This window comes from Musa acuminata, chromosome BXJ3-2 (genome assembly GCF_036884655.1).
Source record: "Musa acuminata AAA Group cultivar baxijiao chromosome BXJ3-2, Cavendish_Baxijiao_AAA, whole genome shotgun sequence".
Classification (NCBI taxonomy): domain Eukaryota; kingdom Viridiplantae; phylum Streptophyta; class Magnoliopsida; order Zingiberales; family Musaceae; genus Musa; species Musa acuminata.
The window spans coordinates 23,409,460-23,551,185 of record NC_088350.1 but is presented as its reverse complement, the minus strand read 5'-3'; the positions used below and the strand labels follow the sequence as shown (position 1 = coordinate 23,551,185).

Below are 141,726 nucleotides of genomic sequence, written 5' to 3'. Positions count from 1 at the left end.
TAGTAGGATTTAGGCATTGGACGCATTTATATTAGGCTTTTGTCTTGGGCATGTATGAAGCCATCAAAAGGGGATGCCATATATAAATAAATATATATATATATATATATATATATATATATATATATATATATATATATATATATATATATATATCCACACACACCTGAGTACCTTGGAGTGGAGACATGTCTTTATTCTATGAATTATTAACCCCCACTCTTATACGTTTAGGGTTTATGACATTCATGCAAGAGTGACACTTGTTCTTATCTTATGATTCATACTCGTCGCTCTTTTAGAATGATGTGACACTCAACCAAAAGTGAATATTTATCTTCATCTTATGGGTCCCTATTCACTTCTCTTCTAGAATAAAGTATATATCACTCATCTAAGGAATATTCATCATTATAAAAGTATTATAAACTCCTTCTTCCCCTTTAATTGAGTGATTGTAGCTATCAAAACTCTTATATGAAAGGCCTGAGTGAGAAGAGAGTCTTTAAGGATGAGAGGCCTTACTATATATTTTTTTTATTCCCTCCTTTCCATCATCCGTCTTCTTTATCTTTATCGTAGCAGCATCATTGCCATCATAGTAGTGACTGTAGGGAAATCTAGGGTCGACATCACATGTATAGCAGAATAACAGAAAATAAAAATCTCCAAATTTCTTATAAATTATATTTATCGTCGAGCAAAGATTGATATGCAAAATTCATAAAACTGAAAACTACGTATATAAAAATTGTGTTACCTAGGGAGATCGTATATCCCTGAAACCCTACAGATCTATAGGAGATGATGAAGGAAGTCAAGTACCCTCCTCTCCAGCAGTGATCTACACAGTAGGGCTGCAACGACGTTTTTCAAATCTTCAGGCCTACTATTTGAGGAGGAGAAGAGGAGAGGAGAATAGAAGATGACAACCAAGAGAAGCTCTAGCCTATGAACCTTTGATTCCCTCTTATTTATAGAAACCCCCTATCAACTTAACCATAATGGATACTATCCTATTGGGCAGTGGATCTTCATCCAACTATCCAAGCCTCTCAGATTAGTGAATCTTTATCCAATAATCTCTTATTGACTCTTATTGGATCTCATCCATAGGATCGATCCAATGATTCAATGGCTTATTGGATATCCAATAAGATAAGGGCTCTAGTGGATATCTCATATCCGAACTTCTATTCGTTGTAATACCTATCATATTCGTGTGACCCTTAGGCTCAATATTGAGCTGGCCATCATTTATATCTATTAGAACTCCTTTTTGCTCGGTGAATTATTATCTCCATAATAATTCACTCGACACATCAACTATTGACATACTAGGCCACTACGCCACAGTCCCCAAACGATACAGGAGAATCCAAACCATTGGACATGTCTGTCCTTAGCTACAATATATCTATAGTTCCCCATCTATTTAATTTCCCAAAGACCGTATACCAGACATGATACTGTCATACTCATTCAATTTCTACTCGAGTCTCTCTCTAATCAGATTCTCCTTAATAACTCTTTCTCTCTCAATCTGAATGACCCTGGCCAGAGATTTATTTGAGCAAGAACATATAAGATATTGCTCTCATGACACCGAGAGTGGATAATACTCTATCGACACTCAATAGTCCTCGTAAGATTGGCTGCTACTCTCGATGATCGATTGTGCTATATCTAAAATTTTCAAGAATAGAGTAATCATATATGACATCCTTGTGTCCGAAGTCTAAGGACCAGATATATCATTGGGACCATAGAATCACTATTTAACAATAAGGCATCATCAACCATCCAACATTCTATGAGCGGATCAATTAGTGAACTCATTCTCCAATGAGCATATGCAATATATCCCTAATGTCCTCACATGAGCAGCTACGAAACCAACTACCTTCATCATATGTACAGGTATACAGTACACTAGTCTGTCCGGTTATCTCGATGTCTCTCTTGAGTAACTTATTACCGAAATTATTTAGGATCTGTGTTTAAAGGTAAATCAGTCTCATTATTATGATCTCATCACGATCTGATTCTCATTCCACAAATCAATGGATATCACAATATATATGTGCATATATACAACAAGTAATAAAAAGTGATAAAATATCAAATAATATAATGAACAAAAAGAATATGTATCATGTCACACGTGTCATCACTCATCTAATTGATTTGCATGACACCTATGACTAGTAGTGACACCATACTAAAAGAAGCATTCATATCAGCCCTCGTTGACATCCATCACCTTAAGTATCATCGCCTGTATCGCACTATCTACTTAGTCACCGGTTTAACCTCCAAGTTTAAGAGTATTAGATTATTTTATTTATATCAGGACTATTTATGAAAGGATTATTCCTCCCACTCAAAATTTATGTTATCTATTAATTTAGAGAATAGAATTGATTGAACCTTTTATTGAATCTAGTTTAGAATTAGCTTTTGGCATACTTGCTTATCCTTCTACGTATGATGAGCATTCTAATCACTTGATTACCTTTACATAGTAATATTATTTTTACTTATTTAGATTTATTCAATCATTGCACAAATCATGATCGGAAAGATGAGTTAACATCTACATTGCTACCACCTATTCTTCTTTAACTTTTTGACTCGATCATCTATCATCACTTTTTTTATTTTTATTTTTCTCATCATACATCACACCACTCACTTCATACACCCCATCCATCAATAGGAGTCATAAACAAAGTTAAAAAGAAAGATTTATGGAAGTAGTACATCGGCTATCAACATCTATACTATGGATTGTTCTAGTAAAACAAGAAAAAAGAACATTTATATTGATAATTGGTGTTGACGAAACAATTCAGCGATACATTGACATGTTGAAGTCAGGTGGACATCCAGTGGATCAAGAATTCTCAGAAACATCAATTTTAAATCTGATGGTTTGGTTGATAGCATGTTTGGAAAAGGCTTGATCAACCGATAGGAGATTCGGATTAGAAATTACTGAGATTGGAATCCCTTGTTTCATAAAGTAATAAGAGAGCTACAATTTGTAGCATTAATTACATGCTCAACAATATCATACAAGCTTTCTCTGCTTTGTAACATCTTGGTTTACTCCCAATCAGAAATGAACAAATACATAATAATGATTTAAGTTTTGGATGGTGACAAACTTTTATAATAATCACTATTATTTTACTATCTTCATACCTATGTTTAATGCCTCCATGATTGTTCTCAAAGAGAAAATTAACTATGAGGCGGCCGCAAGATCCATGATGATTGGCAATGATTAGTTCATGTGACTCATTCCATGTACACATCTAACTTTGGACTATGTGACATGTAGTCAAACCAGTGAACAGTTTTTGAAGCAATTTAGCATCCCAAATCTCTTGCCTTTGATTGCTGAAACGCAAGATTAAATGGGATCAGGAACCTTGTATTCTCTGGCTAAGACGACAAGCACAATAGATACAACACTATATATATTCTTTTAACGATGATTGCCTTGACCAATGCACTGATCACATGTTCATCCCTAGCTTGACCTACTATTTTTCCATGTGATCAATCAATCTCACGTACTTCAACGCGGTCCATAGAACTCTAGATAGTTCATGCTTGAGGAATAGGTCCTTTAGATAGTTCTTGAACACACACACATTTGTCGCTTAAGATAGGTCCTTAAGAACTATTTTGGCTTAAAAAAGGTAGATGATGGGTGCATCTTTCATTTGTCGCTTGAGATCCAAATGTGCTTTAGATTTAAATTCGATCATATCAAAGATCGATTGGTGTTGGAAGGTAAATTTGTCCCTCGATAATGAAAACACAGTAAAACAGTAGTCATTAATGATGATTAGTTGATTAAACTCCACCATGTGAGCCGAAGTTTTTGCTAAACTGATAATATTAGAGTACTAAACCCGACAAAGTTGTCGAAATAACTAATCTTTTAGGCTCTTTATCGTGGCACGATTGTTTAGGAACCGTAGATTGATCGTTGGATCCATCGATTATTATTTATCTTGGAGCACTGTGTTAGGATCCCTACCTATAATCTAAGCACCAAATTAGTAGGTTGTCCTGTTCATGACTCATTTGTCTTATTTGGAGAGGATTAGTACCAAATGATGATTCTCTCAATAACAGTTGCAGCTGATTAACTTCAATTAGTTGTTGTCCTTTCCATTGATTAAAAGATGAACTTGTTCCATGTTATGAAGTGTTGACAATGCAAAGTCATATAGTAACCTGCATTAGGAGGCTTCTATTTAGTTATTACTAGCTGATAGTTAGCAATTCGATGAAGCCTATGGAGACTTATTTGTCATTTAAAATCATCATTTCTTACCCCCTGAAAAAGTACTAAACAATGATTCAGCAAATGAATGTCTTACCAAACAAACAAGAGATTTCTTGTGATGATAGAACTATAAGATTTAGGGTCTTAAATCCAAAGAAGATTATGTTTGTTGATTGTTAATTAGTTCACAAAGCTTTGCGTATGTGTGAAAAATGCAAGAAATCAAATTGACACTTAATGCATGCACCTTGGAAGTGGCATGATAACCACAAACAAGGAGGAAGAAGGCCATGGATCACAATCTTCAAGTCCTAGAAGATAACATTTCCATTCCAAGGCACCAGCTTCTATGAAAGACAAGATTATTTCTTAAAACAAAGGTCAAGAATTAATGTTAAGAGGTTCAAATCACATAGTTTAATATTTTATATACCATGTGATGATGTACCTAGCTAGGAAGAAGGCTTTATGACTAAGAACATTACTCAATCTCAACCATCCCATGCTCCAAGAACATCAAAGAATCTCCTTCTCATGATAATATTAAGAACTTACGTAGAGCAGAAACAATAAGATATGACCATGCCACATGCTATCTTAGCATGCCTTTTCACTGACACTCAACTGTTTTCCAACTGATCATATTAACTGAACCAGCTCACTGGGAGTTGGCCAAATGTTGGGGTTGTAACCATAAGGAATAAGCTCTAGTTTCTTCATTCATATTGGTTTCCCTTGATGACTCCAGAAGGAGAAGGGGAGGAACAGTAATCTATGAGTTCTCTTTGGGTTTTAAGCAAATGATTATTTCTGATCACATTATGATGATCATTGGACTGGTCACTTGATACTGATTCGACTCAAATCATAAGACAAACAAGCTGAATTTTGTGTGGTTTAGAGATGAAAGTATTCTGGTGAAATAAGCTCATGCCTGAAGAAGCTACCGAGCATCAAATCTTCTTCGGTTGTTTCTTTATTCTGATACGAAGTCGAAAAATCAAAAGAAAAAAGCTTATTTATGATGCTATTTTTGACTAAAAATTATCAAGGTGATTGAGCTTGTAGCCTGACATGGAAAAATTCTTATAGTACATGTGGTACAAAGCTATCGGTTTATTAGGGTGGCAACCCCTTTTTTCCTGTGGCTGAACCAACTTGGCCAGTTAAATTTGATCCACTGTGTTGATCACAACTCTCTCTCTCTCTCTCTCTCTCTCTCTCTCTCTCTGTATGTGTGTGTGTGTGTGTTAAAAATCAACCTTAAGATCTATTGGTGAGTTAGCCTTGTTATGATCCAACACCAATCCAACCTAATCAATCTGTTCTATTCAGAATCTTAAATTCCATAGCCTGCTTCAAATGTTGAGTTTGCATCTATGCTTATCCATCTTTTGCTGAGAATATAAAATTAGTGGCTGGCATAATCTTCTAATAATTGTGACTGACTACTTGTGTGATCAAAGCCATTCCTTTTTGACATTCAATCAATTCTAGAGCCGAGTGTCGATGCCATTACCGGCGCGCAATTAGTTAAATCAAATCGACTTAAAAAAATCACATGATTAAACCATACAAAAATCAACCAGTGAAACACAACTTACAGCTTTGTGCTAGAAATTGAATCCTACGCTACACTTTTCTTTTCCTTTTTCTTCACTAGGTAGGTTACACTTTGATCGCTGCCTTGTATATAGTAATGTGCAGCAATCATTGTAGATGAAAAGTTTGAGCTGACTAAATGTCTACAGCCCATGCATGATATAATCATTGCAATGAGCTTTAACTAAGTGAAAGAAACTTATCATGAAAATTGAAAGGCTTGAAAACTATATCTTTAAGGTACATGAATAAGACCGGAATCCGCAGGACATGTGTAAACATGGAGTATATATGCCTTTCCTCTCCACCTTTGGATGTTCTTTTTCTCTAAAGGATCCATGCAATAGATTCGGCCGAGAAAACCTCGAAGCCATTGCAGGAAACCAGAGAGAAGTTCTCCATCACCTCTTTACAACTTTTGTCATGCGTGTGTAAGAAGACCCTATCCATAGGATTCTGCCTTATATATAATAATCTGCTGGTACCACCTCCTTTCTCTCGTGCCCACTGGCTTCCTATTAGATTAGTCCAAAGTTGAAATCTGCATGGCTTCTGCAGCTGAGAGCTTTTCTTTTTTACTTCAAAAAGCGCGATTACAGCGGCGTTACAGAAGGTGAGGATTTGATGTGTAGCAGCAGATGCATGCGTGGGTGTAATAAAGAGATGGAGAGAGAGAGACATGGTGATGACAGTTCATGCACATCCCTATCTGACCAAGCTAGCTTTGATGAGGATACTGATGGCATGCAGTCTTCTATCACCTTTGGATGTTGCCCTTGGAGTGATCCAGTTCCAAGCTTTGGTTTAACAAGTGGCCAAGTGCAAAGTTGGCAGCATGCATTCCCATGCCCTAAGAATATAAGGACTCGGGAAAAGCCAAATGCCCTACCCTACACTTTTTTTTTTCCTTCATTGACATGAAAAGAATAGAGTACCCTTAAAAGAAAAGCCAAGGGCTACCTCCATGCACATGCCTCCCCACCATTAGCTTCACTCTCGGATTATAGAGACTTGGGGGGTTCACCATCACTCCAAGTTACTATTCAAATCCTAACATCCGGGATCATCATTCTCGCAACAATAAATGAACCTTGAAGGACCCTCCATAAAGCCTTTATACGAGAAACAAAGACATGATCTAATGCACGAGATGCCTATCATTACAGGGTAGGAATATTATTTCCGTGACTTGAGCACTGATCCACGACAACTCTTTTAATCATTTCTGAGATCACCGCTTCAGCCTCCACACGCGGAACACTTTATTAATGATAGGGAATATAAGAATTAGGGCTTATAGGTCAACAACCTACTGCATATATAAAGACGATTAAAAGAAAGTTAATATTTTCTTAGTACAAATCATAAGTATCTTAAAAAGCAGGTCATCAAACTATCTATCCAATGCTTCCTCACATCATATCATCTTAGAAAGATTAAAGATTTTAGTCGATTTCAAGCTTATTAATATCGAATTTGATTGTCTGCCTCGTCAGTGACGTCGTATACTAACTGAGCATCTTCTCGAGTGTGACTGTGTCCGGCTTATAATCAAACGAGCACCGATCGAAATCACAATCGGATGTGCACGTGTCATTTTCCTCGGTCGAGATCGAATCTGTTGGGTGGGAGGGTAGGGTTTCGCTACAAGATTCTCTAGTCCGTTCTTTGTTTGCTTTGGTGGGACGTTGGTGCAGCGGGGTGGGTTAGGAAAGTTTCACGGGCAGAGATGGCACGAGCAGTGCGTCATGGGCCGTGGGGAGGAGCCAACTGTAAAGGCCAGGCTGCCTCAAAATCCGTGCGCCCCGTGGGGCCCTCCCCCCACCCTCCTTTTCCTTCGTGGTCCGCAGCCGTCCGACGTGGTGGCGATCGCACCACGTAGGAAAGACGCGATACACGGGACAGCATAGATACTCGACGTCGGCCCCACGCCATGCGAAGATTCCCGTCGGAGTCGTCCCCATCCGCTACTTTTTGTGTCGTCTGCCAAGTGGGACCCTCCTCCCGTGGCCTGCTCTCATTGGATGTCCACAAAACCCCCCCACATTTTCTTCCGTTACGTGGCCCCAAGACGTCCCCACCTCCAAGAATTGGAATCCCGAATCTTTTTCTATATTTAATATTTCATCATCATGAGAACCCCAAAAGAAGGGGCTCTACTGCTTAAAAGATTTATAGATTCCTAACAGTGAGACGCGTTCTATTGATGTCATTTTTGTGATGGGTTGGATGGCATGATTCGTCTTGCCGCAGCAAGTACTCGAATCAAAACTCCTTTTCGCTTATCCTTTTCCCCTTGTCATGTATCTCCTCTTCTCCCTTTCGGTCTTCCTTCCCATATCTCCTAATCATTTTACGGCCTCATGCATCACTCTCAAACTTTTCTCTCGCCTTGGAATGTTCCCTCTCCTCCCACATGGCTTCGGCAACATGGTGTGTTAGTTCAATGCCCAATTAGCATGTTTTCAGGTCCAATTAGATATGTGGAATGGAGAGAAGTTGCAGAATATTTGGATTGGCAAGCTTTCAAGTTACCATGATCAGGAAAATGTAGTGCATAAGCAATGGCCACTGGTACAGTAGATTGATTACCGTCTTGGTGAAGGTAACAGGTGCGTGTGATAGTCCACGATAAACTGCTTAGGCTGCTGTTGATTGTGCAAGCAATGGCTAATATGCTGCCAAAGAGTCCATCAAGAGGAAGATCTATTTGCCGATTTCGAAACAGCAAGCTGCTTGTGAGAGAAATCATTACATGTAATTTAGAAGGCAAAAGTGTTTGACGAAATGGCACGGAAGAAGAACGTTTTTAGTTCTTGTCCCGTAGCAGGAAGGACTGTTCTCCTTGTCAGCTGCAGGCTTCTGTTAGATGCATGAGAAGATTAAGAGACGCTACGTAAGCACTGTCCTCTGGCGTGGAGATCATGTGAAACCCTCCCTGTGCTGGATTTCAAAGTGGATACTGCATTGAATGCTCAAGGATGCATCGATTCTATAAATCGCTGAAGAGTTTGATCAACACAAAACTTGGAGAAGCACGAAAAAGAGTATGTAAGTTGGACAATGGCAACCAGCTCAAAATCCCTGATCGATCAGAGAAAGGCAGCAAATGCTTCAGAACACAATATTCTTTCTGGCCATCTGAAAGTGATGGATAAAACATCAAGTTGATGGAGAAAAGAATCAGTGTCAGATGCTGAACAGCTTTCTTTGCTTCAGCAAGCAATGCTAACTTATGTCAGGTCCTCAAAATATGCTGCGCGTTCGGTCATGCGTTTTACTCGTCCAAAAATGTAGAGTATGCATTTTGGTGCTCCGAGAGGTTGGCCCGTAAATTCTCAGTACTGTTTCTGAGTCCTGCAATAGAAATATATACAACTTCGATGTTTCTTTTCCTTCTTCTTTCAGAAAACATATCGAGATTAAAACCATGTCTTGGAGATGTTAAACAAATGGCGTAGACGGCGAAGGTTATGATTTGGAAGGACCTCAAAACACTCCTCACATGCAGCTCTCATGGCAAGCTCAACTATTTATATATACTCCCCTCCGGTCCTCTCAACCTCCCCCACTTGACCATAACGAGCTTTATACTACACTCCCTCCCCTCTTCCATTTGCGAACTATTCCTGCTTCTCGTCTTCGTCCCTCACAACTCTCGACCATATTTCATCATACCAACTCCGCTAGAACCCTTCACGTAACCCCACTGGTTCTACCGAAAGAGCTTCTCCTCCTCGTCAGTGGAATCGTCTCGCTGATTCTTTGATCATGGCTGGTTTAGCTGAGCATGAGAATCTCTTTAAGAGAAGGTGCAAGTGGGTGAATGGACCGCTCATCGTGGGAGCAGGTCCTTCGGGACTCGCTGTGGCGGCATGCCTAAAGGAGCATGGCGTCCCCTTCGTGATCCTCGAGAGGTCCAGCTGCATTGCCTCCCTCTGGCAAAACCGCACCTACGACCGATTAAAGCTCCACCTCCCGAAGCAATTCTGCCAGCTTCCCAAGCTCCCTTTCCCTGATGACTTCCCCGAGTATCCCTCCAAGAACCAGTTCATAGACTATTTGGAGTCCTACGCCCGGCACTTCCAGCTCAACCCACAGTTCGATGAGACCGTGCTCTCTGCGAAGTACGATAGCACCTGCGGGATGTGGCGGGTGAGGACCGCCATGGGACGCCGCCAGGCCGTGGGCAGGAAAGCCGAGGCGGAATACATTTGCCAGTGGCTAGTCGTGGCTGCAGGCGAGAATGCAGATTGCGTGATCCCGGAGATGGAAGGACTCGAGAAGTTCGCCGGGCGGGTGATACATTCAAGCGACTACAGATCCGGTGAGGCGTACCGGGGAAAGCAGGTGCTTGTTGTCGGCTGCGGAAACTCCGGCATGGAAGTCGCCTTTGATCTCTGTCATCATAACGCCTTCCCCACCATGGTGGTGCGTGACTCGGTGAGGACAACGTTACAAGAACTACGACTGTATTCCCTCGTCATTGGCTTCACTTACATGGACTCTGTTTACTGATTCAAGTGATTTGTGCAACAGGTCCATGTGCTACCACGGGAGACATTAGGGAGATCGACGTTTGAGCTCGCTGTCTCCTTGATGAAATGGCTTCCGTTGAAGATGGTCGACAGGGTCCTGTTGGCCCTGTCATGGATGACACTTGGGAACATCGAGAAGCTCGGCATAAAACGACCTTCTCAGGGTCCTCTGGAGCTGAAGAACACGCAGGGCAAGACACCCGTGTTGGACATCGGTGCCCTGAGCAAAATCAAGAGCGGTGAGATAAAGGTTGTTCCTGGAGTCAAGAGGTTTTTGCATGGCAAGGCAGAGCTGGTGGATCACACGATCATCGACGTCGATTCGGTCATCCTGGCCACCGGTTATCGCAGCAACGTTCATTCATGGCTGCAGGTTAATCAAACTTCCTTTTTCTTCCTTCCATGCGGTGTAATCCTTGTCAGAGGAGATCAAAGTGGTTCACATTTTTGTTCTTCTCCCAATTCTTTTGTTACTATTAGCTTGAAGAGAACATGTAATTCTATGTGCTTCTGCATGGCATTCCACATGATCTAATGGTCATGCAAGTTTGCATAATATTGGGATCCTGAGAACACAAATTAAATAGGAGTGGGCATATGAACAAGAGGTGGCAGTTAATGTCATTTGCTTTGCTCTAATCGCTGAAAGCTTACACCTTGAGGTTTTGATTTTGTGCAGGGAACTGACTTCTTCAACAAAGATGGTTTCCCAAGGCATCCATTCCCAAATGGATGGAAAGGGAGCTCAGGGCTTTATGCTGTTGGATTCACGAGGAGGGGGTTGTCTGGTGCATCCCTGGATGCTGTGAAGATAGCAGAGGACATTGGCAGGGTGTGGAAAGAGGAAACCAGGCAGGCCAAGCACATAATTGCCTGCCACAGAAGATGCACCTCACAGAACTGATGAAGAGCTTTACAGCTTCTGCTAATCTACTTTCCTCACAATGATTGCAGTGTACAACTGAATTAAGAAAGCAAAGGGAGACGGCCATCTCTTTCCCACAAGCCCAAGTTTTGTATCAGGAATGGGCTCTTTTGTGCATACACCATAGTTTATGATGAGGCTTCTTTTTCACTTTTGGAGTTTCTTCCCAACAAGTCAATGCCTTTTTAGCTGGAGGAGGCAGTGCTCTTTTCAGCTGTTCCACCTTCCTAACACAAACATCATGGTCAACTGCACTTCCTCCTTTGTGTTCCCTTTGTTGTAGCAATCTATCCACCTTCATCATTTCCCAACTAATAGAGTTAAACATCTGTGTTACTACCGTTGCTTGAAAGATGAAGCCGAACCCTTGTTGTAAGTCCATTGTGATCAAATGCTCTCATGTGTGCATCTGAAGTCTATGATCCATCCCCAGGCATATGCTTCTACACTGCCCTGGTTGGATTTTGCTGCAAACCACTCCAGTCCCATGATCACAACATCATGATGTTTTGGTCAAAATATGGTAGAAAAAGAATCAGAAAAGGAATCAGAAAGGATGAACTTGTTGCTATGACAATTGCAGCCACTAGTATTGCATGACTTTTGGCATTTCTGGCCCATAGATGTAATGACCTCAGTCTTTCATTTGGAAGTAGCAGTTGACAGGTAGTTCTCATGGCTAATGAACCATCACAATGAAGGATGCATGTGATTAGTGACTGTATACTTCAGTTTTGTGAGCTTCATGGACGTCCTACAAAGTACTCTTCCAAGTGGGCACTGAAACATACTGGTGATGCAGGCTATCTTGGATTCCCTCTCCGTGAGGTATGATAGAAGTGTAACATCTTTTTGCCTTTGGATCACTGTCTTCACCTGTTTCTTTCCTTCGTGGAGAATCCACGAATTGGCAGTGCCTGAGGCAGCCTTTTCTGCACTACCACATGCCACAGAAGGCCATGAACACATGGAGAGGCCACCACCACCACCACCTTTCCTCTCTTCGAGGCATCTGCTTGCACCCTTGCAGCCAACATGAACAAGAAGAATGCATGGATATCCCTTGAAGAAGATACCTTCTTCCACGAAAAAGATCCAGCAAAACAAAATTACCACCCGATTCAACAATGGGATATGTCGTTGATAATGTTCAAAATCCATCGAGGAGGATGCATCGCATTTGATGCCCTCGTTCACGTCAAGCCGTAGACCTTCTTTAATAGCAAGAATCCCATAGCCTTCAGCATCATGTCCTTCAGTGAATCTGCCACCTGCGAGCGCATCAATCCAAAGTTGGGAACCTCTCTTCGATGCTGCATTTAGATACTTGTCGGATTTAGTTCTCGGTTCCACTTTATCAATTCCTATCGATGTGTGCTGTAGTTTACTTTAATCAATTCATGATTTTTCATAATAATCTTGAATAAATTTTAAGATTTTTGATCTTCCTGTTTAGTTTAGTTTCGTCAAAAAATCTATAATTATTTCCATCCATTTTTCTTCATCTTAAATCGAACCATTGTTCGTAATCCAGGATTTTATTTTCTCGTCGATATAATCGATATTTATCTTTTTTATCTTTTATCAATGAAGATCTTTTTATCTGTACAACTTAGATTATCTATTCAATCATATGAGTATTTGTCTCAAAATTTGATTAATTTAAGACGGCTGGGTAGGTTTGTGATACCTATTATTGTATTTTAAATAATTTGAAGGTATATGTGAAGTCATTCTTATTTAAGTGGAACGTCAAATTAGCATTACATATTACACATTAGTGTATGTATTTATTTATCTCATTTAGCACACTGATATCATTCTAAATTAAGCTAGTAAAAAATGCTATCTGTCTAGCAATATATCTATATAATGAAATGTGTGTGTGTGTGTCAAAATGTTTTTCTTTTTATTTTTGCCTTGATTGCTTAATTTTGAAAGAGTACTAATGTCAATTAATGTTTCACTATTCTTGTTCCAACTATAGTTAGAGAGTGACTCATAAGGTATATATATATATATATATATATATATATATATATATATATATATATATATATATATATATATATATATATATATATATATATATATATATATATATATATATATATATATATATATATATATATATATATATATATATATATAAAACTCATAAGGTGTAAAAATTAAGTTTAAAATTAAATTTAAAGAATACATTAAAAAATCATATATATGTAATTTTTAATTTAATAGTTAAATTAAATTTTATATAAGACGTGGGAGACGTGTGGAATAAAGGAAAAATCCCTTTAAATTGAAGCCCTAAACCCCTTGGCATTTTGCCTCTCTCTTCTTTCCCCGCAGCCCGCTCTTTATTTCCTCTGTATCTTTCGAACCGAAACACTCGGAATTAGGGTTCTACAGTTGCATCCCGAAGAGAGGTGCGGGAGGAGATGGCGAACGATCAGGAGATGAGCGGGTGGACTGACCTCCTCCACTCCTCCACCAAGCTCCTGGAGCACGCCGGGCCCTCCGCCCACTTCCCCTCTCTCCAGGTCCTCCCCCATTCCTCCGTCTGCTCTTTTAATCAATTCGCCCGATGTCTTATTTCCTTTTTCTTTGGAATCCTTGTAGAGGAATCTCGACCAGTTGGAGTCTCTCTCCAAGAAGCTCAAGTCTAAAACGATCCGCGCTGAGGCCCCCTCCCAATCCATCTCCGCCACCAGGTTTCTCTCCTTGTCATCTTATGATCTTGTCCCGCGTCTCTGATCGCCATTCCGTTTCCTTTCTCGATGTTTTTCGCGTCCAGGCTGCATGAGTATTGTCTCTTGGAGGTTTATGTGCTTGTTTTGTGTGATTGTCTGCGATACATTCTGTATTGGGCAGGCTGCTCGCTCGGGAAGGGATAAATGCAGAACGGCTCGCTCGAGACCTGAAGTCCTTTGAATTGAAGGTGGGTACCCAAGGTTGCCATATGCACTTGTCGTTTGATTTCCATTCTTTCTTTTGTGCAGTTGACAAGGAAATGATCAATTGGAGGTACATCTTGCTCGTTTCCTTTTTGTTTTAAAGACGTATACTAAATATAACCTTGGGGGCTGTATGAATGTTTGCATGCAAGTCCCGTTGTTGCATTGCCACATGAATCACATTTTCCTTGTGAAGTCATCTAGATGACAATAACCTTCATTCTGATGATCAATTCGGCCGAAAAGCAAGTGTTGCATATTGTACTTATGGCATCCAAGAGTTAGTATTCAAGAGGCATTATGCTTGATGAAAAAGCAAAAAAGCAACATGCTGATCAGGTGCCGTTGATTGACGAATTTCTATCACCAATAGATGACTATATCTGTGCCACCAAAAATTATTTTAATTCAGTGTGTTAGTTAGTATGGGTACTTACAAGTGGATCATCACCTAAGCTAGCTCCACCTTAACATACTAACTCTATCTATTCTTTCATTGTTGTGATTGCTTCTCATGAGTTTCATATGTGGTGTGGCACTGTTCCTTGTATAACTGATGTTAAATAACTTGACATATAATTTAGGCAGCTTTATGTGATGAAACCTTTTGTTACATTCTTTTACTTCTCTTTTTTATTCCTATAGACAACTTTTGAGGATGTTTTTCCTTCCGAAGCAACAACTGTGGAGGAGTATTTGCAGCAGGTATCGTCTTCTTTTGTTTAAACTTCATCTGGTCCTTGTAACTTTTCTTTTTATCTGCTATGACATTAACTTTTCTTTTTATCTGCTAAAATGTTATGCCTTTTCATGGATTTCATTCGACTTGACAACCTTACCTTTTTCATGGAAGAATAAATGTGCATACTAATCTGGTGAATTCATTTTTAATATGCATATTAAGGTTATAAAAATTGATAATTAATTGATATCACTATATTTTTTGAATGAAACTATGCAAACTAAGAACTAAAGTATACTTAAGATATGCAATTATAAATATTAGCAACTATCGCTGACAAAAAGATGGGCATATCTTTTCTAATGTTAATTAGAAAATAAAAATGCATGTCCAAATGAAGCATGGAGAATGCTGTAACGTCTTTTGACGTTTATTGTAGAGTTATGGTCGCTTTTAAAAGATGGAATCGATATTAAACCATATTTAGATTTCTGAATGCTGATTCTAATGGGGAGCAAGCAATGCTGGCTTCTGTTTTCTTCTGCTTTTGCTACTTTGGTAGCTTGAAGATGCAGTTTGGGTCTTAATTTCTTACTATGCAAAAGAAATTTCTTCATATAAAAAATCATAGTTCTAATCTTGTTCTATAAGGGCATGATAATTCATTTTTACCTTCAGTTTGGCCTGGATATATTATGTATTGCAAAATGTGCATCATATTCATATCCGGCAGCTAAATGATTTTGTCGGAAACAACTTTATTAAAATTGGGGCTACTTCTTCCTTGGAATATGAGTCTCTTCACCCAGTCTTTGTGTAAACAATTTTCAGGAGTGCCTTTATCTACCAAAATAAGCAAAATCTATTTTAAAGAATAAAGGTAGTTCTGCATCTGATTTTCATTGATGGATAGAGATTTTTACCAGTTGGGTGAGCCTTCTTCTGTGTAATGTTTCTCTTCCTGTTGTACTCTCTTCTCTCTCACCTCTGTTTCTCTGCACCTTAATGCTTTGTGGCTATTGCTGTACTTCCTACTCTGCTTCTTTTTCACTTGAATGCACTGGTTTTCACATTTATTTAAGAATTTATTTATTCATTAATTCTTCTCATGATTTTCTTTCTGATAAATAATTTATGGAGTTAATCAAGTGTTTGTTTTTAATAGATTCATGAAATGACAATGGTTTCATCCATCCAAGAAGCTCAAAAGGACAACTTGCGAAGCTTCAATGATCACATGATGCGAGTTCTGGAGGTTAGTATCACTTTTTTTTAAATACTTTTTGAGCTTCAATAATTATGTTTCTTTATGTCAAATGGTCTTGTTGGTTGCGACAGTATAAAAAGATTAAATTGTTGCCCTAATGGTGTGAGATGTACTGTTGTATATAGTATGCAAAACAGGATACATGATGTATGACAAGTTGGTATAGAATTTCCAGATTATACTGATGATATTCTTGCGAATTGGGACTATGGGAGTTGGATTATCTGTTCTAATTGCATATACAGCCGAGGTATCACACACACACAAATATATATGATGTACACACATGCCATATCCATGTCACTGACCACAACTGTGGTAAAGATGATAATTAATCACATGCTGAAGCTCTTATCCAATGCTCTGAACCAAGCATGTGAGTGTCACATTGACACCGGGAAGCTAACCTGGTGTAGCATGCTTTTGACAGATGGCTACAGACTCATCATGACATGTTTAGAAATATTAGGCATTATGTTTATGAAAGCTCACTGCCTTGATTTTTGGTCGAATAGATGTTTTCGTATATGATGAACAAACATTTTATTCATATAGCTGCTGATTTAATATATGAATGTTTAGATGCTAGTATGTCAGAGAAATACATTCTCATATTAATTGGAAAATAAATGAATGGGACTAAGATTAAATAGGAAAGATGCCTAACTATGGATGCCAAAAAAAAAAAAAAAAAGCTGAGTTAAAGAAACTTCAATATTGGTGATGCTTATGGTCAAACAAACTGTAATTGTTGACTATCCCTTAAAATGAATGAGGTTATTGGCAGAATCAGAGGCCCCTGAAGTTTTGGACTTTCCTTAATAGTATAATGATGTTATTGGTCTCCCTTCTCTCTCTTACCTCATTGTAGAGGTTATTGTGCAAGGTAATTTTGACCCACCACTGTAGGTAAAAGAATTTGAAGCTGCATGCTTATTATTCAAAGAGTTCTAGAAGGGAAAAATTTGAGTGGCAAGGGACCCTAATTGATCTCAAGAGATTTTGGTTCAATCCTGCATAAAAATAAAGCATTATGCAGCTGGTTGTTGTCATCTTGTCTCTTTCTAAGAATGCTAACTAAATTATTATGGTACAATTCGTTGATTTCATTTTCGAAAGGGTCTGGTTATTTAGGATGTCTATGCATTAAGAAAATGTTTTCTCTACTTTTTCTTCCTTCCTGATATTAGCCCATTAATTTTCTTCTAGTTTTATTCTATACTCATTGCTGTGAGAATATAGAATTTACTGAAATTTACATGCTAGATTGAAATTTACCCTAGGATGATTTGTGATTATTGGACATTCTTGTTACTACCTTAGGATTGGTGAGGTTTCATATATTTAAACTTCTCTATCAGAGAGGTCAATTTGACCCCCTGAACACAGGTTTATGTAGAGCAGCCACTAGACTAATATGTTCACCTCATTGAACTGAAACATAAGGGCAGTATATCCCAGCACTGTTGAAACTAGCAAATATAATTTCATTATACTAATAAAATTCAGGATACTATAAGTTGATATATTTTGACACTGATCTATTACTCTATCTGTGAGCCATCTGCAGTCCTACTAGCAGTCTCCTTAATTTTTTATTGCAAGATGCAATTTTTTTCCTGTGAGACTCTCCTGCTTGCTATTATTAAAATCATGCAATGATGACAAATAGCTTTAGAGAGTTTTGCTTATGTAGTATGACTTTTTGTTCTGTACGTAAAATACAAACTGGGTTTATCTTAGGTTATTTACTATTAGTTGTAAACATTTTGCTATATGCATGCTACGATTTAGAACATTCTTCAAGGGAAAATAATAACTGTGTTGATTGAACAAAGGCCTTGACTTTGATATTCATACATGTTTAGGGGATGGACCATTTCTCTCCTTTTGTTCAGCTTCTTTAGTCTTGATAAAGTTAAGTGTTTTGTAGGAGGATTGGCAGAAGGAAAAGAGAGACTTTTTGCAAAGCTTAAATCGACTTTCCACATTACCTAGGGGAAACAGTAGCATTTTGAGCAGTGGATTCTCCATTACTGTTCAGATGCCACCTCAAGCTTCCAGCCCTCATGTCTCCAGGACTTCATCAAACATGGAAGTTATGCCTATGGCTAATAAGTCAATAATTGAGAAAAAAGCTTCAGTATATGCTGAAATCTTGCGAAACCTCAATGATGCAAGGGGACGTGGATTGCATTTCAAAGTAAGATACTCTTTTGTTCACCAAAAGCCCAGTGGTTTTATCACTGTTAAATATTATTAATGAGAGGTTGCCAAGTTTATGTGTCTGTTTCTGGAAGTTAGCACCTCTAGAATAGTCTATTTATGCCACATTGACTAAACTTTCATGCTTAATGACTGGTCTTTCTGTTTACATATGACTTGACTTGACTAAATTAATTAATTACTATGTTCTTGTTAGCCTGCTACAGCTTTCAGGGATGCTTATGAAAGTATGGGCCTTGATTTTTCTGGTATGAGATCAGTTACCATGCAAAAAATCTGGCATTTGATTCAGGTATGCCTTTGCTGTTATCTGGTGTAGAGAGTGCTACTCGTAATAATTTCCATCCTGTACTTATTCTACAGAATTTTAGATAGGACAAAATAAATGAAATTGTGTTATGTCCCTAGGATGTGTTCATTTCTGATTTCTTTGTATTATCTAATTTTTGAATAATTTTCATGGCAACACTACTATTTTTAGGCATTGGTTGGTGAATATTCCAATAATCGGCAAAAGTTTTCAAGAAAAATGTCCCTTGTGATTGGAGCAAGACGTCATCTTGAATGGGGCCATGAGAAGTATATACTCGATATGATTAAAACCCATCCTTCACAGGTATAATTCGTTTTTGATCAATTATTTTTTATTAATAAGTACTTAATAAAGTATTTATTGCATCAATAATTTATCAAAGTACAGTACTATGTATTTTGGATGTTGATTTGTTTATCTGATGAGTTTGCTATTTGGCATTGAAATCTGGATATGTTGTTTGTTTTTGTTATGTGAAAGTTCATAACTTTTAAACTCTGATTGCTACTTTTGCAAGCATAATTTGACAACAGCTAGTCAGCTAGGAGCCTATCTTTAATTTAAGTAGTAAGTTCCTTTCAGGTTTAGAGAATTCAGAATAATATGATATGGTTTATGACTTCCATATTATTGTCATTCTAAGTGGCAAGTTGCCTGCAGATTAGAACATTATGGCATGGTTCATGGTATTGGTACTGTTGTTTTTCTTCTGGAGGCAAAACAGATCCCCTGGTTGAATCATAATGACTTGCTTTAATTTTGACTCTATCCCCGGGTAGTATCTGCATAAAACGCCTCCTACTCTTTGAAACATAACCATGAATTACATCTTCACTGTCTAAGTGGATCTGGGCTGTTGGGAATTACTTTGAGAGATTTAAACTTGAATGAGTAAAATTTTTTTCTGTTCCAGGTAACTTTCTTGAAGTGTCAACTAACGGAGGAAGAGTTGTATTGTTAAAACATTATATAGAATTGGATGAAGACAAGGTTCGCCGTACCGTACCGTACCAGCATTTCGACCCGGGCTCGGTACCGGTACGGTACGGTATACCGCTCGGTACACCCAGGTGTACCGAGTACTGTAGCAGTGTTACAGTGCTACAGTGCACTGCTACAGTGCTCGGTACGGGCGGTCCGCGTACCGCTAGCCTGTCGGACCGGTACGTACCGCCTGTACCGGGCGGTACAGGCCGGTACGGCAAACCTTGGATGAAGATTCTTCATGTGCATTTTACTTTCTTTGCTTCATTTATGTGATTAAGCTTGTTATATAACATTTGTCTGCTTTTGATGCCATAGGTCATTTTCATGGTAGTTCTTGAGAGCTAGTCATGGTGTGAGGTTTTTTATTTGTTATTAATATGCCTGATCTTGTGTTTTGACTGCATACTTCCCTTGTTGAATTTCAAAAAACAATTACTTAGATTTCATCTTTGTTGTTTATCTAAATTCTGAACTTGTTCCTCCTCAAAGCAATGTAAAAGATGTTTGCCTCTCCCATGTTCTGCCCTCGAACCTTACTTTTCCTCAGTTGACAGTAGTTGTGTTGGTGGTGAGCTGTAGCATTAGTTGTAATGGTGTTAGTACTGGTACTGAAGAGTGGTGGTAATGATCATGGTGGTGATGGTTCTGGCGATCATGATGTTGTCTCAATGGTGGAGTTAGTGCTCAGGTTGAAGGAGTAATACTGCTGGTTGTGATGGTATCGGCAGTGATTAGTGGTGTGGTATCATCAGTGGTAACAACAGTGACAATGGCAGTGGAAATAACAGTGTTGGCAGAGGCGATGATGATGGTGGTGCTAGTAGTCTTGGTGACTATGGCATGCTGGTGGTAGTAGCATGTGGCAGCTGAGGCAGTGGCCGCAAAAACAGAATTGGTGGGGATGATGATGATGGTAACAGCAGCAGTGGCAGTAGCAATAACTGCAATCGTGATGGTGAGTTGGTGACGGTGGTGGTCTTGGTAAAGTGATGAAGGCTGGTTGTGGTGGTGACAGTAGTGGTTGTTGAAACGAGTGAATGTGTGGGCTTAAGAGTATTGGAGAAGCTTTGGCAACTTCAAAATTAGCAACAAAAGATTTTCTTATTCAAAATCAAAAATATGTAAAACTAATTTCTGAGTGAAGATTTTTCTTTTGTGGTAGCAAGCTAATTTACTATATATATACATATATATAAGCATACATATATACATATATATATGCATACATATATATATACACACACAGTTGGAAAATCTTCAATAATAAACATGTCTAAAATTTCCTAGTGCTCATTTGTGCATCATTTACTACATTTCCCATGTCTAAGTTATCTATTTGTTGTCTTTATCTGCTTTTGGTAGTTGATGGGTAATATCTTATCTAGACTTGAAGATTGCATATACATTCTATTATCTCTTTGATGTATCTTTTTTTAATACTAGTGTAGTTATATTGTGATCAATTTTTTCTTTAATATCATGATCTATTTGACTAGAATACGTTTGTTTTGCGGTGATAGGCTGCTCTTGGTGGAGCTGTTGGCAATTTGGAAAAGATTCAAGCATTTCTCCGGGTTCATTCTATTCACCTCTCTTTATTTTTTCATATGGTCTCCATGTAAGTGGTCCCTTTTAACATCTGTCTATTAACAGGTGCGGTTAAGGGACCACGGTATGCTGGATTTTGACACTACTGATATTCGTAGGCAGCCCCCAATTGACACAACTTGGCAACAGGTGACTTTTAGCTTGGTTATTAGCTTTAATGAGCTGAGTGATTTCTATTCACATCTTCACTTCTGTTTTGGTGAAAACGAGTCACTTGTTCATTTGATATCAGAGCCAAACATGAATGCCAAGGATGTGATAATAATGTTTTGTGGAGGTGAAGTAACATGTTTCAATGATATAAATGAATCAACTTAAAGTAACATAGCAAAAGAGAAAAAAGAAAAAGAGAAAGACATGCTAATAATCATACTTAAGTTCATTCCATTTTGCCGTGAAATGAGTTTGATGAAAAGATTTGTCTCACTAACATTGTGTATAAATAATAGTGCAAGTATTTTTTTTATATATCTTAATGGACTAGCAATTCATATAATATAACTACAAAGGTTTATGCTTGTGGATATTTGTAACTGGAAGTTATGAGTTCTGGTGTAAAATTACAAGCTCTAGCAGTCTTGATTTTTTTTTTCTTGAGTTGAACTTAATTTTCAAAACTCAAAATGGATATGATTCTACCTGAAGTTTAGCAACTGTGAATGAATTTGACTTTATAGTTCACCTAATGCTCAGCTGCACATGAGCTTTATTAGTGTCAATTGAAGGCATTAGTAAGAGTATTTAAGGTTCTCATGTGCTTATACATGTGCATATGTTTCAGTATATATATGCATACATTTGAATATTGAGTTTATTTGCTCAATGGATCTGCATCTAGTAGCTTAATGTTTATAAATTACTATTCACCTCATCCATTTAGTACTGCTTGGAATAGGAAAAGTTGCTTTTTTTACTTTTAATGTCCTGTCTATGCGCACTTATTACAGTTTGTGTGATAAATTAGACTATTCAAAATCATGGTTCTTTTACTAGCTTGATGAACTAGTATGGAGCTAAACACCAGACAAGATCAAGTATCTTAATTCTTAACAATAATTGTGGCAGTGGTTAACCATATACCCTGAAAATTGATAACAAGATTGTAGCTAAATTCTGAAAACCAATGTTGCTATATACTCTAGGGACTGCTAATTTTGTTGGTAGGATAATTTTGAGTTCAATGGAAATATGGTGGTGTTTTATGGATAAGAACTTCAAGTTGTTGAAGTTGAATAAATGGGTGTGTGTATATAGTGAAATGAAGTTACATCAGACTTATAACAGAAACCACGGAATTGTTTCACGATTCAAGAGAAACTACAATGGAATTATTTTATGCTTTTTTTGTTAAAATTAATTAAAGATATAGATGAAACATCTGAAGTTAGCACTGCCAGGTGGATGATTTAGAGAGATGCCTACACAATAATAAGGGAAACATATGCCTTTGAGATAATAATAGGTGCCGTGAAGCCATTTAATATACAAGGAGCTCAGGGCATTTACTGACATTAACACTTGTAGCCATCAAGCACTGTGAAGAGAATTTTTTTATGTTTTTGTTTAGGTTATGGCATTTAATAGCTTAGCCATCAAGCAGTTTGAAGGTATTTTTTATGCCTTATGTTTTATATTTGTAAGGCATTAATTTTAGTTGCTGTCTAGATTATGCTTATGCATACAAGACTGTTGCCATGTGCTATTGGTCTGTTTCCATATTCTTTACGTCCAACTTGTGCTCATTTATTGGGAAGATTGCTCTTGGATAAGATTACATCACTGTTGAAGAACACTTTGCTGCTTTTATCCTTCCAACCTCAACATTGTGTTCAGAATGATTATCTCAAAGGTCCCTCAAATTGATGGTTGATTTTTCTTTTTTTGAATTACTGAAGTTAACACAAATCAACAGCAGTGATATATATTCCTGAATTTATAATTGCAATTAAACATCTAATTTTTCTTGTCATCCACTTGTGAAAAGTATTTTCTTCCTAACTCTTGCTAGGTATACTTTACCTAACAACTTGATTTTTATGCAAATGTCCTTTTATTTTGTATTGGACTGTATTAGCTAATTATATTTGGTCTTGTTTCTTTTATGTAGATTTATTACTGTTTAAGAACTGGTTATTATGATGAAGCAAAGAAAGTTGCTGAATCATCACGTGCTGCCCACCAATTTGCACCCCAGGTAGCTACTGCTTATTGTTGATTGTTGAATATCTCTTAGTTTAATTTACTAAGAATGTGAAACTGGCAGCTTGCAGAGTGGATTGCTTCCGGTGGTTCGGTGTCACCAGAGACTGCTGCTGTTGCATCTGAAGAGTGTGAAAAATTGTTAAGAATGGGTGATCGAGCAGGAAGACCAGGTTATGACAGGAAGAAGTTACTACTTTATGCTATAATTTCTGGCAGTCGACGCCAGGTAGAGAGGTTGCTTAGAGATGTGCCATCACTTTTTGGCACTATTGAAGACTTCTTATGGTTCAAATTGTCAGCAATACGTGACTGCTCTGGTGGATCCTCTTCTATAGTACTAAGTGAGGGTTTGGTGCCATATAACCTGGATGATCTTCAAGGTTACTTGAACAAGTTTGAGCCATCATATTATACGAAAAATGGGAAAGACCCCCTGGTTTATCCGTATGTTCTACTCTTGAGCATTCAGTTTCTTCCAGCAGTTCTATACTTGTTTAAAGAAGTGGGAGAGGAGGGCTACAATGTTGATGCTGTACATATATCAATAGCTTTAGCTGACAATGGAGTTCTTTCAGATGGGATTGGAACTGACCGTAAGATAGGGGTTATGGATGCTTGTGCAGAAGTTGCTAGCATAATACGACAATATGGTTCAGTCTACTTGCGTCAAGGTAACCTTGAGTTAGCTTTGGAATATTATGCACAAGCAGCTGCGGCAATGGGTGGAGGAGAAGTGTCATGGATTGGAAGAGGCAGTAGTGATCAGCAAAGACAGCGAAATATGATGTTAAGACAACTGCTTACAGAAGTATTGCTACAGGATGGTGGTATCTCTCTTTTACTTGGTCCAAGAGGCACTGGGGAAGAAGGTGCACTTAGTAAATATATTATGGATTGGAATAGCCGACAACAGTTTTTGCTTGAGGCAGCTCGTCAATGCCAAGAAGCTGGGCTTTATGACAAAGTATCTCCTTTTTTACACATATTGACATCTCAGTCTGTTTTCTGCTATATCATGCCAATTTTTTTGGAAATAAAGAGAGTATTTTCATTAATTAGCATCCTTGTATAATCAAATGTTGCTGACATAGCTTTTTATGCATTTACTGGATTGTTAGTTCATTTGCTTGCTGTAGCTCTCTTTCATAACCAAATCACAACATAGATCAAGAAGTTGGCTGGTTAAAACATTACTTCTTAACAAATGATCTGCTCAGATGTTGATGACTAGAGGCTTAATTTTTTCGTATGTTAGATAGCATCTAGTATTATGAATTCGATGGGAGAACCTGGTGTATGAACCATTGTAAAGTGTCAGAGCTAGTTTTGTCACTTGGTAATTACTAGTGGTTTTCCAGATAATGTTTACTCTAACAAAATGGTTGATGTGCTAAAATTAAAAGTGGCCACGGGCTGCAAAACACAATTGCAGCAGGTGCCAGAAAAGGTTACATGATTTGATAGTATGTCATATACATACTTTTGGGGGTTGCTGGAGTACGATATGAAAGCAGTGCATGTCACTGATGATACATTAGATGCTACATTACTAATGGCACTGTTCCTTTTCTTGTGGAGGTCCAATTGAATCTGTCAAACACAAAGTCGAAGGATAGTGGCAGTTAACTGTTGATTAGTTCTGATGTCTGTACTTTCTAAAGTGCTAGTGTAGTTGCAGAAAAGATTTTCTTCTTCTGTTTCATTGGAGGCAGAGGATAGGTAACGAAGGGGGTCTCTTCTATATACATTCTAGATCAGTTGAAGCATTTATTCAGCTTGTTAGACCATTGGGACAATTTAAGTTTTCTAAGAATGTTTCAGCAGTCAATAATCTATTAAATAATATGATCAACAACAGTTTCATATCATTCTGGGTTGCAAGCCTCCCCAATTTGTCAGGCCATTTCCTCTTGCTTAGTCATTCAACATATATGGAAGAGTAAAAATGTCAACAACAGGAATGTCTATTGTCTTCGTTGGCAGCAAAATGTATGCAGAAAGTAACTTTTGTAGATGTTCCATGCTAGAATGTTAATTTATGGATCAAAAGAGTAAGATATTACGGTAACATATGCATATGCAGCTGTACATGTGTATTGCAATGTGATTTGCAGTGGTTTGTATTAGCTGACATTTGTCAGTTAATATTATCAAAGTTTCTGTGGTAGAAACTATTTTAATTGATTTTTGTCATTTTTTTTACATAACATCAACATGTTCTCCTCGTTGTAATTTGCAGTCTGTAGAAATCCACAAGAGAGTTGGAGCATTTTCAGTAGCACTGGAAACTGTCAATAAGTGTCTCTCAGATGTGATCTGTGCCATGTCACGTGGAAGGTTAGATGGTGAAAGTCGAGCTGCTAGTCTAATTCAGTCAGGCAATGACATTTTGGAGAACTTTAAATATTCTTCTGGAGTCAGGTTGCCCTCGATAATGAAACCTTCAATTTCAGTTATCTAACATTTATGATGCAGATATATGTATTTTGTATGGATCTGTATTTCTCTTAGTTTGTGTTAGATTAAACTTTTAACTTTCCATGCTTGTTTATCCATATATTTATTTACCTATCCTGTCAGGAATCAACATATCATATCTTATTTAACACCATGAAGAATTATTTTGATTTTATTTGGCTAATTTCTGCTTCATCTTATGTCTTGTTTTCTTTCTGGTTATTTCAGCTGTTTATAAAGCCAAAACAAGAATATTTCTTCCATGTAATTGATATTATATCACTTTTTTTTTTCTTATCTTTAAAAGGACTGCAAGTGTTGCTGTTGTTATGGCTTCTCAATTAATTAAAACACTTTCTTCAATTTCATAAATATACATGTGCACTTTGTGAACTTTAATCTCTATATTCTTGTTTGCCTTTGTCATGAAAAAAACCAGCATAAACATTTTCTGCAATTCCTTTCCGAAGATTTCATGTTTCCTTAAATTTATTGTCTGTTGCTTCTGAAAATACTTGACAATTGTTACAATACATGAACATTTTTTTTCCCATACATGAACATCAGTGGGACACATTTTTTGACAATTATTGCAGCTTAGTTCTGTCATTTGAGCTCAAACTACAGATGCTAGTGAGCACTTGGTTTTAGGAACCAGTGGATAGATGGGCTTTCATTTAAATTCTCAAATTTCTGAATGTAATAGGTGGGGTTTGGCATGGTCATAATTGAAAAATGTTTGGGATTCCCTTTCTCATTTACTTTTGATATGATTATTACCTTGTTGTGGCTGGTGTTATGTCAATGTATTAGAGTTAAAATCATGTTTATCAGCAGAAAATAAAACCATGTGCTGGGACTAGGAATTGAAGCAGATGTTAGATATAGCTACTAGTAGCAAGCGGTTGACGAGAACACTAGCAAGTGTTTGAAACCACTAGTGGCAGTGGTGGAGGCAATGCCAGTAACAGTGGCCGTGGCAGTGGTGGTGTTGACTGCAATGATAGGCTGAACAAACTACACAAAACGTTTGGAAAATTTTAAAAACTTTTTATACTATCTATACAAATATTTGGTTTTGCAAGAACAATTTTCATCTTTACATAGTAAATACATATTTTATGATTTTCTGTTCTCATTTAAGATTTTCAGAAAATTTATCCCCTTGCATTCTCTGATTTAACTCTATTATATGTCATTATATAATGAGTATGTCGTCGTCATCGACCATAACCTTTAACCATGTCATTTTTTCACTTGTAGTCTTCAAGAAAAGGAACCGGTTTCCGAACAGCAAACAGTGTTACGGCAGCTTGAAGCTATTCTACATATCAGTAAGCTAGCTAGAGCTGGCCAGCATATTGATGCTTTGAGGGAGATCATTAAGATCCCATTCCTGCCACTGAATCCTCGAGTACCTGATGTTCACTATGATGTTTTCCAGAAATTGTCCCCACATGTCCAAGCATGTGTGCCACATCTTCTTAAAATCACTCTTAATTGTCTGGACAATGTTAAAGATACTGATGGAACACTGCGTGCGCTGAAGTCCAAGGTAAATATCCTATCTGTGTACATACCCTTTGTCAAAATTACAGACTTAAACTTATTACTAGTATCCTATCTGAAGTCCAATGTTGTCAATGACTTTTATGTCAGGGATCCCTGTTAATTATTAGTGAAATGTGTAAAGGGAGGGGATCAACATGGTCACCTTATTTTGGAACTTGTTCTCCTCCCTGCACAAAAATTCAATATATTAAAGTTGTGCCTGGCTGTCCTTTTGATTAGGTCATTCCAGAATCATTCTTAAATCAGGAAAATTTTAGCTTTAAGAATTTGTCCAAAAAATAGGTATGATCAATTTAAGGCCAGCTGTGGTTTTCTAGTATTGTAAGCTGGGTATTGTGGAAGGTTATCCCAGACTTTTCTTCTGTAAGGGTGTCGTGTGCCCCTTTATAGATTGACAGTTTTAACCATGGGGCCCGTATAAATTCATGCAGCATTTTTCTGTTGCTTCAGAAAATTTAACATGTTCCCAATTATTTGTTCATCTTTGCTAATTACATATTGCCCTTCGGAATGTTGAACTTCTTCAAGTCATGCATATATTTTTCATTGGTAGGAGAATCATCATATTGAAGAACATAAATCTGAATCTGTCATGTCAACAACTTGTTTATGTTAAATGCTTATACTTCACATACACCTTTGTCTCTGCCTTTGCTTGTTCAACAGTGGTTGTTAATCTGTATAATTTGAGATGCAGATTGCAAATTTAGTAGCGAACAACATGAACAGAAACTGGCCACAGGACTTGATCGAGAAGGTTGCTCAAAGCATATGAAAAAGTGTTTGTCTGTTAGCGTGAGCTGCCACACTCTTCGCCTGTCACCACAGATGGATATGTAACTTGAAAATGAAATCATGCATCTCCGGATTATTATTATCCACCTGAGAACAAATACTTGAGATGCCAAGTTTTCAACCTACTGAATATTCTGTAAACAAATATTGAATCTTAAATCAGTCTCAGCAAATCCTAGAGTAGATGCTTGTATAACGTGGAAAAGAAAATCTACATGATGGCGAACTAGTCCATTCTGATCAGTGTTCCAAGTGTTTTGTAGTATGTATATTTGCTGGCTTTAAGCAAGGTAATGTATTAACTAAAAATCTGGATGGATCTGGTTGCAACATCTGACAGGAAGTTTATTCTAGATCTGAATTTGGATCCAAGTCTTTGATTTACAGACTCCCACCACTGTGAGCTTGATGCTTGACTGTCCCATTCAAGAACTTGGATATGCTGGGTCGTCATGCCATTCTATTCTTGTTGACGTTGTTGTGTATTTGAAATTATGGTTCTTTTTTAGCTCCTTGATACCTCAAGTTTTTGGCTCATGCCGTGTATTGTGATATGCATGAGTTTCGCTATGCATCATGTTTAGATGTCGAGGATCAAATGAAGCTCGGGCCTAGGAATGCCTTTTTTTTCTTGGAAGACTTGACTCGGCGGTCATGGATTGCATTGTCCTCTAAGCACACCTTCAGGGAAGTGATATTACATAATATTAGAATTGCCTTTTTATTTTTAGCAAGTCTTAAGAGCGATAGTTTTACTTGTAAGAAAGTTTTATTGACATTTGTTTGATCATCAACCAATATATATCCAAAAGGTATTTGATTTTAATAGAAAAACTTCATTAGCTATGAAGATAATATGTTTTATAAATGTTTTATGTGTTGGGTGAAATTTTTTGAAAAAAAATCTCTTTTGGGTTTTTCTCGAATGATGATTCTTACTTAATAATTTTCTTATTCTGTGTTCTCGTTTTCCTCTAATATTCTAAATATCTTTTATTATCATCAATATTGTTTTCTTCGTTCATCATGATAGTGGTACTCTTGGTCATCGCCATGATAGCATTGAAGAAGCATGATCTTGCGGAGGGGAAGGAGACGATCATGATAGGGTGAAAAAGTTACAAGGCCTTGCAGAGGGGGGAAAGAGGCGATCTTGATGTGCTACAATCATAGCAACTCTGAGATGATCAACAATGACCATTTGAAGGAGGTGGCAGAGATCAGAAGCCTCACTGTCGTGAATCAATGGCGTCATTCTACAGTTCCTTGTTCCATAGCTGTAGGAAGAAGAGTCGTAAAAAAATTTTTCAGATTCATAAGAGAATACTTTTATATCGGGGATACTTAACTTTCCTGTTTATTTACACATAATAAACGATGAACATACATTGCTTCATGAGAACAATTCAAGCCACCACCATACTATGATGAACGTTAAACGATATTGAATGCAACTCCAGCTTGTTCTACAATTTCATTCAGAGATGAAACAGGCGTGGGTAATATTTACAGTATTGAAATATCATGGCATGCACCGGTGATTGGCATGAATGACCACGCAGTAGTCATAAGCATATTGGTCTACTTACCTCATCAAACCACCCAACAAAAAGGGCAACTCTCCAAAATACGATTTATCTATCTATCAGTAGGGTCAAAACGATGCAAATGATTTCAACTTGAAAGAAAACTTGATCTTGGCTCTTCTATGCTTTTCTTTCATTTCAATTTCTTCTATTTGCTATATACTCCACAGTCCGTCTTCCTTCTCTTCACTCTGGTTGAAGACCATAGGCAGGATGTTTCCTATCATTCCACTGGCGATAGAAATCTTGGTGCTGCATCCAAGTCCAAACGAAATAAGTTATGAGGCCTAAGCAGTCCCATTAGGCAAATACAAATCATGGATCAGAAGTCCCATACAGAAAGACTTGACAGAAAATAATAATTTGAGTTTTCCCTTTAATCAGATTGGCAATGAACCCAACTGATAATTGATTTGACAGAAAATAAGGTGGAACTATGATTTATTCGCTATATGAGAAAAAGGACTGCACCTCACCTTCCCGAAATGAACTGATTTGCTAAGCCCATTTGCATCTGAGGTCCTCATAATTCTAAGCCTCTTGACTGTTTCCAAGAACATTCTGCAAAGCAGGATGTCAAAACTGGTTCAGATCACTGCAGTACAAGATAATATTTTGACAGAGAAAACTAAGACCGAGATAGTGCAACAAGATCAATAGTATATCTTAGAACCATAGAACAATCGATCTCGAATGATGAATTTATAGTAATGGTGTTTGAGACACCACGATATCACGGAATGTTTCTGCAAAAGATGATTCCTGGACTTTTCATGTATAGGAGGGTTCATGTATCACTAGACTAGACTGGTATCAGTGTGAAGTGCAAAGAAGGCTTACCCCCATGGCACATCTCCAACCAGCATCCAATCCCCATCCTTGTCTTCATAAGTAAGAGCAAACCCAGAAGAGCCATCCAACAAATTTGAAATCTTTGCCCCATCTGCCATCATCCACACCACTGAAATTATAACCCCATCACATTCCAACATTGCTAGCAAAGGATTTAGATGATCTCTGGTTTGATACAATTTCTTATGCTGGACATATAGGCAGATCAGATCATGGCATATCTAAATTAGAACAAGAAATTCCCACTCTGATCCTGAACTCTGCAATTGTGAACATTATGCATGGTAATGAACTTACCGACAGAGACCGCAAGGGCAGAGGCCTTGGTGGGCTTATGAAACATGAGCTCCAGCGCGTCTGCGAGGGCCTCATAAGAGTGATGAGCATCGAGATCCACCTTCCTCCCAATAGGGTCGCCGTCCATCTTCACTTTGACGAAGAATGATCTCCTCATTACTTTTCCTCTACTCCCCTGATGTTGGCTGTCATTGCCTGCCCTGCTGGGGACGATGGCCTTCTTGACAGCAACGGCAGCATCAACCTCGGGGGCGTTGTCTTTGAAATGGTTGAACAAGCTGTTCATCCTGAACGCCCTGATGGGCGGCCATCCCACCACCACCTGACTGCTCCAACACATCAAATATTTTCGGTATCAATCTAAAGATTAAGAGAACGCAACCCTTTTACCGGACATCAACAGCAAAAGCCTGAAGGATGTGATAAAAAAAGATCGTTTTTTTTTCCCCTTACTGTTCCTCTTTTTGCTGGTTCTAAGAGTGTCAAAGCCTTTACGAGAAGCACTAAGAGAATAAAAGCAGGAGGTTTTTCGGATCAAGTCATTTGCAGTAAAAAGAACACCTAACGTGAAGAGCAAGAAAGAAGAGACAGAGGAGGAAGATTGGGTTTACCTGGGAGGATGAGGGGAGCTACCGACGTCGGGGGAGATGGATTCCGCCGCCCGCTTTGTCCCGGCGACTCCCGTCCCGGTCCCGCCACCGCCCAGGTTGGTGCCGGAGGACGACGACACGGAGGAGGCGGAGGGGGACCTCGGTGAAGCAAGGGACGCCAGGGGCGGGAAGTCCTTTGCCGTCAGGATGCGGCAGCACGGCCCCCACATCGCAGGCGTCGCCTTCCCCCTCTTCGCCGCCCCCAGGGTCAGCCCCAGCTCCAGCTCCTCCTCCTCCAACTCCTCCTCCTCAGCATGATCGACATTCGCCACTTCTGCCTCCGCATCCCCCATCGCTCCTCTTCCGACGTCCTCCACCACCAAATCCTCCTCTGCCTCCGCCGTTGCTGCCGCTGCCTTTGACACCGAAGACACCGACCCAGGCGACGCCACGCCTCCGCCGTGCCCGCCAACCGCTTTCATCTTTCTCGCTCTCTGGGGAGGTGGTGTTCTTAAGACCAATGACAGCCCCAGCGCGATGACGAGACCCATTTTATGCAGCGAGTTTGAAGAGCTACGGGGGAGAGTGCACGTGTCTACCGCGTCACACCCGCCAATGATCTCTCGGTTCCAGTGGGCCCCGTTTAATCAGCCAGACATTTTCTCCGACGAGGCGCGGTAAATTCGTCGCGTAAAACTTTCTAGTTCCCAGAAAAGCGTGTGCTCCCGACGCTAGTGGGCCCCGACACTTCCCTCGTTCCCCTCCTCCCGAATCAAACTCCCCATCACGTGTTTCGACCCAGAGACGGAAACAGCGTTTCCCTCTCACAGGCCACGTCTCATGACGTCATCACGCACTCCCTGACATCATAGACACGTCCGGGACGTGAGAGCCCTCCGTGTTCTGTACGTCGGCCCGGACATCTCATCGTGATTCTTGGACCCAAGAGGGGCAGCTCACTTAACACGAGCAATCGAGTTAACAGAGGAGGGTGGTGTCAATGTCATGAACCAATGAGCCGCTGCAATTGGTACCTTCATCAAAGGAGGAGGTGTTGTTGTTCCTTCAATTCCATTTCAACGAGGGGACATAGGATTGGGGCCGGGAAAGATGCTGTCTCTCTAGTGGAAGGTAGGAGGAAAAGAGTGGGAAGATGCTACCTTGAGAGATCGGCTACTTAGCCATGACACACCAAACACATATATCACCACTCGTATGCTTGCATCCATCTACTTAATGCTCGATCGGAGACAAATCACATCACCCATCACTCCTGCTGTAGGCCACGTTGATGAACTTTCGACCAATTTTGACCTCCAAACCTCGCCACCTTTTTATCATTGCCTCCCCCTAAATAATTCCCTCCGTGCTCCTAGTGCCAAATTAGCTTAGATCGATCATGCTCCTTGCTAAGCATTCGCGCACGGCGCGGTTCCACGAGCGAAGCGTACGCGATGACGCGTCTCGGCACCAGCCGTTGGATGAAGAACCAGTCTCGCGCTCCTTCGGGTGGGCTGCGCTGCGAAGCCCCGTCTCGTGCGCGTGGAAAACGGTGGTGCGGCGTAGTGCTCCAGGGTGAGGCGACAAGCCGACAAGAGTGGGGCCCGGCGGCGACACGCGAGCTGCTGCTGCTCACCACGTGGCCGAACAGCACCGGGTGCTTCCGTCGGGCCCCACCGGGTTCGAATCCGGAGTGTCGCTTTCAATTTCGAACAGAATTTGCGACCCGGTGCGGACGTGGGAGGTGGGGAACCCCACACGATGGCTGTTATGCGACATCTCGTCAGCGCCGTCCGTCGATCAGGTAAGGACATCTGGACCGCGAATCTTTATCGACCGCATACGGGTTCACGTGCACGAGGCTATGCGGGAAGGCATCGAACACGTCGACAGCGAAAGGGGACAGCGCTACCCATCCCCAACGGTGGTGGGGACGGGTAATGATGAGCCCGAGAAACTCGCTTTCCGTGTGCTGCCATCGAAAGGGCGCGTCTCATAACGTGCCGTTATAATATGCTCGTCGTAACAGTCCTCTTGGATTACAACTTTGACCAATGCGAAGGAACGCAAATTCGATGTGATTCGGTCTTATTATTGACTGCAATGAAATATCTGCGGAAGAGATAAGGAAGGTAGAAAGATTTGCAGCATCCTTTCCCTGACCTTTCGGTTCGGAGTCGGAAACCCATGAGACCGAGACTGCCGGTTGATCTTCTCACACCGTTGCATAAAGTCGCGAATGGGCAGCCGTATAAGAAAATAAAAGTGAGAACAAACAAAGCTTTTGTAAGAAAAAGAGGAGTACACCATTGACTTGAGAGTCCACTCGAAGCTTATTCTTTGCTCATTATCTTTTGCACTTGAGGTTTAACAATGATTAGGCCACTCAGAACAACTTTAGGTGTCTTCTCTTTATGGATAATGCTTACTACCACAATGAAGAAGGCGAAAAATGAGTAAGAGAAATGCATTGCAAGCTGAGAGAGACATCTTATAAGCAGATGCTTTGGACCCAGGTATCAATCGCCGGAGACATGAGCGGCACGCTTGTCTCCCAAGTTTCAAGTTAAAACACACAAACTAAGAACTCATTCCATAGGAGACAAACAAGATTCTTATCTTTCTCCAAAAGCAATGCTGCTTGTCGGAGTTCAATCTTTTTCCGGGTCTAAATCGAACAGTGAGGCAGTGGTTCTCGAGGGGATGAACAGAGAACCCACCCCAAGCAAAACAGCTTCGTTTGGTGAGAGTCATGATTGAAGAAAAAGCCACCTGGAGTATAATAAAAGTGCAGCAACTAAGATGGCTTTGAACAACCGATCTCGTTCCTTTTGTGTTTGTCTCATGGCCAAGTTCCATGAACCTCTTCTCGAAGAACACTGCACAGGTTTTTGCCGAGTGGTTGCACAAAAAGACACAGATCATAGCTTTTATTTTGATTAACTATCGCATACTTTTTGGCGTGATGCTTCTTCCAAGAAACCTCCATATGCATTTGGCATGGCCTTGTCATAGTCTTGAGATGGATTACGATGTGTAAATTGAATTGGCAAAGACCCTCACTTTAACTTTGTTCTCTCTTTTGGATTGCCGATCAGATGATCATGGCCATGAAACATCATACGGTTTCTAAGATGAATCATTTCATGACATTTGTCGTAGCAAACATATATATTCTTCAGGAACTTGATGTCAAAGCCAAAACTTCTGAAGAAGTAACCTCAGCATGAAACATTGAGTACACATCGAGTGCCGCGGTTTTGACACAGATGAGGGATGCTGTCACGATCGACGACATTTCTTCAAGCTCACTTCTTTCCAGAGAGAGAGAGAATCCATCCTTACCCTATAGCTGATTGTAGAAGAATCATCACATGCTTTATTCTGAAGTGGAATCGTCTCTTCACCTTCTGTCTCTTCTTTTAGCTCTTTTTTGATTTCTGAGACATTTGCTATACTATTATTGATTCTATTTCTTTGAGTGCAAAAGCATCAAACCGACTTTTGGATGATGATCATAGGAAACGCAAGCTGACATTCTTAAGAGTAGATTTGATAAACTCATTACCTTCATGATCGTTGCATTGTTAGAGCCAGAATTACTTGAAAGGAATCCATGGTCTTCTTGCCTGCCCCCATCGATGACATCTTGTTGATGATAAGAAGCAACAAGCCAGCAGAAGTTGGAAGATCTCAAGGAAAATGCTGTCTGTAGAGCTGCATATTTGAACCTCAGTTACTGAAGCTTAATGTTGCACAGAATCTTGCATGAGTAGTGAGAAGTAGCCAAGGATTTAAACTAGAAGAAATTAAAAAGAATAGAGATTAAGTACAGTTCTGAAAATTGTTAGATTACATGATGTTATCTAATTTTATGAATATAATTAAATTATGATTATGATTATTGATCAATAGAAAGAAAGTTTAATTATAATAGAATTCCTTAGAAGATGATCATGATGGGAGGGATTCTCCTAAGTATCTGTCCTATATCATTTGTTCTTGTCTATAAATAAATTAAAACTTTTAGGGACTTAATACAAATGCAATAACACACAATAATTTAGTACGCGAACATGCATATATGTGGGTATGCAAACATATAGATATGATAATATGATTGAGATATTACATATATTCTTTCCTATTATTTTTGTTCATGAATACATCGATCATATTGGTCTTGTAAAAAATAGGAAGAGAGAAGAATACGAGTCTAGTTCTCATTATAGATTGATGATACATCATATGTTTCTTGGATTCGATGATGGTGTACTCGCAAATCAAAGAAAAGTTTTTCTTAACAGCATCGAAAGATACGCATCGTAATCTTTAAATATATTATTATTTGATTTTTAAAATTTTTATATTAATTATTTTCACTTAATAATAACATATTATGATTTTTATTACATCTGTATAGCTCGATATTACTCATGTACAAGCCGGTGGTATTAGTAAAAGATGTAAGCAAAATAATCTAGATATCTCAAAACCATAGTGTAAAAGTACTGATTTTTTATGAAGTCGAGAAGAACGTATACACAAACGAGAACTAGAGCTTTGATTTATTTAATAATCGAAAATCTTTATCATTGAATCAGCCAACTCTAAAGATATAAATATAAATCCGAGAAGGACGGCATTCAGATAGTGGTCATTCACGATAATTTTCATTACGACTTAATTGAAATTTAGGAACGTTCTATGCCACTTGGATTAGGGACTAATGACTCGTTCGATTCCATGCCGACCCCTGTGGCGTGACAATATCATGTCTAATTCTAATCCCTGGCAGGTGACAATATCATGTCCAATGAGTGCATTGATCTCGGAATCATCCGCGAAGTTGCACGTTGAGTTGCAATTCCACCCATGAAACATCGATTTGATACTATTGGGGGCCCAAATCAAGCGATTGGACTACACCAATTGGGCCCATTTATCGTGTTTTCTCTTACTACCTCGTTAGAGTAATTGGAAGCAGGGCGAGTAATTACTTATCGTAATTAAAGATTATATATCCTAATTGTAGGAAAAAACACGCAAATTAGGTGAGATTGGGGACCGAAATCCAAATCTCCCAATAGGAATGTTCAATATTTTACCAAAAGCGGGAGTGGATTAAGTGACGTTAGCGGAGATGAAGCCAATGCCAACCCAAATTGGAATACTTCCTCGCTCGCTTGGTGACACGCACGCACGCAATCTCTTTCTATATTTACGATGGCCGTCCGCATGAATCACATCCGAAGCCCACCCGCTCCTAATCCACCTCCCTTCAGCTCACGACACCAGAGAAGGGTACAGAGAGAGAGAGAGGAGAGAGAGAGAGAGAGAGGCGAATAGAGTAAACCCCCTCCGTCTGTATATTTTTCTTGGGATTGATTCCAAGAATTGTCGCAGCGGAGATGGAGATCGACAGGGCCGTGGGGGAGAGCTGCGATCGGCGGCTGCAGACCAAGTATCGGAACGCCGTCTATGTGATTCAGCGTGCCTTCGCTCTCTACGAGTGAGATTCCTACCCCCAATACGGCAATACCCCTCCCTCTTTCTCTCTCTGTTTCTCTTTCTTTTTCTGATGCGTGAGGGGTCTTTGGTCGGATTCTTGATCGCAACCGAAGTCTTTCTTGTCAGTTCTTGATTCTTTGTTGTTAATGTTTGCTAGTGGACACGTGTTGTTAGTTTCTTGGTGGGGTGTTTTCTGAGGATCGGAGTATCGATTTGTTTATGATGCTTGTTGATGCGTCCATCTCTTTCCTTATTGTTGTTGTTGATTCTTCTGGAGCATTTGTGCTGATTACACAATGGGTTTTTGGCGTTAAATTTGTTGGAATCATGAATCTGGCGAACGCTAGGTTTTTGCTGGATTAGATGCTCCAGCTTCCATCAAGAAATTCTGTTTCTTGCATCGGTTTGGCTTCTTATCAGTTGTAAGTCCCTCTGATTTTAGTAGTATATTAGCTACGATATGCTATTCAATATGGTGAACATCACATTATATTGGAGTTATGACGACCTAATGACAGTTGACGAATTAGTTGTCTCTTCTCCAGTATTAGTTTGTGTAGCACATTCGAAAAAATCTTAACATTTCTAGCCTTTCCACGCAATGCAGAATCCGTAGTTTGGTTCGGACAATGTGGTCTATCTTTGTATGTAAAATAACTTTTCTTGTCAGTTTTATTGGTAAATTCTTCTTACAGTTAAATTGTTATTGTTTTGTTCACAGCAAGGTTTGAAACACCTTGTTACTGAATGAAGATGCACAAGGATGCATATTCTGGTCTTGTACATCGTTTGTGCCTTTGGATTCTAGATGATGTGCGTGTACACATGTGCTTGAATGGATGGATGTCAGTATGTGTGTGCATGCATATGCAACTTCATGTGTATGTACATGCGTCCACGTGTGCAAGCACATTTACCAAGTAGGAAGTCTCTTTGCTGCAAGGTTTGTTGATTTTGTTTGGAAGTAGCTTGTATTATGGCATTATCTATGATGAACTAAGACATTGAAAAATGGGAATGCAAATCGATCAACAGTCACAGAAACAACTAGAGAGCAGTTAGCATAGTGACTTTCCATAGGAAAATGTCAGAAAAGTTGCTAGAGAGAAAACATCTGTGCTGTCTTTAGATATTGGAGGAAAAGATATTGGTGAGCCATTAATACTGCAAACTACGTAGAATGACTGATGCAAGCTTCACTAATATATTGCAGTTTAATGTTTCATGCCCCACAAGATAATTGGCCTCTTCGGGCTATGTTCTTGTTCTCAGACAGAGTCTTGTTTTGACTTGCCAAATTAAGTATGAAGAACAAATCTTTTTAACTTAGGGATTTGCAAAAGTTCATAAGCTTTATTGTTTTTGATTATGTTAGTTCTATGGAAAAAAGAGAAAGCTAACTATCCTCGGCTAAATGTTTCGTTTTAACAGGTTTGAGCAGGTTGCTTTCAGCTTTAATGGGGGAAAGGACTCAACTGTAAATGTTTTCACATGTGTCTTTGTTGTGTTTGTAACATATTCTAGCACTAGTTCCAATTACATTCTTGTTGCAGGTTTTGCTGCATTTACTCCGGGCTGGCTATTATTTGCATAAAGGGAAATCAGAATGTTTTCAAGGGAATCTATCAGATAGCATGCTAAATTGTCCAATACGAACCATCTACTTTGAGAGCCCTAGTGCCTTCCCTGAGATCAATGCATTTACCTATGAAACTGCCACTGCGTAAGAATGCTCCTTTCTGCTTGAATTATGTCATGCAACATCTTGTTTAAGTTATGTTTTTTAAGGTGAAGAATTTCTGTGTCCAAGATTGTAACTCTAGTTGTATTTTTGCCCCTTTTTCTATAGCTATAACTTGCAACTGGAAACTATTCGCTCAGATTTCAAGTCTGGCTTAGAGGCTTTACTAAAGGAAAAACCTACCAAAGCTATTTTTCTTGGAACTAGAATCGGTGATCCCAATGCGGTATATCTTTTTATAATAATGCCAAATCTTCATTGTCAACTGTGCTTATCATTTTCAATTATTTTTCTATCAATGAGTGATCTATATGTGCCTTCTAATCATTTAAGTTGATGTTTTGTCCATACAGGTTGGTCAAGAGCAGTTCTCCCCTAGTTCAATCGGATGGCCTCCATTTATGAGGGTGAATCCAATATTGGACTGGTCATACAGGTTTGCCTTGAGTCATAACAGTTAATTCTTCATGTTGAAGTACCTTTGAATCACTTAAGAAGTAAAGTTCCTCTCTCTCTTCTCCTTTTTTTTTTCTTCACTGTTACTGGCAGGGATGTCTGGGCTTTCATCTTAATCTGCAAGGTTAAGTACTGCAGCCTCTATGATCAAGGGTAAGCTGCAAAATGTTTGACACTGTCATTTGCCTGCTGGCATCATCTTTTGGAATGTATGACATGAGATTCACTTTTGTTATCTTTTCATTCACATTCCAACATATGTGTTCCATTAAGTATTCCACTCTTCTCATTATGTAAGCCTTTTCTTCTTCTCTTGACTTCGTTCTTGTGACTTATGGAAACTTTTTTTTCTTTTAATTTCTCAATGAGAAATTGTAATTTGCTTCACATGGCCAATTTTATTGTGTGCTATCCATAATTTACAAGTGAAATGACCAGACTCCACTTATTGTGCATGCTTTCTGGTTTCACCGTATCAGCTGATTCAGCTCTTATAGTTTTTTTTTAAGTCTCATCTGTCGTATCATATGTAGGTTACCAGTTAATTATAAATATCACTTTTCTTATATTGAAGTTGGTACAGAAAATATTTAGCATTTTGTGATCTTTAGAGAATCACAGATCCAAAGCTACCAGAATCCCTCTACCCATTGGGTCCATGATATCTCGAAGTCTTGCATTTCTAACCTGAATTGGGGATGGATCTTATCAATGTCATTAGTTTTATAGACATATACCAAACTAAGACTGATAACAATTTTAAGGAAAGCTTCAAGAGAAAAAAAAAGTACTTATCAATAAAGAAACAATTATTAAATTCATGGGTTTTATGATGAATAGATAATCACTAAACAAGTGAAAAATATCTTACTTAATATTTCAAGTAAACGTAAGTGTTTGGTTTATACCATGCTACAAAATAATGACTGAACTGATTTTATCCTTGCAAAGTGGTGTCCTCATTGCTGCACCCATATCATGACTTAGAGGTGACATATTCAAAGCATCTATGATCAGATCAATATCTGCACTTCAGCTTTTGCTCAATAAATCAATTATGGGTTAACCTATAACTGTTTAGTGAGAATAGGATTATAAGTTTATTTGCTTGTTTTTCTATCATCTAACTTTGATATTGTCCTGGAAGCTAAACATTACTTCTATGTAGATATACTTCCATTGGGAGCATATATGACACGGTTCCAAATGCATTGCTGAGTATTGTTGATTCTTCAAGCACTACAGAGATTTTTAAACCTGCATACATGCTTTCTGATGGAAGATCAGAAAGGGCTGGGAGGACAAAGAAGTTACCTCTTAAATGTGATACAGCTTGTCTAAACAATGGCATGACAAATGTTAGTCAGAGTGGTTCGTTCATAGCATCAATCATTGTTGTAGGTGATGAGATTCTGTAAGTCGTTCTATGTATTGCATATCCATGTTATTATATAATTTTATATCATAAATACGTACATGGAAATCCACAAGTAGGGCTTTTGGTTAAAATTTTGAGTTAATTTTATTTTCATGATTTCCCAAATTTTTGGTATTCTCGAATGTCGATGAAACTACACTTGTACCTAGACCTAAACTTATAGTCGTCACATACAATTATATTCGCTTAACTTTTATTTTCTTTCTTCTAACGATGATGCTATCTGAACCTCTGAGCAAGTGGAACAACTTATTCCTGTCATTCATAAAAAAATCTTTTCATGCAAACCTGAAGTTTTTCTGATGTTTTCTGATACACATTCTACATGTACCTTATAACATATCCCTTCAAAAAGCTTATAAGAAGGCTCTAAGAGAAAATGCATTTTTTTTCAGATGTTAGCCATTCATATCAGCAACTGTTGGCTTCATTTATTTATCATGTTACTAGGTTCTTTATACAGAGATCAAAAGCAGGAAGCCATTCTAATGGAAACCTGATCTGAGTAGAATAGGACTCAACTATGACCCTAAGTTGATAGGATTTAGTAACTCTTAATAACTGCCTTATTTCTTCGAGGGGAGAATGATTTGAGTAGAGTAGGACTCAACTATGACCCTAAGTTGATAGGATTTAGTAAATCCTATTAACCGCCTTCTTTATTTGGGGGAAGAATGATATTTAAGAGAGTATGGAAAGAGAGAAAAGAAGAGAAGAAAGATACATAAAAGACAATAGGATATCATTGATAACTCATGTTATGATGCCTGTTAGGGTTGAAATAACCTTTATTAGACTCTGACTTTTGCTCTCTCCTTTAGCTTAAGTAACGTGGAATTAAATTTCCCCGCTAACTACCTGGTCAACCTCTTTATTGGTCTGGTCTCTAAGAAAGGATATGGCAAGATGAGACAACCCTGGCCGTGCTTGAAACAGGCTTACTTTAGCTGCTCCCTCTTGTTTTGAATAGGATTGGCCTCTAGTGCAATTGGTCAACCCAATTGAGTTTTGACTCTTTTTTAGTCCGGTCTAAGCACTATTTGGTTTGATTTTGATGCACTTCAAACTTGTTCAGTATGGAAAGGTCATGCTAGAATCTTCTACTCCAACTAGGATTAGATCACATCCTGATTCAGGTTTGGATGCTGTCAAACTGGAGTACAAGTTTACTATATGATTATGAAAAGCTCCATATCATCTAGAGGTATTTGTTGAATATTGGGACCCACCACTCCACTCAAATACTGTCCAACTTAGTATCGTTCAGTGTGGACCCATGTCAGTTATTAGGCCCTAGGTTATTGCCACTTTTTGGTTGTCTTCTGGGCTATCTTTTGGGATGAGGAAGAGTTCTCCATGATGACTTCAAATACCAGTCAAACTGCTGTGCACCAAATGACATTTATGGTCTGACCAAGGATCATACTGTTACTAGCATATAGTCAGTGTGATTTGTTACTCATTGTATAATAATACTTCAGTGATTACAGATTGTATAGATTGATATACTGCATGGTAAACCTGTATTGCAATAGTCCAATGAATTGTCCAAAACAGTGTTACATCAGTATTAAAAATCAAGCTTCATATCACTTGGATTTTGCATTGTAATGTAACGGAACTCATCTTGCTTTGCCATCATATATGCAATGTAGGCATATACATAATTGATTTTATATATATATATATATATATATATATATATATATATATATATATATATATATATATATATATATGTATATGGATATATGTATGTTTGTATGTATATATGTATGTATGTATATTGTTGGAACATTTAGCATCAAGTCATCATGAAGTCAACCTTTTGGCAGTTAAGTTTTCTGTTCTATATATTTAAAGAGCTATTATTTATGTTGATGTACATTTGTTTTTCAGGTTTGGCACTGCAGAAGATAAACTAAGTGCGGTATTATGCAAAAAGCTTAATGCCATTGGTTGGCAAGTAACTCGCATGATAGTTGTTCAGAATGATGTAAGACAACTTATGCAATAGAATTAACATTTATTCTCAAAATTTATGTTGTCAAAATCATGGTTCGTCTTACTGGTTCATACCGATATACCAGTATACCGACTGACCATTGGCATCGTACATACTAAACTATACCGATATACTAACATGATAAAGTGGGGCATACCGACAAACCGAGATGTATCACATATATCAATCCCCTGTTGGACCAGTACATACCGCCCATATCGGGGGGGTACACCATGGTATCGTGAAACTTGGTCAAAACATTTATGCTTGTTAAATTCATGTTTCAACATTTAATGTCATATTTGTTCTCTGGGAAGAGAATTATGATTGTCTAAATGATTTGACTTAGCGTCCTTGTTGAAGCATAAAATGGAATGTACTATTGTTTGACTTAGTTAAAAAGCTTTATTGAATTTGGTTGTTTTCACATCCTCATTCTCTCCCACTTTTGTATTTTGCCCTAAGCACACAATGCTATATGCTGGCTTTTGGCAACTCTAGTGAGGTAGTTTATTAATACTTTATTCGTAAGTGTATGGTTTGAGTCACAACAGATATGACATCTAAGCTTCATCAATAAGCCAAAAAGTTTATTCTTTTCTGGTCCTTTGCATTTCTTTCTTTTCTTCTCTTCTCTGCGTTTAAATTGAAATGAAAATGAGTAACTGAAATATTATTAGCTAGTTTGCAATTGTCGTGACTGTATAAAGTATTGAATGTCTGGAAAGAGGGCCTTATGCAGCAGTTGCAATTTCTCACTGGTATGATTTGAGCAATGCAGCCCATTTGTGTTTTTTCCCTCTATAGAATTAGGACTACAAATGATATATTGTGCAACATTGTAGTTGTACAAGACCCATGCTTATAAACTTTGTAGCACATAGCAGAATATTTGCCTGAACCATCTTTTTGGTCAACTTTTACTAGTTCATATTTGGTTTTTACGACATTCCTCTATGAATTTCTTTTGCATTAATGCAAAGTCTATAATTGCTAAGATGCTTACTTGGTCCTATAAAGTTTCTGCACTTATCTAATGTCTTATATATAATGGGCTTTTCATATGCATTGGTTCAGATCAATGGTAACATAAAATCTTTAATGCTTCCTGTTTTTATTTTAAATCTTGTCATATAGTTCTACTAAGAGCCATATCTGGGATTTATGTTAATGCAGATTGATTGTGTGGCTGCACAAGTTGAACAACAGAAGTCTACAAATGACATGGTTTGTTTGAACCACTTTTAACTATCTTAGAAACTAAGTATTTTAGGTTCTAATATTTAACTTCAACTCTTTATGGAATTGATCATTAACCTTGTATTTGCAGGTATTCTTGTTGGGAGGACTTGGCCCTATGCATTCAGACGTTTCATTAGCAGGTGTTGCAAAAGCATTTGGAGTTCGGCTGGTTAGTTCTTGAGAATTCTTATTTTGAATCAAAATGTTACTTTTCTTTTGTGGTTGGCACTGAGGAATAAAATTTTGGGTTACTGAAACCATATCAGTCTGCAGTCGGATCGGTACAGGTCTGGTCCATGTCATGTTACTGACTTGCGGTATAGCGACATGTACTGTGGTTTTTTTTTTTGTTCTTCAATTGGGGGAGGTGGGGATGAAGAAGGGAGAAGAAGGAAAAAGGAAGAAATAAGTAAGAAGGAAGAAGATGGGAAAGCAAAAAGAAATAAGGAGGAGAAAGAGAAACACCGGATATAAGGTGGATGGCTGGATTTCTTTTGGGGTATTTGGTAAATACTTAACAGAAAACTATCTTCTCCATCTTGAATAACATATAAATTGGTCTCCAAACTACTGGCAACTTACAATAATGAGTTAACTTTATGCTGTAAATTTTGCCACCATGTGCTCTTAATATGGTTAGTTGACGTATCAATTTATGATTGATCTTTAAATTGAGGATGTGTCTGGATTCACCAAATGATTATGTGGGATTTTGTTTCTTTTTATATGTTTGTAGATGCCATTTTCACATCTGTAATACGAGATTATAATAAGGGTTATAATAAAAAATGGGTTATAACATGGTGTAAGTCTCACTACCTAATTCTGAATTTGCATTGTATTTTTTCCCTTAAAACAACATTTATTAGTTTCACTTTCATATCTCTCCCCTAAAGAAACATACTTATCTGTTTGCATTATTTTGGTCTTATATATATTTACTTGTCATCGGGCAAACATTTTTCATGAGCTTTTTATTTTGGTTTTCAGGCTCCTGATGAAGAGTTTGAGGAGTACCTTAGGCTTCTTATAGGAAAGCACTGCACTGGTGACCGAAATGAGGTGATACATAAATATTCAGGCATATGCATTTTTTTGTCATTATTTTCCTTTCCAGTTATTATGGTCAATTTTAAGGTAAGGTCATTTATGTTAAAATAATATTTCATCTTATTTAGTAGAAATCTCTGCTTAAATCTAGCTCACGGGACGTAGGGAACACTTCGGTAGACCTTGCTACTCCTAGTTTCGTTTTTTGAAGTATCTGTAGTACTTTAGGAGGATTGCTCTATGACCGCAAAGTTATGCTATTTATCCTACTGGGGCATACAGACTCAAATTTTGTTACATGCTTTCTATTTCCCAAAGTTGCCTAGTTAGGAAACTTCGGTATTTTAAATGAGGATTCAGGTTATGGTGAAAATATTTGATTCTGCCACTGTCAAACTTAGGCAATTTGTCAAATTAATGAAAATGTTGTATGCATGTTCTATGTGTTTAAGTCCAGACTTTTTGATATTTAGTCTTCATTTACCTACCACTTCTCTTACATCTTAAGCTAACGTCAGTTAATGTGTGGTAGGAGTGTACTAAGAGAAAGTACTTAATGCCTTATTCTTATTTGGAAACGATAATGAAGGCATGCTAAAGATGCCACTGCTGGGAGTTTATTTGTTGGTTTTATTATACTGTCAACATTGCTTTTATGATCTGTCAGAAACATAGAAATCATTTCTAATTGGCTACAGTCTGCATGGATGTCTTTGTAGGTGAATATGCCTTCTGTAGCTCTTAAAATACACGATACATCTAGTTTAGATTAAAGAAAGTTGTCATCTATGAAATTCTTGTAAGCAGATTCTTTACTCATTCAATTTGGACTAGCAATTCATAACTGCGAAATTTGGATTGTTCAACTGGAAATAATTAATGCTAGGGAAATTTCTTTTCTTTTGATTAATGATGAGAATGTTTGCATTACAAGATGGTACAATTCTTTGCACCTTCTGTTCTTTTCCTTATAGAGAAGATTGTCTGCCACAATTTTCATTCTTTATTCAACAGAAGGGATTGTAAAGGTTTTTAGTTTTTGTAGTACCGTAGTGTGCATTCCAAATGATAATTATCTATTTTATGGTTTTGATGATGGCAGTAGTTTAATACTTTGTCGTTCTTTGTGCCCTTGGTGAAGCAACATATCTATGTATCTTGTTGCTTGTAAATTTTTACTTGTTTTTTTAGATATTGATATTCTTCAAAGCAAGACAGAAGTAAATTATCTTTCCTCGCTTGGGTCCTCCAGTTTTTACATATTAAATTACTTTTGAAGTTAATTTAATGAGGTTTTTGTTGGTAAAGGCTGTAACTGTAAACTTGTTTGTCTTCCTTTCAGATGGCTTTATTACCTGAAGGCATAACTGAGTTAATGCAACACAGTAAGCTGCCTGTGCCGTTGGTATGTCCGAGTCTGTCTCAATAGAAACTTCCCATTTGTTGATAATTGTTTCTTACATTTATGTTTTACCTTGTTTTTTCACATACGTAGTCTGCATTTGTGGTCAGACCTTCGTATCATGGTAAAATTGCGTTTTTACAATTTGGGCAACTTAGATTCAAGACAGGGTAACAATCTCTTTTCCTGCAATGGTAAAGTTGTAAAATTGCCTATGTTAGACTTTCCACTAGCCCATATTAGCAGTAGCCTCGTGCATTGGGCTGCCCTTTTAGATTTATTTGTTTGACACAGAACACAAGGTTAACATGTATTGACAAGCATATTTCTTAACAAGTTGAACAAGTTTTTCACTTTTAGAAAGGGAGATAACAGCATAGGCATTACTGATCTACCATCTTTTGTAGATTACAGCATTATGGATGGTAGTTTTGTTTTCTAGAATCAATAATGTTTTAAATTTGTGTAATTTGTTGTAGCACATTGTGCACGGTAGTTTTTTTCATAACCAGGAGGCTGTTTCTACCATCTGTTGCAATTTTTTTCTTGACTTTCCTTTTTTGTCCTTTCATAATGAGCTACAACAAGTCTAGCATCTTTTGTAGATAACATCATTATTGATTCTAGACCATTACCTTGCCAATCTAGGTACAACAACCATGATTCGTCCGAGTATATGAGCTTCTGCTTCTTCCTAATTCTTTCAGTTGTCTACCTAAACAAAGAAAAGAAATTGATTTACATTATTGACTTGTCTGACAGGAATTGATTTGGGTTTCTGAAAAATGTTCCTGGTTTCCTTTTGGTTGAGCATTCTGATGTAACTCATGCCGTCGTATAATCAATCTGGAAGCTAAGGCACAAATAGAGCTTTGATATTCAATCTAAAAGACCATACTCTTACGACTGTTACCATCAATCCTATCTTCAGTGCTGTGCCAATTCAAGCTTGCTGTGAAGCTTTTCTTGTAGATCCAAACACATCAACTTACAGTTAGAAAATCATATAATGTTCTGGTGAAAGATAATGTATTTTAATTATTGTATGAAATTCATATTATATAATCGTCAAAAGTTTATGAAAGAAATCTCAAATAAGGAATCTTTCGTCCCATTAGGTAAGAGCACAATGGCATCCTCTCGAGTTGCCGGCAAAGGTGGTTGTAGTATGACTTGATCTTGTGGAAAATACTCGTCTATGCATGCCAAGCTCCTGATAGTTGAGCATAAAGGCTCCCTAGCTGGGTTAACCATTTTGTTTTTCTAATCACCCCAAGATCTGAAATTTAGTAGAGATCTGCAATTGTATTTGTGTTGACTTGTTTCATCACATCTGCAATCCTATTTTGTGTAATCTGTCAGCGTGTGGTTACTCAGCTCCACATGGGCAATGGTGCTGCTCTTTCTTTGTAATTAGGATTCATTTGTTGATTGTTAATCACAAGAAAATTTGAAGTGTAATTTGCTGTAGCACATGATGGATGGTAGGTTTTTGCTTAGCCAGAAGCATCTTGCTATAAGGATCACTGTTCAGGTTGATTAATTCGTTTTTCACATTTAACAAAGAAAATATTAATATTTGTTAGCATTTACCTATGTTGAACTTACAGTTCTGCTTGATGAGCAGTTTTCTTCACCTGAGCATGCATTTGTTTACTTTTGTTGCAGATCAAATGTCAAAATGTAATTATTCTTGCAGCAACAAATGTGTCTGAACTAGAAACACAATGGGATTGTCTTCTTGAAACACCAAGTCACCCGTTAATGCGTTTGCCACCATTCATGTCAAAGCATCTTGGTACCATGCTTTCTGATGTATACTTCCATCTTCAGCTTCGATCCTTTCATGTTGATGCATCTAATTACCAAACTAATTTATTTTCTTATGCTACATTCATGCAATAGATTATCTTTATTGCTTTACTCTGCAACCTCTGCTTTTGATTGAGTAGATCAGTATGCTCTAGTTAAAATGTATACATCTGAACTTCACATTTCCTGAATTGTTCTTTGTTATCAATTGTTTTAATGCGAGTGGACATATACATATGTTCATATGTGCATCTGTGAATTGTATTATTCTGATAAAAACACAGAAATTGTACTAAAGCTGTCTCATCAAACAAGTTGTAGGGTTTCTGTGCTGTGTATAGTGCCATCCCAAATACTGAGCTAAAATAATTAGTCACTCTCGTTTGAACCCTCTATGTTTGCCAGTCCAACCTGTTCTGCTGGGTGAGAATTTGAGTTATGTGGCACAGGGGTGACAGCAATGTGTGGGTACAATCTGTGTTGACCAGCACAGGGTTCTTTGCCTGACCACCACACCATTGTTGGTTTTCCCTCAGTATGGCATTGACTGACATTTACATCCATAACAGAAACTATCATAAGTGATTTTTTTTTCCAATAGTGGAGTTATTTTAGTGTTGTTCAATTTATGAATTCTTGAGGCCAAAGTTAGTAAATATGTTATCAGCATTTTGGTTAAAATATTCTGTTGAACCTGATATTGGCACCTATTTTCCCATTAGAATGAAATATATTGGATTCATCACTACTTCTAATCTCAATAACTGACTAGACGTCATTACCCTTGTTTCTTGTCTAATGCATTGCAGGTTGAAACTGCTCAAACTATATCAAAGTTGTGCCTTGAATTCCCAGATATTTACATAGGTAAGCCTATCATCATTTATGTACAGGTCAATTATATAAAGGAACTACTTACTGGTTATTAAAGTGTCTATCATGAGGATGGCTAAGCTTTCAACTGATGCTTGTGATCTTTTTAGTGATTATTTCTATTAAAAATGTAGGATGCCAACGGAAGTCCAGGGTTGGTCCTCTCGTAATAACTTTTGTCGGAAAGGTAAATGTTTCAAGGCTCCAAGCCCATTCTCCGATGCTACCATACAACTGATGCATTTGTGGCATTTTCTATCTTTTATGTGGATTTTGATATTGTTAATACCTATCATTCACATTTATTTCAGGACAAGACAAGAATTGATTTGGCTGCTGAGAAACTGTCTAATAGTTTTCCGGCAGGAGCTTTCTCCGAAGCAGACTGTGGCTGACATACTCTGCCGGAAAAATTCATTCACTATCAAACCCAGGGTGGTGGGGAGAGATTCTCCTGAGATACTGGTTGGAACAAAGAATTCCTTATTATTAAAGCTCTCTCTGCCCAACTACACATGCATCTGAAGAAGCATATTCCTGCAGTTCCTTTGGTGAAGGACCAACTGAACTGTTGAGGAAGGTCATCCAATTTCCCTACTTGTAGAAGGTCAGAGAAAGATTAAACTACGTGACTTAACATATACAAGATTCTCAGAGAAAGATTAAGAAATTGAAATTTGTCTTTCGAATCAGATAGCCATCTCTCTTCAGCAATTTTTTTTTTCTTTTACTTATCTTGGAAAAAGGTGTTTCTGCTCTGGGTGTGTTTCAGGACTGACAGATGTTAAGAGAAGAGATTGCCTTACACTGAATTGCCTTCTACATCTTGTTCTGGAGACTTGCCAAAGATATTCTAATCCTGCATGACTGTTGTTCATCAGAAGCATGGCACATATGCATGCTACACTAATTGTTGATGATGGCAAGTAGAACAAAAACAAAAGTATTACTCTCTTCACCTTCACAGCATCTGATCAATGATTGGGTTAAACACGTATTAGAAGTTAAGATTGACCTATCATATGATTGTAGAATAATCCTCCCCCTTCCTCCTGTTCTATATAGTTAATTATTTTAGCATTCAGATATAAGTTAACTATGAAATCTTTTTTTTTTAAACAAGGATTGTTTAATGTTTCGTACAATCCCAGAACAAGGTGAATGCCTCTCCCTCACACAAGAAGCATTTCACAAAATCGAATCCCAGTATCAAGGGCTAATTAAATATTATTAGTTTGACCTCTTTACCATTTCAATTTTTAGATTTAAAAATTTTATATTAAAATTTTTATAGTTATAAAAGAAAATTATTTAATCTTATTTATCCTTAATGTAGTTGGTTTTATCGACCAAAGATACAACACGTAAATGAATAACATGAAAATGATAGGTAAAAAGGTAATTTAACGATGGTGGCTATTGATGACGTTGTGGGTGGTCGTTGTGATGGTGGTTGGCGATAACGATGTGGTGGTCCGTTTTGTCGATGTCAATCTAAATATCAATGACGAGGAGAAAGAGGAAGCATACTAGTGAGACACATAATATATGTTGATGTTGAAGGAGGAAAAGGAGGGAGGTGAGGCATCTGCGTCGACACCTCACCTCCCTCCTCTTCCTCCTTCAGCATTGGAGGAGGAAGAGGAGGCAAGTGAGATAGAGCAATGCAACATCGGAGGAGAAAGAGGAGATAGATGAGACATCTGCATTGTCACCATATTGTTTCGTCTCCTTTTCGTTTTCATCGACCTTCGCATCGTTCGATGCAACGTTGCACTGTCTCCTTTATGTTAGTGCTGCACCGCTCTATGTCCTCTTTGTTATCATCGACTATTGCATCGTTTGATATGGCACCATACTGCCTCATTTTCGATTTCGTTGACCACTGCATCGTTGGAAGAGAAAGAGGAGGAAGAGTGGTGTGGCGCCGATGCAGATGCCTCACCACCATCTTCTTTCTCTTCCTCCGACGACATAAATGTCTTACTATTTTGTCTCTTTTTCCTTGTCATTGATATTCATATTGACATCGACAAAGCCAATCACCACCACAATAGCCACCCATGATGTCACCATCCACTACTACTATTGAAATTATCTTTTTTGCCTATTATTTTCATATCATTCATGCATGTGTTGTCACGTATTGTATCTTCCGTCGATAAAGTCGATGGTTTTAGGATATATAAAATTAAATATTTTATTTTTATAATTATAAAAATTTTAATAAATTTTTTAAGTTTACAAATCGAGATAGATCTAACTAGAAACTGCAACTTTGGGACCTAACTGGAAACTGCAACTTGTAATTTTAATAAATTACAAGATAATCTAGTATGTAATTAACTCATAAGATCAAGTTCATAACTTTGGGACACTGCAATTTTCTTTATGGCAGAGTCTGTCCTCGTATAAAAATGCCAACCTTGTACCTACCATCCCATCTACTACCCCTATGAAAGGACATTCTTCTAAAAAGATTGATCAAACTTAAACTATATAGAGGTGTAAATTATACTGAAGTAGGTGAGACAGCTGGCAAAGCTGCAACATTATCTGCCAAATGAAGTGTCATTACATGATTTTTAAGTGATATATATATATATATAGCTCAATAAACAGTGAATCTCCAAAGACATCAAATTTTTTTGAAGGAATAATGGGTTTTACAACCTATTATTATGTAAAGAAGCTAAGAAAGGCAGTAATTGTTATTTGGAGCCTTGGACTTGTATATATCCAAGAAGAAAACTCTATCAGTAACCTCGTCAACTTTGAGAATTATTTCAAACAACATTTTCGCAAGTGAGATTTTATGGCTTTAATAAACTTCACTTACTCTTAACCCAATATCATAATCCATCCTCCATGACATCCTTTTGAGCAAGCTTTGACATGGAAAACTGGTTTGTTTGTTTTTCTTGAGAATGGCATAGTTTATCATAACAATGTGTTAATGTTAGGGGTCTTCAAATCAATTCAAAATCTAAAATCAAGTTATTTGAGAATCGCATAGTAATGATTTGGTTTTGAAGATTCTAATTTGGAAGTACCCTTCTCTGATTCGATTAACCAATTTGAATCGAATCAAATCGATTTTAATTTAAAAGGTTTCATTAAGTTCACTATCATAAGTCATTAATCAAATCGATCCAAATACCTAATTTTACAAATAATATGGGATTAATTTTATAAATATTATTATGTCGTTCGATTGGATTAAGATTTTAATTAATTAAAATCAGTTCATTTGAAAATTTTATTTTCTTTGTTAACAAAATTGCTATTATGATCTTTCAACTATCTTTATGGAACAAAAATAAAAGTCATTAATAAATCTGTACTCGAAACTTTTAGATTAAAGTGGTAATGTATCTCAGTGAATCAAAGACTTTGCCTCTTGTTTTTGTTACTTGTCAAAGATTTTATTGGCTTCCATATTTACATATGTAGCAAATTAAGTCGCAAGCATGTAATGTATATGACAGCAAAGTTAAGTGCAGCCCAATCAATAAAACATGTACCACATACTGACATGCAAGCGTGAAAGAATGCAAGAGAAAGTGACAAAGCCTTTGGTGGGAGAATTCAGGAAGACAGATGTTTTTATCTTTTAAGGTTAATGCAAGATGATGACAAAAGAATCTAAGCTCTGAAATCAACTTGGATTTGAAAGCATATATCCTCTCCCTCTCCCTCTGCCGGCCAAGGAAGACTCTCTATCTTCTCCTCCCATTCATCGATGCTGCGGTTGCGCTGGCCTTAAAGAACCAACACCCTTGTCCTGTCTCCCCTATTTTTCTTGGAACAGCCAAAGCTTACCGCCATGGATGAGCTCGCAAGAAGCTGAGAACACTGAAAAGCCCACGAAGCCGATCTCAGTTGGAGCTACGCTCCAAAGCGTCGCATTTATATATGAGGACGAGACACGCTTCTTCCGCTGGTACCGAGTTGTCCCCGGTTTCCATGTCCCATCTCCATGTGACCTCTGAAGGTCATTGATATGTGTTTGCACTGTTGGTGCTTCTTCGGGAATTGAGACTCAGATGGAGGAAGCCATTTACAGGTTAAAGAAGCTTTCTGTTTCTTCGAGTGAAGGCCTATGATGACTTGATAGATTTAGGGTTTCTGTTTCTTTATGATTCGTTGCGACTCTCGATGATGTTCTTGGGAGACTGCAACTCACCGAGCGCTGGAGGCAGGCACATTAGATTTAGCTCTGAATGATGAGGTCGGACCAGACACACACAGCAAACATCGTGTCAGAAGCAACCCCAAGAACAATATCCGACGCTGGTTGTGAAGAAGCCCATGCACCGTCAAAGTCACACAATCATATCCCTCCTCCCGAGGAGGAGGAGGAGGAGGAGGAGGAGGAGAAAATAAAGGAAAACAGATGCTTGTAATTATACAGTCAGCAGTGGTACATGGCGCTTGCTATGTTCCTGAAGCTCGTGTCCGTGGCTGCACCGCTTCTGCCATCCAGATAGAGGCCATGGCAGGCATCAGTTGGACAAGCGATGGTCGGCTTGACCTCACCAAAGCTGTATCCAATCGATGATGCTTCACATCCACCACCACCACCACCACCAAGCAGAAGCTTCTCGGTCTCCAACCCGCCATAGAGATGGCTCTCGAAGCCCATGTTCTCCCTTCCATTATATAACCCGTGGTTGAAGTCCCTCCCGTAGCCGATCTGTATGCTGCTGCCATCGGATGAACTGCAGCTGTGGTGATCACCTCCGAACACGATGAGATTGCCACTCTGATGCGTCGGGTGTGCCACCAGAGAATTCAGGAGATGAGAGATGGGGATGCCTTCCAGGTCAGGTGCTGACGATGAGAACGGAGCAGTGGCCGCAAAGGACGACGGAAAGAACTGCTGTTGTTGCTGCTGCTGCTGCTCCTGGAGCTGATGCTTCTTCTGCTGCTGATGATGAGGCTTTCTGTGGGATGTCGGTAGGCCCATGAGCCTTTTCTTCAGCTTGGTGTTCCAGTAGTTCTTGATGTCGTTGTCAGTCCTCCCCGGAAGCTGGGCTGCTATGATGGACCATCTGCACTTGGGAATTTGGCACATCGGATGAGAGAAAGCATATAACTACGGACTCCATCGCATCGAATGCAGTGGCATCAAGAACACGATCAAATTCACCTGCTTCCGATGTTAGCAAACAGGCTGCAAATGATCCTATCTTCCTCATCGGAGAAATCCCCGTGCTTTATGTTAGGCCTCAAATAGTTGAGCCATCTCAGCCTGCAACTCTTCCCACACCTCCTCAGACCTGTTGGCAGTCCATTTCAATCCCCAGAATTCCTCAAACACTCGTGGAAGAGCGCATACAAATACAAAAAGGGAATTGAAACCACAAAACTCCTTTGGGTTACCAGCTTTCTGAGGGAGAGCGATCCAGTTTCCACCTGTTCCATGCTTCTCCATGTACTCCTTCAGCTGCTTGTCTTCCTCCGGAGACCAGGGGCCTTTCTTGACATTTGCCTTGTCGCAGCATGGAGCCCTCCCCATGGCGGCAGATGTTGCAGCTCGATCGCCTGTGGCTCCACCCCCACGTCTTCTTCCCACTGGATTCTTGAGGTCGATCGCCTGGCCTTGGAACACTGCCACAACACAGTATGAAGGAGACAGAGAAGGAGATGGACAACGCAGAGGTATATAGAGGTTGGAAATGCTAAACAAGTCAAAGGATAGGCTGTCAAGTTTCAATCGGCTTCTCCAGCCTCTCTTGGCTGCACGCATCTTGGTGTCAGAGATTTATAAGACTCACCATCACCACCTATAAAGAAAACCCAGTCCCTGTACTTTTGGAGACCCTACATCTGATGAAACCCTGCTCGTTTTGGCTTGCTCCTCTTCCCTCCATTCCTTCTACCGAGACCAATATATGCTGGTAGAAGCATTGAATTCTGTTGGATCAGTCTAGTCCAAGTGCATATGGTAGACAAAATTGTCACTGACTCCATGCCAGAGTTCAAGTCCGAGGGCTGTGTCAAGACTTGTCGCCATCCCCTCCCTTTTAATTAATGTAACAAGCAATCGGAATGTAGCGATAATCTCTGCCCAAGTGATTAGTACATGTGATGCTACCAAACAGCACCTCCCCCCGATAGCTTAACCTTTCCCCTTGCACTGCTGAGTTCGTCCACATGTTAACCTTCTGCTTTAGCCATTGTTTTGCTCTCGGGAGTCATGGATTGATACCTTAAGATGGTTGAGAATGGATGTCAACCCCTCATTTTCTGTGATGTAAAGGGACACTGTAGTCATCAGCAGTGAAATTGACCAGTGTCCCATGTTTTCAACTTCCAGCTAACTTTTGAATCTCTCATGTCATTATAAAAGGAAAACAACTTGTGATTAGACATGTAGCTGCAACTCTGACCCAATAATAATAACTTTGTTCCTTTGCCTCCTCGATCATAAATATTTTATACACTTGATCATTCAAGAAGAAGGTCATCACCATGAACCTTGCTTCCAGTGGGCAATGCCCTGGTATTTGATTGCTGTCTTCTCTTCAAAGTGGTTGGTGATGACTGACGAAAGCAGAAACTAGTTTGTGTTCGATGTTCAACAGCACCGACTCGTGTAGTAGAATTTAGAGAGAGGGGACTTGACACTGCTGAATTCTAGAAAATGTTGATGCTCTTAGTCTAAACTTTGTACTCAAGAAAATCTACATCTTTCACATCATTAACAGTAACAACAGCACCAGTCGCTATTGGAAAATGTTTTCAGGCACCAAACACATCATTTTGCAGCCCAAAGAAAAAATGATGACTTCTACACATTGACAGATGGAGAAAGACATGAGATTGTCACGGAAGTGGTCGTGTCATGAACACAGTCACATAGTGGCTCTTGATCTTTAGCTCAACTAATCATGAAAAGGGAAAAGGTAGTCCATTCATGGAAAGATCTTGTGTTCTCAGACATAAACCCTACTGTTTGCTTTCTTGCGGCATGTTATTTTGTACTGTAGTACCATGTGGTATTTAGGTTGATGTGGATCTAATGCGCCTTCACATTGTTTATGCGGTCCATTAGCTTCTCAACACACTGTTCAACTTCAAATACTTTTGGATAATCTGTAGCTATGCATATTGAAAACAAAGTATGGCAACCATGGGAATGCACAAAACAACAAATACGACAGAAGCACAACTGTATGGTCCGGTGGAAACTATTCACAGCTACCTATGAGGTGTTGTTCATGGTTAGAACCCAAGAAAACAAAGAAGACAGAGAAAGAAGAAACGTCTTGGAAAAGGAGAAGTCAAGAAACACTTCCAAACCATGTGTTTGTGTGAGTGGCTCATAGACAAATCTATCTTTTACCTTTCAGCACCTTGTTTGGTATTAAAACTGACTTGACTCTTCTCAGTCCATCTCAATTATATGAATACTGATATCGACAAGACATTTGAGCAGCAACTTTCCAAGCTAAACTGATGATTGTCTTACCCTAATACCAACCTTATCTGCATATATAGAACATGTTTGCCAACGTATATGACAGTAGGATTCAAGATAACCAGGCATCATCTTGATAATTCTGGTCTTGTGCATTCAGATAAGAATCCAACGTGAACCCACTGGATATATCTGCTGGCAAGAAACATAAGCCTTATTTGATGATAGATTCCTAACTAGACAAAGCATGAGTCAACTCTCATATTTTAAAGGAACACACCTTGGTTATACTCATATTCTAAGAGTATGAATAGTGAGACAGTGGATGCCTTAGTGCATGCACCTTGTGCATCCACCGAAGGATATTTAAAAGGAAAGATGTCAAAGAGATGAGAGTCTGCAATGTCAGGCTGTGAATATAGAAAGACCAAGGCCACCAACATCTCAACACACTGAGGTGGACTTGTATTTAGGGCAGGTTGGGGTTGATGGGATGGAGCCTCACAGTTGATAACTGAGATATCTGTCATGGAATCTTCAATCAAGCAAGATGACAACAGTCTGATAACTGTGCTGAAATCTTAGTGTCGTCACTTGCGATTAACTCTCAAAACAATGCCCATGGAGCACTTTCTTTTTCTTGTTTTGGTTCCCTTTGAGGTAGCACTTCTCCAGCCAAGCCAGCTCAGGGATGGTTCACAATGTGGTGGTAGCAGATGAGGACTCTCTTTTTATATTGAGATAAAAGAGTGATCATCTTCGGCTGGTGTACAGATTGGAGCATGTTGTTAGAAGTGCATCATTAATCAAGTATGATTGCAAGCCTTGCGAGGTTCTTGATGGCAGGTGTTTGTGAAGATTCAAAACCAGATGCATTGGTTGGTGGGAGGGCTGTGAAATCAAGGCAATGAAAGATTTGAAGCAGAGAGAGAGAGAGAGAGAGAGAGAGAGAGAGAGAGAGAGGTTGTGATCCTCCCTTCCCTAGAAAGATTGGACAAGACAAATGTCTTGTCCATCTCTGTGGCAAATTTGTCTGCCTCTCCGATCTGCAAAACCATATGCTGCAATGCCTGGGAGCAACTCCAACAGACGGAGAGGCTGGTGTTTTGTCCATTTCAAGCGATATCCAATTTGGATGCAGACACAGCCACTGCCCCTTATGATGGATGGTCTCAGTCCAACATTTTGGATCTGGAAACCATGCATCTCATCACCCACCCCACATCCAAATCTAACCTGTCCTCTTATTGGGTTTTGGGGAAAACTAATGACAAGTCTTTTAACTGTGGCCATGGGGTTTTCTGATTCTGCTGGAATGTAGTGTCCCAAGGATGAGAGAGAAAGAATAAAATAGAAAAATAAAAGGAATATAATAAAAAGAATAGGTGCCCATCATGGTTATAAAGATTGAATTGAATGAGTGAATCAATTTGTTGGACTGTACATGTCTAATAAAATTTATTAAAAATAAAAATAAAAATTATATTATAAAAAAGATAAATTCTCAAAAAAATCTTGTAAGTTTAATTTTTTTTAGGACCGTGAAAAAAGATAAATTCATCCCAACTTTGAAATTTTTTTAAATAATATCCATGATCACATAAATGATTATTTTACCCATGCTTTTATCGTCATTGCCTTCTCCATTTCACCACCATCCCTACGTTTGTCTAGAGGAGTGGTGATGGGACCAACTCACATGTAGAGGTGTAGGAGGTCGGGGGTAGATTCAATATGGTTAACTTACACATGGAGGTGTAAACGACTAAGAGAGAGAAGGGGGGCGACCAATTAGACATGTTTGTACATGGAGGTGTAGGCATCCAATGGAGAGGAGGAGCCAGTTGATGAGATTTAGCTCACATGTTGAGGCACAAGCAGTCATGGGAGAGGTCAATGGGGCTAGCCTACTGCAGAAGTGCAAGCAGTTATAAGAGGGGAGGGGAGCGATCGATAAGTGGAGGGCAGTGGTTAACAAGGATAGGATGATGATCTTAAAAAAAAATTGAATGCTATCTAATTTTTTTTTAAAATTAGGACGCTCTACAGGAAATTCCTAAATTTATGATTTTTTTTAAAAAAATAACATTATAAAAATTTAAAATAAATAAATTTTATTTTTATAATATAATGAAAGAAGACTAATATGAATCGATAATATAAGATTTTTCATCTCTTTGATCCTTATAATAAAAAAGACTAGCATCTTTAGGAAATTTAAAATATCTTTAATAATAAATAAATAATTGAGAGAATTTCATTCTTTTAAGATTTAAAAGATTTAATTAATAAACTGAACCAAACCTTTCGAAGTTGGGGCTCTTTTGACGCCCCTCACTTGGGTGATAAACAATTTAATTTCTCGATTATGCATATGTTTCTTATTCATGTTTAGTGGTCAGATTACACCACTATCCTTCCTCGAACCTGATTTAAAAGACACAAATCTTGATCTGTGTAGGTCACAATTGCAAGTCTAATCGATCGTCAAAATAAACTCGATCTATATTGATAGATTCAATGCGTCTTGTATCTCAATTTGCAGTCTACAATAATCTCGAGGCAATGCCTCCTATGATAACATTGAAAGGTCGATTGGCGAATCCAAGAATTGCACACCAAATTCCACATTCCAAGTTGCATTTGGGGCTGCCAGCGAATAGAGACCCACCAAATATCAAGCTCAGCCCAGTAATCAGAACTCACGTGGATCTCAAAGCGCCGGAGGTCAGGTCAGATCTCAATGCTTTATGAATCGTGCAGTCACGGATCTCTGGCCCACTCGAACCGCCTCGGACCGGATCGATTCCCAACTCACGCGTGGACGGCAGATAAGATGTCCGCATACTAATTTAACGGTAGATGAAGTAACCGCATATTAATGCTAGCCGTATCACGAAGAACAAAGCAAGGTGATGGTTGGGTTCAGTAGTATAATAATAAAGCAGTAATTGAACTAATATTAGATCGGCAATAAGGGCAAACCCTCGCAAGAAAGGAGGAACCGTATCCTCCACGCCGCCCTCCGATTGCTCTCTCCCCTTCTAATTTAGCCTGGGTTTTGTCCGTCTACCGTCTGTCGAGACCGATCCGTTGATTTGGTTTGGGGATTTGAGCAGGCGATGGTGTCGGACGCGAGCAAGAAGAAGGCGGCGGCTAAAAAGGCCGCGGCGGCGGCGAAGAGGGGAGGGAAATCATCGGCCACGTCGTCGAAGGCGGCCGCCGATGTGCCGAATGGGGCAGCGGTGGGGAAGCTGGCCGATGGAGTCGGATCGATGCGGATCTCGGATCGGACGTGCACGGGTGTCCTCGCCTCGCATCCGCTCTCCAGAGATATCCATGTACCTTCAATTTTCCCTCTCCACCTTTGGTTCGTAAAGATACGTTTTTGTTCCGTGTTAAGTGAGCTAATGCTTAATCTAACAAGTGAAAATCATAGTGGGGTTATTTCAGAAATGGAATTTTGATTATAGTGAAAATGTATCTGAGCATGATCATCAGTTTTCGATTATCAAATCAAGTAGGGTTCGAATTTGAAATTAAGACTAAAAATGAGAATTGTTTGGGCATATATACAAGTTAATTTAATATTTCTTATGGACCACTAGGTGCAGTTTCGTAGGAAATGAGTCACTTATAAAATGTTATGTTGTTTATGGCTTGCAATGTGATCGGGGTACAGAGTTATGAAATTCTGGGCACAGAGTTATTCTTTTCTGTCGCAATAATATTGCCCCTTATTTGGTGAAGTCCTTGATTCGGAAAAGACAGTCAGTATGGCCTAGGCTTTTATGGTTATCAGAGAACTAAAGACTATTTTTATTTGTCTTCATTGCTTGTAGATATTTTGCCTATGTTTTCTACCATCAGTTATGAAATTCTTTATCATCATCTAAATAAAGAATATATTGGGAAAAGCTCACTTAAAAAATATACATATGAATCCCCTTACACTCCAAAGCTTAATGAATTTCTATATCATTAAGGAAGAAAAAGGAGTGTTTATGTTGGCCAAGTTTTTGAAACGATACTATATCATTAAGAATTTTTTTAATATTGTAAGGCTATATGCTTTTCTTCTGATGTTCTTAAGAGTGACCTTAAATAAATAATGATGAGGATGACGACAGTGGAACAAGATGTCTTTATTCAGTATGTTGTTTGCTCTGAAGCAGTGTTGAGAACAGATGCATCATATGATTACAGGCTCATAAGCAATTCTTGTCTTGATTGTTGAGTACCAGGATGAAGCTCAAAATTACAGAACTTATTTGGTCACCATTGTCCAAAAAATTCTGTTTCCATCTTGTTGACAGGACTGCTTCTCTTAATCTTTTCCTTATCTGCACAAGCATATTCTTGTTTTCCTTATTTCATAATTGTTAAGAATATGATATATACTAACTTTTGGATGGTTCATTGCCCCCTTGAAGTTGGTTGCTTGAAAGGGTTCATTTTGTCACTATATGGAATTTTGGAATTATTGATGAATTTGATTTATTTATGACGGATTGATGTTTGTTATATACTGATTTTATTTTATCACTTGAATATTAATAGATATAGACAACTATGACCAGACCCTTTGCAGTCCTATTGTTGTGGCGCTGAACAAGATGATCAAGTTAACATATTCATGGCTTCTACTGTGTTTCTTTTGTCATTATGAATATTTTTTGCCTTCATTTCATAATCCTTGGCAATTGTACACATTCCAGATTGAGTCGTTATCACTAACCTTTCATGGGCATGACCTTATAGTGGATTCTGAGTTGGAGCTCAACTATGGCAGGTTTTGCATGTCAACTTCTAACTTTAGTATTGGAGTTAGATTTTATGCCTTGGTTTGTTTATGTAGCTAATTTGTTCTACTTGTAGGCGCTATGGTTTGTTAGGACTTAATGGCTGTGGGAAATCCACCCTTCTTGCAGCAATAGGATGCAGAGAGCTTCCAATTCCTGAGCACATGGATATATATCACCTTACCCGGGAGATTGAAGCTTCAGACATGTCAGCTTTGGAGGCCGTCATTAATTGTGATGAAGAAAGATTGAGGCTGGAGAAAGAAGCTGAAATCTTAGCTGCTGAGGTTTGTTTGTAAGCACAATTTTCATGTTGCAGATAGCAGCTTGGTTATATACGTCTTTAATCAAAGTGATCTATTATTCTTTTATATATGTTTGGATTTTATGACTTCTTGTAGGATGGTGGTGGTGGAGAAGCTTTGGATCGTATATATGAGCGATTGGAAGCAATAGATGCATCCACTGCTGAGAAGCGAGCTGCTGAAATTTTGTATGGACTTGGTTTTAATAAACAAATGCAAGCAAAGAAAACCCGTGACTTCTCTGGTGGATGGCGTATGAGGATTGCTTTGGCTAGAGCATTGTTTATGAACCCAACTATCCTCTTGCTTGACGAGCCTACAAATCATCTTGGTAAAATATATATTCCTTTTTCCAATATCAGGAAACTAGTTGCCATTGGTCCTCTTTATTTATTATTTGGCATAGTTGGATTTTTCATACAAAGAAATTAATTATTATTCCTGTTTTGATAGGTCGATGACCTTTACATCGTATTGTTTTTTCTTTTATGTTATTGGTATACAATTTTATCAGGATCAGTTGGTGATGCCAAGTTTGACTAATGATATACGTACCTGAAACAAGATCAGCTTAGCTAGGTTTCCTTGGGGCTTGAACAGTTGGTATCTTGGGTAGGTGTTGGAGTTGGTAGATTTGTTTGGGTTATCACATGTTTACATGGAAGATTATCATCTAATAAAGTGGATGTGGCTGTAATGAAGGAATAGCAAAATCAATACTAATGATCCATTATGTTACACTAGACCTTCGGAACATTCAAAAAACAATTTTCTCTAATCTGCTACTCATTAAATAACTTAAATGTCGAATATTTTCTTGTGATTTGTGAAGCCTATATACTGATATATGGGACACTGATATGTCACAAGACATATATGCTGATACGTGACATCTTTAAGAAAAGTAGTTATAAAATGCCTTGAATTTGTACACAAAAATTAAATTTACGGCAAGGCTTGATATTTAATTGAAGTTTTGAAATAGATAGTTATGTATTATGATAGATAATAACAAGTCACTAATCAACATGGAAGCATTCCTACCCTATTTACCATGGACAAAAAGAATTTTATTATATAATATTTCAGTTGTATAAAGAAGATAGAAGAAACTTATTGTAAGTGAAATAAGATCATTCTATCAATTTTATTAATCATAATTTAATGAAAATACAGATAACTTATAATTACTATATAAAACATGTTTTCGTTTCTATAATGAAAAACTATTTGCCGAATTCTAAAATTATTTTATCTGTTTATTAATTATTTAAAAATCATGATACATATATCTACATATATCATGAAGTATCCTACAAGTATCATGTCCTAGACAATCCAGAATGGATATGTAGATGTAGATAAGAACTTTCATTTTTTTGTTATTGTGAGCCATATTGGCTAAACATATATGCAAGTTAATTCATGGGGTTTGGGTTGAAACTTTTGAAATGTAGACTGAGTTGTTTCGGAATCTTAAATGACTAATTCCCATCCGTCCATGTAATATTATATTAGATATGGTGTTGCACTTTGATATGCCAACTAATTAAGAATTTGGTTTTCTACAAACTTACATGGATTGGTATAACATTGCAACTGCCAAACTTGATTTCCCTATCAATTGCATCCTTGAAGCAGTTATCTCAATGAATTTCCTTGAAATTCAAGTATCATCAAGGGTTGCTTGTTGAAACTCTACATTCATTACCTGAGCAAATCTGAATTACAGAAATAAGAGTCTCCTAAATCGGTTGCAAAAAGCCTGAGATGGTTCAGGTTAGATATCTAAATATGTGCTAACTTGACAAAAGCTCTTGTACATTTGCATTATGATGATTGATTTTTATGTCTTTAGAATTACCTTGTGCAGTTTACAGTAATTAAAATGATAATATCATTGTGATATTCTGTTGTTATCATGTTTTGTGCTTCTCAGAAAAGTACATTAGTTAGATTTGCTTCCAAGGTTACTGAATTTGCTTCTACAGATGTTCCTACCAGAGCTGAGCATGAAAATAGTGAAAAAGCTGGTGTAACTCCGGTAGATTCTCTTTTTTTTTTGTCTCTCTTTCCACATCAACCATATATTTTCCATATTTCATTTTACACTTCATCTGCACATTGTTGTTAGCTTTTGTTTGTGCTTTTATTTTTCAAAAATTGTTTACATTGTAGCAGGATGCTGCTAAGATGGATTTTGTTCATGTTAAGTGCCGGAACAGCACTGCTTTTCATACTTGGTGGTTATTCACTTGAGGATAATGTCCGTCTACTCATGCTCTCATCATAGACAAAGCGACTATTGCAATACTGCAAAAGAGCTTCTATTCTTTTTCCAAATTGCATTATGAGGCATTGCTTATAGTTAAGTTTTGATCATTTGATCAAATTGTTTCTTTCCTTGGCCAGATCTGTGCTCACAAGTATATACAGTTATCTAAATGAATCTTTTATACATTGTACAATCAGGACATAAATTTAAGCATTTATCATGTAGTAGAGTTCTCTTCCCTATTACAAAACTTTTCATAAATGAGAAGATCAGCTTCTGATGTTGTATGAATGCACATTTGACTGGTAGTATGCAAAACTTAGGCTTGCTTGTTCTTGTTTTGTTTTGCAGATTTAGAGGCATGTGTCTGGTTGGAAGAGTCTCTGAAGAAACTTGATCGTATCCTAGTTGTGGTGTCACACTCTCAGGATTTTCTTAATGGTGTCTGTACCAACATCATCCACATGCAGAGCAAGAAGCTAAAATTCTACACCGGCTCCAGACTCGTGCAGAGCTGGAAGAAAATCAGATGAAGCAGTACAAGTGGGAGCAGGAGCAAATTTCTTCTATGAAAGAGTACATTGCTCGATTTGGTCATGGTTCTGCTAAGTTGGCCCGTCAAGCCCAGAGCAAGGAGAAAACTCTTGCCAAGATGGAGCGCGGTGGACTTACGGAAAAAGTGGTGAAGGACAAAGTATTGGTCTTTCGCTTTGTAGATGTTGGTAAACTTCCCCCACCAGTCCTGCAGTTTGTGGGAGTGACTTTTGGATATACCCCAGAGACACTCATCTACAAGAACCTTGATTTTGGTGTGGACCTTGATTCCAGAGTAGCACTAGTAGGGCCCAATGGTGCTGGGAAGAGCTCATTGCTCAAGCTGATGACTGGTGATCTTATCCCTTTGGATGGAATGGTTAGGCGGCACAACCATCTCAGAATTGCCCAGTTTCATCAGCATCTGGCCGAGAAGCTTGATCTAGAGATGTCTGCACTTCAGTACATGATGAGAGAGTACCCAGGCAATGAGGAGGAGAGGATGAGAGCTGCAATTGGAAAGTTTGGATTGTCAGGAAAAGCACAGGTAATGCCTATGAAGAACTTGTCAGATGGTCAAAGGAGCAGGGTGATCTTTGCTTGGCTGGCCTGGAGGCAACCGCATATGCTGCTGCTCGATGAACCCACAAATCATCTGGATATCGAGACCATTGATTCCCTAGCAGAAGCACTGAATGAGTGGGATGGTGGCCTGGTGTTGGTGAGCCACGACTTCAGATTGATCAATCAGGTAGCCGACGAGATTTGGGTCTGCGAGAATGAAGCAGTGACAAAGTGGGAGGGTGACATTATGGACTTTAAGGAGCATCTGAGGAGCAAAGCTGGATTGTATGATTAATTGATGAAGACAAAGCAGAATCCTCAAAAGCCAGTACTTCCGATATTATGTTGTTAATCACCGTAATTAAGTTAAGCAGTTATGTACCAGTACTTCCGAGCATACTGTTTTATGATTCTATGGACTTTTAAGGAGCATATGCTGCTGCTCAATGAACCTACAAATCATCTGGATATCGTGACCATTGATTCCCTATCAGAAGCACTGAATGAGTGGGATGGTGGCCTGGTGTTGGTGAGCCATGACTTCAGATTGATCAATCAGGTAGCCGACTAGATTTGTGTCTGCGAGAATCAAGCAGTGACGAGATGGGCGGGCGACATTATGGACTTTAAGGAGCATCCGAGGAGCAGAGCTGGATTGTCCGATTAATTGATGAATATAAAGCAGAATCCTCAAAAGCCAGTGCTTCCGAGATTATGTTGTTAATCACCGTAATTAAGCTTAGCAATTATGTACCCACTTTGAGCCACCTTTTCGCATACTGTAATATGATTCTAGGCAGCTTAGGCCCAAAAGAAGCTTCCAGTATTCAGTCTGCTCGAGTAATTCACCTCCACCTATCTTCGCCACAAAGTAAGTACTATGTTATTTGTTGACATGTCATCTGTATTATCAGCTATGTTGCATTTACGAGCTTACGGAGGAAGCTATATGTCTCTTACAATCTAAAGAAATAATCTAAGGGATAGTGGTTAATAAAGGTTTCAATGTTTCGATATCTGTTTCTGGTTGAGCACAGCGTAGATCGAGGCCTGCAAATCGTGTGTGACGGACAGTAAAATGGAGGTGCAGCATGTCTTAATTGTACTAGCAAAATACCGTTACATTGAATAATCAAGTACATGCATGCTTATTCTTCTATCACTCTTTTGTGTGTCTAACATACGGTGTCCGCATATCAAATACCACCTCCAATTGTGTAGGCTTGTACACTAGAATTATTGTCCAGGTGAATCCCCACCCACCCCCAAAGCGTGCATGATTGTTTGTGTTCACAGAAGAGAAAAGATACAAGGTACGTTTTCCAGACAATTATGGGCGAGAATGTCCTTCAACGTTGGTCCATGCCACATTATAACTGGACTCGGAGGATGTCCCCTTGCGAGGGGCCCACCTGCATGAGTGAAGGTGGGACGAGCATTACATATTAATAGCAAACAGTACCTTTGTGTCCACCATGATACATGGTGAATCTAACACATACGACAACGAATAACATCAAAGACCAAGAGATTCATGGTGAATGCAGGCAGATATACATTTGACCACCTTCATTCAATGGTCATGGTGAATCCTTGCTCATTCCTCATGCTTCTTTTGAGTTCTGTGATCTATTTGTCCCCTTAAATAAGAATTTCCCTCGGTATCCTTCTCACGGATCATATGTTTGCAGCTTCAGAGGTCTTTTGTTACCCCTTCTGCTGCAAAACCTCTTGAAAAGAAACCGAAGCAGAAACATTTACTGCAAATCTGTGTTAAAAGAGAAGACAACATACAATAAAAGTGAAGAGAGAAGACAATGGTGGGAATAATCATCAGGAAGGAATCTGAGGCCCTCTCTCGGACAAGACCTGACTTTATCTTCGGTACATGCAGCAAAATTTCTGCATCAAGATAAGAACCAAAGAAAACCATGTTAATGTCGATCAATTCTCAAGTCTAGCTATTTTGCTAGGAACTTAGCAATAATCACTGAGGAAATGCAATATGTAACCGATCTTATTGCTACGCCACAATCTTAGGTATATAATCTTTGATGAATACAACTGCATTAAGCAATTGCCAAATCTTTTCGATCACACACGTTAAGTTACCTACTAAAAGATGGTTAAGAGTATGAGACCAGCCAGATCTAAACATTTTCTTTTGCCATGTTTGTAAGATCAGTTTACCAGCTGATCTTTCCTACACAATCTTGCATGTAGCACAGTGAGGATGGATCCTAATATCTCTATGCTACATAGGCTAGCAGCATGCTCATTTGATGAACCGTACCATAGTTCTTGCATGAACTTGTCGATTACAATCCGAGGTTGGAGATTCAATTTAATATTTGATTCACTCATGAGATACTCACTGTCAGGGTTTTTTCTTTGATGAAGAAACTTCTGCTGATACATTCCCAATCAAAAAAAGATGAGGAGTCTTCTTTCATCTTTTATTGACAGCTAAAATAGGAGAGAATGGAAGGAGAATATGAAAAGAACCATGCAAAAAGAATTACAATGTAACAGACTTCATCACCACCTACTGATGAATTTAGAAAGGAGATGCCAGTCGATCTAAAAGAAATTTGACCGATATCATGCTTGCTCTGAGTTCATAGTCGGTGATGGTAACCCTAATCCTGTCAATAAAACCCTTGATGGTGGATGATCACAAAAAACTATATATATAATTGTTTTCTTTGTTCAAATGATAAAGCTGAACATATGATTACAACTACAATATATCCCATCAACAATTTCAATTTCTCCTATATATTAACATGAAAATGTTATTATACTTTTTCGAGAGAGGATGAAAGAGGGCAACCGTCCACGAAGAACAAAGGTAGATAGATACATACCAACTCACCGGTCCACTGTATGAGATGAAAAATCTACTCCCTGCAACTTCAGCTCACATCCAATATATCATAGATTATTCGAACAGAAGAAGAGAGAAAACCAGGAACACTTACGCAAGCGATCGATCACCTCAAGATCTGATGGTACATCTCGAGGGATTAGTCATGTGTTTGTCGATGCAGCATCATCAAGATTCTCATGTACAACGGCGGCCGAATCCATGTGAATCTTGATGGTGCCACACCCACAAAGACCAACTGCTTGGATCGATCCACGCATCTTGGCTGTGGCCCCTTCAGGGTGTGGATCAAAGGGAGGAAACACCCTAAAATGACCAAGAACAAGGAGAAGAAGTAATATCAAGAAACAAGGAGGACAGATCCACTCCATGCACGACTACCCGTGAGATGAACACAAGTGCCTGCTGATGCACTGGTGAGGGATCTCGACGAGACATCATCACCAAGAGTTAAACAGTCGCGGACAAAAAAGATTAGGTTTTCTAGGTTTCTTCTTCACGCAACACAACATGAATCCCTTGCATGATCCGACTGCAGTCACCAAGAGAACCGAAGATCGTGCGAGGTTTCCCTAAAAGAAGAGTAGCGCTCGCCAGACGCAGGCTAAGAGATCGAAACGAGATCTCCCTCCAGAGATCTGGTGAGGAACCATGATCTATAAGCCGAAGACGAAGAAAGATATGGCGAAGATCTGAATGGATGGAGGAAGAGGGTGAGAAGAGGAAAATGAGAACAAATTGGAGACACACAAGATGATGGAGGGAGGAAAATGAAGGGCTATTGAGTGTGAGGATTGAGGAAGGAAGGGTAGTATTTATAGTAAAAAATAATGTTTTGGGATATTATAATTATCACCACATCAGGTCATGGTGTTCTTACCCTAAACCTTATACTCTCACTCTTATTCCTTTCGGCTTTCTTTCACCTTCGCAATTAATCTTAATCTTAATAGGTTTGACATTGCAGTCATTACTGATATGCTTCTATAATGGCACCATAGGAATCATCTTATTTCAGGCACATAGATATCAGTATAGGATAAGAAATCTCATGATATTTCCTATCAATACATCACCGCCATGCATAGAATGTTATTACTTTTAGCTGGTAAGAATTTATTATTATTTAGGGTGACATTTTGCTATATGGAGATAACACATATACATATTCCCACCATTAATCATATTTAATTCTATTTAATTATGTTTTAGTTCGAATGATCATGATTACTGACTGTTCTGTCCTGGAAATCAATCAAATCATCTTCTGTACTCTCTCTCTCTCTCTCTCTCTCTCTCACAAACACACACTCACAGACACACACAGACAGCAAATTCAACGGTGAAAACGCATGACTGATACAACTAAAAAATTATGTTAGGTAAAGAATGTTTTACAGAGGATTAATTGCTTTGTGCAATTATCGAGTCAACTAATGAAGGGTTTAGGCCGTGACTTAAGTCGGGCACTGAAGTATTCCCATCTGAAGCTGTCACAAAGGGCCCTTCTCTGCACTGGTTTTCTCAGGTGTGTCTGTGGCTCACACACGAGGGAGGACTACACAAGCGTGGATGGAGATATTGGGATCTTTGAGTCGTCCTTGTGTTTGCTGGTCCTCGGAATACATTGTGTTCTTATTGGTTGATGCTTAGCTGTTTCCTTCTCTCTTATTTCACGTTTATCCAATGAAATCTCGTCTCTTAAAGATCCCTGCGGACATCTGCTGCCTGCACCTCTTGCCCCTTCACCTGAATCCAGCCCTTGTCATGCCTTAGAAATGAGTGAGCCAGAGAGAGAGAGAGAGAGAGAGAGAGAGATGACTGTATCACCATGAGGCTGCAACTCTCTCTCTCTAAGCAGCTGAAAAGATGAAACAGGAATCAACCCCAGTATCAAAGAAGTGATATTCACTTGCAGTGCAGGCACACCAGATCAGTAAACAGTCCATCATCAGCATATCCAGGTACAATTCAGGAGACATCAGCATTTGGGCAACGCAAGTCTCATGAGACCTCTGGGACCATCAATTCGAATCCATGGCCGTCGTCGTCGCAGGTCTCATGACATGTGGATCGGCATCAAATTATTGTAGTGCTCCTGTCCTTGCAGGAGGACCAATTTGTTCTCTTGCTGTTCCTCTTAAAAATTTCCCAAAAAACAAAATAATAATACGCATATTAATGGTGTGAATAGTTTTCATTTGTTGTTGTAGCCACTCGAGCAATGAAGTTGAACGCATTTTTCCCTTAGCATCTGATCATCAAACATGTCATTTTACGCGGAGATAAAGAAGATTCCCATTGTATAGACTGTCACTTCAAGTGCTGTCGATTGTCTCAGTGGACCAACCTCAAATGTCTTAGAATCAATCACCACCTGAGCAGGGCGATGGCCAACTCATATGATGCATACTAGGGAGAGATGCATTGAAAAGTTTTATCGTATGTCACTCAGGCAAAAAGGAACCAAAAGTTTAACTGATATGATCATGGCTTTGTTCTTACAGTGCTGGCAGCTGCAACAATGGTAGAGAATCTCATCTGTCATTTGTCTCTCTGAGAGAGGATACAACCATGAGCCACTGAGCTGGCACACAAACATCTTATGATCAGCTTGCAGGCCCTTGTTGACTCCTGAATTAATGCTTGCTGTGGTCCATCTAAATGGTACATGTAACCTGTGTCATACACTTAGCTTTTTGGTGATGTAGATCATATGCTTTTGCTAGCAAAAATTTGATGATGTGGTCCATCTCAGTGACTCAGTAAACCTATCTAATAATCATACACATGGAGAACAGACGGCTGAGCTGCTCACCGCACTCTCTTCCAGTATTTGCATACCTCAGGAAGGCTTAAATTGCTTTTTCATGACATAGCTGGGTTATATTATATATCAGAATAAATCAAAGCTTCCTATTGGCTTAGCAGAATATTGCTTATAATGATCACAATTAGGTAAAGATGAAGCATAATTTTCAGTATTCTGTGATGCCAACTATTAAGATTAAACGATAGCAATGATCAAGATCAGACAAGCAAAAGTAGTGATTGCCATAGCAATAATATAGTGCTGTAGTACTTTCATCAATTTCTCTTAGATATTCTTTTGAGACAGCAATATAGTGATGATGCCTACTGATCAGACTGCAATTCTATATATGGTGCTTTAATGAAAATAATATTTAATATGGAATCTTATTACAGGGATACCTGAGGAGGACTAAGGACAATGTATTCGGTTCATTGTTCTCAATGCAACCATAAATAACATGTATTCTTGCCGAAGATAAAGAAAATGAATAGCAACTGATTGGTCATTTATTTATGATCTTTTCTTTTCCTTCTCAATCATTTGGTGGTATTTGACTCTTTATCGTAGCTGTCTTTTTTATCTCATTGATATGTATTATCGACTTGATAGATAGATAGATAGATTGGTAGATCTTTAGCACATTCCGGAGTATCGGTCATTTGTCTGCCTATCATTTGGACCATTAGATTGGCAAATGAAAGGTGAAGAAAAATATTCCCTGATGGCAACAGCCTAACAACGAGAACAGTCCGGGAGGATCTTTTCTTTCGGTAGAAAATATCCATGTCGATGATATGACATGATAGTAGATGATAGCAATGTGTGGACCAATATATAGGTAATTCTTACCAATGATACATCACTATCTAATGTCAATATCAGGTTATTAATGCAATGCAATGCTCACCTCAATGCACAAAATATTGCAGCAGTTTGAGATGTGATTTCTTCCTCTCCTATCGATTCACTCTCCGACTTTATCAGACCCTTTTTGTTCAAAATAGATTATCGTTGGTATACAAATAGATACAGATTACAGATATATGTGCAGTGAGTGAGTGATACAGAATCCACATATTTCTGCAAAGGTCTTCGTCAAGAGGGCCGGCCCCATGCTATCCTATCAGAGGCCAAATCAAACTTCGCCATCACTTGCAATCGCCTTTTGGCGTTCTTCTACATACACATCATGATCTGCGAGTGGACCGAACACCCATCCAGTTCATCCATCCCACAGTGTCATGAAGGCCTTGAGACCGTAGGCGAAGTGCATCCCACATGTAACTACAGCCGCTAAAGCAATGTATGACAGCATCTGACCAAGCTAATCCGACACCTTGTGCTGCTGCATTAACGTCCTCGCTCGACCCCTCCTTTTGCGTGAAAAATATAATGAAATGATCTGGGGGCAGATGCTGGAACAGGAGCTGCTGCAGTTTATTTGGTGATGCTTGTGTGGAGCTGCACATCTGGTCCAGGAGCAGAAATAAAGAATGGCATGGCAGCATGCAGGGGTGGGTTCAGCAAACAAGCTCATGTGACTGCCTTCCTCCTTGTGGGGCTTCATGTCTTCCTTGTGGGCAACAACCTAGTACTATGAAATATATTTCTACTGCGTCTTTCGAGAACCTGGTACCGGTAAGCCAGTGCGGGTGGCGTGGTCTCTGTCAACTGTGCATCCCTCGAGATGCAGTGCTATCCTTTTTAGGTCTTGCCACCTGATGCCGCTCAACAGGTTAATCGAGCTTGCATGCCCTGATCAGCTTTCCGCTTCTTCGTTTTGTGTTGCGGTTGCTGCGAACGAGAAATGTGGAAGAGAACCTGGAACAAGCATGCATGCCATGATCTGTGCCATCTTCTCATGCTTGTTTCGATCGTGTTGGCCCCTACTTCCGTAAGAACCCATCTTGGACACCCCATTTGTAATCCGACGAATATTGAAACCACTCTTTAGCCATGCATTACAGTGCATAGCAATCTCCATCTCTTTAAATGTATGTGGCAGTCGTCCCCTTTTTCTAAATTATATGCATACAGTGTTAGATTAATTACGCATCTAATTAGATGAGTTCCTACAGTTTTGAAGAAGATGAAGCGTTCTTTTCCTCGTACAATGAATGCTTCGAGAGGAAGTATATAAACCATCCTTCAACTCTCGACTGTTCATATCAAAGAATCAACAACACAGGATGGGTTTCTAGTACTAATCGCAATCTCTACCAATCAGCCTTATGAAAGTTAAAGATCATCTAATTACCTTAGATGATCATATATATATATATAGAAAGAAAAATTTCATGGATAAGTTGGAACAAGAAGGAAATTTGTGAAACTTGGATCTTAGTTTGAGTAAAGGTCCAAAAACCCATGGAAAGTTGTTACAAATCCACAATGATTCACAAAGCATATGGTGGGCGTCTATAACCCATAAAGGAGTAGTCAGCTTGCAGTCCTACTTCATATCTTAAGAGATGTTTAAGTATCTTAATCAAGTCTGTAAAAGGTCATGCATGAATTGGCATCCATAAGATTGACATTGTGGATGGGTCCATCGTGACCAATATAGTTCGGATGAGTCCAATCGACTCGAGCTTTGAAATTGAACAAGCCCATTAAGCTACTTAAATCAACCTACAACAAAAGTCTAATAAGTTTCCCATTGCAAAGCATATTAGATCTTATCAGTGGAAGTTGACAACATAGCTTGAAGCACCAAATCATGTAATTGGAGGGGCCCAGTAGCCTCGAATGAAGCGACGGACCTAAAACGTGGGAAATGGAGGGCCCAGTTCTGTGCACATCACGTGGCGTGATTTGCGCCATCAATCGTAATTTAAGATCAGTGCAGCGTTTGATTTGCGGCATCGAGCGTGCCGTACTGGAGAGAAGCCGAACCTTCTCCAGTTCCAGGCGCATCGGGTCGACGATTTCGCTTCACGATTCGTGCAACCAAATATGGACGGTGGGGTTTCGGTCTACACTGGAGGGAGCGGAAACTCCCCACGAAAAGAAACCCTCTTCCGTTGGATTCGCCCCTCTCTCTCTCTCTCTCTCTCATCTCCGAGATCGATCGGAGAGATGGGGAGAGAAAAGGGGAGGTTCATGTCGCCGCCCGTGCTCCTGGTGATCTCGCTGATCGGATTCGTGTACTACACTACGGTGTTCATCTTCATCGACGACTGGCTGGGGCTCGGCACCGGCCCCGGCCTCCTCAACGCTCTGATCTTTAGCTGGCTTGCCTTCATGTGCTTGTTCTCGTTCTTTGTCACCGTCCTCACCGATCCAGGCGGCGTCCCTCCCTCTTTTGCTCCCGAAACGGAAGACCCCCAGAAGGATGTGAGTGAATTCGATTAATCTTCGCTTCTTTGTGGATAGTTTACATCTTTCTTTATAATTTTCTCGAGTTATTGGATTTTGAAGGTATTTTTTGCTTCTATTGTTCTTCTTGTTGGTGATTGAAGTAGAAAAAGTTGAAGCCTTTGATAATAGAGTTGGATGATTAGCACTATGATAATGTGTAATTATTATCCATTTTGTATAGAATTGACTAACGTTGTGACAGATTCCTGATTGTATCTTTGTTCCAATGTTAGTTCTAAGGACGTGTTATTGTTATCATGTTTTTCCCCGAAGTTTATTTTGGGATGAGGTGGATATTCCACCTTTCTCAGAAATCCAATGATAATGAATCTATTTGCGAGGAACATAATGATCCAAGTTCAAGGTATTCTTCTCGGAAACCAATGCTCATACTTTTGGTTGGCATCCTGTTACAAAAACTTCTAGTGACTGCTTAAAATATTGTGATAAGTGTCACTCAGACTTCATAGATGTGAAGTTTATTTTTTTGTTACTTAAAACTTTCTGATGGTGTACAAAATCACAATGTTTCGATGCTGTCAACAGGGTGAATGCTTAAGATATTGCGATAAGTGTAGCTCTTACAAGCCTCCACGAGCACACCACTGTCGGGTCTGCCGTCGGTGTGTGTTAAAAATGGTAGGAATAATTCTCCTTATATTGACGGTTCGTTTATTCTTTATCAATTACATTGTCAGAATCTATGTACTCTGCAGGATCATCACTGTGTGTGGATAGGTAATTGTGTGGGATATGCAAATTATAAGCCCTACATTGTCTGTGTCTTACATGCAGCCATGGCATCTATATATTCTATGGTATGTATGTTACATTGTTCCTCCAGATATGACCGACTCTGGCAAGTGGTCATATTCTTGGGTTATTTGTATTCTATTTTTATTCAGTCTCTAACAACTTCTGATTTCCTTCACTTGATGTGTTAGGTGATATTTGTGACCAGTATTCTTGGAAAGGATCATGATTTCAAAGGAATCTCTAATAAGATATTCTATGTAAGTACATCAATTTTTGGAGCAGTAACCAGCATAAGATAATACTCTTGCATTTCATATCGTGTATTTCGTGTCATATGTAATGTGACATATTTTTACATAGTAGAGGAGCTTCATATCTTTTGATTTCTTATACTGCTTTTAGGCCATATGACTTCAATCATTACATTTGCATGTCGACTCTCTCCTAGAACTGCCTCAGATGTGAGTAACTAACTATAAGTCGAATGTAGCTAACTATGAATATCTTGCTTCATTTTCAGTATGGAGTTGAAAGATTCTTCTCACATAGTTGATCAAGTTACAGTCAGTCTAACCAAGTAAGTTGGATTTGACTTAAAGTTGAACTACATTAGCATAGTTGACTTCTCTAGAACTGTAGTTTGTCATCTCATGGTATAAAGGTTCAATGATCTTAAATATTTTGGTCATGGATTTATAATAAATTAAGCAACACAAGGCCCAACTTACATTATAATATTTTTTTGCTCTGTCTTATCGAGTACCAGATTATAGAAAGTTTCAATAGGTATGGCACTAGGGCTGTTAGCTTTCTTGGACTTCTGCAGTGTTTCTTAAATATAGTGTTTTCCAAGCAAGAACAGTATCTTTTGCCAGCACTATTGACATGGTTCTTGCATTTACAAAATTTGGATGAGCATCCCCATAAGGCTTAAACTAAACCATGAAGATAAGCCGCAGCTTATCTCCAAATCTAATTTGATCATCACTCTGTCAAGACTCACAGCCAAATAGACAACTTATACCTATAATTTTGTACGCTACATCACATCTCTTTATTAATTTGCACTAAAAAGGGGTTAGCTCAAAATGATTTGCTGGTATAATCAATGCAGGATTCGTGGTTGCTTTTCTCCATTATCTGTTCTTGCACCATGCTGTAATCGATACATAATCTCAGCCATAGGTTTACTCTTAAGACCTATTGATCAAGCGAGCTTAAAGCCTTATGAGTTATGACCTCACCTCAAAACGGATGTCTTAGAAGACGTTTTTTAGGGGTGTATAGTGACTTATATACTCCTCAAATCAGAATCCACTGTCAATGTTGATTATTTGATAGTGGCATATTCCGTTTGTCGAAAAAAAATCATAACATAAATCCATGAGTCAACTTGCCAGATAATAATAACTGCTTTTGATGTTCCCAATTAGGACATGTATGTTGGCAGTTGGCTTTTAATTGACTAGCCGATAATATCTAGATATGTAGGGTAAATAGTGAATCAGATATCCAAAGTACTATAGAGAATATCCACTTTTGATGAATGAATACATACAAATACCGATGTCAAGGGAAACTAAAATTTTGTAGTCGTCATCTGTGACATGAATCTGAATTGGATGCCTGTCTGATATAGGTTCAAATTAGATAAAGAATGAACAAGTTGGTGGATACTGCATCAGAATGTCAACATAGTATAGGTTACTTATTTTTTTCTATGTTTGTAGCCCTTCGCTTGTTAATATGTTTTACGAGCGTTACTGACGACAGAACATGGCAGATCCTGTGCGCTTCAGTCACCATTATGTTGAGCTTGGCTTTCGGCAGCCTACTGGGTTGGCACATTTATCTCCTGACACATAACTTGACGACGATAGAGGTCAGTGGCTTATGGTCAAGCTTTAAGCCTGAGACATTTCATCTCATGACAGTTATTTCGTCAACTACCTGAATTTTCGACAGTATCGAGCAGCAGTAAGAGCAATGTGGCTTGCCAAGAAAAGTGGCCAGAAGTACCATCACCGGTTCGATCTTGGCATATATAAGAATCTCATCATGGTATCACACCTCCCCTAATTTTTAGATTCATGTTTCTAAATTGCAGTGTGGTTTTCTTATTCAGCATCACTGTTCATGTCAATTGTCGAGCAGATTCTGGGTCCAAATATCCTGAAATGGTTTTGCCCCGCAACAGCTGGCCATCTTAAAGATGGAACACAGTTTCCAATATCAAAAGTCGACGGTCAGCACCCCGATTCTTAAACCTTTAAATTGCAAGCAGCTGCCCATGGTTGGCCTTGGTATGGTGATCACAAAGAAGCAAGGTAGAGATACGACGGCAGTTGCCCGTGCAGCACCAGAGGGTTTCTGAAGTTGTATCAGTGTGCTTACCGTTCTGCATAATCATGGAGGTCGTATCTGCCCACCCCATTGATGATGCACTTCGACGGTGTAAATGCTATACAGATTCAAACTTTGTTACTTGGAAGACGTGTGATGGAATGGTGGGGGCTGTGTTGGTCTGTACCTTTTCATTACATAATTGAAGGTTTGTGCTGCAAACAACCTTTTAATTCAAACATACTTTGCATTGCGATATGCTCCTTAACACATTGTAATTCCGAAGTCCCTACATATCATTCATCTTTGTCACTAAACCTCCTGAGATCATATAAAATGTCCAAATAGTTCTTTGCAGGAAACAGAGCTATCAAACATCTTGCGTAACCATACTCAAGTGGAGGCACATATGTCATAGCTAGCCCAAAATCTCCAACTATAGTAAGAAAAAGAAAATGGCAAGATTGTGGAAAACAACCGAGGAAAAAACAAAGTATTCAAACCTGAAGCCACTTTGATGCAGTACATGATAGCATTGAATACTTTGTCACCTCCTAAGAGTATTTAAACTTTGAAGCCACTTTGATACAGGAGGAGCATTGAATATTTTAAGTTTCACGACAATAATTTTGAAGCTCAATTCTATCAAATTTTAAAAAAAAATTCATATATTGAGATAATTATGAAAACTTTTAAATCACTAAAATATAATGCACCATGAATTGAACATGTATTATAATTTATGTTTGATTTTTAGTATATTATGACCCATTAATTAGATGGTTTAGAAATTCAATATAATTATCAAACTTTTTTCTTTTGAAACCTTATCAAACTTTTATATTTTTAACTACTAGATATTAATTATTTTGAAAAAGAGAGTTATCTTTTTGTTCCTCCAGTATATCATTTCTTTTTTTCTCTCCGTCTTCTTTTCTTTTCATCTTGTTTCATATCATTTGATATTAGAGTCTTGCTACACTCTTGAAGTATTTTCTTCTTGTAGCAACAACTAGAAGGGGCTAAGAGCGATGCGATGAAAGAATGATACAACTAGATAGAGATAAAAGGAAGACAAGTTGAAAAGCTTACTACCCACCATGAACTTCAAGAAACCCATGACTCCGGAGGCTCAAGCTATGATTATGCAAGTGATAGATGGATTGGAACATATGAATATCTTTACATCAAAAGAAGCTATGGAATACTCATATACGAAGAGGACTTTCCTTGCAAATAATAACATAAGTTTGACTTACCAAAGTTCCTTAGCCGACTTCAACATAAAGAGTTTTTTTTATTAGCTTAGTACCATTGAGAAATTTTTGAAGTATAAGGAGATACCCGAAAATCGAAAAATAAAATTAATTACTATAAGGCTTCAAAGTTATATTTTAATATAGTGGGAAAGGTGCAAGAGATGCGCCTTCCGAAAGAAAAAAAAAAGATTTCATCTTAGGAGATGATGAAATCTTGCCTCTATATGAATTTTCTTCCATCTGATTATATTCAAACTTATTTTTCATAATTTAACAATCTTTAGTAATATAGCAAAACCATCATCGACTACACTAAAAAAATTTATAAGTTAATGGCCTGAAATAATATTTAAGAGATGGAAGAACAACTTGTTGCAAGATATACCTATGACCTATGAATTATGATTCAAGATGAAGTGGAGATGCAACGACTATGGAGGTTATATGATGCTTATCAATTAGTATTAAAAGTAAACCAAAACTTATTAGAAGTGGAGCACAGAGGTGTTCTAATGTTCCCTTATATTCCTTTTTTAAAGATAACTTTAATGATAGTGGATCAAAAGCTAGTAAAATCATAAAAAATACATCCAAACTAACTCCTACCAACTATGGATCACAATCTAATTGCACCGGTCACCTTCCTACTTGTTATAAATACAAACAAGTAGGATACTACATGAATGAGTGCCCAAATAAACAAGTTGCATGAGTTAATTTTATTTAAGAAAAAGATGCTAATAAACAATTTGAAAATATTGAAAAACTAATATGTAAGAAATATCATGTGAAGGCTTATGAGGAAGGAACTATCAAAGTGGGGACATATTCTCAACAACGAATGGAATGATATCTCTCACGTGTCAAAGTGGAGACATATTCCTCGTAAAGGAACCGTCCAACTATCATATATGATAGCCCACTAATCTCCGAAGGGAATCACACTATCTATGCTTAATAAGGAAATAATATTATCTCATTCTGCTCATGTTTGTATTAGGATAAAATAATATATTGAAATATTTCTTTCAAATATTATTAACATTATATAATATCAATTAGCCCTCAACTAACTTAATCTTAGTTTAATTAGTCTAATTGAACTCGATTTACCTAGAATCTAATTGAATCAATTTTTAATCCTTATTTAATCAGTTTAGAATCATCTAATTTAGATTGAATTAGGTTTAATTTATGTTAAACATAGTTAAATAAGTTAAACCGATTTAGAATTATCCTGAATTGATATAAACTAATCAAATTTGATTTGGTTTAATCATTGTTTGGACTCAAATCAAACAAAATAAAAGTAATAGGCTAGATTGCATAATATTATATTAGGTTGGGCTAACCCATGTACTAGTCATGTGCACGGCATATGATTATACATACACGACACTAAGCTAAGCCAACCATAGCATACAGATTAATCATGTGAATTGCACATAACTGCTATGTAAGGTTGGGCAAAGCTAGCTTGTAAGTTGGAGTCTGACGTGCAAGTTGGGCCTGACCTATTGATTAGGTCTAATCTGGGGGTTGTGGCCTTGTCGACAAATTAGGCCTAGCCTATAGGTTGATCTCAACCCAAACCCTAACCAATTTTCTCAATTCTGAATTATCACATCATAAAATTATAATCAAACATCTAATTATTAGTAATAAATCATTTAAACATAATAAATAATAATAGACTAAAAATATAAAATTAAGAGGACATAATATTTTAAATCAACTATTATATAAATTTAATGGAAATCATATATTATAATTAGTACCATGCACCCAAACTAAAATTTATAAAAACTATATATAGCATGAATAATTATAATATATTTTAATTTCAAAATAAAATTTTAAGCATAAAAAATTTAGAAACTGCATATAACATGAATAATAATAGCACCTTTTAATATAAAAAAATAAAATTTTAGATATTTAAAGGGATAGAAAGAAATTTTAGAAATTATATATAACATGAATAATCATAACATCTTTTAATATAAAATAATTTTTTTAAAATATTTAAAGAAATAAAAATAATAATTTTTGGGAAATATTGAGAACTACCTCTCCTCAATAGAATATAACTCTTCGTTCCTCTCACTACTAGGCTTAGCTTAGTGAGGAATGAATGAATAGAATATCTAGCCTTAAATAAGAAGAGGTGAGCCCTTCACATAAGGTATTATTTTATTTTCATATTTATTTTTATTTAATTTATTGACAAAAATAGTATCACCTTACTTGTATGCTGAATAATTATTTTCTAAATTTTATTTGTAAAAAAATTATACCTAAATTAAGAATTTGATTATACATATAATCTTAGGAAGATTATGACAATATAATCAGTATGCTATCCATGATAGTAGAAAGAACACTTATATATATATATATATATATATATATATATATATATATATATATATATATATATTTGGGTAAGTAACCCTTATACTTTTAAATTTAATGGAGTTAGACTTATGTTTTTTCCATACAAAGAATAGTTTGCTCCTAAACTTTTATCTCAAGGATAGAAAAATAATTTTCTTACTTTAAATAAGTTTACAAGAGAAAGCAAAGAAAATAAAATTGTATTTATATTAGTTACTAAAAAATGCATATAACATATAAACATTTCTAATGAAGTAGAAGCTATATTAGAGGAATTCAAAGTGCTCTACCTCCTCTTTGAGACATTCAACATCAAATTGATTTAATTCTAGGAGTCATCTTACTAGATAAATCTCACTATCAGATGAGTATAAGGGTTATATTTGGAAAAGTTTAAGCTCATGTGTCATTATAGCTCTATTGACTTCGAAGAAAGATGAAATTTAGTCCATGTGCATTGATATGCTGGTTAGTGCTCAAATTTTCTTTAAAATCAATCCTTAAAGCAATTATCATCAAATCCATATTAAACTAGGAAATGAATGAAAAATTACTTTTATAACTTGAGAAAGCTTATATGAATGGCTAGTTATATGGTTAATTATACCATTTGGACTTTTAAATGTTCCTAGAACCTTCATCTAAATAATAAATCAAATTCTAAATCCTTATATTATGAAGTTTATTATTGTTTACTTTGATGATATTCTTATTTATAATCATAATAAACTTGATCATATTAAATATTTGAGAACTATCCTATCAACATTAAAGGGAGAAAAGCTATATGTAAATCCTCGTTTAGTCTTTCTAAGCTTTATCTTAACCCCTACAGGTAATTAAGTAGATTTTTAGAATATTAAAGCTATCTAGACTTGGCTAACACCAACATCCCCATAAGATATTTAGAGTTTTCATGAGTTAACATCCTTTTATTATCGATTTATTCAAAATTTCAACACTATTGTAGCTTCTCTAACTAATTGCATAAAGAAAGGAGTGTTTAAATAAACAATAGTTTTGAGTTACTAAAGTTGAAATTATCGATTACTCTTGATTTTTATATTATCAAAATTTTCTAAAATATTTGAAGTTCTCTAAAATATTATCGATGCCTTTCATACGGGTATTGGTGGAGTACTTAGTCAAGAAGGACATCTACTTATATTTTATAGTGAAAAGTTTAACAATACATGAAAGAACTACTCAACCATGATATTAAATTTTATGTTATTGTTCAAGCACTATAATATTAGATATTTTATTTTATCTAAAAAGAATATATCTTAAATTTTGATCATGAAGGTTTTAAATAAAATGAAATATGTAATATGATTATAGATGCACTCAGTTGGCGATTGACGCTTCTTAATACTATGCGAGCACAACTAAAAGAATTTGATGAAATAGGAAATATTTACTCCAATGATGAAAATTTTGAAGAAATATGAAAGTTATGTACCAAGAGTCATCATGAAGATTATGTTATCGAAGATGATTTTTTCTTTTGTGAAACTCAACTTTGTATTCCTAAATATTCTCTAAGAGAGCATATTATCCGAGAATTATACTATAGTGAATTAGGAGATCATTTTGAGAGAGATAAAATAGGACTTCTCATCAAAGCAAAATATATTTAACCTATAATCTATTAGATGTTACATATTATGTGAAAAGATGAAAAATATGTCAAACTTAAAAGGACAAACTCAAAATCTTAGTGTATATATTCTAGTACCAATTCCTAATGCTCCCTAGGAAGACATTAATATGAATTTTACGATTGGTCAACTAAAAACTCAAAGTAGTACCAAATTTACCTTTATTATTGTTGATTGTTTTTTCCAAATAATACATTTTATTCTTTACAAAAAGACCACGAATACTTCTTATATTATTAACCTTTATTTCAATGAAGTGGTCAAACTTTATAGAATTCCTAAATCTATCACATCAAATAGAGATATTAAATTTTTAATTATTTTTGGAGAAGGATATTGAAAATTTTTGGCACTAACCTATTATATAGTAGTGCTTATCATCCTAAAAAACATAGACAATGATTAATAAAACCTTCGCTAATATACTATAATGCTTTATTGCAAAAAGACCAAAACAATTGGATCTTATGCTACCTTTTATCTAGATATTACTATGAATTTTGCGTGTGGTCAACTAAATACTCAAAGTAGTACAAAATTTACCTTTATTATTGTTGATTGTTTTTTCCCAATAACACATTTTATTATGGGTATGTAAGCTTAAGAAAAGTTTATATGGACTCAAACAGGCACCTAGACATATGGTATCAGAGCGGGACAAGCACTCATAGAAACACTTAGCATGCAAACGTGAGGAACCTAGCGGGGCTGCGTTGAGGGCAGTCAGCACACGCGTGACCGTTTGGGGGAAAACGGGCATAGAGATGTAGGGAAAAGGAGTCGCTCGGAGGAGCGGGCATCTGAGATTGGCATTCAGAGGAATGACCAACCCTTCGCGCAAGAGGCACCACGAGAACAGACAAGCAAATGGAAACTCACTAAAGGTTCTATGATTGTGGCAAAAGGAAAGAAGATTAACTCCTTTTATGTCATGGAAGCTAAGCTACACAAAGGAAAGATTAATGCAATTCGAAAATGTGAAAGTATAGATCTTTGGCATAAGAGGCTCGGACAATTGGGCCTATTGAGCCCAAATCAGCAAACTAAAGAAATTAAAAAGAGGAGAGAGAAGGTGAGAAAAAGAGATCAGATTGAAGCATGCTGCGTGCGGCGTGCATAGGAAAGAGGAGAGAGAAAGATAAGGTTTTTAAGTTTTGTGCTTGACGATCGGTGGCCAAACGTTGTCAGTTTCGACCCAAATTTTATGTGGAGAATCCTTGCAGCAAACTCTACAATCCTAATGGTGTTGATATGCAGTTTACCCTCTCTAAGGTACTTTCCTACGATATCCACTCTGTGAGACCTAGAATTCTCTTTTGAGGAGATACCTCCTACGTGATGAAGATATGCTATTGTTGAGGCAAGATCTATGTTTTTGATGTTATTATGATCATCTAGTTATTCTAGAGAAGACCTATTGTAAACCTGTTATCATTATTATTGATAGTAGAAGTTTGAGGTGGACTACGGTCCCGTGGTTTTTTTCACATTGGGTTTTCTACGTTAAAAAGATTTGGTTTTTTTGATGAGGAACCTATTTTGATACACAATGAGGGAAAGAATTATTCCGCTTTAACAAATTTTTCCCAACAACATTAATATGAATTTTGCGATTGGTCAACTAAAAACTCAAAGTAGTACAAAATTTACCTTTATTATTGTTGATTGTTTTTTCAAATAACACATTTTATTCTTTGCAAAAAGACCACGGATACTTGTTATATTATTAACCTTTATTTCAATGAAGTGGTCAAACTTTATAGAATTCCTAAATCTATCACATCAAATAGAGATATTAAAATTTTAATTATTTTTGGAGAAGGATATTGAAAATTTTTGGCACTAACCTATTATATAGTAGTGCTTATCATCTAAAAAACATAGACAAGCTGAGATGATTAATAAAACCTTGGCTAATATGCTACAATGCTTTATTGCAAAAAGACCAAAACAATTGGATCTTATGCTACCTTATGCTGAATTTTATCTAGATATTACTAAAGTACATAAATCACTTTTATCAATTGCAAAGGGAGATGATTTTACTATTATCATGATAAAAATTCATGAAGCAAAAAATAAGCTTGAAGCTAGCAACCAAGTTTATAAAGAAAATGCCAATAAGTATCATCTATTTTTGAAGAATATCTTGTTTAGGTTTTTTTTTTTTTTTAAAAGAACGTTTTTCAGTATGAACTTACAATAAACTCAAAGAGAAGAAAATTAGTAGCTGTCAAATTCTCAAGAGAATTAATGATAATTCTAATAAGCTTGAACTTCCTCTTAGTACTCACTCCACATTTAACGTTCAGGATGTATACATTTATCATAACAATAATGACCATAACTAATAAGTTTTTTCTCATCTAAGAAGATTGATGCAGTGAATGGTGAGTGTTGAATGCTCCCAAATTCTAAGACAATATAAATTTCATGTTTAATCTTATCAAATTTTAAGAAAAAAATAAATAATTATAAAAAATTCACAACCACCAAAGTAGAATGCAGCATGGATTTAATTTATGCTTAACCTTTAGCAGATTATAACTTATGATTAAAAGATTCAATGTATAAGAGATGTATAAAAAGAGAAAAAAAAAAAGAAAGACTAAATAAAATCTTATCAAATTTTTATATTTTAAATTAGAAATTCTTAGTTATCTTTTTATTTCTCCCATATCTCTTTTTTCTTTTTCTTTTTTTTTCACTAGTTTCTTCTCTCATCATCTTGTTTCAACATCACACTTGTCGATGGAGGATAACCCAACACCAGGGCAAGGCCTGACGAGTGCAATTTGAGAGATCAGAACGCTGTGTTCCGTTTCACAGGCTGCCTCGATCTTGCCTTGGCTAAGACTGGTGCAAATTGACAGCAGAAGTGGCAACGTAGTCAAAGCAAAGCATGCATGCAACGGTCATATCACTGTTCCCTGGTACAAAAATAAAGCGACCAATGAAAACTGAAAGATCGATGGATTGAAGATTCAAGAAAAAGTTAAAAAAAAAAAAAAAAAAAAAAAAAAAAAGCTGCCATCCCGCAATCTCCTGTATTTGATCATTCCAGCCACCGATGCTGCATTCTCAAGTGCCCACCTAATCACCTTTGCATGGTCAATAACTCCAGCCTCCAAATAAATTCTCACGCTGACCCCGAAAGGAGCAATTACTTCAATGCCTTTCCGATAAGGTCTCTGCGCATCAGGGTCAACAACTCCACCGAGTCACCGTTCCAGGGTCGGTATTATGCATGTTGAAGTAAACAGGCTGCAAACGTATGTCAGTTAATAGTATACATACACCCTGCGAAGTTAACATATATATATATATATATATATATATATATATATAAAACTGGAAAACCAAAGTTTTGAACTCAAAAGAAGACAGGGAGAATTAACGGGTCTTGCCGCGCGATATGAAGAAGAGATGGAGATCGAGAAGCTTCCAGGGGAAGCGGCGAGAGCGGCTGGTTCGCGAGGAGAGGGGAGAAGCTTCCAGAAGATTTGGGAACCACGAGCGCTTCCAAGACGAGTAGGAATCATGCTAAAAGAACGATGAGAGCTAAACCAGCACCACCCTGCCGAGGGCCCACTGTATTTATACGGAACGTACCAGAAGTTGGTGCTCCGACTGCCAACCGTATCTTCCGCTTTTGGAAAGGGTAAGAGAAGGTATAAATCCCGAGAAAGAGAATACTCGTGCTCGTTCACTTTGTCCAAGAGGAAGAACAAAGTGACGACGAAGCAATGGCACAGAAAGCAAAACAAACAAGTCAGGTTTAGAGATCAAACCGGTGGTCCCTCCCAGATCTGCAATTGCTACTGAAAACTAAATCAAATGTGCAGACTGAGGACCACTTGAAATTAACCATTAGTTGAAATGCAATTACTACAGAAAACTCAATCAAATGTGCAGACTGAGGACCACTTGAAATTAACCATTAGTTGAACTGCAATTACTACTGAAAACTCAATCAAATGTGCAGACTGAGGACCACTTTAAATTAACCATTAGTTGAACTGCAATTACTACTGAAAACTCAATCAAATGTGCAGACTGAGGACCACTTGAAATTAACTATTAGTTGAACTGCAATTACTACAGAAAACTAACTCAAATGTGCAGACATAGGACCACTTTAAATTAACCATTAGTTGAACTGCAATTGCTACTGAAAACTAAATCAAATGTGCAGACTGAGGACCACTTTAAATTAACCATTAGTTGATTATTTTTGTACCGGACTATGATTCATAGTAAACAAAAAGCTCGTACCACTAATCCACCCACAGTGAGTAAAGTACATCGGCCAACATCTTGGTCATTTAATTCCCCACAACAATACAAATTTCATGCCCTTTCGCAACTTTACATTTAGTCTGAAAAATGAAACATCCTGTCATCTTTATTTCTTTTCTGAAGGGGAGTCTTAACATGCTCTAGTGAGCAATGAGCCTTGGCTTGGGCAACCCGTACAGCCAAAGCTTAGAAGAACAAGTCATAGGAGATTGAAACAATAAACTGTCATTCCTGAAATGCATAGATATCTTACGAGATAAATATGAATCCGAGCATTGAAGCACAGGATTGATATCCTCTGATAAGTGAACAATGCTGTAAGATTTTCCAGGTGTGGATGTCAGCCAAGGCCATGGTTGTTTCCTCATCTAATACTTGTTTCCAAACTGCCACCATCTTTTTTTCTTCTTCATATCTAAGGCAGGGAGATCTAAACAGCCAAACAAGAGGGGGAACCAAATGTTTCAATTTGTGTATATTAATGGTGGATTTCTTTAGTGTTATTTTCATGTCAGAAATGGCACAATGATAAAAAGAGTGTTATACCAACAAGATGATTATTCACTTACCCCCTTCCGGGTAAATTGAGTTGTAGTGCACCTCAGCCCAAAAGCTCAAGAAAATTACTGTATAAGATGAACTTCATTATTGCTCTCAACAGGAAAGATACAAAATGAAATTTAGTGTTCCAAGTGATACGCATAAGTGCATCTGCATGTCTAAAGTGTGGTGGGTCATACCGAGAGGGTGATGTCAGTTCTTGTCTTTCCAGTACTAACTATGACGTGATAACAAGCTAGCATGAGCATCTAAATAAGCTGTCAATTCTTTTCTTTCCAGTACTAACTATGACGTGATAACAAGCTAGCATGAGCATCTAAATAAGCTGTTCCATCATAAATAAACAATACAACTCTTCCATCTAGTAATATGACCATACTAAAATATGCTAGCATGGAGAACTAATGTACACATGTTGGTGTCCACTGTCCAGTAACGACAAAGAATGCTTATCTTGTTAGTCAGACAAACCCATGAAAACTATAAGATACATTTCGGCAATGAAACACTTCTAACATACCTCGCTTAGACTTCTGAAAGCTGGGCAAAATTTCAATGTAGCAAGTGTCCTTGAAGGATGTTATCACAAAAATTTTGACCCCATACTGCAGAAGACAGTTAAAAAGAACCATAAGCAAAGCAATTACATCGAAGATGCTAGATTATGTTATCCAACTAGAGGTGTAATGCAAAGAATCATCTCTAGTTGTTTATCCAAAGAATACCAACATTGCTCATAACAGTCTCATAAAACAGAGTGACCATTGCAAAAGCAAAAACCCCTCAATATTGTATACAAAAGATTAAGCTATAATTTTCTAATTTCAATAATAAACAACCTATAATTCAACCAGAGGAAAAAGGCAAAATAATGGAGGGATCCACACAAGCAGAAGTAAGGAAAAAAAATGCAAAGAAGGAATCAATTGGAACAATACCGAATCTGCAGCAGCCTGCAAAGTCACATGGTCACCCCATTCTCCACTCCTGTTATATCGGTACAAATGACAGAGAATTAACATACTGTTTGAGTTGTACTCAAACAGCAATGTAGAGCAAGGATAAAGCATGATACAAGAAATAAAGATTACTTTGAGAGCTTTTTCAAATAGTCACCATATTCCATAGGAACATATCCCTCATAGAACTCAGGATGAGTTTTGAGCTGAAAATAAAAGGAAATACTACATATGAAACATGGTTTTTGCAAATCAATATGAAGATGACTACACAGGAGAAAATATAAATGTAACCTGATTGAGAACTTGCTGTCTCACAAATTTGTGGTGCTCAGGTGACCGGTAAAATTGATCTGATAGTGCTCGGAACTGAAAGATGCAGATTTTAACTGTCAGTTTAGTTAAAAAATGTGTAATAGCTTAAACCTATTCAATGATGCAGGTGCCGTTGTATATGCAGTAAGAATTGCAAAGAGCAAAGTGCAAACAATATAGAAAATCAACTAACTATAATATAGAAAATGTAAGAAAAAAGAGCAATGTAATGGTAGCTGGGTGTAGTTATTCACACTTCATACAGATCGGTTCCTGTCTTTTAGTTAATTATATTTTAGCCATGAACTGTAGTGATTATATCAACGTGATGCAGGACTCTTAATAATTGATTCTTGTTTGAATAAATTTTATAAGTTTATGGGTTACTTTGCCAATCCTACATTAGTTGCCAAATATCAACATCATCCATAAGCCTATGTTTCTTGAGAATATTATAGTTTTTAACTCAGTTTAATAGTTAGTAGAACATCAGGGTCAGCTGTACTAGAATCTGTTCTTAATGCCTTGGAATATTGCTGATAACTAGCTTACTAGATGTAAAAATAAACTGTTAATATTAGTCTATCTAGCTCACAACTACATGGAAACTTTAAGGACAAGAGGAATAATTCCACTGCTAACCTGACAGTTACCATCTCCTTGGACCTTGAGCTCAATCAAATCATACATCTGCAATCTGCAATTGAGGGGAAAAAACAAAAATGAAGTTGAAAAGAAACAGTGAATGTTCACAAGATTTAAAAGTTCAGAAATTATCCAGGAGAACTATATTAGTGAATAAAACCAACATATTTGCATGATGATCTCATTTTAGAGATGCAGGACACATGCAGAAAAAAATGATAATGAGAAAATTGCATATTTGCATATATACCTCAGCTGAAGTATCAAATTACATACTTAGCTCAAAACTAAATTCTTGTATATATATCTCTCAAAGGCATCAGCAAATATGGACATTGCAAAAAAATGAAGGATCTAATTTTTTTTGAAGGTTCTATAGACAATTACAGAAATAAAAGAAAAGCACCATTTCCTGATTTTTGGATAATTGAAGGGTCGTATGCAATTATCCCTAGAATCAGGAAAAAGATCACTGAAAGTTGAATTATTGAGAACTAAAACTGAATTACAATTCATCAGCTACAGCATGAATGACAAAATTGCAGTATGTTGAATAGCATTCCTTTTCTGATGTATCCTAAATCCTTGCCTTCATCTTTCATCATGGATATCCTTGGTCGGATCCAAGTTTCCTCCTGTGTATATATTCAAGGTGACTACAAGTGTTGCCACCTCCAACTCACGTTTTAAACTTTAAACCCTCATCACTTGTAAAACTAAAGAACCCATGGCAAAGTATATCCAAGTAGGCATATATAACAGGGAGCTTCAAGCACAAAATGCTTATACTTTCGACAGAGGTACTAAAATTTATGTTACACTCTCTAGTGGAAATCTCAGATAAATGTATTCAAAGGTGAGTTATCTCTATGGGAAACATCTCCAAATAATACTTCCAAGTTAGTGAATTAGTCAGTACCTGTCTATGAGCCTCTGATGATCTGATGTGGCTTCATCAACAGAAGGAATTTCTCCATTAATTCTAGGAACATGCTGCAGAAGTCAATCTTTAATAATTTAGAGGATCATATTGACAAGCAAAATAAGATACTAAAAAGCTGATGTCCAGAAACTTATGCTGAACTTCCTACAAAAAATTATAGTCAAAGTATCAAAAAATCCCCAAGAAGAGGCAGCCAAGTGCACGAGGCTCCTGTTAATTATGAATCTTGGAAGGGTCATCACACACATCCTTATCCTCAAAGCCATTGTTCTATGACAAGCAAACTCAATATTGGATACATATTATATAGTGGAAGAATATTATTAATGCCTAGATTCACAAGGCAAATTAAGACAGAGAACATGCAGAACCGACTGAACATACAGTCCTAGGATCAGACATGTAATTCAGAAATCAAAGAAAAGGTTATTCGGAGGATTTTCATACCAATATCATGTCAAATCTTATTTTACTGAAATTAGTAAGATGTTAAATGCATCACCTTTTAGCTGAGCAGTAGGAAATTGTTTTTTCCATATTTATCTCATCAAAATTAGAAATTAACAATTTGGCACTTGCAAATTACAAGAATAAAAGAATATTATGATATTACATGTAAGATATACTTGAGTCTCACAGAAATAAATGAAAGGGCAGAAAATCATAAAAAATACGCTAATATTTAATATCATAAATGTTTTTCAACATATGAAATCATTAATCATAAACTAAATGAGGTGGACAAAAGAATATGCATAACTTACAGGAATGGAGACCATGTGATTCAACCTTTTACCAACTTCACCTTCGATATCTGAAAAATCATCCGTTAATTCTAATGACCATTCATCTCCGTTATATGAGTTCTCCCTAGGACTAGAACATGAACTGGAGGGTTCCATATCATCAGCCTCATCCTGGCCATCCTCATTCCCTTTATGAACATGAAAAATCATCAAGGAGACCAAACAATATATCAATGACCATATTTATAGTCATCTTAGTACCTGGACTATAACTTCTCATATATGGACTAAACCAATCCTGTGTAAGAACAGATACTTGAAGACACTCATCCTCTGCATGTGTAGATCCCGATGCTTCTGCAACAGCAAGTTGAGAAAGTTCTTCTTGAAGAGCATGGGCAATAATTTCATCATTCTCAATGGTTGCACATTCTGGATCAATATCACCTTCTCCAACATAAGAAGTATCATAGAAACTGGAATCCTGCTGACTGGTGCCTCCACAATATGGAGGGACTGAAAATAGGTCACAGTGAAGAAAATCGAAACCCCAGTGATGAATATCAGAATCTTGCTCGTAGGTAATCATTGGATATAAATATTTCCAGTTGGAAGTGCAAGTGTAATAGGCTCTCTCTGATATTAACCCTGATGGAATTGTGACTAGCTCAGGATATTTCTGGTCACAATAAGATAATGCATTCCCTGAAAATGTATGACGTACTTGAATTAATATGCTAACACATGTTTGGCTTGAATGGAATAAAAATTTTATTATGCAAACAAGTGAATTTCTTAGCCATAAACACATGTGACTTAAAGATCCTTTTATATCAAAATTGAACCAGTTTGGCATTTCGACATGATTATAGAATCTATTGATCTTCTCAGAAATATTAAAATGTCAATTTATGTTTTAGAACAGCATCTTTTTCCATTGTTGCATGCATAGAAAGGCAAATGGGCTTGACCGAAAACAGGGAAAGTGGGTTCACCCATCCATAATATAGTTAAGCTAATAACTACATAAAAAAAAGTTTTTCCAACATAAAAAAATGAGTGTAGATGCCAAGGTAGAAGAGTGGTTGCAATAATAATTTGTCAAATAATAAACAGAAAACCTGTGCAACCTATTTGAATTTTTCCAAGCAGGGTAGAACATTAAGCTTGACATAGTCAATGAAAACAAATTCGTTTGTCAGACATCCTTTCATCCAAATCCAAGTTATCAAACTACGAGTACACATATATTGATTTATTAAGCGACTGGATTCTACTTTCAAGTTTCAACAACTACTAACAGCTCAACATAAGAACATCTTTGCCTGTAGCCAATACGTAATGAGCAAGTCTAGTATTAGGAATTGCAACCTGTTCGTCAAGTTCTTGTCCAACAATCTTCAGTTTGTATTTAAATGTCTTCAGGAAAGTTTTGATCTATCAACACTGGAAAAGGCATAAAAACAAGATTTCATCAAAAAAATATTGAGAAAAGAAAAACAGTAGTCGTTCTCCAAAAGGAATGACTTCCGCAAGCCCGTCTTAAATATATATTTCCGCTCAACTAGATAGACCCTACTCGAACATCATTCACTCAAACAATCAGAATAAAGAGGGTTAATAATACATCAGAAAGCAGTCCTCGCCAGAAGTCTTGCAAGATCAACTACCATCATTGATAAACTGGTGTGTTTCACAAGCCGGTGCGTGATTGATGCATTTCAAGGACATGATGGTGGTAATGGATATTGATAGGTACAGATCTATTTGTGCAAGAAAGGACAGCAATCCCCGCAAGAGATATTAAGAAATTTGCAAATCCAATCGAACTAGAATTCTATCAAGAAGCATCAAGAACTTGGAGGGTGTGGGGGGTGGGGGAGAAACAACAGACGGCACAAATGTTTATAAGCAAAAGAAGTCATCATCAATCAAACTGCGATGACCAAAAAGAAAACATGAGAGCATGAATCAGAACTAAGTTCAGAACACCAATCTACCCATCCGAAATGTTTTAAGTTCGAAAACCACAGATCCGTGGCGACAATCAAATTCCCAAATCCGATCAATCCACAAATCATCGAGCATTCAGTTCTCCTCCAATCGCAATCAAGATCGGGCAAGAATCAATTCAGATCCCCACCATCCAGTATAACTTACATCAGATCGGGGCGATCCAGCGGTGGATCGACGCGATCGGGCGGCAAACGAACAAAGAGCGTGCGACGGGAAGAAGATACCGCGGCTTCGCGTCGCCACGGAAGAACGTAGCGAGCGGGCAAGCGAGCAATAGATAAGAATACCGAAACAGAAGAGAGAGAGAGAGTGAGAACGAGGGGTGGGAGCGAGAGGGGGGAATCTCGCGGACGTCACGGGCTAAATAAGCCCGATTGGAGCGGCGCGGCCGCTGCCTCCCTTTTGAATCCGTCCTTTTATTGCTGGGAGGGGGAACGTGGACCGTCGGTTGGGGGCCGTACGCGATCCGGTCCGTCGATTCGGGGCAGGACGGCGTGCGCAGGCGCGGTGCTTCGGGAGGGGAGCGCACTGTGGCTCCTCTGTTTGCATCTATCACGGGGGGAATCTCCGCCCTACGGCCCCCATCTGACGGCTGTCAGCAGCGGGCCCCGCCCCTGATGCCCTCCCGCTGGCCACGCCCGGAGGCCGCACGGCGGGCGTCCGATCGCCGCCTGGACGGCCCTGATCGAGTCGCACGCACGGCCATACCTGTGATCGAGCCGCGCAACAAATTAGCCCAAATTGAACCGGGTTCGAGCAGCAACTTTGATCGAGATAAGAACTCGACCTACGGTCCCGTTGTCAATTTGATGCTTTCCCACATCAAATGCATCTTTACGGTTGGTTGTCAAATAATGTATGTGCGCAAGGGAGGCTCACAAAATCCTACAACTGGACGTGTTGTGTTGACGTGATATGCCTTGTTCAACTCATCCTCGCGAGTCGCTCGTCATTGCACGAATCTTAATGAAGTCTCAGCTTCCCATTCTTCCGCTCCGGTGGAAATCTAATGGCAGACATGCTTCCGTGTTTCGGTAACCTCCAGCTACAAACACTAGAGCTTTTGCACACCGCGATAAGTTGGAACTTGAGCTTTTGTACTGAAAAGAAACATACTACGCACAATGATTTGGTCTCTCACCTTCCAGTGGAGACTAGTATGGACTAATAGAGCTTTGTCAGACATTCAAGTATAATCATCATTCAAAAAAAATTATGCAGGCTGTATTATGAATGATATCGATTAATCCAAATTGAGTCAGGGCAAATATGTAAGAATCCTCGAAGACTTACAAGCTCAGAATTAAGGTCAGTGGATCTACCCACAAAAAGACCAAGAGAAGGTGGAATAACACCAACCTTTACGACTCTGATAACACCAATAAATCTGGGAAGGATGATGACAAGCACAACATGTAATCAGTTAGGTGCAGATCAAATCAACCTACATCACTGCAACATTGACACTTGAGTAGCAAACATGTGAAAGAAACTTATTTTTGCCCATAAAAAGTAGTATTACATCAGCTACAGATATAATTCAACCCATTTGCAGAAGAAACTGTTTGGTAACCGTATCACAAATGCAATGGTATGCCCCACATTTCTCCAATCAAACTACCCATGTTTTAATTCCAACAAATTGTCAATAAACGACTATAAACGATATTCTATAAACCGATTTCCATCCTGGTAGCATGATAGACTTAAAATCGACTATCGAAAAGTAAATCTTCCAACACTTTTTGGAAAAGCCTACAGTGGCAGCCAGAGTAAATCATCAACTAACCAGTTAAAATGTTGGTAATTCACTATAAATAGGTCCTGCTTTATGAGGTTAATGTGACCATGAAGTTGATCTAATAGTAAATAACACCTCTGGAATGTCTGAAGGAAAACTAATTAGATAAATTCAACCATCATTGTTGAATCAAGTAATACTAAGCGATTAAAAGCACATGCAGGATTTAAGAACAAATCAAAGAACCAAAACCTTGTAGTATATTGGATTTAGACATTATTAAGAGGAAATTAGAGTATACCTGTTGGCCCAACATTCAGCTGATGTTTTTGTTAATTCTGGAATCATAAATGTGTAAGCAGCACCCTTCAGGAGCATAAATTTCCACAACCTGTTTGGAATGGCTTCTAATGCTTCTGCTTTTCCAGTTTTGAAAGCATTCAGTTGTGTATCACTAGAAATCCAGGAACCTACTTGCAATTTATACCCGTAAAAGCATGCATAAGTTCATATCGAGGCTGGCCACTGATTGCCCACGTGAAAATCTTTAGCAAACCAGGATGGATGTAAACTGAGACTGCACTGCTTCAGCTCTGCTGTTCTCAGATAAACTGTGTGAAGGATCTGTAACTTCCACAAGTACTCTGCAATCCCAGCTCCAACACCAGTGTGAAACAGTATCAGCAATGTAGGTCCCTAGTTCTGATGTTTGAGGGGCTTTCAGTGCCTTCATCATATGCATTGTGTGGAGAGATCATGATCAATGAGCTCTTGTTAAGCTATGACCAACAATGAGCTGTTGATGAACACCATTGCTGCCATCACCATAATAGGAAGCTTATATGGTAGTCTTGGTAGATGCAAAAACATCAGTTACTGGCAATGAGGCTATGCACATAACTTCAGTTACTGGTTAATAGTAATCATATCCTCATCTCAGAAAGACACGAGGTTGTTACCCAGCCACTGTACAGTTCTACATGCTGCTATCCAAGGAATTTAATAGTTTTTTCAATTCCGATGATTTATGAAACAAAACCACAAAAAATATTGATGTTGCAAATGGTACAATGCTAGAATATGATCAAACAAGATAAGTCACATGACACTTTGATAGATTTGCAAGCTATAAGCAACAGCGATTCTAACGTTGACCACTATGAACAGGATTACTTGGAGATAAGAAGTACATAAAACCTATTTTAGTAAAAATGGTAACATGTTACACCTCCAATGTAATAGATATTTATTTTAGGGATCATCAACTCTCCGAAAGAACATTGATGGAACTTTCAACACTCATAAAGCTAATCAACATGACTTCACTAGTTTTAACCCGCATCCCTGCCACACCAACTGCATACCTTGCCCCTTTTTCTGCTCTCCGATAGTTCTCCTCAGAACTTTCTTTTTCTCTACTCTTGGGTGTCCTTGTTCTAGATCAGAATTCCTTAATGGGGCCTGTGGCACTCCAGCCCCAGTACTTCCCACAATCTGTTGCACCATCTCCAAAACTTCACTCATCTTGGGCCTAGACTTGGGTTGCTGCCGTAGGCATCTATTTGCCACAGAAGCAAGCTTTGTTGCAGATTTAAAAGAGTACTCACCTGCTAGCCTTGTATCCATGATTATACGGAACTTCCTGACATCAGATATGTATGGTTTGACCCATTCTAAGAGTTTCTGTTCACCTTTAGGACGGTCTATATCTATTGGTTGACGGCCTGTGAGAAGTTCATATAGGAAAACTCCATAGCTCCATATGTCACTCTTGGCAGTCAGGCGACCAGTTTGCATGTACTCAGGTGCTGCATAACCCAAAGTTCCTACAACCTGTATAATTTAATGATGGAATTAGAGAACAGCTCCAACTAGTATTTATTTAGCTAAAGAAGTCCATGGAAAATGTTTATGTAGGAAACTTAAGTAGGTACTTATTTCCTTTCTTCATTAGTAGCAGTTGATCAGTTGACAAATGTTTTCTCGGTGATATTCAGTGTGCTGCTTCCTTGCTGATCTTTGTGTCTACAAAGCTTTGTGATTCTTATGGTTGTGGCACAAACAAGATAACATATAAAAGTTAATGATAGGAAGCTCCAATTTGTCAAAACTTAAAACCAGAACTGAAGCATGGTCAGATATGGAAATGCCTTTTTACCCACTTCCTTAACTGTGGGTCAGCCAGGAAACTGGAGAGGCAACATGGGATGCTTGTGGGATCAAGCAGTGGGATTCACAGCCTTCTTTCCTTTCAAATCATGGGCAAGGATTAAAATGGGTAGAAAAGATGGCACCCAATCATATAATTCAAAACCTCCATCTATTTTAAGAATTTTCAATAGTATTAGATAATAAATTACAACCATTATCCACTTAAGTACATTTCCAGTGAGTGCAAGCAGCACTGCCTCATTTTCCTGCTTGTTTTATTAATAAAGTTTGAAAATGATGAATTTTATCATGTAACACTTGCAAAGTTTTGAAATCCCCTTTTATGTAAAGGTAGGATCACAAACAGGCAGCCATTTTATTATGTGAAGATCGTGAGATAAGGCCCTTCAAGGAAACTAGAGGACAGACAAGGTTTCTCAATAGAGAGACAATGAAAAGTATTCTGTGCATATGATATGGCTGACTAGCGCCATAAAGGCATAATTTGAAGGACTGCAGATAGATAATTGTGACAGCATTTGGGCAACAATTTCCGATAAGGTGGATTATTTTAGGATAAAGATCGATATAGTTATGTCATTTTGGCATGTAAATTTGGTGGTTTCATACCAACATTTAAAGATGTTATGATCCATAAAGAATATAAAGATTCTGTTCCATTATTTCTTCCAAAAATCATGACTCTACCACAGCCAAATAAACATGGCTTTATGTGATAGCAGAAAAATCCTTTGTCATTCAATTAATAAAAATATTATCAGGTAAGTAAACTTATGACATGCATACCAAAGCTAATGTTACTTTCAGAAAGTGCAACTTCAACGAAACATGGAAAAAGTTACTCCTACTGCATAATTTATTCCTGAACCTTTTAAAAACACGATCAAACAAATTCTTTGATTGAAGTGGCGTTCAGTTAATATTTTGTTCTTGATTGACTACCACTTTGTTGTCAAATGATGCTCTATCGCTTGTCAAAAGTTCTCATGCTGTGCACAGGACAATGTTTGGACTATTTCCATCATTGGATCATTTACCTTACCATTTAGACTTACCAAACATTCTTTGAGCGAATTACTTGCTCTTATATACTATGTCATCAGGAAAAGTATGTACACAGTGCATCAGGCCTGCTAATGCATCACAACTAAGTGATCATTCCTAACCTGATAAGCATGTACATAGTTAATGGGACAGCATAATTTATCCATAACTTCAAACAAAATCTGATTATTGAATATAACCACAAAGGCATTTGTGCACTTGTAATCATGTAGACACCAGGATGCCATCAGCCTGGTTATGGTGGTTATGGATTGGAAAATTAAATTTTCTTAATTCTTTCACGTCTATCTATAAAACAAAGATAAAAGAACCACATACACAATTCAAAATATTTTTGCAAAGCATTGAAAAGAGTTGTGATGAAGCATGAACCGTTGGCATTTTGACATCACTTACTGCTGTTGAAACATGACTAATTCCTTCTGTCGGTCCTTGTCTAGCCAAGCCAAAGTCAGACAATTTTGCATTCCAGTCTTTATCCAAAAGAATGTTGGAGCTTTTAAAATCTCGGAATATAATCTGCCAAATAACATAAAACAATCTGATGTAATAAGTGAGATTAACATTTTTGGTAGAAATATTTGGCAAAAATGATCTTTAGGTTATATCAAAGTCTATTTTAGTAGTTTCTTGAGAAAATGATAAATAAACTCAAATGTTAAAATTACTGTCTTCTGTTTTTGACAAATACAAGAAAATGTTGTCATTCAAGCAAAAAAACAACTGTCTTGTAGGCTTCAAGAACTTAGAAGAGTCAATTCAGCAGTGGCAGCTCTTGACCTGAAATATCCAGAAAGGCTCCAATCTACTTAAAGGGATGAACTATGTTCATGAAAAGATACTGGTCAAGCATGACCTGTAGGCAAGTCAGGTTGTGTCTGAATCTGAAATTATCAGACTCAATAGTAGATGTAAAGATTGATATAAAGGTTCTATTGCCACCATCATAAGTTGTGTCCTTATCTTGTTCTTCCTCGTTGAATTTTGACGGTGGTTCCATGCTAAGGATTGATGCAGGCATCCCAAAATAGAAGACCAAGTTTAGGATCTTAACAACTAGAAATCAAGAGTTGGGAGAAAGAACTATTTTCTTAACACTGATCGACATACTACCTAATGAAATTTAAAAATATGAAAATGACAAGAAAGAAATATGCCTATTGACTCTATTCAATAAAAGTGGGGTCCAATGTAAACATCTGGTCTCCAATTTTGTGCTACAGTTTTCATTTATCTAGACAAATGCAAACAAAAAGTCCAGGTGAAGTAATGGTCACCGCTGAGCAAATCTGGAGCTAAACATCATATACAAGTTATTAAAACTTGATAATACCAAAAACCACAAACTTAATATAAATGTGAATGCAAGTTGTTCGGTAGCTCCCAGTTCCTCTTTGAAGTCTCACTCTCCCTATTATATAGACAGAGATAAACGGTGGAGAAAGCACAAACATAATCACTTTCTAGCCACACAAGAAGCAATGTTCAACCTATTTTTCAGAAATTGCAGTGACTCCAAGTTCTAAATTTCATTTCTTAATTTAGCCTTAATAAGTTCATAGTTTTAAGACTTTCTCGTCTATAAATTTTTGAACAGCAAGTACAAAACTGAAGCATAAAAATTACAAGAATCATCGCCTTATGGAAACATATCCAATTATGACAAATAAAAAGTAGAGTAACAGAATGTACAAGTTAAAAGATTAACTCACAGTTGTAAGAACCATGATGCATGATATAAAAAATCGACATGTCAACCATGTAATAAAAACTAATAGATAAGTTGATTTGTAACCTGGAAATCCATTTGTTCATGCAAGTATGTCAATCCACGAGCAGCATCAAGAGCTACCCTTAGTCTCATGGACCAAGAAAGTATTGTCTTAAATTGACGTGACAGATGGTCCTCTACACTTCCATTTGGCATATACTCATATACCAGAAGCCGTTGTATTCCCCTTTCATCATCTTCAGCACAATAACCTATTAATTTGACAAGATTCGGATGCTCAACCACCCCAAGAACATTAACTTCATTCAACCATTCTCTGTGCCCCTACAAGGAATAGTACAATGAAGATTCCTCACCATACATATGAACACACATATAAATGGAACAAAATCATTTTCAAAAAAATTAAACTAAAAAGATCACATAAAAACAAAGGGGTCAATAAAAGGGTAGTTTTTAGTTAGTACCATTCAGTAAACAATCCGTGTCTGATATGTATGATTTTCTTGCATAATGTAACATAGACAGTCAACACTACGAATGAAGTGTATTGGAAAAGAGATATGGCCTCTGGGCATGCTTAAAGATACAACTTTTCTCATGTTCACTGGTCAGAAACATCATATACTTGAAACCTCCTTCAGTCACACACAAGGTGCTGATGTCAGAATGTTCAACAGATATACAAACACAAAAACACTAACAAGAGGAAAAAGAATGGTATGCAGATATTTACAGCATGGTTCCTAATTTCACTGACCAGTACCTACTAGGCGATATTTACCAGTCCAAACTTGAACTAGCATGCAGAACACCCCTTTCGGATGGCCAATTCATTGATTGCCAGGTGCCAACCCTCCTAAACCTGGCAGTAAGCCCATTTCTTTTTTTTAATTTAACCTTTAGGGTTAAAACAACCCCCATCCCACATCCTTTCTCTCGATCTCTCTCACTCGCCTTCCTCACATCCCTTGCCGCCCCCAGCCACCTGTCTGTTGCTCATGCCACCCACCACCACTAGTCTATCAGGTATGTATCCTCCTCTTCCTGTTCCTCCTCCTTATCCTTCTCGTATATGTTGCTCATGCCACCCACCTAGTCCACACAGGCATGTATCCTCCTCCTCCTCTTCCCCTCTTTTGATAACGCTTTAATTTGGAAATAGATTATATTTCTAACTAGCACCTTACTCTTAAGGATGACAAAATAGATTTCTTCAAATTTTACTTGCATAAAATTTCAAATGCTCTTCCTTATGTACCAAGGCAAAATTCCTTTAAAAAATCATCAAACGTTTTACTAGGAAAAGTAGAGGTTTTAAGCCTTAACTCAGCATGTTTATATATCCATATGATGTAAGTAATTCTTCAGTTTACTTCTAAATAAAATTAAACAGTTATTAAGTGAAACAAGCAATGTATAGCACAAGACAATCCGTGACAGCAAGAAAATATGCAAAAAGAAACTTGCCTGCAGCCCCTTACGATTTAGTTGTTTGACAGCAATCTCGATCCTCATATTTGGATCTTTGAAGCTCTTAATTGTTCCCCTGTAAACACATCCAAACCCACCTTCCCCAACCATCAGTGACCTGCTAAAGTTCCTTGTGGCATTCCTTAGTTCCGAAAATGTGAAAACCCTGAGATTGCTTGGTATCTGGGAGAAGCTAGGGTACAGTGACCTTCCCATGGAATCAGCACCAATACTGGAAACATCCCCAGTGTTAAACTCAGGTCCTGATCTTCTCACATTACATTCAGTTGATGTTGTACTGTTGGACCGAACTGATGCAGAAAATCTTGCTTGGAGCTCCGCCTTCGATGCTCCATTTAGGAATGGGAAACACTTCATTTCCAAAATGTAAAAAACCTAAAATTGGTTGGTAGATATTTAATATTAGTTAAAGAAGATTTGAATCTTAGATCTACTATGTTCAATCAACAATAAAGTCCATTTTTCAAAACCCTAAATGAAGGGAAAAAGACCAACTAATATTTTTAATTTCAAGTTATATTTCGGTACAAAGATAAACTAAGTAGAATTAGTGACACCATCCCAAATACATGCTTCCCTGGATGCTGGTTTTCTTCCCAAGAAGAAAAATTACACGGGAAGTTTCCTCTTTTAGTCCTAACGAAAATGGATTCCTGCAACCGACTTTGGCTCCCATACAAGGACATCTTTGTGAGCAGCAAAAGAACAAAAACCTGTTCCTTGTGACATTAAAACACCTTCCATTCATATTATCACACGGAGGAATAAGAAACCATTGTATAAAAAAGGAACAATTCTTTAAAATTCCATCTTCTCTGACTCGCTACAAATTCTTTGACCAGACAACTCTACTCACTACAATTTAAACCCAAGGAACCTATAAACGAATTAAAACGAAACAAAATTCGTTCCTTTTTATCCACAATCGAACTAAATATTGCGATTTTGACTATCCACCAGGAACCAGTCTAAACAGTCCTCAAAATCCAATTGCTCCACCAAAGAGCAAAGCCTAGATACAATCATAACAAAGGTCAAACCCAAATTCAAGGGATAAACAACTTTCAATTCTCAAACAAGGCTTGTCCGAATTCAAACTCATCTCACCTTTCTCGATTGTCAAACCAAGAAGCCGTCGAATCGGAAGAAAACACTTAGTCGAAGTGGGTAGATCTTCCCGAGAAGAGAGTAACTCAAAGGATCCCCGACGAGCGACGACGAGAACCCATGCCGGAACAAAGACCACCGCGATCGCAAGCAAAAAGAGATGCACAGAACAGAGGTTTCCACTCCCCCACCAAAGCCCACCTCTCCCAGAGAGAGGGAGTTTCTTGAGAAAGAGAGAAAGAGAGAGAGAGGTGAGGCAACCGGTGACAGCAAAAGCAAAGTTTAGTAAGCAAGGTTGGTAAGGAGGAAGCACATAATTAATTAATACTACAAGGAAGAGGGAGCACGATAGCCGTCCGATGAAAGGGTTAGCCACCAGCTCGATGGATCATCACCGTTGATACCTGATGGAGACGTTCGTCGACGTGGACCGCGAAGCCGCGCAGCGCAAAGCGACGCCACTCACGTGCTCTCCACTTGGTTGACGGACGGTGGGCTTAAGCCGAGGATGCCACACTGGCCGTCCATCTGGAGGCTCCTCGATCTGAACGTCCAGGTGGCGTACGCTACCCGGCCGGGGAGCACACCATGGACTGAGATGGGTCGATTCCGTTGGCTGCTGCGTAACGGGCCCCGCAGGTTGGACGTCGGTCGACGCAGGTAATTTTGAAGCGCGGCTCGGTGGTTTTCTGATTGAAGCTGTGACATGAGCCGTGGCATGTATGGTCAACGTACGAGGTTTTGAAGCGCGTCTCGGTTATTTCGTTGGTTTTCTGATCGAAAGTGTGACATCAGTCGTCGTATGTATGGTCAACGGAGGAGGTTTTGAAGCGCGTCTCGGTTATTTCGTTGGTTTTCTGATTGAAGGTGTGACATGAGTCGTGGTCACTGCGAAGCAGATCGGCCCAATGGGCTTATCCTAAACAAATACAACATTCTTATTAACATGAGATAACAGAGAAGGTGAGAGAGCAGCAACAACAAATAACGCGATGATTACTACACTGGGACAGTCCTGTTGGGTCCGGCCACCACCTGTTCCTCGCCTTCGGTCTCGCCGGACATCTCCTCGAGCGACTTGCCTTTCGATTCCGGGACCAGGAAGGAACAAGCGAGCCCAAGGAGGCTGCAGCCGGCGAGCAGGAAGAGCGAGTTCCTCACCCCGATGCCGGCCCGGTAGCCGCGGTCGGCCTTGGCCGGGTCCTGGTTCTGCGCCAAGTACAGGAAGCCGAAGGAACCCACGATCGCGCCCAGCTTCCCGGAAGCCGCCGATATGCCGTGGCACGTCGACCGGAGCCGCGCGGGGAAGATCTCCGCCGGGACGATGAAGGTGGTGCTGTTGGGCCCGAAATTGGCGAAGAAGAACGTGAATGCGTACAAGACTATGAAGCCGATGTGGTTTCCCTTGGTGGTCCAGTGGTGGTAGGGGATGGCCAGGCCGAGCATGAACGCTGTCATCATGAAGAAGCCGAGGACTTGGATCGTGAAGCGGCCGATGACGTCGATGAGCGCGACCGTGAACCAGTAACCGGGCACCGTGCCGCAGAGGGCAATGAGGGTCTGCGCCCGGGCGATTCGGAAGACCTCCTCGAGCGCGTTCATGGTGGCGGGCTTGGGAATCCATCCGATGGCGCTGAAGATGTCCTTCTGGAACAGGTTCTGGCTGTAGAAGGCGATGTCGAGGAGGAACCAGGTGGTGGTGGTGCCGAGCAGGTGGAGGCCGTGGCGGCGGAGGAACTCCTTCGAGAAGAGGCCAAACGTGTTCGTCGGCGCCTTGGCGATCTGCTCCACCGTCGACTGCTCCTCCTCGATCTCGACCTGGAGTACCTTGGACATGTCCGACGCCGCCTGCTTCGCGTCCTTCGCGACGAGGGCGGTGTATCGCGCCGTCTCGGGCATCTTCAGCCGCCAGTAGTAGGTCAGCGCCGCCGGTAACGATCCGAACATGAGGATCAATCGCCACACGTAGTCCGCCTCGGGGACGGTCGAGCCCGCAGGGTCGACGGCGTAGGGAGGAGCCTGGAACCTGTTCTTGAACGCGGTGGAGACCGCGATGGTCACCATCCCGCCGGCGAGGATGCCGAGGCCCTGCATGGCGAAGACGGCGGCGATGAACGCACCGCGGGTCTTCTTATTGGCGTACTCTGACATGATGGTGGCGGAGAGAGGGTAGTCGCCGCCGATGCCAAAGCCGAGCCAGAAGCGGAAGAAGCAGAGGGTGGCCATTACGCCCTTGGGGGAGTGGCCGAAGGAGAGCCCAGAGGCGACGGAGCAGAGGACCATGAGCATGAGGGTCATGCCATAGACGCGCTTGCGGCCCAGCTTGTCGCCCAACCAGCCAAAGAAGAGCTGACCGGAGAGGGTGCCGACGAAGGCGACGCCGTTGACGGCGGAGGAGACCTGGGGAGGGAGGATACCAGGGGTGGGCGAGCCGTCGACGTGGTAGTAGATGCGGCCGAGGAGCTTGGTGACGAGGGAGATGCAGAAGAGGTCGTAGGCGTCGGTGAAAAAGCCCATGCCGGAGATGACGATGGCAGTGAAGTGGTACCACTGCGTCTTGGCGGCGTCGAGCGCGCTGAGGACTTGGAGCTGCTGCGCCATGCTCACTCTACTGCTCTCCTATCACTTGTATCAACTCACTCCGTGAAGTCATGCACCAACGCAGATCACAATAGCATCTTTAAGAAGGTTAATATGAACTGCTTGATTCATACATGCAGATGCAATCATTGAACCCATGAAGCAAGTAGTCGAGGGAAAGAAGAAAACACACAGAATTTTGCTGAGAAACAGAGGAGATCACTATTTGACACAGAAAACCTTGGTGATAAAGACCATTTAGTCTCGTGTTTGATTGAGAAATAAGAAAAAAGATAAAATCATACGATATACTCATTGATAAAGTATGATACAGAGGGCAGATTAACTCATTGAGGGAAAGGGAGGATTGATAAGATCATAATAAAGTCATTCACATTGAAATAAGAAAATTAAGTACTCATAAGTTCATCGAATCTTATCTAATATCACACATAACCTCTCTCTCTCTCTCTCTCTCTCTCAAGAAAGAAAGAACAGCTCAAACAAAATCCCTAATGCCGAACGATCACCAATCAAAATCTCAGCAAAGCAGCCACAACGAGAACAAGTTCAAGTACCTTGTGATCCGGAGGAGGAAGGCGAACAGAAGCGGAGAGGAGGATTCGAGACAAATGGAGGAGGCGAGAAAGGAAGGAGGCAGACTGGGATTTATGGAAGAGCCAGTGGGGTACGCGAGCGAGGGTGGAGAAGCAGAATCTTAGGGGCGAATATTCTGAGGATCCGAAAGAGTCTAACGGCGGCCCCAGGTCTTGGTCGGCCGTCATATCTTGCGTTGGCTGCGTACAGAAACGGTTACGCCCCCCTACAACCCAGCGCCGATCCTTTGACGGTCGCAGTTTTCACGGACACAGCTTTCGCTGTTCATCTCTCTCTCTCTCTCTCTCTCTCTCTCGATCTCTCTCTGTAGTTTTGCGTTCAATCTTCTGCAACACTAATGGTGATTCCCTTTTAGCTTCTGGACACAATGATCAATATTTTGAAATAGACAAGAACAATAATCACTCATGTTGCATTGTTAAAAATAGTCAATATTTTCTACCAAAACACAAAAACACTATCACGATTATTGCATTGACTTTTCACCAGTTTAAAGCAAGCAAACAATAGTCAATCAGAAGTAAGAATCCTAATTTTCTTCATACGAGTGGTTCCATTGCCAACAGATCAACTTTCTATATGGGTGTTGATGGCTGACAAAGCTACCAAAAATAAGATCTGAAGACTGCTCAATGCAAAGGATGGTGATAAAGCCACAAGAAACATTGCAATCAAAGAGAGCAGCAATTCAACACAAGAAAAGCACCCAAAGAAAGATCAGATATACTGTTATCTGGCCATGCCATTGTATCACTCATCAAATTGTTTCCGTATCAGAATTCTGGTACACACGGCTGGAGGATCTAACGAACTATTATTTTGAAAATTATTATACAGACTTGGTTATTAAAACAATGAACTATTATTCATTGCACAGCAGACAACAGGACCGAATTAAAATTCATGTCACATAAGATAGAAACTGAATTCTAGTAAGTATACATACAGCTACATGCCGTCGCTCCTCGTAGATACAAATACAAAAACATGAGTGGCATCGTCCTTCTAAAAGCACTGGTCATTGTAACAGCATGCCGCATAGGTATACCGTGACTAGCGAGTCTCATGCGTGGCACCAAGGAAAAGCTGATCACAGAATACAACAATGTGATGAGAGGACAGAACTGATGAGAGCAATTTATAAAAGAAGCCTAACACCACAAGATAGTACGGTACAAGAAAATATTATGCAGAAGATCAAATGACCGACAAATTTGTGTTTCTAGTCAAATTTCCATTTGACATTCCAGATAATGAGATAATTGGATAACTGTGATGTGGGTTGTGCCAGGTCTTTGAGAGAGCAGAAAACTCTTTTTTTACTTATATGAATCAATTTACTGCAAAAATTTTAAGATAATGGAAGTAAGAAAAATCCCATAAGTCTACTATGGCATTTATTGACTGAGCAGTCCTTCCAGTTTGGATAAATCTTTGATTCCTTAACCTCCATCAATTTCTCGGCATCTTATTTGGCAATCAAACACAGAAAAACAAGATATCTCAAACTTGAACTTTTGACAATAGTGAAGAAAGCAGAGGGGCAAAGCTCTCAAAACAAAAATCTCCTGACATACACTGATAAAGCTTTGACATGTAACGGCAAAACGAAAAAGAAAAAGAAATAAAATTAAGGTCTTAAATCTTTTAAAATTCACGGCATGTACTTCTAGAAGTTTGGCTAGATCGAACACTGTAATCCTCAGTTGATAGAGGGATGAGAAGTGAACCGTCTCTATAATTGTGCTCATGCTTGGGTTGATTCTCAGATTGAGTAAACTGAACTAATATGTAAAGAAGCCAAGTCTGAACAAAAACAGGGTTTGAAATTAAGTTCATGATCAACCTTTGTGTAGGCTAGAGATATGATCTATATTAGTCAATATTATACATATACTAGATAACATGCACGTGAGTTTCATGTTAAATATGATTGGCAAATGATGCACATAACATCACGTACGATGATTATACAAATAGAAACATGTTTAGAAAGTTAGACATGACAACTCTTCAATTTTGAACCAAACTAGAGGCCAATGTTCAACAAGGCTCGAGTAAAGTCTAACCCTGCTGAAGAATACATTTGCCAAGATGGTCAGGCTCAACCACTGTAACAAGCCAAGCTAATGAAAATGAAATTAAAAATGCAGGGTCAACATGGAACGGGCTAACTACATGTTATATAGCAGTGGATAAGATTCATGTTCAAAAAGATGATAACAGAAAACACAAGTACATGCAGCAATGATTATTATAGTTGTTCTTTGGAGCAATTGATTAACAAAAGTGCATCATATGGTTACAAAACCAAGTAGACAGATTAGACTTCAGATACAGGGAGATTAGATACTAGAGAAGAGAGAAAATAGAGCAGAAGGTAGGTCAAAAGAAGAAAGAATGAGAACCCCATGAGTGAAAAGAAGAATATGTAGTAGCCAAGGAAACTTGTATTCACAAATCAAAACTCATCATACAACACAACCAATCAACCTTTTCCTACATTTGCCAAGATGGTCAGGCTCAACCACTGTAACAAGCCAAGCTAATGAAAATGAAATTAAAAATGCAGGGTCAACATGGAACGGGCTAACTACATGTTATATAGCAGTGGATAAGATTCATGTTCAAAAAGATGATAACAGAAAACACAAGTACATGCAGCAATGATTATTATAGTTGTTCTTTGGAGCAATTGATTAACAAAAGTGCATCATATGGTTACAAAACCAAGTAGACAGATTAGACTTCAGATACAGGGAGATTAGATACTAGAGAAGAGAGAAAATAGAGCAGAAGGTAGGTCAAAAGAAGAAAGAATGAGAACCCCATGAGTCAAAAGAAGAATATGTAGTAGCCAAGGAAACTTGTATTCACAAATCAAAACTCATCATACAACACAACCAATCAACCTTTTCCTACATTTGCCAAGATGGTCAGGCTCAACCACTGTAACAAGCCAAGCTAATGAAAATGAAATTAAAAATGCAGGGTCAACATGGAACGGGCTAACTACATGTTATATAGCAGTGGATAAGATTCATGTTCAAAAAGATGATAACAGAAAACACAAGTACATGCAGCAATGATTATTATAGTTGTTCTTTGGAGCAATTGATTAACAAAAGTGCATCATATGGTTACAAAACCAAGTAGACAGATTAGACTTCAGATACAGGGAGATTAGATACTAGAGAAGAGAGAAAATAGAGCAGAAGGTAGGTCAAAAGAAGAAAGAATGAGAACCCCATGAGTGAAAAGAAGAATATGTAGTAGCCAAGGAAACTTGTATTCACAAATCAAAACTCATCATACAACACAACCAATCAACCTTTTCCTACATGTTGGCAAAACTAAAAAGAAAACCTTTTTCCTACATGTGCATCTCTTATTCACAGACTTGACAGAACTTCTAAACTGCAACCAGGATTTGATGTATATGTATATGAATAAATGTATATGTATATGTATATGTATATGTATGTGTATGTATGTATGTACGTATGACTTTATTTGAAAGTTCATAATATGAGAAAATTCCATCAAGCAGGCATCTATAACAGATATCATATACACTGAATAACTTCCCTGACCCATACACTAAAAACGGGACTCAAAATTACCAAGAGAACTAAAAGCATTATCTTTTCTCTAAAGCAACCAATAAAGAGGATGATGAAATTTCACTGAAAATTCTCAAAAAGAGAAAATACAATTGAAAATCAGATCTCACATTATTAGGACACAACTAAGAATAACTTGAACCTACATAAGCATATCTTGGGTCACTTAGGCTTGCAATTAATATCAAACTGAGCTTAAACAAATCTGGGCTTGATGTTAGGGCTTCATCATTATGGCAATAACCACAGCTAACACACATGCTGGTAAATTTTATACATTCTGTATCCATTCTGGAATGATATATATAAAAAATCAAACATCTTAGACTTTGGTGTCAATTTTTTAGCTTGAAATATCAGCAACCTGTTAAGTAATAAAATATACAAAGTAGAAAAAGGTAAAGGCAAAATGTATAGAGTTTGTATACTTTGGGTACACTATATGAACCACATTTGTTCAGGCACTCCAAGAATGTCAGTACCTACCTTGACTGCTGGTGCAGGTGTTTCAGATTTTTAGATCTAGACTTCAAAAATGGAAACCTTTTGTCTTCTCTGAAGACTGCAGTATCCGGAAGGAGCACATTAGGGTATCATCTACGTTCATCATTGCACCAGCATTGTCAAATTCGCCACAGTAATTTGGTGCAGAGAAAATGGTTACAAGTTGCTTGTCACTAAAGAACTCATATCCATCTTCAACGACCTAAAAAGAAAAGCAGCAATATTGACCAAAAATAGGGCATTCTGCTCAGCAAGACAATATGCAGAGACAAAGGTAATTATTTATAACCTGATGACCACGGCAGATAAGATCCAGATCATTCTTTTCAAGGAACTCAGACAGCTTATCGGGGCCAAAAGTAAAAGAAACACCTCTGTCATTCATTCCCCAACCCAGAATATCTTTGTTAGGATCCGACCAGAGAAGATCACATAGCAGACCACTGTCTGGCACATCAACAGGGCGTGTAATGTTTTGAATTTGTTCCAAACTTGTTAAACTAGGAGAAAGACCACCATGAATGCAGAGAATTTTTTCATCAATAAGAGCAGCTACAGGTAGGCAATTAAAGCAATCTGTGAATACTTTCCATAACTTCACACTATATTTCCGTTTGCATTCATCATAGAAGCCATATATACGGTTGATAGAAGCACATTCATGGTTTCCCCTCAGGAGAAAGAAGTTCTCAGGATACTTGATTTTATATGCCAAGAGAAGGCATATAGTTTCAAGGCTTTGTTTTCCTCGATCTACGTAGTCACCCAAGAAAAGATAATTGGAAGCAGGTGGAAATCCTCCAAGCTCAAAAAGCCTCAGTAGATCAGAATATTGGCCATGAATATCACCTGAGGCCATGAGAAAGCACAAGGTCAGATGCTCTAAACAGTCAAATTTACCAAGTCAATAAGGTATATTCAGAATTCAGAAATTCAGCAAACCAAACTTGATTGTATTTTTTTTATTCTGTTTGCACTACTTTCCTGCACTGATTCCCTTCTTTGTTCTGGTCTGACTTTCTTCACTGCACATATATTACAAGTAGTATAATGTTTATTGCACGTTATCCAATATAACAGAAGACCAGAAACCTGACACCATGAACCTTTTGCCTTTATTCATTTTTGGTAATTCATTCATGATGAATATAATTCAATGTGGAACGCATGAACAAAGGCAATCCTAAGACCATAATTCTGCAATCCGTCCATGACATAAATACATTTTGTTTGCGTGTATTGTTTTAATTCATGTCAGAGGATCCCCATCCTCCCTATCCATCGCTAAACTAATATCCATCTTTACCGGTATAGAGCTACCTTCTTTGTTCCTAACTTATACCTGCAGGTTGCAACTTGCCAATAACCGTATGTGCTTCTTTAACGATAAATTGGTTGCAACATTTCTTTTTCATACAATGCAACAACTATATGCATACCAGCAAAGAGAGTATTTCACCGTAACTAATCGGAAGCACTTACCACTATTGAGATGTGCTGACTAGCCCACAAGACATACAAACAAAATATCTTACCATTGAATCACTCAAGATAAGCTGCAATTTTTTTCAGGTAAAAATGGAGACAATTTAAAATTTATATTCAAAATTAAGTGAACTCTATCAGCCAATAATACAAAGTCATGTACCTAACTAGTTAATAAAATTGAAATAAGACTCTAAAACAACTAATTTCTGATTAAGCAAAATTTCTGAAGGATGAAAATTTATGAATTACGATTGAGGATGTCTTAAATAAGTGAAGCCGAAAATAGAATCGTAAAACATACACACTTGTCATACCGCTAATATTACGCGAACAGAGTAACTAGCACAACTAAAACATATGCAACTTATATCGATTCTTACGGGAAAAAAGATAAATAATAATTAATTACACAGCCCAAAAAATTCTCAAAACTTCACCTAACAAATAATCGGTACGAACACCCAAAAACTAATTTTTCACATGTGAAAAGGGAGGAAAGAAAGGAACCTAGAAATTACCGCAGATCTTGATGGGCACGTCGATCTCAAGAAGATTAGGCTGCCGCAAGAAGATCTCCTTGGACACGGCGCAGAGTTGCCGGATCTCGGATTCCTTCAGATGCGCCTTCTTCCCGGGCTTACGCTCCTTCACCTCCAGCAGCCGCCCTATGATATCATCCAGCAGAATACGATCCATCCGGCTCGATCCTTCGCCGAAAAGCTTCAGAGAGAGAAAAAGGACAGGGAAGAAACCGAATTAAAGGAGAGGGTGATCACGATGACTGCACGAGCGCCGAGGACAGGAGCGAGGGAGAAGATGGCGATCCTTTTTCTTCTGTTCACGGAAAACCACCTAAAAGCGCGATCTTTGCGATCATTCCTCTCTATTACTCCCTCGATCGCAAAAAGGAGATCCTCTCCTCCCCCTTTTGAGGCGACCGAACGCAAGAGACGACTTCAGTATTAGTTTCGCAGCGCGAGTTGAATTTAGGGCGATAAAGACGTACGTGAAGGCCTCGTCTTCGAGCCCTGATCGCCTGTTCCCATCGATTCATGGTACCCGAAATCAATCACGTTAGAATGATACCTGCGATAAATGACGTCATAGTGTGCGGGTTTGATGGCTTGTTATTCGTTAGAAAAGTGTTTCCTGCCTCGTAAGTGTAGCAAAAATCTCACCGGAGACGATGCGTGGATTCTTATATCCGATGGCTGAAGTTTCTGACCGTACACGGAGAATTTTACGATTTTAATGAAAATTTTCTCTCTTTTTTTGGCTTTTTATGAACCCTTATTTTTAGTATTTATTTGGTGACATTATTATTTTTTTATATCCTAAATATAATAGAGTGGAGCTATGACAAGGTGAAATCAATGGGGTCTTTACTAAGGGAAAAAGATGATAATGACGAGCCAAACCAAAAGAAAAATCAAACGAAGGGATGGAAGCCATTTATCAAAGAAGAAAAAGGCATTGATGAAAAATATTTAGGATATTAGGGAAAATTAAATACATCAAATAAAAAAAATAGATATTTTATCAGAAAAATCTAATTTTCTTTAACCAATAATTTTATATTAAGAAAATATCAATAATATCCCAAGGATGGTCAATAATTTCAGAAAATTTTATTGGCACATTCTGAAATCGAGTTTTACTTATAACATAAACTATACTTAGTTTTAACCTTAAAGTTACGTACAATTTGAAAGCTCAAAGAAAGTTGTCGAATAACTATCTATAAAACATTCGACATGTTTGTAGGGATAAATGGAAGTTTTCTCAATATAGTGTTGAAAAGATAGATGTTAAGATGGTACGTAAAGCCACATTTATATCGCGGACCCAAACCCACACACAAAACAATCGATGTATTGCGGTTCAAACATGACTTGCGATCGACGAGTGCGAGGCTTTTGGATTCATCGAACCACTAAAATCGAAGGTTGAAAACAATAAACAATTTAATCATTATGCGGATTAGATCAAGTGTGTAATTATTTTGTCATGATTTATTCACAACATGTTTTTTTATGTGTTTATCTTTCTTCTTCCCATGGATCGCATGTGTTCTCGTACAACATACAAGTTGTCTCCATGTATGATTCTCTTTTATATGCCCATCATTATCATCCCCTTACTAATCAGTATTATTATTTTTTATTGGTTTGGGCTTAAGAGAGTCAAATTAGGGCATATTAAACATGCCACATCAGTGTAATGCATAAAGAAAGTACTGAGTATGGAACTAAATTTAAACTCTTAAGCTAGTTATGAGTAATGATCTCACCAAAGACACCACTGCCATAGTGTTTTGCAACAATGACCGAAGAGAGATACGAGATAAGAATGTTTTTGTCATCGTCCTAAAGTGAGATACGAGATGCAAATGTTTTTTTCGTTCTCGAACTGAAGCAGGATAGGTAGGAGACACTGAAATTTTACCTCCTTTTCCTCTCTAAATGTCACAATGCTCGACATTTTGATGACTACATGATAGCTGTAGTTGGATTATCAAATAATATTTTATGCACCATATACTCACACTGTATGTATGTATGTATGCAAACGAGATTAGGGTCGATAAAATGCATTGGTCCATCAAGCCCGGTCCAACATTTAACTTCAAAGTAACAGGTCAACGGCCCCTGAACTTTGACCTGGTCATGTTGACCATGTGGACTCATCCAACACCATGTCGAGTCGCCAGACAACTCACGTTCCAGGCAGCTTCTTTTCGTCCACACCATTTCTGACCAACACATTTGGATAGGCTGCTGTTCAAATTATATATCTCTGCGGACACATGCTTGTTTCAGCCAAAACATGTCCAGTTCTCTTCTGGAAAGAACGGATAAAGAAAGGAAGATAAACACCTTGTGTTTACCGCAAAAGAAGTTTGAGTTTTACCAGAATCATGAACCAAGAGCTTGATCATGAGAAGGAACAAGTGCACCGAGGTATCTGAGGAGGTCTCACGACAATGGCCACTGTAAAAGAACCTGAAGGCCACACTAAAATAAGGAGTTGCTGTCCGTCCACGTACCATGTATCGGCACACCTTTGTCGATCAACTCGATGAAAAGAAGCGTAAACCGTTATTCTTTACAGTATATATTCGATGTTGGATTGTGAAATAGATCTCGTTTGGTGAACCAGAATTTATTAGTATGTGACAGTTATCAGATCAGCTTTTGTGGGATTATATTATAAGCTGCACAGTGCTTGAGCTGTCTAACTAATCCATTTTTTAGATAAGCTCCTTTAAGAAGCATTAAATATATTATCCTCCAATAATTATATGCCACAAGATGCCATATGTGGTAGTGAGAAATGAGTTCATGAAATGTAATGTAGGGTTGGAAGGATGCTGACATCGGCACCAGATATGGTATGCGTAAGAATCCTCCCGTAAAGGAGGCTTCGTATGTGAGGGGATGAACAGTGGCTGGTGATCGATATGATGTGAGGAGAGCAAAGGCGTCGTGCTCAACTTTCCCGTGGATTCAATGGATCTGAAACAGACATGTACATCTTTTCTTACATCGTTTTCGGGGCCCGCATAATAATGCAGCACTGCTTATCTGATGGGGGCTTTCGATAGAGAGAGAGAGAGAGGGGAGGGAGAGGGGAAGAAGAATAAAAAAATGGTGAGGGGGAGCTGGATCCGAGTTTCATGGAGTGTGGCTGTAGGTTGAGCAGGTGATTGGATTCTCCAATTATGGAGGAGGAAATGATGAGGTCCTCCGGGCGTGAGATGGCAGCGGTGGAGAGCAGGAGAAGGGTTACCATGGTTTTGAAGGCTCCGATACACTGAGGAGCTCCTCCAAGTAGTCTGCGCCGAGGTCTTCTAGTTCCAGAACATTCGGTATCCTGGTCGGCGCCACCTTGTCCTTTATGCTCGATGACCGCCGTCTTCTCAGGGAGTGCTTCTTCTTGAGAGCCATCACCGGGGAGCAGTCGTCCTTGCCCCACTCCAGCTCCCGCAGCGACGCCTGCACCCGCTCCACCGGGAAATTGAGCACCGCGAGCTGCCCCCGCATGGACAGCGCCGCCTGGTCGTAGGCCAGCGCGGCGGCCTCCGCGGTGTCGAACGTGCCCAACCACACCCGAATCCCGTTCCGGGTCGAGTCCCTGATCTCCGCCGCGAACTTGCCCCACGGCCGCTTCCGGACGCCGCGGTAGCACCGATCTTCCGGCGTCCGCCGCCGCAGCAGCCCTTCCTCGTCCCTGCTCTTCGACTCGGCCTCCCCGTCCCTGGCCTCGTCGGGCCTGGGGGCGGTGGCCTCCGCCAGCATGTCGAACAGGACCATCTCGTCGCTGTCGTTGACGTTGAAGGGGAGGGAGTCCGGCGACCGGCCGGAGGATTCCGACGAGAACTCGTCGTGGCTCCGACAGTGGAGATTGGAAGGATCCATGAGATGCACGCCTGGTTCGCGGGGTTCGCTATCGAGCGTAAGAAAGCGCAGGGGCGGGGAAGATATATACCGGAGAGGGTCGAAGAGACATGGAAGGGATGAGGCAAAGAGAGCGAGGCAAGTCTGACCGCGGCTGGCACAAAGGACGGGGGCGCGGGGATTTTTATTGTTGGCTTCATGAGGGGCGGGGCCGGGCGTGCTCGGGGCGCTCACGTGGGCAGCTGACGTACGGCGGCGAGATGAGACAAAATAGGGCGACGTCACCAACCCGGCCCGCGCCCGGCCGCTGGGCGGGATCAAGTACAATCCCAGCGGTCGATGATCGCATCCAACGGCCACGGGCGGGTCCGGTTTGCGTGCACGATAACGATGTCGTCATTCGTTGCCTGCCCCGGCCTACGTGTAGGGCACCCACGCTTTTGATTGGTCCTCCTCGAGGGTCCCGACTCTCACCGCTAATGGGAAGATGCTTTTATTTACCAACCCTAGTTATCGTTGCTGTTGTTATTAGAGTCCGACCATTAAATCCCGTCATTAATTTGAGGTGAATGATGCACTTTGGGTCTGAGTGAGTACGATTTGGCGGCATATGTATTTCGTTGACACCTTTTCCAGTGGGACATCTGAGCTCTCGCAAAAGTTGGCCACCCCAACACCCGTCCAAGTGGGCAGTTGAATATATAGACCAAATTATTAGCCTATTAATGATTAAAAATCTAACTTTTTTTGTAATAGAAATTCAAGATGCGGCATCCGGGAATTCATTGTTGTGGGGCTCTCATGTTTGAACCCACGACAATGTCATCGAATTGACCAACTTTGGGATCAGTTTTATAGGAAGAGAGGTTGAATTTACAAGGTAAAACTGAGTTATAGCTGACGATCACTTTTGTTCATGAGAGATGCACTAAGTTGGACGTGTGCCTCCATTGACTTGTCATTTGGTTCAGACAATTACTTGGTCACAGCTTCAACGCAGTCATAGTAAGTCGATACTTGATACCAATTATTAACACCACATGAGGAGCACGCAGTGAACTTTGTTTTCTCCAGAGATGTGGCAGAGCCAGGAGTACTGATCTAAGTATTACGATTCATATGATGTCGATGCATCGAGTTTAAATGTGTAACTTGGAATTCCTTTGGAGGTTCATATTCGGGTGTTGGGAGGGAGTACATGAGAACAGCACGCTACCAACCGTCCTTCTCTTATCCACGCATGAAATGGACAAGGATTAGTTTAATCTGGACCAACGTTGATTGCTGATGAGAAGGCGACAAAGTGAGCCTCGCGTTGGCTGACATCACAAAAAGAAGTAGTATAATAAGAAGAAGAATATAGGAGGAGGGAATTCTACTTGGGGACGTGAAACTTTGAACGCCGTCCTCTTTCAAGGGAAGCTTGCTTGCCGTGAAGCTTCTGCTGTCATCTTCTTCCACTGTTGATATGCGGTGGGAGGGTGTTGATTCTTCCTTGGGTGCTGCAGCAAGTACTCTCTTATCAGGATTGGGTTGTGATGGATAAATCGAGCAAAGTCCGATTAGCCACTGTTGAGGTTTGTCAGGTTGCATGAGGGAGTACGTAGGTGTCAACAGCAGCTTCGCATTCCCGTCATGTCCATGCCTACTGGATCGGACTTGGACAGCTCCAATACAAACACCAGGAGACAGAGATGTAGTCAACTACTGCAAAGTTGTCATCTCTTTAACAGGATGTGCACAGGAACGACCGAAGCAATAAACTGCACACTTATTGAGCTCCACCCATGGTCTTCACATGCATGAATCAAAAGCAGCTTCAGTCGTCCTCACACGTGATCGGCACTCTCGAAAGGTAAAAACTCAACGATGAGTTCCACTGTAGCGCACATCTCGTACAAGTTTGATCTTAAAAGAAGAGGGGTGTTGATGTGACCATGCTACTTGCAAGGCTAAACATAGGCAATGGAGACTCCCATTTGATGACGAGCAATCTGATTCCACGTTTTCGGCTCAACAAGCAAGTCAAAGCAAAAGAGAAAAAAGGTATAGCAATATGCATATATAAAAGGAGAAATGGTAGGCTATGGCATGCACAATAACCGGCAAAAATGCCCCCACTGAAGCTTCATTTCGATTAATCTTTGCCAATATTGATTGACATTTTAACAAGTTATATCCCAAGTATGTTGGACCCAACGGCTGTCCTTTCCCCTCATAATCCTCTCACGCAAAACAGGTGGTGGGAACAACATGACTTTGTCGATCACCACGACTGTAGAGAACGCAAAATAGATCTGATGAAAAGGATCGAATAATGCGAACGTGCACAAAGCATGAAAGCTTTAATTACAGAAAAAGAAAAGTACATAATATCTTCCGGAAAGATCTCAGCATAATATCTACATCCACATTAATCACTGCTCGATCAGTCTAATCTAACTTAATTTATTGGATTTGGTCATTAATGAATCGTATGGAGTCCAGTCCTTCCAAACCCGTATACGAACTGAAATCTAACTCGGGCATCTATTCTTCTATATAAACCCATCAGTCACAATTTTAATGTGCGGTTGTCAAACAAGGGATCATGAGGATTGTTAAAAAGGGATCGATCACAAGGGCTGAATGATTAGTCCTGCCCCCCCTAAGATTCTTCTTTTTGCTCACTGGGAGAAGATGGGCACTACTGCATGCTTCCCAAGACAAATAATGTGATCATCTGTCTCAGAATCCTTGCACATATTTAATGCTCTCCATGCTTATCCCACACCCAAGAAATCTGTTGTGTGTGTGGGATCTACTCGGCTCTATGGACAGAAGGAGACAGCACAAGCACTGTTCCTCCTCTCTTTCTCATCTTTACACCGAGGGTTGCAGTCTTATTGTATTAAGGATTACATTTATTTGGCAAAAGATTGGACCATCCTTAGATGATAGGATAATTTTCAATGTTAGGGTATGGGATCACCTGAAATCATAGGAGAGTCCAAGGTTTAACAAATGATTATTACTTGGTTCGAGCAATGTTGGGAAGCATGCAGGAACTAATCCAAGGTAATAGGTGGTAGTATTCATGATGGCATAGGTTGTGTTGTATATGGAGGTTGGATGGGTTCTCTATTACTACCCTACGTACATAGGATGCTGAAAGAATCATGCATAGGATGATTTGTAGGAAATAGTCGAAGATAATTTGATTACATGAATTAAGATATTAACCTTACTAATGAGTTTGCTCGATGATTTCACATCGTCAAACTATATAGAGTGCAACCTTTGTAGAGGTTTCAAGGAAAGAACATTTTTTATTATAAAAAATTCATATATATATATATATATATATATATATATGTATATATATACAATAAATTAGAAGCATTTATGAATAACAAGCGTCCACATCCAGCCTAATAATTTTGAGCAAAAGAAGTCATGCGATGTTAAGTAACCACAGCTTGTCAACGCGGTTGACTGATGCAGCAGTGCTGACTTTGACAACATCGTTAAGTCTCCCACAACGCAACGCTGCAAGCACACGTGTGGTAGATGAGAAGCGCATGCCGTTCTCTAGAAGTTGGTCAACTTTTGACTACCAGAAGTCGTTCCCCTTTGACCGCATGTTTGGAAACCTTCAGATCCGTGGACTTCAGAATGTTCTCTTCTCTTTGCCTTGTACATATCTGAATTAGAATGCATCGAAAGCATTAGAGAGGAAGGGAATGCCATACAAGAGAGAGATGGGGTGAGGGTAAAGTCAAAGGGGACAGTTCGTCGGAAGAAATGTTCCTCCCTCGAGAGGTCAAAGATGGACGTTTCATATCGACATCGAGATTTCTCTGACTGCTCTTCAACCAAATAATTGCTGAGTAGACAAGTCAAGATGGTGCGGCCATGGCGATTCTTGAGCTTGCCGGCGTAAGTGTTCTTGCTTCTCCAGAAGGTCAAAAACAGCCGCCCCCTCCCGTTGACTTTCTCAGGCAGGTGATTTGAGTTTGTCGCCTTTCATCTACATGAAGCGTTGAAACAAAATTAGTAGACTGAGTTGGTAATAGTGCAATCTGTCATCGAGCAACCCAAAGTGGCCAAGTCCGACTAGCCTATTGTTCTGATTTGTTTGAGGTAGCTGTACGCAATTTCAAACTGCTTGTGTTCATAGTTTATGTTGAAGTATATCTGAGTTCAATCATGTATATATTTTAGTATGATTTGTGAGATGTTGACAAGATCTACATGTAAAAGGAGAGATCAAAAGTATAGGAATTAATTAATGGAGGAAACTGATAGTGAGGTTCCTTTTCCCATGACAAAAATCATCCAATTCAAAGTCAAAGCAAATGTTTCCTTATATTTGGTTTATATCATGATTGATTCAGTTGTCTTTTTAACTCATAAGTCGATCACCTAATTAGTAGGGCTTGTCTTCTTCTAGAAGAAGCTTACTCATCGTGATATAAGGTTTATATTCTTCTAGAAGATGCTTACGCTAAATATTAATATATATTCTTATTTTCAACTACTAATATTTCATGGTTCGAATCTCACTAAACATAGAGAGTTTATTCAGTTTAATACTCATTAGAAAGTATGTGCACAAAATTGAATATATTTCATCTATTCTTCCACATATTTTTTTGGAAAATTATGAATATATATAATCACAAAGTACTTAAACAAATATATTAAGTAATAACGAGTATATCATATGCCCCGAATATTAATTGCAATAATATCGACGTAAAAAAAAATATTAGGAGAAGGCCAATCGACAATCTCTTATCAAAACAAAATAATATCTGCTTGCTCTCATGTTATTTGCAGGCCAATTAGTATTTTAGTGAGTCTTTTTGTGCATATGAAAGACTATTACATCAATAAAGGAGTTCATCAAAAAAAGTATATCTCGCACAAGATTGATAGTAATCCACATTGGATCAGACTCCTCCGTCAAAATGTGGATTGCAACCTCAGCATTCAACATGGTTTAGATTCTCCATGTCTCATCCCGAGCAACACACCTAAGCTCTTCTTCTCATCTGAAAGAACACATTGAACTCTGTCAGGTTATGAATCCAAAGTTCAATTGAGCTTCTAGTTTACTTTCAAAGAGGCTTATAACACTCTCCTGAAACAACAATTAAACAAGAGATACAGCCGAATAGAGTCATATCCAAAGTCAAAAAAATAGCAACCGATTATGGATAGGAAATCAGAAATAGATAAATGATTCTATAAGAGTTTTGAAACAAAAAACAACACACATGAGAGATATTGAGAATGAAGTATATATACATATGGGTTGACAATGAATTGTCTTTTGACATCAGATCTATCTATCTGTCTTTTGACATCAGATCTACCTCACTAAATCCATGTTAAATAAAAATGATAAAAAAAAGGAGCAAAAATATCGTTTCCATACTCACCTCATTACAAATAACCATCATTCCCAAGTTAATATAATCGGATTAACAAAGGTACATTTAAAACAAATCGAAACATCAAAAGAATAGATATCCAAAAATAAATTAACAAAAACACCATACCACAGTACTCTATCAATAGGCTTTTTTTGATAATGCATTTTGTGTTTGTTCTTAATCTTTTGGGATCAAGAATCAGGTAGCTGTGAATTATTTTCTTTCTCAAATTAATGCATATGTTGGTGGGAAATCAGACACCAGTGGAATTATTTTTCCTTCTATTTAATATCTACGGAATCAAATTATGATCCAACTAAATACTATGATTTGGCCAAGCTTCTTCCAATATATCCCACACTGCAACTCTGACATGATATATAATTTATTTTATGTTTGTAATTCTCCAACCAAACATAAAATTTGTATTATCTCTCTACCAACTTTGTTGTTTAAGAAATATATTCACAACAAATTATTAATATAGTTTATATTCATATAATTGAATGAATGCAACCATAAAATAATACAAATATCAAAACATATATATATAGTCTATCATAAAAATTAAGAAAACATAATGTAAATATCAAATAATATATTTAAAAATAAATAAAAATATAATGAAATATTATAATTATATATAAAGCAGTAAGTAATATACTTACTATGGTCTAAATAATAATATAAAACAAAATAATACAAAGGATCGCACATAGAATAACAAAATAAAGAATAAAATAGAACAATAAATTATAAATATATAATAATATTGATATAATCTATATATTATAATAATAATATTTTTTATTTGTGAATAACTAGATATCACTTCGGTAGTGGATAAGATGAGAAAAAATCATTTATAATGATATGAGCATGTAGTTAAAATACCTAAAAATAAAATAATTAGAAGAGGTAAAATAATTAATATTAATGATACGAGAAGAGGTGGAAAAAGACCTAAAAATACTTTAATAAAAATGATAAATAAAAATTTAAATATTTTAAACTTTACTAAGTATACAACTTTTTATAGATGTGAATGATGATAAAGGTTCATGTAATCAACACCAAATAGTTGAAAATTTCTAAATTATTATTATATATATTGAAAGAATAATAAAAAAAATAGTATAATAAAATAATATAAGATTGAAGATATATCACATGAATAGATTAAAAAAAATTTAATCTTTATTACAATATAGGAACATGATCACTCATTCTAGAATTACATAAATCAAAGCTGACTTTAATGGTATAAATTATGAATGCAATTTTATTTTGAGCATAAGAAGAAATAGAAGCTAGGCTATAGAGATACTTATGATGCATGGCAATGTTGTGTTTGTCCATTTACTCATGAAATCTATTCTTGTCACTCTAAAGTTCTAATAACTATCATCCTTTACTGATTTGTCCTCAAAGTAAAGCAAAAAACAAAAAATACACTCATATTTCTTCAAATGTACTATAGGAATATTCTCCAATCAAGATAGTGGAAAGATGATGCCCTTAAAGACACAGTCAACTCCACCATCACATCCTGTCCTCCTTTTCTTTCCTTTGATACGAAAAACACCCCTCCTTTGCCATACAAATAACACAACACTGCTTCTGTTGACTTCTATACTTCGTCTCAATGACTGATCCAATGCATCATCTATCTATTCATGTACAGGGATTACTTACAAGCTGCAGGGTTGGACTCAGTCACAAGCTGTTTCCAATGGGCTGCTTAGGAATATTATTATACCGCCACAGTCTACCTTGTTTCACAGCCAAAAGAAATTTGTCTCAGCAGTTCTACCTTGTTCATTGATGAGACTCGAGAGTTGTCTCCTTCCTGTGGTCTTTGGATGAACAGTCCTGCACATCAACATCAGTCGACCACCTATTGCATGGACCCAACCCAAAGCGAAAGACAGCATCATCTCTGCAACACTTTCCACCACATTCCCCGCTTATCCCCATTGCTAAACCTACAGTGACCCAGACACAGTTACAGTCATCTTGGAAGAGATGTAGGCTCTCAACCTCCACTTCCATTACCCACTTCAATTCAAGTCTCCCAGTGCCTCCACCTCCTCTACCTCCACTTGTGTTTCTTGTCTCACCATGATCTACAGTGACCCAGACACAGTTGCATTTATGAGTCCACCATGAACCAGTTGTATTTCCTGTCTCCTGTAACTCCACTTGTATTTCTTGTCTCACTGTGATCCCTGACACACGCACTCACAAGGCTTCTCTGCATTGGATTCAACTCGATTCAACTGATCTCTCGGATTTCCTTTCTGATCCTTGTGTGCATGAGCTCATCGGAGACAGCTCCTTTGCATCCTCGATGGACCCTCAGAGCTTCCACCCTTCCCTGAAGTCACGGCCTCTACCACCGTCTCCTTCTTCACTCACCAGCTTCCCCATCCTGGCCATCTCCATTGTCGGAATCGTCACCACTTCCGTCCTCCTCCTCAGCTACTACGTCTTCGTCATAAAGTGCTGCTTGAACTGGCACCGCTCCGACGTCGTCAGCCGGCTCTCCAGGTCCCGACGACGCCGCCGGCGGGCTGGCCCATTCATGGCCTTCTCCAACACAGCCAAAGGACTCGGCCTCGATGAATCGACAATTCAGGCAATCCCAACCTTTCGGTATCGGGAAGAAGCTGACAGTGTTGCTGAGTGTGCTGTCTGCCTGAATGGATTCCATGAAGAAGAGAGGATTAAGCTGCTGCCTGATTGCTTCCATGTCTTCCATATAGACTGCATCGATACTTGGCTTCAAGCCAACGCCAACTGCCCACTCTGCAGGTCGAGCATCACAGCTCCGATTCCAACTGATCATCTAATGGCTTTAGTTCCAAGTTCTGATCCATACCGGAGAAATGATGCAGTGGTAGAAGTAAGAGACTTCGGAAGTGATCTTGTCGGATCACTCACCACCACTAACACGACTTCTCCATGGAAAACAGAGCAGAGATTGGGACACAAGAAGGGGAGGAAGCTCCAATACATTAGCAGCATGGGGGATGAGTGCATTGACCTGAGGGAGAAAGACGAGCAGTTCTGCGTCCAGCGCATGAGGAGGTCCTTCTCCATGGGCTCTTCAGGTGACAGGCAGCTCGACATGGAACTTCAGAAGATCTTGCAGCAGAACTCGCATCTCCAAGACGTCAACGGAGAGATAAGCAGCAGCTCTGGCAGATACCAGAGGTCCTTCTTCTCGTTCGGCCCGAGCTCGCCCAGCGCTGTCCTTCCCCTCCAAATTGAGCTGAGATCAAAGAGAAACCTTGCTTCTTTGTTATTGGAGGTCTTCTAGTAGAACTCCATGTCAGTACATAAGGGTGTGTAGAGATTGGACTTCAACTTAGAATGTAGATTATGGAATTAATAGTCCAATCTTTTGCGAGTTCTTTGTGGCATTATTGCCACATTAGATCCAAAAAAATCTCTCTTTTTTGCCTTATGGTATGAACATGCTCAAACTGTTGCCCATAAAAGCTTAGAATAATGCTGATAATGTCTGATAGCCAACAAAGAAGCTTCAATATTTGTTTTATAATAAGAATCAATAATATTTTCAAAGCTCGTTGGATTGGATTGCCTAAATGCTGAATAACACTTGAAGCTAATCTTAGATAATTATACATTAGACCACTTACATTCATCCTCACCAAATGTTTGAATACCCCAAATGTTGTCTTACCAATTCTGAAACTTAACAGCATAATGTCAATAAATTTCTGCAACATAGTTCTTTTTCCTCTCCTCTCTTTGAGAGACGAGAGAAGCTTTTAGGTGGACAGCGGGACCTTTAAAGGCCAGCATGAAGAAGGCTAGTAATATCTAAATGCAATTTCACGAACATCGTCATATTGACAGGTAGCAACATTCAATGAGAGGATGGTTGCATCAATTGATTGATCCTTCGAGTCTTGAATGAGAAACGATGGCTTACCTAACATAAAACAATTCCCGGGTGCCACTCAACTAAAATATAATTACCGATATCTTTCAGACATCAAATTGCTTCTTTCCCAACCATACGAGCCAACAAATACCGAATGAAATAGACGCACAGCTAATCACATTATGCTGAAGATGCTGACTTCAGAATGGTTCAGTTTCCTGTTTTGCACATTATGTCTATGGAGGACTCAACAGGATTGCTCGAGTCTCTGTCAGAATGACTCGGGTCATTAATAACTGATATTGCAGCTCTCATGGTATGTGTTGACGTCCAATTACTTGTGTCTAATTTGATCTATCCTCACCTTTATTTGATTCTTTCTATAAATCCTTGTCAGAAGTCTGGTTCAGTTAACTATCTTCATCCAACTGAGAAAGCTTGCTTCCAGTTCTTCAGAGTTCAGAAAGCCAATGTTCTGATCTTCTGCAGAAATGCCATTGGGAAACTGCAAGGAAATTAGAGATCACCATGAAAGATCCTTCTTTTTTTATCACAGTGATGAAGTCAAGAAAGAAATCAGCAATGGAGTCCAAGTCTTCTGGCCACGGAACTCCTAGAACAGATCTGCAAGAAAATGTTTTCTTTGTCACCAATAACTTGCCCTGTTCTTTCCTCTGTATTTAATCGGATCCGATCCGATATATACGACCCGTATCCATTTGTCTGTAGTCGAATCGCCGTGAAGCACCATTGACTAGCCCGTCTGCGACCGGACTTAACGGATCAGATCCGGCATCACACGGCCGTCAGAAGTGCGCCAGGGATCGGATTCGGCGTCGTACGGTCCGGATCCATTTGTCTGTCCCGCGTGAGACTGCCGTCAGAGACCGTGAGTCGGATTTAACGGATTGGATCCGACATCGTACGGCCCTGATCCATTCGTTTGTCTTCGGGGATGGGGAGTCAAATCGCCGTCAAGTCACCCATCGGAATCGTATTTTAACGGATCAGATCAGGGGTCGTACAAACCCGACCCATCTAATGCTCCGGTTGTCAGATTTAACGCCCCGGATCCATCTGATGTCTGTGGAGTCAAATCGTCGTCAGAGTTAACGGATCGGATCCGTCATCGTACGGCCCGGATCCATTCGCCTGTCTCCCCAGTTAAATCGCCGTCAGAGACCATGTGCGGCCCACCGGATCGCGAATCTTGACAGCTGGCCTCAGTGTCTGAAGCATACTTTAATCAAAAAGCCAATCCCGACCGTTGGAGGCCGGGGCCATGCAGTGGCACTTCCGTGAATATGGAGACTACCAGTGGCAGGCTTGTCCTCAGCTTTAAATAGAGAGAGCGAGCGGCAGATCTCGTCTTCTCTCCTGTAGAGGCTTTCGTTGGTGGAGTTGGGGAGGAGAGTGCGATGGGGTTTGTCTCGTTCGCCGGAAGGGTCCTCTTCGCCTCCGTGTTCCTTCTTTCCGCTTACCAGGAGTAAGCTTCATTCTTGTTCTCTACCCTCTTTCGCTTCAGATCTGCCCATTTTTCTTGCTCGTGGTCGTCTTCACCGAGCTAGGGTTTGGCCCCAGCCTCAGTTTTATAGATTATGCTTTGAATAGGTGTTTTCTTCTGTAAAAATGGTTTTTTTTCCCGAGAATATCTCGTGTTGGTTATCTTTCGTTGTCCAGCTTTTATTCTAGAAGCTTATGGGTGTTGTTGGATCTTGCTGTTATTGTTCTTGAAATCAAGTTGTTCCCATTTTTGGGATAGAATTGTGGTGCTAGTCGAAGTATTGCATCCGCTTGTTATTTTGCTGAAAACCCTGTTCCATGATGTACATGACAAAATTTTGATACTTATCATGTGATACTTTGCTGGTCAATAAGGAATTTTGTGCATTGAGGTTGATATGATTAGCATAATTTGACTAGATCCATTATCGTGGCTTTTCTGGTCCTGTTTGGCATATATGAGTGTGGTCTTTCAGTGAATCTGACTGTACCTAGTGTCAATTATTTTGCTCATGGTGAAATGGGGGCAGATGGTTATGTGAACCATTGTCACCCTTCTCCTTTGGGCCATTACAAATTGCATGATGACAGATGGATCACAAACTTTTGAGATCTGTACCTCCTTACAGAGCTACTTGCAATATCTGCTGTGTGCCTGGTGGATGCCAAACATCTTACTGGGAAACATCCAACAAATCTGATTTTTTTGATGCATTTGAAGGATACATATGTGTTTTGGATAAATCAATTATTGCAATTGTAGCTGATCCAATGTCTGAACATAATGTTAGGCATCTTTGTAAGTGTCAGAAGTATGTTATGTATATGTACGTTTGTTGTGAATTGGTGTAGGATTTTCCTGTTGATTACCGTCATGAACTGTTCTGATTCTAAGCAACTAAACAAAGAAATACTAATTTCTGACCAACTTGGATGAAGTTAGGCCTGAATGGTCCAGTAAATTGATTTTTTTGTTTGTCTTCATGAAATGAATAAGGAACATCCATTGATATTACAGTTTGAATAAAACTTAAATTTTGTCATGTGTATCACACATGCCAGAAAAGCAAGTGGGGTTATATAGCATCCATCCCTTCCCATAATTCTTTTGTCTTGCCCTCCGACCTTATCTATATTTTCTTTCTTCCTTGAAAGTACCATCTTTCTATTAAACAGCTATATTTGCTCATATTTGACTTTCATGTTGTCTCATAGTTTAAAATTTCAAGTTTTTATAGTTACTGTTATCCGCATCTAACTCAATTGTTGATTCTTTTACAACTGTTTGTTGAAAATGATAATGATTAAGCACACATCGAAGGCAAACACAACCAATAAAGTCTGCTAAGCTCAAAAGTTGGTCGACATAATGATCATCTCTTCCTCATAATCATCCTTCAATCAACTATTGGAATTGATTTGAGGAAGACAGAAATGAATTTCTGGTTTAATTTATTTGATTTGTCCTGCTGGACATATTGTTGACATATTGTTTGAGAAATAGTTCCGGGCTTGTCAAATCGTATGTTCTGATATTAAGATATCGAACAATCAAATATTAATTTTTAATACACATGCATCCTCAGAAGCTCTAAGGATGTTTTTTTAATATACATGCATCCTCAAATAGTGATGTTTTAATATACATGCATCCTCAAATATACATGCATCCTCAAAAATATTAATTTTTAATATACATGCATCCTCAAATAGTGATGTTGTTTTCTTGATGCTCAAAATAGTGTCATAAAGCTGTAAGCTTGTGAGATCATAGAAATTAAGAAGCCTTTCTGAAGATTGATGTCAGTTCCTCTCAAAGGATGTGAGTTTTAAGATAGGGATGTATCTTTGTTTTGATTATCATAAGTTTGTGGTCATGTATTATATATTGACATGGAAATCTAGTTAAGGTGTTTTGAATATAAATTACATTCTATATACATGTGATACCTTAGTGAACTTTGGGGTGCAAAATTGTCTTACCGTAGGCAGATTTTTATGAATGAAATTGTTGTAACCTTTTGGTTTCAGTGGTCATGAAGCTATTAAATTGCTTCCACGTCCCTATTCTAAATTGGAATTATATACTTAATGTTGTAAACTCTAATGCCTGAGTTTAAGTGGCTAATTCTTTCTAGTTTGGTGAAATTGGTGAAGCAGTGGGATGATTCATGTTTAGCTGATTGGTCCCGATGCAGAATATATGCAAAAATAGACTTACAACCCTGAATCTTCCTAGGTGACTTTGCCAATGAGTTACCAGGGAGCTGAGTGATGGTTTGTGCTGATATTTAAGTTCTGTTTTCAGGATTATCGAATTTGGAGTTGATGGTGGGCCAGCAGCAAAAGTTGTTGCACCAAAATATGACACTTTTGTGAATCATGTTACCTTGCATCTGGGGGTAAAAGTCCCTGAAGTTGAAGTAAGGACACTCTTTTTCCTTGCTCTATTTCAGTTTATAACAGCTGTTCCAAATTTAATCAATATTCAAGAAAATTATACTTTTTTGCTATTACTTTCAGATGAAACATGTGATTGCAGCTACCATAGTTCTTAAAGGGCTCGGAGGCCTTCTATTTATCTTCAGCAGTTCCTTTGGAGCATATCTTCTGGTCTGTAATTCTTAAGTACCATGATTTTACTGGACAAAGTTATACATAAACTTACTCAGTAGTAATTTGTTTACCGACGTAGCAACAATACTGCATAATTTAAACCAGTGACTTCTGTTAAGATGATGATGCTGAAAGCTATATCTTTCTTTTGTGAAGCTTCTTCATTTGGCAGTGGTGACGCCCATCGTGTTCGACTTCTACAACTACGATATCCAAAAGCCCGAATTTGTGGAACTATTTTTCAAGTTCACACAGGTTGGTTTGGTTCTCACACATTTTCCATCAACTTTATCAGATGGAGCAAACCACTCATGGATTGAAATTACATTTACGCTGCAGAATTTGGCTCTTTTCGGTGCACTGCTCTTCTTCCTAGGCATGAAGAACTCAATTCCAAAGCGGCAGTCCAAGAGGAAGGCGGCTCCCAAGACAAAGACAGTCTAGATGAAGCTGGTTGCAGCCAAAACAGCAGTGGTCTTATGATGAAGATCATACGTCCTTGCAACAGAATTACCTCATTGAAGCTGCTGCAAGAACGTAATTTTGTACCTTTATAATCAGATTTTTCCCTGGAATTTAGTTGTTAAACATGTTATTTTAGATGAGATTGGTAATTTAAGCTCGTGTTATTGGTTTATGCACTTCCTGTTCGATCACAAACAATATATTGCGACTCAGTGCTTTTTGTCATCTCATGTTCTCATGTTAAATTCAGTAAGTTTGTGGATTTTGAGCAGACGCAGATGTTTAGGGTTTGTGATACAGACCAGGAAGGAACATCAAGCAAACATAACTCTGCAGCAGTTAAACCTTCACCACGGGGCCATTGCACTTGTGACTTGTGCAAGAAAAGATGATACTGCATGGAAGAGGACATTTGAGTTAAAAGACTTTTTCTGCCTAAAGTTAATCATAGTTTTAAATCCTTATGACGTGTTTTCTGACGTCATATCTTTTGCGGACATTTTGTAGTTTTAAAGCCTCCTTCAAATTTCCACGACGTATCTCATCAGAGACTCCATTAAAATTCTACTGAGATAAAGCCACAAAATACTACCATGAAATTTTATTAAGATGTGGAACCATCTTTTGGGTTTGTAACTTAGTAAAGCAAATCCAAGTGCCGAAGAAGCCGCCATCCAGCATTAACCCGCAGATAACGCACCCAAGGTTTGTAACTGTGGCCAATCAAAACCTTGCTTGGACTTTGTTCCTACAAGCTAATGGTAAACTTCAACGAGTTCCAACATTTGAAATTGGTTGTGCCTAATCGAATAAAGGACTAACTATTCCGAAGAAGACAACTTTCAAGTAGCAAAGGCATTGGAGCACGAGATCCAATCAACGGATCTCAAAAGATAAAGCAGAACTACCCCAAATTCTGTGAAGATCAAGAAACTAAGCTGATGCCCAATCATGGTATTCTTTCAACTGTAGAAAAGATATTTTCATGAGTATATTATGGTTATTGTATAGTTCGGGGCTAGTTGATTCGGCAGATGAGTTGTTACACATTCCTTAGCGGATTTCGACTTTCATGACCATCGTCCTACTATCTTAATCGATCAACACCCTTTGTGGTGTCTAGGTTAGCGTGCAATTGGGCATCGTAATCCGGCTTCCGGTTCATCCCGCATCATCAGTTCTACTTATAAAATATGGTCCACTTGGATATATAAAATTAAGGAGAAATGAGCTTATGCTTTTTTTTTTTTTTTTAATTTTATCCGTTGTTACTTAATACTCACAACAAATATATCAAAAATTATAAATTCATTACTTAAGAATATTCGTGACTTATCTATTATCTTTATGATTGAAATAACTAGAAAGAAGATTGTAAAAATTTAATAATTAAAAATCAACATTGACAATTATCATTGAGGATCAACTTACCAAGGCTAAGGATTTCTCATACTTATTGAATTACAAGTGTAGACATCCTCTAAGATAGTTATAGTGGATTTGGAGAAAAGAAATTGTTCATGTTGGCATTTTGATATTTTGAAAATTCTATGTTCTCATACTATATCTACTATTGGATACAAGAATGTTAATCCATATTCATTTTGTGAAAATTATTATAGACCTAAAATCTACAAGAAAATCTTCAATGATAAAATATATCCTACAAGAAGCAAATAGCATTAAATACAACGAGAATTTGATTATATCTTATTACCTTCCAGAAGCATATTATATGCTGGCAGTAGAAAAAACAAGTAAAAATTGAATTGACACATAATGATAAGAAAAATAATAAATATTTAAGATGCCAATAATTTAGATATAATCATTGATTATATAAATTTTTACCTATATCATGAGCCTGAGGGCATTGATATTCTAGTGGCTTATACAATTGTAATGTAATATGTCTTAATATCTTCTAATTATTTGGTTGTCCAAAATTGAAGAAAATTCTATTGCAAGTATAAGTTTTAGTAGATTCTCTATTTTACAATACATGCTCTGTTTTACATGTTGAAAAAAAAAATTGAGATTAAGTTTTGGGGACGAAATTTTTACCAAATGTTTTGGACTAATTTAAAATCTCATATTAAAAAAAAAATGCATGCATCCATGATATTTCGATGGAAATAAAAAAATACTTGGAGAAATGTGTATATGCTGAATAATTTAAAAAAAAATCAAAAACATTTTAAAATAAAAAAAGATGCATATGTCCATCTAAGACAAATCCAAAGCTTTTATAAAAATTTTAGATGATTTGAACTAGTCTTGGGATATGATAAATTATTTTTGAATTGACCTAAAACAATGTATCATATATTAGAAAATATATTTTTTTTAATCCCAAATTTTTATCATAGCTTGTGAATGTATTTCGAAGATTAAATGTCAAAATATTTTGAATGTGTCCCTGATATGTCAGTGGAAATGGAAAAATCTTTGAGAAAATTAGAAACTGACATAATGTGCAAATGGTGAGTAATTCAAAAAAAATATCAATGCAAAAAAAATATCAATATATTATTTTTGAATTGACCTTAAAAATAGTGTATTGCATCAATTTTTGTCATGGTTATCTGATATATTTAATAGCTCAAATATCAAAAAAAATATTGCATGTACCATAGCTTTTCAGTAGAAATAAAAAAATTAAAGAAAAATTAGAATATGACACATTGTTCTGATGGTGAATAATTCAAAAAATTATTGAAAAATTTATCTAAAATAGAAAACATGTTATACAAGTCTATCTTAGTGCCATTCCAATTATTCATAAGATTTAAATTCATTTTTACTAGTCCTCATATGCAATACATTGTTTTTGAATTGATGCTAGGTTCATATATTAAAGAAATGCTTTGTTTTTCAACAACATTTTGCCATACACATAGAGATACCTATTAGAGAAATGCTATGTGATGTCTTAAAAAATATTCTGTTATCACAATTTAGTACAAAGTAGGATACAAAATTTCAGAGAACCATATTCTCCAAAAAAAATTGATTTATATGTATAATTTTGGACCAGTCATAACCATTTAAAAGGTGATTTGTATAATTTTAGAGATCACAAAAGTCTTTCATACAAAGTAAAAAGCATATTAGCTACAGAATTGTTCATCATCTATAATTGCACTTGCAATTTGTAGACGATATGCCTTCATCTTTAACTTGGAGAATGTGTAAACATAATATCCAAAAAAATAAATGCTCAGCACAATCTTTTTATAACATACAAAGGTTATTAATTATATAATTAATCAATAATAAAATGTTTATGATATTTTAGAATCTTTAAAATTGATAACTTATGATACAATTTGCTTCGAACATGATATATTTTGGTAAATCTATCCCTATGATTTGATGATTGGGGCAATTCGAGGATGCAATAATTCTATATCACTCATATTCTTCAATGAACTATAACATTGGAAATATGATTTATTAAATTTATTTATCAAAATAAAATAATTAAAAAGAATCTGTTAAGCCATTACTATCTTCTAATTCTTTGCATTTTACTTTCTAAATTAGATATTGAATTGTAATACTCCTAAATTTTGTTATGTACATTAACAACCAAAAAGTACCAATGTTCTAATTTCTTATTATGTAATGGCATAAAAATATATTTAATTGGCCCTCCTTCATTAGTCTTGTTGTTTTGTCTTAATAATTTGTGATCATATACTTTAAAATATTTCTAAAATAATATCACTAATTTCAATAGTATAGGATTTCTAAAAATCCTATATTAAATAAGAAAATTATTGAAAATCTTGAATGCATATGTATCTTGATTTCTGAATATATTACTATCTACGATACATAAGATTATAATGACACCCAAGCCTTCCGAATTAAGAACATTAGCATATGTATCTATTGTATCTCCATGTACCATATTGTTAAAATCTATTACAATATAATTAACAAACAAATGGAACACTTATTACATACAATCAAGATATAAGTAAAAATTATATGTAACTCAGGACAATGACTAACTTACATAAGATTAAGATTAATGTCGCTTCATCGACTTTATTTTTCTTAATAATCTACAAGATAAAAATAATTCAATTTAGGCATCCACTTTCTTATCTTATAAAAATTATTATGCACTTACTTTGGACATTGTAGCTATCTGCTTGTCGTAGACAATTGTACAATTATAAATCTGATTTTGGGATAACATACTTTATCAGATGATATTTTTCATATCATTTTATTATTTATTATTTAATACAATGTGAGAATAGATTATTTTTATAATCTTGAAGATTGTACTTCAGTTGATGACTTAAAGCATGGGATGTGCTCACAAAATCACCTATATCAAAAATCAAATACAGATCAAATCATTTTATACCAAATTACTAATATAGTAATTTATAAACTATATACGCCTATGTAACTTACTTGTAGTACAAGTAGGCAACCTTTCTTATTCGTTTCACTTGAATATCTACCTTCTTTTCTATTATTAGAATTCTTTTAAGATCGTCAATGTTTGATATTAATAACCACTATAATATATAGTTATTTTAATAAAATAATATACATGTAAATACATCCGATAAAAATCTATCACTAATTTCTCACCTTCACATAGATGTAATGCTATCATCCATTTTTCTGACCTTTCGTATAAAAAATACTTTCTTATCAGATATTCAAAAGATCCAAATGTCTTTAAATCAACGATTTCTATAGTATTTAATAGATTAAGAAGAAGAGATATATCTGTCACCGAAAATGATAGTTCGACTCAATTCAACGGAAACTTTTCATTTTCAAACTATTGTCCTATAATTACTTATATTAATCTATGAGATACGACTACATCAAAGATAACTAAGAAATAGCTAAATAAAATATTTCTTATAATATTCAAATGATATTATCTTCGTGATAATAAGACTGATTTTTCTTGATCATATTTGGAAGATGTGATAAGAAAATGACAAAAATGATTCACAAAATTTTGCCCTGTAACCAACTATAGATTTTTGACATCTCTTCATCGTCGAAATGACTTAATTGCTAAAAATTAAATAAATAAATTAATAATTATAATTTAAATGAAACTAATTATAAATGACTGTAAACAAAAACATGCCTTGTGTCAATATTCTTGCAATTGGCTTCGGAATTTATATATATATAATAAATGCTGGATGACATGATTAATTCATGGTTAAAGCCAAAAGGTATTAGAGTTGATAATTTAATGAAATTTTTTCTAAATTAATAAACAGTTGGTGACATGATTATTGTTCAGATGATGAAAATTTTAAATAAAATATGGAAATAGAAAACATTGTATGGATGCATATTAATTCAGTGGAAATAGAAAAGACAAGGAGAAAATAGAAAATTTGCACACTGTTCAGATATTAAAAAAAAATCAACTTTTTTTTTGTTTAGATAAACAATGCCATATTTCCATATCTTAGACCAATTTAAAGCTTTCATAAAATTTTCAAATGATGTGGACCAACTATGCGATACATTGTTTTTGGTCTAACCCCAAAAATAGTATAATATCATGTACCATATATTTTCTTCATAATTTTTTTTATTATAGGTTGTCCACCTATTTAAAAGGTCAAATATCAAAAAAACATTATATGGATCCATCTTAATTAAGTGCAAATAAAAAGCACAAGGAGAAAAACATGAAAATGACAACACACCTTTCAAATGATGAAAAAATAATAAAAAAATCGATTAATTAATGAAATAATGGCATATGTCCATCTGGGTCTAATTCAAAATTTTCATGAAATGTGTATGCAATACATTATTTTTGGTCTCACATAAAAATAATGTATCATACACTAGGACATATTTTCTGTATAATTTTTTTACCATAGGTTGTCCACCTATCTAGAAGGTCAAATATTAGAAAACTTTACCTGGATTATCTTAATTCACAAATAGGAAAAACATGAAAAATAAATAAAAAATGACATACTGTTTCATATGTTGAAAAAAATCAAAAAAATTAAAAATTCTCTTAATTAGAAAAACAATGACATATGTCCATATGGGTCTAGTTCAGAAAAGCTTTTATGAAAATTTTAAATGATTTGGATCAATCCTAATATACGATAAATTAATTTTAGTCTGTACCCAAAAAATAATGTATTGTATGTCAAAACTTGTATTTTAGAAGGTCAAATGCTAGAAAATATTACATGAATCTATCTTAAGTCTATGAAACTAAAAAATAAGAAGAAAATAAAAAATGACACGCTTTTCAAATACTTAAATCAGAAAGAAATATATAAAAAATCTCTAAATTTTAAAAAAATAGATAGAAGTTAATAGTTATAATTGATCAAATTATTTTCATCAAGTAATTCATCGTCACTATTTTATAGCTGTTAACAACATACAGTATCCTTGAAAAATTATTTTACAAGAATCAATATAGGTCCATGTTCAAATGGTTCTTAACTATAGCCCTTAATATAATCAATTCATAGCCCATACTATGAATATTTCTTTTGTACAAAATAATGCTCAAAATATTTCACAAAGTTCAGTATACTAAACATCAATACAAAATAACTCCAGAAGCTTGTTTACAAAAAATGGAGACATACCAAAACAATGAATGGAAATTTATTTGCAGAAGAGGAGATACACCTAATAGAACCCTAGAAAATGTAAGAAATCTGATGGAAATGGAAGAAACCTTACACTGTCAATAGTGATAGAAATAGAAGAAATGTTGGTTCAATCAGATTCTTAAACTAATAATCATATCTTTTAGTTGGGTTATGTTTATGAAATAAGCTTTCGATCGAAACTTAATCTAATCGTGCCAGTTTTCTTAATTATATCATAAAGATTATTATTCATCAATACAATTCAAAATTTTCTAATCACTTTTCGTTTGGAATATCATCATTTTGTATTTTGAAAATACATATATACAATAAAAATTCTATTGGTTTGATCATTCATCGGGAAATTATCAGCAACATTTATTTAAAGTATATTATTTATATTTAAACATTTATCCTCCTCATTTAGGAAACGGTAAGCTTATCAGATGGGGAATTCGTCCATAGATCCGTATCCAGAGGTGCCCGAATTCGGGCTTGGATCCACATTCGAATAAGATCCGAATATGACACAGTTGTCGGTCGCTCGAGACAGACAAACGATCTCGCTTCACGATTCGTGCAGAGGCATGATTCATCATTGCGATCCGCGCAGGACCCTGTGGACGGTAGGATTTCTATCCCTATGGGGCCGAATGAGCGCAATCATGCTTAGCTGGGAACCGTCGAAAAGACTCCTCTCCTTCGACCCGAAGCCACTCGTGAAGGAATCCTGCCGACGAATTTGGCTGCGACATCGGAGTGAGGTTGTTCTCTCGGTTACGGTTCTTGTTATCATGATGAATCGATTGATCTATCTGATTGAGGAATCGATCTACGGTTTCCTTGGGTTGCTGGAGATCCGAAAAATTTCTCGCTATGCTCGGATTGTTGGGTTGAAATTGATTGGATCTCCGTGATTCTGTTAATATTTTTCCGTTTTGTTCTGAGATTAGACTCCTTTTCCGATCTATTTCGTTTGGTTTGTTTGGATCTCTGTCTGGATTTGATATTACGTGCTCCACTAACAAAAACGTTGCATTGGGCAAGGAAAAGAATTGCGAGGAAAAGGCAGCGGAAGTAGAAATTTCCAGTTTTTTTTTTCTGAAGCAGCCATGAATTCGAGGAGGTCAGTTCCGATCTTCTTCTTTCTGTGGAAATTATTGACCGAAACATTTTCTTTTTGTTGTCGTTTTTATTATGCAAAAATGAACGATGTTTATTTTACTACTTATCTTTCCACTGTGCATTCTTTTGTTCTACTAATGTCACAGCTATTGGGTTAGGATTCCTGAATGATAGTTAGCTCTATCCTCATATCGAACCTTTCTTTTTGTCCTTTTACTGTTTCCCGTGCAAGTGTTCTTCCGTTATTATAGGTAGATTTTTTTGATGATTTTTCACTGCTAGAGATCTAGATCAAACAAAATATGAATTATATGAATATAAGATTTCCAATGATCATCTTATTAACTTTACTCTTTGTCCATTACATTATCAAATTAAGATTTGGAATTGAGAGGTCTGTTGGTGGGCTCTGTAATTTAGGCTGTCAATGGAGAGGTCTGTTGGATTCCTAGGGTTGGCAACTAAATAATGTGCTTTCCCTTTGTTGCTGTAGCTTTGCCTTGTGAATGTTACCCTTCACAAGTAGACAAAGTCTCTTAGTAGTTGTTTGCCATTGCAAAGCCATCTCTGTCGCCTTTATAATTAATTGAATATTTAAGTTTTATCTGACGGTGCTATGAGGTTGACTAGACATAGAAAAATGGTAGTTGAAGGTGCCTTTGGCCCCGCATGATATCTAGTGCGTGCAAGAAAAAATTGAGGTGATCATATTTGGTCTATTTTTATGGATGATCCCTTGTAAGGTTTCTGTAATGCATCATGGAGGATATGAGATCAGAAAATGTAGGTAGCCCTTTTGCATGGAGAGGTAAGACTATGAGCATTTGACCCATCCTTTGCCCCCTTTCTCTCCTATATGATTTGTTTACTTGTGTTAAACTTTTAGTGGCAAATTTGTTGAATTGGTAATTAACATATTAGAAATTGTGAACATGTAGCATGCTGGTGGATGTGCTTATCTTTTCTATTTATTTCAAGAATGTGGCTGATCCGAGTTACCTTAGGTCCATTGTAAATGCCATTATGGGTATGCTTTAACATCTTATAACTAGTATTTGGGAGCCTTGTTTTAACAAAAATATAGTAAGATGAGTCCTTGTTGTTGGCTCTTTGGACTAGAAGGAAATCTTGTAAACTAGGAAAGATATGAAATCTTGTAGAGGTACCTGCGAGATTTCTTCATTCCCATCATTATTTCAACATCTAGGGTTAATGCTTTACCTTAAATTACCTTTTCCTAGCTCCACATATCTCATAGACCATGTATTATTAGCATTTAATATGCAAGGAGCTGCTTCTGCTGGATGCCTTTTGTCTATATAATATTAAGTGAAAGAGGCAAGAGAGTATGGTTTCAAATAAAAAGCATAATCCTGAAAATGAAGATTTTTTGTTCTAAAAGTAGAAGCTATTTGATTTTAGCATTCCTTTCCCATGTTGTTATGCTTGTAATTCACTGAGTTGATAACATGTTAAAGAAATATGAAATGTTGAGGTTTCATGGTTGACACTGTTTGAGGGAGTATTCTTTCAGGGTCACTTTCATTTTTGCATTAATATCCTGATATATCTTAATCGTCATTCGTGTCACATATTCTCTTATGAGTAATAGTCATTTATTATTCTGCTAATCATTGAAAAAGATCTTCTGTAAGATGTTACTGACATGCATGTTGATGGGTGTTGTAAGGTAGTTGGAAACCAGTACATGCATGTTGATGGGTAATGCTGACAATCTGTGTAGAGTAATTGATGAGTGAAGAACAAATGAATAAACTTCAGGCATTCAACTTGAAAGGCACTAAGCTTTACTTAGATACTGAAGTAGCAATGTTTTCTGCACAATGATGTTATATCTACCTATTATGATATTTTACTTACTACAGGGACCATCGCAGTAATAGAGCTGCACTTTTTGATGGCATTGAAGAAGGTGGGATTCGAGCTTCAGCATACTCTTCTCATGAAATTCATGAGCATGACAATGATCTAGCCATTGAAGGGCTGCAAGACAGAGTCAACATTCTGAAGAGGGTAACTATAAAATGACAAATGACTGCAACATTTCAGTTCTCTCTGATTCTTTGACAAACCTGTGATGAGTAAATTGGGAATTCATTTTAATTTGCTAGTTCTCACACATGCTAGGAGCTTGAAAATGAGAGGGATATATGGGAGTGTAGAGTCCCAAGGACATTGGGAAACAACATGGACCATCCTAGCCTCTCTCCCATTATAAGGATGTATATGGATATACATATAAATCTATTAGCATGCTTTATCCCAGTAGAATTTAGCATATGCTAGGTATGATGCTACTCAATCTGTTTTGCATCAATAGATGTCAGATGGGTTGCTGTTACATTGAGGTGAAGTGATGGCGGGGAACTCCTAAAGGTTTGGTTTCCTTCCCACCGATTAATGGAGGACAAGACTGATTGATAAATTTTGATGTGGCTCAGCTTGACTGTGGTTGTTGCATAACAGGAACTGGAAGAATAGCAAACAAGCACACAACCAAAAATAGGAATATTAGCTGTCACTAGTGGGTGATGGTTTTGATTATATATATATATATATATATATATATATATATATATATATATATATATATATATATTTGCTTTGATCTCTTAGGCTGGATGAACAATCTTTCGATAACAAACAGTGCCAAATAGAACAGTGAATATCAATCATCCATTTAGTTGCATCATGCAAATTGGGCTTTTGATCATGAAATGAAGAACTTTACATGCTTTGTTTGTTGGATTATGGATTATTTGAAGCATTCTTTCGGAAATCTTTGATGAAGAAACTATTCTAGAATAGTAGAAATAGCTCATCTTTGGTGGCCAAATTTGTTAGGTAGTTTGTCAGTTTTCTGGATAATTTGTACAACCTGATGCTTTCTTCTTGTCAGGAAAATTCTTTTTCTCGGTTTCCAGTCTTCCCTGTATTTCATGTGAATTTGCTTTTTGACACGACTAAAAATTCATCTGTACCTGATCAGTCATATCAAAATTCTTCTCCTTGGTGTTTGAAATTCAATTTTCTTAGCTCGTGTGTCCTCGAAGTATGCTGGATAGTTTCTCTTGATGCCTGCTTAATTGTTGGTACAATTTAGAGTATCATTCGATGCTCTTTTACAGTTGACAGGTGACATACATGAAGAGGTTGAAAGCCACAATCGTATGTTGGACCGCATGGTATGTAGTTCTTTACATTAATGTTTTCCTTGCTCCTCTCCTCCCTGTCAACCTCCTCTTCTCTTATTATTAGATCTCTATATCATGGTCAATTTCCATCAATATTTATTATTTTTGATTTCAGGGCAATGATATGGACTCGTCAAGGGGAATCCTTTCTGGAACAATGGATCGTTTCAAGATGGTAAATATATTTGAATTCATTATTTACAGTAACCCTTCTAACTACATGGCTGAGCTTATTGGGGCTTTTCACATTAGGTTTTCGAGACGAAATCAAATCGCAGAATGGCCACCCTTGTGGCATCCTTTGTGGCACTCTTCCTACTCATATATTACTTGACCAAGTAGCAGCCTGAGTTCTCCATTAGATCTTTAGCTTCTTAAGATCATGCTTGTTGTTCCATGTTGGGGTGCTTGCAGCATTATAGTGCTTTGTGTAATGTCTAACCTGCAGAGATGTCACTGTATAGGATCTAAGGTGCTGTTGGCCAGTTTGCTCAGACATGCATACTTTTTATGAATGGTGCTTATTGTTTGCTGTAATTACAATCAACTGTTTATGCTTCTTAATTGTCACATAATAAAGGAACTCGATGAAATTATGGGTACGAAGTTGCAACCGATTATTCACAGAATTTTTGTATTCTCAGTTAAAGTTTTGACTTGCAAAGTTGGTAAGTAGTTTTGCAGTTATTTGGCAGTGAAGAATTTGCAAAAAATCATTTAGATGCTTGTTACAACTATTTTTTGAGTCATTTACTCTGGACTGGATCTGTGGTATTATTACACTTGCAAAACACCAAGGAGGGGTGAGCTTGTTATCAAGCAGTTTGATAGCAGTTTTGACAAGTTAAGCTAGTCGATATCTTTCCTCCATTCCAGATTTGTTGGATGTGATTTTAATCTCCTAATCTTTTATAAACTCAAATAGGATGAAATTGGGAGAACAATTGCAAAAGAATATAAATTAATTTTTTTCTTTCTTTCTGCAAAGGGTAATTGATTAAGACAGGTTTTGATCTTTTGATCATAAAATATCTTTGGATGCGACTCGAGCCTTTTTAACCTTTAGTAAGTGGGTTTGATATGCTACCATCAGATATTATTTTAGATATAAAAATATATAGATATTATTTTCGGTGGGATTATTTGTATATGAATGTTG

General features: G+C 37.9%; 15 protein-coding genes and 1 long non-coding RNA gene across 26 annotated transcripts; 8 read left to right on the top strand and 8 right to left on the bottom strand.

Annotated features, from left to right (window-relative positions):
- Positions 1-9,494: 9,494 nt before the first annotated feature.
- On the top strand, positions 9,495-12,031 carry LOC135630990 (probable indole-3-pyruvate monooxygenase YUCCA5). The gene is made up of 3 exons (XM_065138339.1): positions 9,495-10,351; positions 10,448-10,819; positions 11,126-12,031. The coding sequence occupies exons 1-3, from the start codon at positions 9,680-9,682 to the stop codon at positions 11,348-11,350; spliced, it is 1,269 nt and encodes a 422-aa protein (XP_064994411.1). The 5' UTR covers positions 9,495-9,679; the 3' UTR covers positions 11,351-12,031.
- A 1,656-nt stretch (positions 12,032-13,687) lies between these two features.
- Positions 13,688-28,806, top strand: LOC135632052 (nuclear pore complex protein NUP93A-like). The gene is made up of 15 exons (XM_065140360.1): positions 13,688-13,911; positions 13,991-14,082; positions 14,243-14,309; positions 14,971-15,030; positions 16,173-16,262; positions 18,208-18,477; positions 18,697-18,792; positions 18,982-19,116; positions 21,321-21,374; positions 21,454-21,537; positions 23,516-23,602; positions 23,672-24,574; positions 25,850-26,031; positions 27,331-27,622; positions 28,337-28,806. The coding sequence occupies exons 1-15, from the start codon at positions 13,810-13,812 to the stop codon at positions 28,412-28,414; spliced, it is 2,592 nt and encodes an 863-aa protein (XP_064996432.1). The 5' UTR covers positions 13,688-13,809; the 3' UTR covers positions 28,415-28,806.
- Positions 28,807-29,859: 1,053 nt separating this feature from the next.
- Positions 29,860-32,325, bottom strand: LOC103971757 (auxin-responsive protein IAA10). Of its 2 annotated transcripts, none has more exons than XM_009385871.3 (5): positions 31,781-32,325; positions 31,170-31,495; positions 30,861-30,981; positions 30,497-30,581; positions 29,860-30,272 (listed from the first exon to the last, which is right to left on the bottom strand). In XM_009385871.3, exons 1-5 carry the CDS (start codon positions 32,308-32,310, stop codon positions 30,207-30,209), a joined length of 1,128 nt encoding a protein of 375 aa, XP_009384146.2. In that variant the 5' UTR covers positions 32,311-32,325; the 3' UTR covers positions 29,860-30,206. The 2 variants fall into 2 exon arrangements, with proteins under 2 accessions (XP_009384146.2, XP_009384153.2); XM_009385878.3 differs by having other exon boundaries at positions 30,861-30,963.
- Positions 32,326-37,010: 4,685 nt separating this feature from the next.
- Positions 37,011-49,981, top strand: LOC135632119 (uncharacterized). Of its 5 annotated transcripts, none has more exons than XM_065140536.1 (16): positions 37,011-37,271; positions 38,702-38,747; positions 38,824-38,993; positions 39,120-39,237; positions 39,365-39,447; positions 39,561-39,620; positions 40,636-40,881; positions 42,805-42,901; positions 44,087-44,137; positions 44,241-44,321; positions 45,143-45,214; positions 46,545-46,607; positions 48,273-48,419; positions 49,226-49,283; positions 49,424-49,476; positions 49,601-49,981. In XM_065140536.1, exons 1-16 carry the CDS (start codon positions 37,171-37,173, stop codon positions 49,682-49,684), a joined length of 1,530 nt encoding a protein of 509 aa, XP_064996608.1. In that variant the 5' UTR covers positions 37,011-37,170; the 3' UTR covers positions 49,685-49,981. The 5 variants fall into 5 exon arrangements, 4 of the variants coding, with proteins under 4 accessions (XP_064996608.1, XP_064996609.1, XP_064996610.1 ...); XM_065140537.1 differs by lacking the exon at positions 37,011-37,271 and adding an exon at positions 37,601-37,692 and having other exon boundaries at positions 49,601-49,836; XR_010494612.1 differs by lacking the exon at positions 37,011-37,271 and adding an exon at positions 38,021-38,213 and having other exon boundaries at positions 48,273-48,402; positions 49,601-49,618.
- A 3,602-nt stretch (positions 49,982-53,583) lies between these two features.
- LOC103971736 (transcription factor MYB87) lies at positions 53,584-55,104 on the bottom strand. Its single transcript, XM_009385840.3, has 3 exons — positions 54,675-55,104; positions 54,442-54,571; positions 53,584-54,343 (listed from the first exon to the last, which is right to left on the bottom strand). Exons 1-3 carry the CDS (start codon positions 55,039-55,041, stop codon positions 53,704-53,706), a joined length of 1,137 nt encoding a protein of 378 aa, XP_009384115.3. The 5' UTR covers positions 55,042-55,104; the 3' UTR covers positions 53,584-53,703.
- Positions 55,105-59,672: 4,568 nt separating this feature from the next.
- LOC103971715 (ABC transporter F family member 1) lies at positions 59,673-66,211 on the top strand. The gene is given in 6 exon segments (XM_009385811.3): positions 59,673-60,056; positions 61,434-61,507; positions 61,594-61,804; positions 61,919-62,153; positions 64,449-64,592; positions 64,595-66,211. Coding segments are annotated over 6 exon segments (1,779 nt in total). The 5' UTR covers positions 59,673-59,837; the 3' UTR covers positions 65,491-66,211.
- Positions 66,212-66,269: 58 nt separating this feature from the next.
- On the bottom strand, positions 66,270-68,868 carry LOC135630841 (uncharacterized). Of its 2 annotated transcripts, none has more exons than XR_010494155.1 (2): positions 66,753-68,868; positions 66,270-66,607 (listed from the first exon to the last, which is right to left on the bottom strand). It is a non-coding gene; the product is annotated as an uncharacterized LOC135630841 (long non-coding RNA). The 2 variants fall into 2 exon arrangements; XR_010494154.1 differs by having other exon boundaries at positions 66,763-68,868.
- Positions 68,869-73,867: 4,999 nt separating this feature from the next.
- Positions 73,868-77,624, top strand: LOC135630840 (probable protein S-acyltransferase 15). The gene is made up of 7 exons (XM_065138071.1): positions 73,868-74,233; positions 74,804-74,896; positions 74,974-75,075; positions 75,202-75,270; positions 76,797-76,895; positions 76,979-77,074; positions 77,168-77,624. Exons 1-7 carry the CDS (start codon positions 73,976-73,978, stop codon positions 77,276-77,278), a joined length of 828 nt encoding a protein of 275 aa, XP_064994143.1. The 5' UTR covers positions 73,868-73,975; the 3' UTR covers positions 77,279-77,624.
- Positions 77,625-86,965: 9,341 nt separating this feature from the next.
- Positions 86,966-93,641, bottom strand: LOC103971689 (OVARIAN TUMOR DOMAIN-containing deubiquitinating enzyme 12). 3 transcript variants are annotated; one of them, XM_009385777.3, is made up of 12 exons: positions 93,302-93,641; positions 92,513-92,587; positions 91,403-91,846; positions 91,160-91,329; positions 90,372-90,445; positions 89,450-89,504; positions 88,787-88,861; positions 88,625-88,698; positions 88,472-88,520; positions 88,054-88,138; positions 87,542-87,598; positions 86,966-87,402 (listed from the first exon to the last, which is right to left on the bottom strand). In XM_009385777.3, the coding sequence occupies exons 3-12, from the start codon at positions 91,728-91,730 to the stop codon at positions 87,341-87,343; spliced, it is 1,029 nt and encodes a 342-aa protein (XP_009384052.1). In that variant the 5' UTR covers positions 91,731-91,846; positions 92,513-92,587; positions 93,302-93,641; the 3' UTR covers positions 86,966-87,340. The 3 variants fall into 3 exon arrangements, with proteins under 3 accessions (XP_009384052.1, XP_009384060.1, XP_064995819.1); XM_065139747.1 differs by having other exon boundaries at positions 87,194-87,402; positions 91,403-91,789; positions 93,302-93,441; XM_009385785.3 differs by lacking the exon at positions 92,513-92,587.
- A 2,307-nt stretch (positions 93,642-95,948) lies between these two features.
- On the bottom strand, positions 95,949-102,755 carry LOC135631809 (serine/threonine-protein kinase PCRK1-like). Its single transcript, XM_065139746.1, has 5 exons — positions 102,469-102,755; positions 101,338-101,736; positions 99,931-100,191; positions 98,532-98,654; positions 95,949-96,731 (listed from the first exon to the last, which is right to left on the bottom strand). Exons 2-5 carry the CDS (start codon positions 101,716-101,718, stop codon positions 96,210-96,212), a joined length of 1,287 nt encoding a protein of 428 aa, XP_064995818.1. The 5' UTR covers positions 101,719-101,736; positions 102,469-102,755; the 3' UTR covers positions 95,949-96,209.
- A 625-nt stretch (positions 102,756-103,380) lies between these two features.
- Positions 103,381-105,978, bottom strand: LOC135581695 (probable inorganic phosphate transporter 1-8). Of its 2 annotated transcripts, none has more exons than XM_065139744.1 (2): positions 105,627-105,978; positions 103,381-105,087 (listed from the first exon to the last, which is right to left on the bottom strand). In XM_065139744.1, exons 1-2 carry the CDS (start codon positions 105,831-105,833, stop codon positions 103,468-103,470), a joined length of 1,827 nt encoding a protein of 608 aa, XP_064995816.1. In that variant the 5' UTR covers positions 105,834-105,978; the 3' UTR covers positions 103,381-103,467. The 2 variants fall into 2 exon arrangements, with proteins under 2 accessions (XP_064995816.1, XP_064995817.1); XM_065139745.1 differs by having other exon boundaries at positions 103,381-105,093; positions 105,627-105,676.
- Positions 105,979-106,390: 412 nt separating this feature from the next.
- LOC135631810 (serine/threonine-protein phosphatase PP1-like) lies at positions 106,391-112,251 on the bottom strand. Its single transcript, XM_065139748.1, has 4 exons — positions 111,800-112,251; positions 110,083-110,642; positions 109,776-109,995; positions 106,391-106,752 (listed from the first exon to the last, which is right to left on the bottom strand). Exons 1-3 carry the CDS (start codon positions 111,975-111,977, stop codon positions 109,819-109,821), a joined length of 915 nt encoding a protein of 304 aa, XP_064995820.1. The 5' UTR covers positions 111,978-112,251; the 3' UTR covers positions 106,391-106,752; positions 109,776-109,818.
- Positions 112,252-114,934: 2,683 nt separating this feature from the next.
- Positions 114,935-115,837, bottom strand: LOC135631811 (ethylene-response factor C3-like). The gene has a single exon (XM_065139749.1). It carries the CDS (start codon positions 115,697-115,699, stop codon positions 115,067-115,069), a length of 633 nt encoding a protein of 210 aa, XP_064995821.1. The 5' UTR covers positions 115,700-115,837; the 3' UTR covers positions 114,935-115,066.
- A 6,772-nt stretch (positions 115,838-122,609) lies between these two features.
- On the top strand, positions 122,610-124,567 carry LOC135631072 (RING-H2 finger protein ATL16-like). The gene has a single exon (XM_065138466.1). The coding sequence runs from the start codon at positions 123,449-123,451 to the stop codon at positions 124,418-124,420; it is 972 nt and encodes a 323-aa protein (XP_064994538.1). The 5' UTR covers positions 122,610-123,448; the 3' UTR covers positions 124,421-124,567.
- Positions 124,568-126,350: 1,783 nt separating this feature from the next.
- LOC135631277 (uncharacterized) lies at positions 126,351-129,820 on the top strand. Its single transcript, XM_065138808.1, has 5 exons — positions 126,351-126,497; positions 128,823-128,937; positions 129,038-129,127; positions 129,287-129,385; positions 129,470-129,820. The coding sequence occupies exons 1-5, from the start codon at positions 126,430-126,432 to the stop codon at positions 129,572-129,574; spliced, it is 477 nt and encodes a 158-aa protein (XP_064994880.1). The 5' UTR covers positions 126,351-126,429; the 3' UTR covers positions 129,575-129,820.
- Positions 129,821-136,851: 7,031 nt separating this feature from the next.
- Positions 136,852-141,169, top strand: LOC135630704 (bet1-like SNARE 1-1). 2 transcript variants are annotated; one of them, XM_065137846.1, is made up of 6 exons: positions 136,852-136,991; positions 137,281-137,353; positions 139,239-139,386; positions 140,502-140,558; positions 140,683-140,742; positions 140,820-141,169. In XM_065137846.1, exons 2-6 carry the CDS (start codon positions 137,340-137,342, stop codon positions 140,907-140,909), a joined length of 369 nt encoding a protein of 122 aa, XP_064993918.1. In that variant the 5' UTR covers positions 136,852-136,991; positions 137,281-137,339; the 3' UTR covers positions 140,910-141,169. The 2 variants fall into 2 exon arrangements, with proteins under 2 accessions (XP_064993918.1, XP_064993917.1); XM_065137845.1 differs by having other exon boundaries at positions 136,855-136,991; positions 137,275-137,353.
- Positions 141,170-141,726: the final 557 nt, after the last annotated feature.

Coding starts and splice junctions, on each gene's coding strand:
- LOC135630990 (XM_065138339.1), top strand. CDS start 9,680: ATGGCTGGTTTAGCTGAGCATGAGAATCTCTTTAAGAGAAGGTGCAAG. Junction 10,352..10,447: donor CCATGGTGGTGCGTGACTCG/GTGAGGACAACG, acceptor TTTGTGCAACAG/GTCCATGTGCTACCACGGGA. Junction 10,820..11,125: donor ACGTTCATTCATGGCTGCAG/GTTAATCAAACT, acceptor GATTTTGTGCAG/GGAACTGACTTCTTCAACAA.
- LOC135632052 (XM_065140360.1), top strand. CDS start 13,810: ATGGCGAACGATCAGGAGATGAGCGGGTGGACTGACCTCCTCCACTCC. Junction 13,912..13,990: donor CCCACTTCCCCTCTCTCCAG/GTCCTCCCCCAT, acceptor GAATCCTTGTAG/AGGAATCTCGACCAGTTGGA. Junction 18,793..18,981: donor AAATCTGGCATTTGATTCAG/GTATGCCTTTGC, acceptor TACTATTTTTAG/GCATTGGTTGGTGAATATTC.
- LOC103971757 (XM_009385871.3), bottom strand. CDS start 32,310: ATGGGTCTCGTCATCGCGCTGGGGCTGTCATTGGTCTTAAGAACACCA. Junction 30,982..31,169: donor TGCCCTTGCGGTCTCTGTCG/GTAAGTTCATTA, acceptor TTATAATTTCAG/TGGTGTGGATGATGGCAGAT. Junction 30,273..30,496: donor AATCAGTTCATTTCGGGAAG/GTGAGGTGCAGT, acceptor ACTTGGATGCAG/CACCAAGATTTCTATCGCCA.
- LOC135632119 (XM_065140535.1), top strand. CDS start 38,110: ATGGATGTCAGTATGTGTGTGCATGCATATGCAACTTCATGTGTATGT. Junction 38,994..39,119: donor ACCTATGAAACTGCCACTGC/GTAAGAATGCTC, acceptor CTTTTTCTATAG/CTATAACTTGCAACTGGAAA. Junction 44,322..45,142: donor AAGCATTTGGAGTTCGGCTG/GTTAGTTCTTGA, acceptor TTTGGTTTTCAG/GCTCCTGATGAAGAGTTTGA.
- LOC103971736 (XM_009385840.3), bottom strand. CDS start 55,041: ATGCGTGCAGCCAAGAGAGGCTGGAGAAGCCGATTGAAACTTGACAGC. Junction 54,572..54,674: donor CGCTCTCCCTCAGAAAGCTG/GTAACCCAAAGG, acceptor GACTGCCAACAG/GTCTGAGGAGGTGTGGGAAG. Junction 54,344..54,441: donor TTTGCTAACATCGGAAGCAG/GTGAATTTGATC, acceptor TCCCAAGTGCAG/ATGGTCCATCATAGCAGCCC.
- LOC135630840 (XM_065138071.1), top strand. CDS start 73,976: ATGGGGAGAGAAAAGGGGAGGTTCATGTCGCCGCCCGTGCTCCTGGTG. Junction 74,234..74,803: donor CGGAAGACCCCCAGAAGGAT/GTGAGTGAATTC, acceptor TGCTGTCAACAG/GGTGAATGCTTAAGATATTG. Junction 77,075..77,167: donor TATATAAGAATCTCATCATG/GTATCACACCTC, acceptor ATTGTCGAGCAG/ATTCTGGGTCCAAATATCCT.
- LOC103971689 (XM_009385777.3), bottom strand. CDS start 91,730: ATGATTACCTACGAGCAAGATTCTGATATTCATCACTGGGGTTTCGAT. Junction 91,330..91,402: donor TATGAGAAGTTATAGTCCAG/GTACTAAGATGA, acceptor ATGTTCATAAAG/GGAATGAGGATGGCCAGGAT. Junction 88,862..89,449: donor AAGGAGATGGTAACTGTCAG/GTTAGCAGTGGA, acceptor TGCATCTTTCAG/TTCCGAGCACTATCAGATCA.
- LOC135631809 (XM_065139746.1), bottom strand. CDS start 101,718: ATGAAGTGTTTCCCATTCCTAAATGGAGCATCGAAGGCGGAGCTCCAA. Junction 100,192..101,337: donor TAAATCGTAAGGGGCTGCAG/GCAAGTTTCTTT, acceptor TATTCCTTGTAG/GGGCACAGAGAATGGTTGAA. Junction 98,655..99,930: donor ATGAACAAATGGATTTCCAG/GTTACAAATCAA, acceptor GTTATTTGGCAG/ATTATATTCCGAGATTTTAA.
- LOC135581695 (XM_065139744.1), bottom strand. CDS start 105,833: ATGACGGCCGACCAAGACCTGGGGCCGCCGTTAGACTCTTTCGGATCC. Junction 105,088..105,626: donor TTCCTCCTCCGGATCACAAG/GTACTTGAACTT, acceptor TACAAGTGATAG/GAGAGCAGTAGAGTGAGCAT.
- LOC135631810 (XM_065139748.1), bottom strand. CDS start 111,977: ATGGATCGTATTCTGCTGGATGATATCATAGGGCGGCTGCTGGAGGTG. Junction 110,643..111,799: donor CGTGCCCATCAAGATCTGCG/GTAATTTCTAGG, acceptor TCATGGCCTCAG/GTGATATTCATGGCCAATAT. Junction 109,996..110,082: donor TTATCTGCCGTGGTCATCAG/GTTATAAATAAT, acceptor TTTTCTTTTTAG/GTCGTTGAAGATGGATATGA.
- LOC135631811 (XM_065139749.1), bottom strand. CDS start 115,699: ATGGATCCTTCCAATCTCCACTGTCGGAGCCACGACGAGTTCTCGTCG.
- LOC135631072 (XM_065138466.1), top strand. CDS start 123,449: ATGGACCCTCAGAGCTTCCACCCTTCCCTGAAGTCACGGCCTCTACCA.
- LOC135631277 (XM_065138808.1), top strand. CDS start 126,430: ATGGGGTTTGTCTCGTTCGCCGGAAGGGTCCTCTTCGCCTCCGTGTTC. Junction 129,128..129,286: donor CCTTTGGAGCATATCTTCTG/GTCTGTAATTCT, acceptor TCTTTTGTGAAG/CTTCTTCATTTGGCAGTGGT. Junction 129,386..129,469: donor TATTTTTCAAGTTCACACAG/GTTGGTTTGGTT, acceptor TTTACGCTGCAG/AATTTGGCTCTTTTCGGTGC.
- LOC135630704 (XM_065137846.1), top strand. Junction 139,387..140,501: donor GAGTCAACATTCTGAAGAGG/GTAACTATAAAA, acceptor GCTCTTTTACAG/TTGACAGGTGACATACATGA. Junction 140,743..140,819: donor CAATGGATCGTTTCAAGATG/GTAAATATATTT, acceptor TTTTCACATTAG/GTTTTCGAGACGAAATCAAA.